General features: G+C 42.2%; 3 protein-coding genes and 1 long non-coding RNA gene across 7 annotated transcripts; 2 read left to right on the top strand and 2 right to left on the bottom strand.

The window, feature by feature from the left end:
* Positions 1 to 5280: 5280 nt before the first annotated feature.
* On the bottom strand, positions 5281 to 14378 carry LOC118358907 (60S ribosomal protein L36). Of its 2 annotated transcripts, none has more exons than XM_035736914.2 (4): positions 14306 to 14378; positions 6420 to 6514; positions 5882 to 6016; positions 5281 to 5408 (listed from the first exon to the last, which is right to left on the bottom strand). In XM_035736914.2, exons 2-4 carry the CDS (start codon positions 6510 to 6512, stop codon positions 5319 to 5321), a joined length of 318 nt encoding a protein of 105 aa, XP_035592807.1. In that variant the 5' UTR covers positions 6513 to 6514; positions 14306 to 14378; the 3' UTR covers positions 5281 to 5318. The 2 variants fall into 2 exon arrangements, with proteins under 2 accessions (XP_035592807.1, XP_052336174.1); XM_052480214.1 differs by having other exon boundaries at positions 14310 to 14361.
* A 5605-nt stretch (positions 14379 to 19983) lies between these two features.
* LOC118358906 (uncharacterized) lies at positions 19984 to 27903 on the top strand. The gene is made up of 3 exons (XR_004820560.2): positions 19984 to 20699; positions 21494 to 21577; positions 21757 to 27903. It is a non-coding gene; the product is annotated as an uncharacterized LOC118358906 (long non-coding RNA).
* Positions 27904 to 49804: 21901 nt separating this feature from the next.
* Positions 49805 to 125655, top strand: LOC118358905 (WW domain-containing transcription regulator protein 1-like). Of its 3 annotated transcripts, none has more exons than XM_035736911.2 (7): positions 49805 to 50590; positions 110739 to 110875; positions 116521 to 116634; positions 121725 to 121969; positions 124317 to 124447; positions 124707 to 124822; positions 125012 to 125655. In XM_035736911.2, exons 1-7 carry the CDS (start codon positions 50187 to 50189, stop codon positions 125194 to 125196), a joined length of 1332 nt encoding a protein of 443 aa, XP_035592804.1. In that variant the 5' UTR covers positions 49805 to 50186; the 3' UTR covers positions 125197 to 125655. The 3 variants fall into 3 exon arrangements, with proteins under 3 accessions (XP_035592804.1, XP_035592803.1, XP_035592805.1); XM_035736910.2 differs by having other exon boundaries at positions 49808 to 50590; positions 124314 to 124447; XM_035736912.2 differs by lacking the exon at positions 116521 to 116634 and having other exon boundaries at positions 49823 to 50590; positions 124314 to 124447.
* Positions 125656 to 131250: 5595 nt separating this feature from the next.
* On the bottom strand, positions 131251 to 137721 carry LOC118358698 (transmembrane 4 L6 family member 4-like). Its single transcript, XM_035736631.2, has 5 exons — positions 137413 to 137721; positions 136564 to 136653; positions 133538 to 133683; positions 132082 to 132265; positions 131251 to 131720 (listed from the first exon to the last, which is right to left on the bottom strand). Exons 1-5 carry the CDS (start codon positions 137584 to 137586, stop codon positions 131700 to 131702), a joined length of 615 nt encoding a protein of 204 aa, XP_035592524.1. The 5' UTR covers positions 137587 to 137721; the 3' UTR covers positions 131251 to 131699.
* Between the last annotated feature and the right edge of the window lie 6458 nt (positions 137722 to 144179).

Below are 144179 nucleotides of genomic sequence, written 5' to 3'. Positions count from 1 at the left end.
TCTGATCTTCATGTCATGTACCCGGCAGGTAGCATAGTGGTTAGAGCATTAGGCCAGTAACCGAAAGGTTGCTGGATCGAATCCCCTCGTTCTGCTCCTGAACAAGGCAGTTAACCCACTGTTCCCCGGTAGGCCGTCATTGTAAATAAGAATTTGTTCTTAACCAACTTGGCTAGTTAAATAAAAAAATATATGTAATTATTACAGTATTATATGAAAAGGGACCTTCAATGTACACAAACATCCACTGTAGACAAGCAATGCCAAAAGGAACGGTGTTCTGTGTTGATTTTTATACGTAACTACAACATTATGAAGACGTTTCTTATTAACCTCTTCTCTCCCTGTATCACTCACTGAGGACTTCTATGGTTGTTTACAGGGTGCTACTCCCAAGGACGGGCCCAGTGCCGGCTGCACCATCGTTGCGGCTCTGCTGTCCCTGGCGACCAACACGCCAGTGCGAGAGAATGGTGGCCATGACGGGAGAGGTGTCCCTGACCAGAAAGATCCTGCCTGTGGGAGGCATCAAGGAGAAGACTAATTGCAGTGAGTCACATTACTTTTACTAGTAACACACTGTTTATTAACCAGGGATGTTCGTGGGATAGATTCACCAATTGATACCTTTTTATGAGGACATTAAACCAAGAAGGAAACAAAATGTACTTCAAGTAGCCTGTTAGTTTGTTATAGTGAAGTACCTCTTCCAGATTGCTGATATTCAAAACTAAATGCAAAAATAATGTTTGGTATGTGACTTAGTTTGATGGTTCAATATTTTATTCTGAAAGCCTGTTCATAATAAATCACGAGGGCACAATGGTAGTCTGAAACTGGAAATGACCGTGTAGTATGCATAGATATCAGAGGCTGGTGGGAGGAGCTATAGGACTGGCTCATTGTAATGGCTGGAATGGAATAAAAATAACAGTATCAAGCATATGAAAACCACAGGTTTGACTTCGTTCCATTTATACTATTCCAGCAATTACAATGACCCTGTCCTCAAATACCTCCCACCAGCCTCCTCTGATATGGTTAAATACAGTGCATTTGGAAAGTATTCCGACCCCTTCCCTTTTTCCATATTTTGTTACGTTACAGCCTTACACCCTAAAATGAATTAAAGGAATAAAAATCCTCAATCTGCCCACAATAACAAAGCGAAAACATAAATAATTTATTTACATAAGTATTTCCTATGAGACTCGAAATTGAGCTCAGGTGCATCTTGTTTCCATTGATCATCCTTGAGATGTTTGTACAACTTGATTGTACAAACATTGATTACAAACATTGATTGTAAAAAAATGTATTGATTGGACATGGTTTGGAAAGGCATACACCTGTCTATATACAGACCCACAGTTGACAGTGCATGTCAGAGCAAAAACAAGCCATGAAGTCGAAGGAATTGTCCGTAGAGCTCCGAGACAGGATTGTGTCGAGGCACAGATCTGGGGAAGGGTACCAAAACATTTCTGCAGCATTGAAGGTCCACAAGAAGTTTGGAACCACCAAGACTCTTCCTAGAGCTGGCCGCTTGGCCAAAGTGAGCAATCCGGTGAAAAGAGCCTTGGTCAGAGAAGTGACCAAGAACCCAATGGTCACTCTGACAGAGCTCCACTGTGGAGATGTGAGAACCTTTCAGAAGGACAACCATCTCTGCAGCACTCCACCAAACGGGCCTTTATGGTAGTGGCCAGAAGGAAGCCACTCCTCATGGATTGGTTTCAAATTCCTTGGTGTCCACATCACCAACAAACTATCATGGTCCAAACACAACAAGACAGTTGTGAAGAGGGCACGACAACACCTTTTCCCCCTCAGGAGACTGAAAAGATTTGTCAATGGTCCCCAGATCCTCAAAAAGTTTTACAGCAGCTCGGCACTTGACCGTAAGGCGCTACAGAGGGTAGTGTGTACGGCCTAGTACACCACTGGTGCCAAGCGTCCTGACATCCAGGACTTATATACTAGGCGATGTCAGGGGAAGGCCCAAAAAATTGTCATAGACTCCAGTTACCCAAGTCATAGACTGTTATCTCTGCTACCGCACGACAACGGTACCAGAGCGCCGAGGACCAAAAGACTCCTTAACAGCTTCTACCCCAAGCCATAAGACTGCTGAACAACTATTCAAATGGCCACCCGGACTATTTACACCCCCCCCCCTACACTGCTGCTACTCTGTTTTATCTATGCATAGTCACTTTACAAATGACCTTGACTAACCGTTACCCCCTGTACAGTGCCTTGCGAAAGTATTCGCCCCCCTTGAACTTTGCGACCTTTTGCCACATTTCAGGCTACAAACATAAAGATATAAAACTGTATATTTTTGTGAAGAATCAACAACAAGTGGGACAAAATCATGAAGTGGAACGACATTTATTGGATATTTCACACTTTTTTAACAAATCAAAAACTGAAAAATTGGGCGTGCAAAATTATTCAGCCCCTTTACTTTCAGTGCAGCAAACTCTCTCCAGAAGTTCAGTGAGGATCTCTGAATGATCCAATGTTGACCTAAATGACTAATGATGATAAATACAATCCACCTGTGTGTAATCAAGTCTCCGTATAAATGCACCTGCACTGTGATAGTCTCAGAGGTCCGTTAAAAGCGCAGAGAGCATCATGAAGAACAAGGAACACACCAGGCAGGTCCGAGATACTGTTGTGAAGAAGTTTAAAGCCGGATTTGGATACAAAAAGATTTCCCAAGCTTTAAACATCCCAAGGAGCACTGTGCAAGCGATAATATTGAAATGGAAGGAGTATCAGACCACTGCAAATCTACCAAGAACTGGCCGTCCTTCTAAACTTTCAGCTCATACAAGGAGAAGACTGATCAGAGATGCAGCCAAGAGGCCCATGATCACTCTGGATGAACTGCAGAGATCTACAGCTGAGGTGGGAGACTGTCCATAGGACAACAATCAGTCGTATATTGCACAAATCTGGCCTTTATGGAAGAGTGGCAAGAAGAAAGCCATTTCTTAAAGATATCCATAAAAAGTGTTGTTTAAAGTTTGCCACAAGCCACCTGGGAGACACACCAAGCATGTGGAAGAAGGTGCTCTGGTCAGGTGAAACCAAAATTGAACTTTTTGGCAACAATGCAAAACGTTATGTTTGGCGTAAAAGCAACACAGCTCATCACCCTGAACACACCATCCCCACTGTCAAACATGGTGGTGGCAGCATCGTGGTTTGGGCCTGCTTTTCTTCAGCAGGGACAGGGAAGATGGTTAAAATTGATGGGAAGATGGATGGAGCCAAATACAGGACCATTCTGGAAGAAAACCTGATGGAGTCTGCAAAAGACCTGAGACTGGGACGGAGATTTGTCTTCCAACAAGACAATGATCCAAAACATAAAGCAAAATCTACAATGGAATGGTTCAAAAATAAACATATCCAGGTGTTAGAATGGCCAAGTCAAAGTCCAGACCTGAATCCAATCGAGAATCTGTGGAAAGAACTGAAAACTGCTGTTCACAAATGCTCTCCATCCAACCTCACTGAGCTCGAGCTGTTTTGCAAGGAGGAATGGGAAAAAATGTCAGTCTCTCGATGTGCAAAACTGATAGAGACATACCCCAAGCGACTTACAGCTGTAATCGCAGCAAAAGGTGGCGCTACAAAGTATTAACTTAAGGGGGCTGAATAATTTTGCACGCCCAATTTTTCAGTTTTTGATTTGTTAAAAAAGTTTGAAATATCCAATAAATGTCATTCCACTTCATGATTGTGTCCCACTTGTTGATTCTTCACAAAATAATACAGTTTTATATCTTTTGTTTGAAGCCTGAAATGTGGCAAAAGGTCGCAAAGTTCAAGGGGGCCGAATACTTTCACAAGGCACTGTATATATCCTCATTAGTGTTATGTACATTTCTTGTTACTTTTTGCTTGATTATTTTTTTTAACTTTAGTTTATTTAGTAAATACTTTAACTATTTGGTGGTTAAGGGCTTGTAAAGCAAGCATTTCACCTGTTGTATTCGGCTCATGTGACAAATAAGATTAGATTTATTAATAAGTTTACAAACAATTCTAAAAACTAGTTTTTGCTTTGTCATTATGGGGTGTAGATTGATTGGGAAAAACACAATTCAATACATTTTAGAATAAGGCTGTATCATAATGGCAAAAAAGTCAAGGGATCGGAATACTTTCCGAAAGCACTGTATGGCAGTTTGTTCTGAAAGTTTTTCTATTAGCAGTGTCATAATGAATCCGCTTAAACATTCCTCCCTTCTCTCACCAGACCAGGTGTGACCTGCATGAGAACAAGGACTTCATCACAGAGGGCCTGGAGGTTCATTACACCAAGATGTACCACATTGTCTTTCCACAACAATGAACACCAAATCATATTAAGCTGAGACTGGTGCCTGAACAGCTCCAAGGGATGGATAATGGTCTACATTCACAGTAATGGGCTTTAGGGCATCCTGAACTATGAAACCAGATTTTCTGATGAGTGATTTGTTAAGTACATTCACTTGCTGTTTAACGCCCGACAGCTGTTTTTGAGTTGTACAGCTGATCAGTTGGACCAGACAGGGAACAAGGGTCTGTTCAGGAGGGTAAAACAAAGAACGCTTGATAGTAATGTATGTAGAACAGGTACTGTCTCATATAGAATAGGCAAGGATCAGCTCTAAGTTGCATTTCTATCAGCAATGTTCAATCCCCTGACGTGTTGAAGTGCATTAGGCCTCAGAAGGGGACGAGTTGCGCTGCCAGCTTTACAACAGTAATACGAAGATACCCAAATTACCACTGTTAGTCATGTTGCTGCTATGCAGCCAAGACTTGGGTATTTTTTTATTTATCAAAGATGTAAGTTGCATTTAATCTGTTGAAACACAAACTTTAGTCATTTTGAACACAATCCTTTGTGCCTAGTGGTTTCATAACATATCGTTGCCAATTTCTGCAGAAAGAACAGGCTGCCGGTAACTGTTGTTTATTATTGGCTATCCCATCACCTTTGGCATGTCTAACAATGCATGCAACTGTACTACTAGAAAGTACACTACCCAGGCGATTAGACACTCAGATTTTAATACAAGTAAATGTCTTATTTAGACACAGACGTGCCCAGAGACATCTGAAGAGCTCCACTCCAATGTCTGCAGGCATCTCAACCTAGTAAACTTGAAAAGACATGCAGCCTACAAGGCATATGCTCCAAGATAAATTGAGAAAATCAGTTCAAGTCCATTGCTAAGCATAGAAACAAGGAAGGAGCTGACAACTCTCCATTTTTTGAAATACAAATATTTATTTGCAAGAACCGCCTAATCCTTCTTGGCAGCGGCTTTCCTCATGGCAGCCAGAACGTTGCTGAGCTCTTCCCTCTTTCTCTTGGCGCGGATGTGAGTTCCAATCTGTGGAGCAAACACACATTAGAATGTGCAATAGGAGAAACCCAACAAATGCATCTGCAACTTTCACAGCAGGTTAACTACCATGCTCAGGATGAAATTAACACTGTAGCATGTTTCTGGGACAGTTATGTCAGCGACAAATTCAGTAATCAGCAAATATGGGGCTAGCAGTCCAATAATACAAGAATGGTTGGACAAACTATAGGAGAACAATTCTACTGATCCAATAGTTTTGATTAATCTTACCAATAAATTCTCCACAAAGGAAACAGTCCATCACATTTCAGAAAGCTGCCCACTTGACAGCTGTACAAAATGCTAGACAAAATCTGTTTTGTTTGAAAAATGTACTTATTTGTTCTCAAACTGTCACAAGAGAGCAGCTGCAGAAAGCTGACGTCGACAAATGCATCCATACTGCCAATACCAACGCATACACACAACCAGTTTAGTAGCAGGGGAATCATACATACCCTCTTCTTGATGAACTTGAGGGCACGCTTGTCCTTGGAAACTTTCAGCAACTCCATGGCGCGTCTCTCGTAGGGGGCGAAGCCGCACACCTCACGGATCATGTCACGCACAAACTTGCTGTGCTTGGTCAGACGCTGAAACACAAAATCAGCGAAGAGACACTGAGTTAGATGCATGCATTAGAACTAACAGTAACTGTGGCCTGTTTCAGCCATATTGTGGACGACTGGGCCCATTATCTCATAATAACAGGTTCAAACATTTGATGTGGTCATCTACTTTGTTTCAGAACATATGTATATGCATGTCGCTAATGTAGAGACAGACGAAGTGAATCCTGAACCCTGGCCCTCAATCACTACACTGGTGGCAGCAATGGGATTAGACCACAAACTTGAACCAGCACCCAGCAGTTCTAGGACAAGCAAACAACCTGTGGCAAAGGGTCCAGACCCTTTACCAGAGGACATAGTGACCTGAGACTCTACCAATACAACACTGTGGCTGTCATGTTTCTATCCTTTCAGATGAACTCACCCCTCGCCTACGTGCATGTTTCGGTGCAGTCACATTCTTGGTTACAGGGTGGCCTTTACTAAGGCCCACGGCCATAGGATACCTGATAGCCATGTCTGTGGAAAGAAAGAACAGTCAGTCAGTGGTGCCTGCACCACATGCAATTGCTTTGGAGTTGTTCAAATAATATTAAATCTCTATGATCAATAAATAATCTAAATCTTAACATTTCACGAGGCCTGATTAATTAATTACCTACATCATGTTATCCCTTTGGAACGCAACATCACGTTGATAAAAAAGATGCCTAAGTTGGGAAAATGTAAGGCATCAAGGGCTTATGTTAACTTTGTGTTGATGAAAACACTATGCAACATTATCGGCAAGAGACTTGATGCCTATTGTGCCAAAGAGATTTAGTTGTTAAACGGGAGTGACGAGTGTGTTGATATAACGGTAATTGTTAAAATTCAGCTTTAATCATCAGAATTCGATACAGTTATTCAAGCCAACATATTAGGCAATAATTAAGAGTAGGCAAAATGATTGTCAGACAAAAATTATATCAAACATGTCACCATTGCGACATTTGATGTACAGCCACATTCACAGTGGTTGTCTGAAGCATGCTATTGGAATTCACAGCTTGATGATGCCTCGTGATTGACGTTGCAAATGATTGGAATAACCAATGAGCGTCAATCTTTCCTTTGCAGTACCTCAAACTGACGTGATTGCCAGCTGAGAAACTTACGAGTTCATTTTACTCCTGGTTCAAAGTTCGTCTAGGCAGTGTCTTAACATCATCCGACAACCTACGGAGTTTTTTTGTTGTCTTAAAACAAGTTTACAAGATTCCTAGGACCTTTTCTAAGATGCTTTGTTGATACAATCCCTTGTCTGGCCTTACCAGAATAATGCTTTCCTACAATGCCATCACAGTATTGTCAACTGCAATTAACATTTAAAGGACAATTACACCACCCTATTCACACCCCCTTAACTCTTTCCACATTGTTGTGTTAAAGTGGATTTATTATTTTTTTTAAAGGTCAATGGTCTACACAAAATAGATAAGTATTCAACCCAGAGTAAATACTTTTGAGAAGCACCTTTGGCAGCAATTACAGCTGTGAGTCTAAGAGCTTTGCACACTGGACTGTACAATATTGTTAAATGTTTTTGCTACACAGCCATTTAATTTTTTTATTTTTAAATCAAGGCCACTCGGGAACATTTAACTAGGCAAGACAGTTAAGAACAAATTCTTATTTACAATGACTGCCTACCCCGGCCAAACCCAGATGATACTGGGCCAATTGTGCGCCACCCTATGGGACTCCCAATCACGGCTAAAATTGATACTCCAGTGTGTCTTTGCCGTTGTTGAAAGGTGAATGTCTGTTTGGCTCTATCCAGTTTATTCTGAGCATAAAAAAAAAATCCCTAGTCCTTGCTGATGACCAGCATAACTATAACATGCTACCACCACCATGCTTGAAAATATGAAGTGGTACTCAGTGATGTGTTGTATTGGAATTGCCCCAAACATAACTTTGTCCTGAACGCTTTGTAAGCGTTAATTTCTTTGACATTTTTTGCAGTTTTACTTTAGTGCCTTATTATAAACAGAACATATTTATTCTGTACAGGCTTCCTTCTCACTGTCATTTAGGTTAGTATTGTGGAGTAACTACAATGTTGATCCATCCTAGTTCTCCCATCACAGCCATTAAAACTGTTTCAAAGTCACCTTTTGCCTTAAGGATGATATCCCGAGCGGTTTCCTTCCTCTCCAGTAACTGAGTTAGGAAGGACGCCTGTATTTTTGTAGTGACTGGGTGAGATACCATCCAAAGTGTAATTAATAACTTTTCCATGCTCAAAGGGATATTCAATGTCTGCTTTTTTTTAAATCCATCTATCAATAGGTTCCATTTTTTGCAAGCTATTGGAAAACCTCCCTGGTCTTTCGTTTGAAATTCACTGCTTGACTGAATTGTATGTGTGGGTTACAGAGATGAGGTAGTCATTGAAAAATCATGTTAAACACAGAGCGAGTCCATGCAACTTATTATGCGACTTGTTAAGCACAGTGTTACTCCTGAACTTAAGTATTCAACCCCTTTATAGCAAGAATACATAAGACATTTCAGCTTTTCATTTTTAAATAATTTGTAAAAAATATAAATCCCCTTTGACATTATGGGGATTGTGTGTAGGCCAGTGAAACACTACATTTAATACATTTTCAATTCCAGCTGTATTAACAAAATGTATAAAAAGTCACGGGGTGTGAATACTTTCTGGGTCTTTCTATAAACTAGGGTACAAGTGAGGATTTCCTACGGCTGTTAAGTCATTCATAGTAATCTGCCATTGCATTTATGGCACTATAAGTTGTCGTTATATCATACACTATGTAAACACTCCTTCACATCCGTTTCTGACAGGTGTAAAAATCGAGCACGAAGCCATACAATCTACCTAGACAAACATTAGCAGTTGAATGGCCCGTACTGAAGAGCTCAGTGACTTAACGTGGCACCTTCATAGGAGGCCACCTTTCCAACAAGTCAGTTGGTCAAAATGCTGCCCTGGTCAACTGTAATTGCTGTTAATGTGAAGTGGAAACGTCCAGGAGCAACATAGGCTCAGCCGCAAAGTGGTAGGCCACACAAGCTCATCGACCGTGACTGGTGAGTGCTGAAACGCATAAAAATCGTCTATCCTCGGTCGTAACACTCACTACCGAGTTCCAAACTGTTAGTCGGGAACTTCATGAAATGGGTTTCCATGACTAGGTAACACTTCATATCTCCTTTTGTTACAGGGTGAAAACAGTTTATCGGCAAACAAATCCCACAAAATGTATGCGGTTGAAAAATCAAAAAATCAAATGCGAAACAGTCACCTTAATCTTGATACCTAAAATATTTATATCGGTCTTTATGCCACCACTAAAATATACATAGGACTGATCCTATTTAGTCGATTGTTTGGTTGATAGGCTGTTGGTCGACCAAGATTTCTTTAGTCGAGAGGTCGCAATGAAAAAAATCCCATGGTGCATAAGACACCTGTCTGAGTGGACAAATCCATTGCAGAGGCCATGGGGATAGCACAGTCCATCACGCTAAGACATGTGATACTGAAATTGTATATGCTTACATTGTGTAAAAATAAAATGGTGAAACACTAATCATCTATTTTATAACAAATACGCTTTCTCCCACGTTGGATATGGTCGCTGTCCATGGTTCTGAAACAACCTAGAATTGGTGCCTTTCCCTATGTTGCTGTGTCCATAATAGCAAAGTTAAGACAGCATGTTGGGGTTGAGTAGAATACAGCAGAAGCAGCAGCAGAGACGAGGAAACAGCCCTTACCATAGCCTAAATGTCTAAGAAAATTGAGGAGCGAGGAAACCTACTTTAATTTTAGACTATAAAAACAGCCTGGCTTCATAAATCATCCTTATACAGTGCCTTTGGAAAGTACACAGAGCCCTTGCCTTTTCTACATTTTGTACTGTTACAGCCTTATTCTAAAATCCTCATAAACACACAATACCCCATAATGACAAAGCGAAAACAGGTTTAAACATGTTTGGGAATGTATTTAAAAAAAAATTGAAAGTGCCTTATTTACAAACACTACCTGTCAAAAGTTTTAGAACATTACTCAATTCAAAGGCCTTTCCCTTATGTTTTACTGTTTTCTACATTGTAGAATAATAATGAAGACAAACTATGAAATAACACATATGGAATCATGTAACTACATCAAAATCTATTCAATATTTGAGATTCTTCAAACTAGCCACCCGTTGCATTCTTTCAACCAGCTTCACCTGGAATGCTTTTCTAAAAGTACCCACATTTGTTGGCTGCTTTTCCTTCACTCTGCAGTCCGACTCAACCCAAACCATCTCAATTTGGTTGAGGTCGGGGGAATGTGGAGGCCAGGTCATCTGACGCAGCACTCCCATCACTCTAATTCTTGGTCAAATAGCCCTTACACAACCTGGAGGTGAGTTGGGTCATTGTTCTGTTGAAAAACAAATGTCAACCCACTAAGCACAAAACAGATTGGATGGCGCATCGCTGCATAATGCTGTAGTAGCCATGCTAATTAAGTGTACCTGCAAAGCACCCCCTCACCATAACACCTCCTTGTCCATGCTTCACGGTGGGAAATACACATGCGAAGATCATTCGTTCACCCACACCACATCTCAAAAGACATAGGTTGGAACCAAAAATCTCAAATTTGGACTCCCAACCAAAAGGTCAAATTTCCACCGGTCTAATGTCCATTGCTCGTGTTTCTTGGCCCAAGCAGGTCTCTTCCTCTTATTGGTGTCCTTCAGTAGTGATTTCTTTGCAGAAATTTGAAGACCTGATTCACACAAAAACAGTTGATGTTGAGATGTGTCTGTTACTTGAACTCTGAAGCATTTATTTGGGCTGCAATTTCTGAGGCTGGTAACTCTAATGAACTCATCCTTTGCAGCAGAGGTAACTCTGGGACTTCCTTTCCTCATGAGAGCCAGTTTCATCATAGCGCTTGGTGGTTTTTGCAGTTGCACTTGAAGAAATATTTAAAGTTCTTGACATTTTCCAGATTGATTAACCTTGTCTTAAAGTTGCAAAATAAGAGAGATGGTTGTCCTTCTGGAAGGTTATCCCATCTCCATAGAGGAACTCTTGAGCTCTCTTTTACTCAGTTTGGCTGGGTGGCTAGCTCTAGGAAGAGTTTGATGGTTCCAAACTTCTTCCATTTAAGAATGGAGGCCACTGTGTTCTTGGACCTTCAATGCTGCAGAAATGTTGAAGTACATTTCCCCATATCTGTGCCTCGACACAATCCTGTCTCAGAGCTCTAGAGACTCATCCTTCCACCTCATGGCTTGGTTTTTGCTCTGTCATGTACTGTCAAATGTGGGACCTTATATAGACAGGTGTGTGCCTTTCCAAATCATGTCCAATCAAGTGGTAGAAACTTGAGGTCGACTGATTAATTAGGGCCGATTTCAAGTTTTCTGTGGCTGTTGACAATGTGTTCCTGGTTCGAGCCCAGGTAGCGTCGAGGAGAGGGATGGAAGCTATACTGTTACACTGTCAATACTAAAGTGCCTATAAGAACATCCAATAGTCAAAGGTTAATGAAATACAAATGGTATAGAGAGAAATAGTCCTATAATTCATATAACTACAACCTAAAACGTCTTACCTGGGAATATTGAAGACTCATGTTAAAAGGAACCACCAGCTTTCATATGTTCTCATGTTCTGAGCAAGGAACTTAAACGTTAGCTTTCTTACATTACACATATTGCACTTTTATTTTCTTCTCCAACACTTTGTTTTTGCATTATTTAAACCAAATTGAACATGTTTCATTATTTATTTGAGGCTAAATTGATTTTATTGATCTATTATATTAAGCTAAAATAAGTGTTAATTCAGTATTGTTGTAATTGTCATTATTACAAATAAATGTTTAAAAAAATATTAAATATAGTCTGATTAGTCCTCCAATAATCGGTATCGGCGTTGAAAAGTCATAATTGTTCGACCTTTAGTAGAAACATCTCAAGGATGCTCAATGGAAACAGGATGCACCTGAATTTAGAGTCTCATAGCAAAGGGTCTGAATACTTATGTAATTTGTTGTTTTTTTGTAACAAAGTTGCAAAAATGTAAACCCGTTTTGGCTTCGTCTTTGCAGTATTGTGAAAAATTGATGACAAACATTTATTTTAATACATTTTAGAATTTGGCTGTAACGTAACAATGTGGGGAAAAACCAACGGCACTGAATTTCACATCACTTTTGGGTTGTATTATAATGCTTGCATGAATATCAAGCTGGAATGTATGTTAATGTCGTTGTAATTAATCAACTGCATTATACTCAAAAAATAATTTGAAAAGAGATCCTAACGAATGCTAAACATAAGTTACTTTGTCTGACGCTGTGAGCTACCATGCTAGCTAGTCCAACTGCTACAACCAAAATAGTGTTTGCTACAATAGCCCAGTTTAATCTTAGTGACTGTCTTAATTTTTTATTTATTTCACCTTTATTTAACCAGGTAAGCAAGTTGAGAACAAGTTCTCATTTACAATTGCGACCTGGCCAAGAAAAAGCAAAGCAGTTCCGACACATACAACACAGTTACACATGGAGTAAAACAAACTTACAGTCAATAATACAGTAGAAAAATAAGTATATATAACACAATGTGAGCAAATGAGGTGAGATAAGGGAGGTAAAGGCAAAAAAAATGCCATGGTGGCGAGGTAAATACAATATAGCAAGTAAAACACTGGAATGGTAGATTTGCTTTGGAAGAATGTGCAAAGTAGAAATAAACAGGCAGGCCTGTTAGAAAACATTTATGAAATGTACAGGCAAATCACTACAGAATTCTAATCTCTTATATTTGAAACTTGCTGTATCTTTGGTGCTATTAGCAATGCTAGCTAGCTAAGTAGCTAAACCTGCTGCATCTGAAAGTGTTTTCAAAAATAACAGCCAATACAGTAATTCACTTCGAAAAGTCTATTTGGAAAGGGCACAATGGTTGCCAGAGCGGCAACTTCAACACAATTTTTGTACTGTTTGTATTACTTTTACTGTTGTATTGTTGTATTTCAAATGTGTCTGTCAGTGGTGTTACTTGTAGCTGCTGTTTCTGCAAAAGCGAATGGGGATCAAAATAAATAAGTGATGTGGGAGTGGTTTTGCCAAATGGAATCATGGGAGTTTGAGCCTTGAACAACAGAAAAATACTATGAGTGAGCTAACTATAATATCATTCTACAAGTTTTTGACCATCTATTAGACTAAGACAACCAGAGCTAGATAAAACAGGGATAATCAGAAAACTACAGACAGCTGGCTATCTACTCGGATTTCAGAGCACTCATCTGTGTGTGACTGAGAGCAGAATAACTGATGAATTCATGAACACTCAACAACTATTAAATATGGCATGTGTCATTAAACGTGTGCAAAAAAAAAAAAAAAAATTGTTGCCAGCAGCAGATACAGGCAACATCCAAACAGCCTAACCTGCTCTGCTAGGGTGAGTAAAATGGTCAGAGTGAGATTCTCTTATTTGTGTCGAAGTAGCTAGCCAACGTTAGTTTGGGTGCTTGACTGCCCTCGGATCGACCCTACTTCTCGGACAGAGCGTCCAGTGTGCACTCCAAAAGCACTTAAATTGAAACGCTCTTAATTTAGAAACGGACAATCGAACGACCACAGCGCGCACTGGCACTCCGGAGTGAATTTAAGAACACACCCTAAGATATATTGTATAAATGAATGAACGGGGTTTGACAGTTTGTGGTAACATTACCAACGGTGGTCATCACTAATTAGTTCATAGTAACCCACATATTAAAAGCCGCGCAGAAGAAGCAAGCTCAACAAACAGTCTAACGTATTGAGGCGTATAAGCCTCTTGATTAAGCAAGTTAGCGAACGTAAACCAAATATCGCTGCTATTATAACAGACATAATGCTACCAATGTTAGTTAGATAGCCAAATAACGTAGATATCTAGTAGTTGCTTACTTCTGTTGAGGAAAATTACTAGATTCCGTCTATATTAGACATACATGTCATCTGACTGCAGTCATTACGGCTCGTTAAGAAAATCCAGCAACAAGGCGATATGATACGATTCTCATATGTAGGGGAAAGTCATGTCAGCGCAACAAATTTCCGGTGACGTTACAGCTAAATTATATTGTTTGTCAACACAATATTGGCGCCATACTTTTGGTAACAACTAAACCGTATGTTGGTTCTATCATAATTGGTGATAAACGAAGGATGCCATTGATTTCGTAAAGATTTCAGCTGATAGTAATTCTTCCAAAAAATCTTACTTGCTTTCTTTAATGGCGGACAAACCGGAAGGAACGCTTAGCGGTGGAGGCTGGGTCATGAGGGTTTTTAATAAAATGTAAAACATCAGGGAAATCTTTCTAGCGCCACATAAGGGTGTGGACCACTGACAGTAGTTTTTCAAGGAAAACTTTATAGCTAGCTATATAATCCAAAAGTAAATCATTTAGACCTCTCAGCAGTATGAATCAAATTAAATCATTTCTTAAATTGCTTTAAAAACAACTAGTGTAGACAAACAGTGAAATGCGTTACTTACGGCCCTTCCCAGCAATGCAGAGAAAGAAAATAGAGAAATAATAAAAAAGTAAAACACGTAGTAATAAATACACAATGAGTGCAAAAAGGTTCAATGCATATAGTCCAGATATCTGGTTAACTATTTAAGTTAACTATTTAGCAATCTTATGGCTTGTGGGTAGACGCTGTTCGGGGAACAATCTGCTAGCAGAGAGAACAGTCTATGTATGACCTGGAGTCTTTGACAATTTTTAGGGTCTTCCTCTGAAAATATCTGGTATAGATGTCCTGGATGTCAGGGAGCGCGACCCCAGTGATGTACAGGGCCATACGCACTATCAATCAATCAAATGTATTTATAAAACCCTTTTGACATCAGCCGATGTCACAAAGTGCTGTACAGAAACACAGCCTAAAACCCCAAACAGCAAGCAATGCAGATGTAGAAGCACAGTGCCTTTCACTCCCATAGAAAGGCAGGAACCAAGGCAGAAACCTAGAGCGGAACCAGGCTCTGAGGGGTGGCCAGTCCTCTTCTGGCTGTGCCGTGTGGAGTTTATAACAGAACATGGCCAAGATGTTCAAACGTTCATAGATGACCTGCAGGGTCAGATAATAAAAATCACAGTGGTTGTAGAGGGTGCAACAGGTCAGCACCTCAGGAGTAAATGTCAGTTTCCTTCATAGCCGATCATTCAGAGTTAGAGACAGCAGGTGCTGTAGAGCGAGGGTCCAAAACAGCAGGTCCGGGACAAGGTAGCACGTCCAGTACAACAGTTCAGGGTTCCATAGCCGCAGGCAGAACAAATGTACACTCTATAGCACCTTGCGGTCAGATGCCAAGCAGTTGCCATACCAAGCAGTGATGCAGCCAGTCAAGATGCTCTCAATAGTGCAGCTGTAGAACTTTTTGAGAATCTGCAGGCCCATGCCAAATCCTTTCAGCCTCCTGAGGGGGGAAGAGGCATTGTCGTGCCCCTTTTCATGATTGTGTTGGTGTGTGGGGACCATGATAGATCCTTAGTGATATGGATACCGAGGGACTTGAAGCTTTCGACCCACTCACTCTAGATATCCTCATTAAAAGCTTTTATTTTTGAAAAAAGAAAAAAAATAATTGAGTAAATGATCACAACCATTTACAGCGGGGCAAAAAAAGTATTTAGTCAGCCACCAATTGTGCAAGTTCTCCCACTTAAAAAGATGAGAGAGGCCTGTAATTTTCATCATAGGCACACTTCAACTATGACAGACAAAATGAGAAAAAAAATCCAGAAAATCACATTGTAGGATTTTTAATGAATTTATTTGCAAATTAGGTACAGGGCACCATTGAATGGAGTGATTTCTGGGGTAGAATTAAGTGTGGAGGTGGAGCAATTGAAGTTGAAAATTCCGGATGTTTGTGGAGCCCACTGTTTGGTGCGATGCAGACCCAGCGGAGAGCTTGGTGAAATAGAGGTGTACTTTTGAGCTTTGATTTAGTCTTTACCTGACAAAGTAATGTTAGGATATATGAATTATGCTGTTAGAGCTTTTCAAATCCACTGTGGTGTTATAGGTGTCATGTTTATGGGCATGTCCTCCTGTAGCTCAGTTGGTAGAGCATGGCGCTTGTAACGCCAGGGTAGTGGGTTCGATTCCCGGGACCACCCATACGTAGAATGTATGCACACATGACTGTAAGTCGCTTTGGATAAAAGCGTCAGCTAAATGGCATATATTATATTATTATTATATTATGTCGCAGCACTGTCTAGGAGGAAGATGCACAGTGTGTAGGAGGACATGGGGCAGAGGAATGTGTAGTTTCGGTTGAAAGTTGTGTGTGCCAACTGTAGGGGTGCCCATGTTGCTGGGGATTGGAGGTGTCCGAGGCGAGAGAGGCAGGTTGAGGTGGCCAAGGTCAGAGTAGTGCAGAAGTTGTCGTATGCTGAGGCAGTGAAGAAAGTACAGGAGTGTGGATCAAGGGTGAGTGATTCTGAGAGGATCCCTGTCAATAGTCGAGCTGTGCCAGAACAGAAGGATAGCCCAATGAGTGATATATGTTTCAATAATGTTGGCTCCTTAGCGTTCATAGCAATGGTAATCAACTGTAAGCCACAGAAAATAAATGTTGTGGTGGCAGCTGCAGAGAAGTACAGTTGAAGTCGAAAGTTTACATACACCTTAGCCAAATACATTTAAACTCAGTTTTTCACAATTCCTGACATTTAATCCTAGTAATAATTCCCTGTCTGAGGTCAGTTAGGATCACCACTTAATTTTAAGAATGTGAAATGTCAGAATAATAGTAAGAGAATGATTCATTTCAGCTTTTATTTCTTTCATCACATTCCCAGTGGGTCAGAAGTTTACATACACCCAATTCGTATTTGGTAGCATTGCCTTTGATGGGGTTCACCTTGGGGTCATGATATGGGCTGCATCAAATGTTTGATATATTATAATAATTGATTACGCTTATGTTGTGTTAATAGAAGGGGAAGGGCTATAAGACCCCTCCCCCACTACATTTATAGGGTCATGGACTACAGCTTAACAATATGTATTCATTATAAGGTTTAAAATGGTTCTACTATTCTTTTATAGTCTCTGCCTCTTATAAAGAAACGGTCTGAGAGATGTGTGAGTTATTGCAGTCAAAACAGGGTATCTGTGAGAAAGCGCCTCAAGGCTAAAAGAGATTCATAGACACAGAACCCTGCAGGGGAGTGAAAGAGGTAAGAGACTAGTCAGACATACAACTATAAATCAACTTGGAGAGTGGACAATTACTGCTGAGCCTTTAGATAACAATGAAACTATTGTTTATATAGCTGTGTGTGCATGGGCCTGGTCTCATGAGTAGAAGGTGTTGACGTGGGCAGTTACATCACTAGGGGCTGACTGCAAGCATAATAAAATAACTCGGAACCTTTCCTATTTTGCAGAACTTACTCGGAAACATGCATGCTATGTTACCGTTGTCAACGTCTGTCTGCAATTGCATTAATAAAAGTTTTGATTGATTTACATAAAGATATAGTCTAATTGCTGATTTCACCAATGAGCCTATGATGGACAAGGAACGAACCCCAACACCTTTAAAATGTTGAACTTGGCCCATTCCTCCTGACAGAGCTGGTGTAACTGAGTCAGGTTTGTAAGCTTCCTTGCTCACACACGCTTTTTCAGTTCTGCCCACAAATGTTCTATAGGAATGAGGTCAGGGCTTTGTGATGGCCACTCCAATACCTTGACTTTGTTGTCCTTATACCAATGTGCCACAACTTTGGAGGTATGCTTGGGGTCATTGACCATTTGGAAGACCCATTTGCGACCAAGCTTTAACTTCCTGACTGATGTCTTGAGATGTTGCTTCAATATATCCACATACTTTTCGTTGCCCATGATGCCATGTATTTTATGAAGAGCAGCAGTCCCTCCTGCAGCAAAGCACCCCCACAACATGATGCTGCCACTCCCGTGCTTCACGGTTGGGATGGTGTTCTTCGGCTTGCAAGCCTCCCCTTTTCCCTCCAACATAACAATGGTCATTATGGCCAAACAGTTCTATTTTTGTTTCATCAGACCAGAGGACAAAAAGTACGATCTTTGTCCCCATGTGCAGTTGCAAACCGCAATCTGGCTTTTTATGGCGGTTTTGGAGCAGTGGCTTCTTCCTTGCTGAGTGGGGTTTCAAGTTATGTCGATATAGGACTAATTTTATTGTGGATATAGATACTTTTGTGCCTGTTTCCTCCAGCATCTTCACAATGTCCTTTTCTGTTGCCCTTGGATTGATTTGCACTTTTTGCAACAAAGTATGTTCATCTCTTGGACTCAGAACGCGTCTCCTTCCTGAGCGGTATGATGGCTGCGTGGTCCCATGGTGTTTATACTTGCATACTATTGTTTGTACAGATGAACGTGGTACCTTCAGGCGTTTGGAAATTGCTCCCAAGGATGAAACAGACTTGTGGAGGTCTACAATTTTTTTCTTACGTCTTGACTGATTTCTTTAGATTTTCCCATGATGTCAAGCAAAGATGCACTGAGTTTGAAGGTAGTCCTTGAAATGCATCCACAAGTACACCTCCAATTGACTCAAATATGTAAATTAGCCTATCAAAAGCTTCTAAAGCCATAACATCAATTTAGTGTATGTTAACATCTGACCCACTGGATTTGTAAGTGAAATAATCTGTCTGGAAACAATTATTCAAAAAATTACTTGTGTCATGCACAAAGTAGATGTCCTAACTGACTTGCCAAAACTATAGTTTGTTAATAATACATTTGGGGAGTGGTTGAAAAACGAGTTTTAATGACTCCAACTTAAGTGTATGTAAACTTCCGACTTCAACTGTATCTCCCTGGCATATTACATTTATGCAGCAGCAATACAATACATTTTTGGACTTGTTGTACTGTGCTCACTTGAACAGGAAGGTGCTTTCAAAACAACTGGGAACTTGGAAAAAAACAAGGTTGAATCATGATGACGTCATTGATCTTCAGGTCATAGCTCTAGAAAGAGGCCAGATTAACAATTCCCAGTTGGATGACCGTTCAACATATTTTCCCAGTCAAAGCACGTTTATTCCCGATATCCCAGTTGTTAGGTTTTCGCAGTTCCGAGTTAGCAGTTGTTTTGAGCGCAGCACAACTCATGCTTTATTGACAGCATAGCCAATGATGAATGTTTAGCATTTTAAACTTGGAAAAAAGCCCCTTTAATCTCAGATTTGGGACCACACATTCACTCCACTGAAAATCAGGCTAGTGATTGCTTTGCAATGCTTGCAGTTATAGCCACTGTCACGATTTCCAACTTGCTGTGTAATGTTTATGTCCAATGGCCGATGAGCACTGGTATGTTTTATCTATAATTTCTCTTCATTATTTATCTTAGTTTGACAAAGATTAAAAAGGATTTGCAGTAGATTGTCGACTTGATTCATGATGATGACTGCTAGCTAAGATTTTGAAAGTCCAATCCAAGCTACTGTACATATAACGTGATGTCATTTTATCTGTGGCCAATGACTTTTAGCTTCTTGGATGGGCACTTCTATTGTAACTATGGCAGCACCCAAGGGGCTTGAAATTTCTAGCTCTACCCTTTGGTGGTTCCAAACTTCTTCCATTTACGAATGATGAAGGCCATTGTGTTCTTCAGGACCTTGAATGCTGCAGATATAGACTGGTGTGTGTGCCTTTCCAAATCATGTCCAATCAATTGAATTTACCACAGGTGGGCTCCAATCAAATTGTAGATACATCTCAAGGATGATCAATGGAAACAGGATGCACCTGAGCTCTCAGGTCTCCTAGCAAAGGGTCTGAATAAATTTGCAAACATTTCTAAAAACCTGTTTTTGCTTTTTCATTATGGGGTATTGTGTGTAGTTTGAGGGGGGAAATTTTTTGAATACATTTTAGAATAAGGCTGTAACGTAACAAAATGTGGAAAAAGGGAAGGGGTCTGTATACTTTCCGAATGCACTGTATATATATTACCAGTTGTGAAATCCATAGATTAGGGCCTAATGAATTTATTTAAATTGACTGATTTCCTTATGAACTGTAACTATGTAAAATATTTGAAATGGTTGGATGTTGCATTTGATATTTTAGTTCAGTAAAGAAAAACATACCTCTACTACTTGTAGAAGTGGAGATGTGTATGTAGCGTAGGCTTCTTGAAAAGTGTTTTCCTCAGCTTCCAGACATCAAGGTTAGATTGCCTAGGTTGTTATCACTCTTTAAGATGAGACTTTGTCTAATATTAAGCCCCTCAAGTGCCTGGTGTTAGTGTGGCCTATCGTGATGAATAGTGATAATTTCAACAGCCATGACATTAGAATGTCCTGTATTTTCACCAGGCAGTGATGCAGAACCGTTTTCCACTGGGTTTTTGTTTCTTTCTCATTTTATGGGCGACGCAATTTTATCCTGGTCATATGACTTTGATTAGCCAAACTAGCTAGCTAAATGATATAAGTAAACTTTTCATTGTTTTGTAGCTTGGTACATCTGTCGACTTAAAACAATACGAGTTGGACTGTATATAACTTTTAATGATACTGTTGGTGTCATGTGACAAACATATGGAGTACCTGGGGTTTCTGCCAGAGGTGGACTCAGTGGGTAAGTGTTTTCGTAGCAGGTTCGGAAACAGATTAATTTTAGGAAAATGGTTAGATCAGCGAAAATGTTCTCCTTACCTGCTACAAAAATCACGATCGAAGTGGCATGAAAAGTGTGTTCTCTGCGGGTAAATAATATTTTGACTAGTAGCATTACAGCTAGCTAGCTTGTTACCAGCTGTCGTCATGTGACTAGCTAAATAAATGCTAGATTCGGTAGTGCTTTCAAGCGAATACAGTGATATATTATGAGTCTAAATAAAAACATAGCTTGATAGGCAACAGACAGCCAGGACAATCTGTCTTTGTTTGGCTAGTTACCTAGCTACTTCTGCCTGTAAACTGTACTGTTACTGTCCAATAACAACCAAACCCAGCTATAGATCTTTGAGTGGATCTGAAATGACAGTTGGTATAGCAAATGGTGAAAATTCCATTTAGACAAGGGAGTGTGCATATCTATGCCTAGGTGGGGTAGGTGTTAGGGGTTCTCTCTGGACAGGAGTAACAGTACCATTGCATTGCCACTATTTTGAGAGCTAGCTAGCATAGCTGTTTTTTCCTCATCAGTGGTTTGTGAATTTGAGCGAATAAAGGTAGAGTTCCTGCGAAAGGGAACAAATGCTAAGATCTATGAGGGGGCTGCCAGTAAGTATCAGTTTCCAAGCTTTCATAAACCTTCCTACAAAACATCTTATCCATGCAATGCTGTCATTCTGTTTAATTGTCCAACCATTTTTACATTGTAGACTGTTGTAGCCAACTAGTTTCCCCTCCTCTAAATGTGTTCTCCAGGGAAGCTGAGTGTTGACGCAGAAACCTTACAGCATGGTGTGGAGGGACTCATTTGATCTGCTCACCGAGAGCTCTAAACTCAATGTGAGTGGCTACAGAGAGTCCTATCCCCTTTCTACAACTAGCACACTCACCGACTTTCTCTCTACATAGAACACTCATTTTGAAGCAGCTCTCGGATGAGTCTGGGGAACTGTTCCTTTTGAGTTTGCAATGAACATTAGCATGAAGCTTGCCCTGAACCGTGTGTGTATGTGTTGTAGATTCCTGAGGTGGACTTTCAGGACTCGGTGCTGGCCTTCACAGAGTAGCCGAACCAGCTGCTGCTGCAGCTCTACTTGGACCTCAGGAAGGAGATCTGACACATCCTCAGTGAACTGACCCACTCACTGCCACACTAACATGGTCCAAGCACGCCAAGTCAGTCGTGAAGAGTACACGACAACACCTATTCCCACTCAGGAGACTGAGAAGATTTGGCATTGGTCCTCAAATCCTCAAAAAGTTATACAGCCGCACCATCGAGAGCATGGTGCAGCTGCATCTCTGCCTGGTATGACAACTGCTCGGCCTCCGACTGCAAGGCACTACAGAGGGTAGTGCCTACGGCCCAGTACATCACTAGGGACAAGCTTCCTGCCATCCAGGACCTCTATACCAGACGGTGTCAATGGAATGCCCTAAAAATAGGGTTCCCCCACTGACACAACTGTGTACATTATTGAACTGGGACTTTACTGATCTGAAAGCATTCAACATCAATAAGTCCATCTTCCACAGATCCCTGTCAACATCAAACAGGCCTTGGAACCCTGTGTAACAGCAAATAGGGTCCAACCTGACATTTTTTTTTGTTTTTTTTTGTCAACATTGAATTGAGTCCTGCCAGCAGAGGTGGTTACAGATGACCCTGCATCAGGGATAGGAGATGGGCATCTGTCACATAGGATACAGCTCTATTGCCTAAAGTGGTTACCTCTCATCTCCTTCCATATACAGTGAGCTCCAAACGTATTGGGACAGTGAATTCTTGTTGTTTTGGCTCTGTACTCCAGCACTTTGGATTTGAAATTATACAATGACTATGAAGTTAAAGTGCAGACTGTCAGCTTTAATTTTAGGGTATTTTCATCCATATCAGGTGATGAATGGGAAATAATGCGAGGTCACTTTTATTGTAAATAAGAATAGAATGTTTCTAAACACATCTACATTCATGTGGATGCTACCATGATTTTGGATAGTCCTGAATGAATTGTAAATAATAACGAGTGAGAAAGTTAGACGCACAAATATCATTCCCCCAAGACTTGTTAAACTCTCACCATTAAAATAACATGGGAGGTTAGGATTTTTTGGGTGGTATGATATTTGTGCTTCTAACTTTCGCACTCTTTCGCATTCATGATTCATTCAGGATTTTCCGTAATCATGGTAGCATCCATATTAATGTAGAAGTGTTAAACATTCAAGCCTATAATTGAAAAAACATCTACAATAAAAGTGACTACAAAATGACATTACAATATTTACCACTCATTTATATAGGGCACAAAATAATCTGAAACACAACCTAAATAAACAACAAATGCTGTTGTCACACGCTTGATGTAATCATTGTGTGATAGGAATATGGGACCAAATACTTAACTTTTGACTACATTAATACACATGAATTTGTCCCAGTACTTTTGGTCCCCTAAAATGGGGGACTAAGTACAAAAATTGCTGTAATTTCTAAACGGTTCACCCGACATGGATGAAAATACCCTCAAATTAAATCTGATAGTCTTCACTTTATCCTCAGTCATTTTATCATTTGAAATCCAAAGTGTTGGAGTACAGAGCCAAAATAACCAAATATTTGTCACGGCCCCAATAGTTTTGGAGCTTACTGTATCTGCTCGGATCTGGGTGGGAAATCCGGATAAGTGAAAGATGAATGGCACCGGTCACCTAGAGAGAATGCTATCACCTGGGCACAGTTTGATTGACATGATCCTGTGTTAAATTCTGCTCCTCCTTCAGATGTGGCCCCTCCTTGCTTTTGGATGCAAGAGAGAACTGAATCACATCTCTTACATACCACATCATATGCCACAATAAATATAATTGTATATGATCCCATGACATTTGGGGGTGAAATATTGTCTTTCTAAAACGAAGTGGGAACTCAATGGGGGATCAGGGTTGAAACAACACAGGATAATTCTGATCTGGATTAAATGTTTGGAAAATCTGGGCCCTATGCAGTTTTATTCTGATCAGGGAAATGGACAAGGAGGCTGCACTAGGGTGTTGAGATGTATACACTGATAGGCACTGCTATTCTAATTAATTTAGCTAATGGCGATCAAATATTGTCAAGTAATAAAGCTATCACAATAACCATATCAGAATTAGGTGGGAGGGAGGGCATTTTGGACATTTCTATGTGGTATGGACAGAGTTTACTGGTGCACCTTTTCTAGCCTTGTAGAAACAGTACTTGGCAAAAGCCCTCAGTCATAATCATGCAGTGCTGTTGCATTCATAATCTTTGATCATTTAATTTGTACACCTTCAAATTGTACTGACATCGTTTGGATAGCCTTGATTCTCTTGACGGATCAATTGTAGAGGAAGATGAGTAGTGGGTGAAAGAACAGTGCATTTTATTATGTAGAGGATTCAGAATGTGGGCATTGTCTGTTTTACATCAATCAAACGGTTTACATTGGTACTTTGGAAAGATTCAGATCAAAGGTAGACTTAAAATGAGCCATTATAGATATAGATTGTCCATGTTTTTAGCTTTATGCGTGCCTGACTAATGTATTCCATGAGTTTGAATGATTTTTTTCCCAAAAAGAGTATGAGTGGCTAAATGTTACTTAGAATTGTATAAAGCAATGTTGTTAAATTGTTTACAGGATTTTTAGATATTGCCATCTATACATTTTTTTGTGAGTACATTTTTGCCAATAATTCTATGAACAAACCACTTCACTAGCTAGGTTTCCTTCCAATTGGCAACAGATTTTCAGTCAAATGTTCTAAAATCTACATAACCATATGTGCATTTTCCAACCAAAGATTTTTCCATCAAATTTAATTGTTGCGGGTTAAAGGCTGCGCATGATGTAGTGCACATACAAATAACTTGTGGTTATTCCCATGGTTTTAGTATGTGTGCTCTAGCAAATATCTTGCAGAAACAGTGCGGGTGTAGTCTACTACATGATGAGATTATTATAGACAAAAGAGCAAGATTTTTATTTGTCAAATGGCAGCCAAGCATCGATCATCATGTCACCATAATAAAATACATGAAGCTATATATCCAATCCAGTCCATTCAATTAACTACGCGCCAAAATTGAACTCGGACAATATGTCTGGAAAGTAACTGTAACATTAAACGGTTAACAATTTCGTCTTGGGTCCATAACGGCTAAATGCTAGAATTTGCCTGTAAGGCATATCTTAGATAATCATAGGGGAAACACAAAACGGACTGAGATCAGTGTGTGGTTGAGGTTCTGCCCGACCAGACGCGTAGGCGTTGCATTGCAATTATTGATGGACATTCAACAGACATTCGCAAAAAGCCATTTAAAAATGTAAAAATCAATAACTAGTTCACAGTGTGTCACGGAATCATCAAACTAGATATGATTTATTCTATAAATGTCTAGCATACTTTTACAGCTTTTGTTTTGAGTAGCAATTCCAGTTTTGACTTGATAGAAATACATCAAATCTTTAAAATGCCATTTAAACCGGTAAAACTCAATAACTAATTCACCATTTGTCACATAAACATCAACCTAGATGTGATTTATTCCATAAATGTCTAGCATACTTTTACAACCTTTGTTTTGTGTAGAAATTCCAGTTTCACATGTTATAAATACATAACATCTATAAAATGTCATTTAAAACTGTATGCATGGATAACTAATTAATCGTTTGTCACAGAAAAATCTAAGTAGGTATGATTTATTCCAAAAATGTATACTTTTACAACCTTTGCTTTGAGTAGAAATTCCAGTTTTGATTTGAAAGAAATACATAAAATCTCAAATATTGTATTTAATGATGAATAAATCTAAATCAGTGATTGTCTCAGAAAAAAAGTGAAAATATGCATTTAATTGTATGCCAAATCAATATTTGCATTTTTAGTGCAACAGTTCCACATTGTAAAGTAGTTACAAGGCACAACAGTCATTTATTTATAGGTCTCTAATTTAACAGCAAAGTGGCCCCTTTCTATAATTTTGGCTTTGAAGTCCTTTGTCATCCCCAGACAAGCTGAATGGTACCATCTCTGGTACACAGAGCATTCTATCTGCAGTATTAAAAACATAAAACAGTGTTATGTTTATTTACATGTAAATTACAGTTCTGGAATACCCAAATTCTGTTACATGCTTTTGCAATTAGGAACATTTTCAAATTGAATTGGATTTTTGTTCAATGGCTAAATTGACTTTAAATGACATGAATTTGACCACAACCCTGATAGAAGCATACATAACTGAGGCGTTAATCATCGTTGAGTATTCAGGCAATATAAATCATATCGTAATAAAGGCATACATTTGCAAAAACGAATGTGTTACTAAAGAAGCTATCACATGTCAATGTTGTAATATCAAACATTCCCATTATCGTAGGCTTTGACATTCAAATCAGTTTAATCGTCTCTCGTGCCAGATGCAACGTGTTCACCTATTACAGTGAATTGCTGTCATAGTATGTATCTAGTATCTCTCATAGTAGAATAATAAAAATAGAGTAATGATAATTAATAGAACATTAGAGCAAAAATAACACAAGGATAACCCTGATAAAAAAAAGTTTGAAGGATGAAACTACATGATTTTTCATAGCCTACTGTTATATTACATAAAGACAAACCCAGTTCCTCAGGTCATCAAAGCACACATTGAGCAGTCTTGCTTTGACTGGAAAAAAAGAGGACCATATTTTTATGCATTGTTGACACATTTAAAGATGCTTTCTGGAACCCATAGTTCTCGAGGTTGTGCTTCGAAGACTGTCCCTCACAGTTGCATACTACATTGTTCTCTCACTGTCTGTGCTTTGCCCCCTTCCCACACCCTATAGCAAAGGATTCCCCAAAGATTGTCTTTCTGCTTTCTGCAAAAGTTAACCTCGAAAACACCTAGTCAACCTTGTTGTAAACTACTGTAACTTTGAGAATGTCCCTCCTTTTTTCTGTATTTGCTGTTAGTCTAATGTACTGTATAATAAAAATAACACCTCCCCCTAGTGGCCAAGACAAAAACAGAAAGGTTCCATGTGGGACTTAGAAATATATGTAACATGAATTACAATAACTACAGTAGGTAGGTACATCAAACCTACATCAAAGTACACTAATCCTCCCAAAATGTATTTCCTAGTATCAGTATTTCCTTTTTCAGGCTTTTTTCCCTGAGGTAATAGATTCAACTCTTCATCACTTACAGCCAAATATTTAATACTTGATGAAACGGGGAAAGGAGATAGACTGTTCAAGTTTGTAAGTGCAGTTGGAGTTTATTACAGTCAGTACAAGCTGAGTGTTGGAATTATTAAAAAACAGTTTTGGAACTTTTCTGAGTTACAAAAGACCATTACAGACTGTGCTGTCATTTTGCAAATTCTAAAGTTCAAACAAACAGTAAAAGAATACCTGAATACTTCTCTGCATGCTTTAGTGCCTAGAAGGCCAAGACCACTGAACTTGGTGTATGTAGGTGCAATTTATTTTCTTGAATATGGTGGTGAACCTGATCAAGTGGAAACTGAGTGTAGATATCACAAACAACTCCCTTTGAGCAGTGTCTGTCTGTTATACGTTTGATCAATGGGTATAATGGTAAATCTGATCTCCCAAGGTCCTCATACGCTCACTTGGATACATAGAGTTGGAGGTAAAGAAAAAAATGAAACTAGGACATTAAAACACTGGCAGAATGCTTTCATCCACATCCATTCACATAAAATATGTATTTTAAAGTATAAATACCCCCCTAAGACCAGTCTTTCTGGATATTTTAAAAGGTTTGCAAATAGTTTTTTTCTGCAAGGAATGTGAATTGAAAGGGATATGGTAACACCTATGTAGGTTACGTAATTTCTACACTGATATAATGGGTATAATGTGTGGTAGTTGCACACCTCCCTGCTGAATTATGTAGAGCAGTTTAAGAGAGAAAGAGAGCAAATAGCATAGGGACAGCCTGGTTGAAGTCCTAGTTTTGAATGGTTAGTGCCAGTAGATTGCAGAGGGGTTCACATATAGTTCAGAGGCAAATCATAATGTATACATTTAGCCCAAAACCAAACATGTACAGTCTACTTCTTATATTAATGCTTTTTCTGTTATCCGCCCTCATTAAAAATCCTACAATGTGATTTTCTGGATTTTTTTCCTTCTCATTTTGTCTGTCATAGTTGAAGTGTACCTATGATGAATTACAGGCCTCTCTCATCTTTTTAAGTGGGAGAACTTGCACACTTGGTGGCTGACTAAATACTTTTTTGCCCCACTGTACATACACAGTGAGTAAACAACAGAATATGAGGTGACCAGTGTTCAATGAGTATGTTTACATGCATACTAATAATTTGATATTAAACTGATTATGGTAGTAGGCAGAGTATGGCATTAGTCATGTATACATCTTAGTCTATCTTAATTAATCAGTGTACGATCATAATCGAAGTAAGCATACACCAATTAAAACACGGTATTTTCTGAGCAATCTTTCCCCTTATTAGGACATCTAAACACCTTAATCTGAGTTCCAGCGGTGTATTTGATCTGCACATGTGCTAGCACCAGCTGAGCGTGCCTCCCTCTTGAGCATGTGTGAAATGTGTTCGGCAAAAACAACTGAAAGTGTGCATCTTAAAGTCGTTTTCACATACAAACTTTAAATGTCCGAATTTGGAAACAAATAGACTTCCTTAAAATAACATGTTAATTGTGTTACAACGTTTATTTTGATTGGCAATTGTCTGCATTTATCAAAGACCCATCAGGTAGCCTGATTTCAGATGTGTAAACAGGATTATTATAGAAACCATTCTTCTTGCAATGCATGTAAACATTTGAATCAAACAATTATATTAATCTGACTAGCCATACAATCGTATTGTTGTGTGCATGTAACCATAATCAATGACTATATATATGGGGCATTAGTTTGAAGGTGCAGGGCTGAGTAGTGATGGCTGGTCAACAGTCTGATGGCCTGGTGGTAGAAGCTGTTTCTCAGTCTCTCTGTCCCGGCTCTTATGCACCAGTACCGTCTCTGTCTGCTATATGGTAGCAGAGTGAACAGACTGTGGCTTGGATGCCTGAGGTCTTTAAGGATCTTCTTGGCCTTCTGTTGACACTGTTGAGTGCTGTAAATGTCCTACAAACCACTTTTGTAGGTGGTTTGAAATCAGATACAAATCTGATTCCTGGCCATGCGACTTGTCTGAACGATCAAATCTGATGTATTTGCCATCAGTCGTTTTTAGACTGTTATTTGGCATATCTTGTTGCTTGCTAGCTACTCTGTTGACAGTTTGACAAGAACATACTGGGGCCATACCTGCGGACATTTAACCATTTCGTTAAATTAATTCTCCAGCTCAAAATGTGTGTCAGCCAATTAAAATAGTCGATTTACTTGCACATGACAGAACGCTAAATTGGAAATTGTACCTTGTCCCATTAGATAACATGGCATATGTTAGCCCAATGCTAACTTCAACAGGTGGCACTGATTATATCCTGGCACAAGTGCATTAGCCAATTAAAATCGTTGAAGTAGTTGGACGTATTCCAACGCTTGTTTATGGATCAACAGCACGTTCTGATCATCAAAGCAACTATCATGTGTGACTGTGACTGACTGGTCAAATTTCTCTGTTTAAAGCCACATTTTGTTACAGCCTGAATTCAAAATGGATTAATTTGATTTTCTCTCAATCTACAACAATACCCCATAATGACAAAGTGAAAGAATGTTTTTAGACATTTGCTAATCTATTTTACATAAGTATTCACACCCCTTTGCTATGAGCTCAAGTGCATTCAGTATACTTTGATCATCCTTGAGACGTCACTACAACTTGATTGGAGTCTACCTGTGGCCAATTCAATTGCTTGGACATTATTTAGAAATAAACACACCTGTTTTTACAAGGTCCCACAGTTGACACTGCATGTGTTACTATCCTCAGATGGAGATCTATAGTAATCTGAAACGTGGTGAAAAAGTGCATGAGACTGTTTAAACTTTTTCCAAGTTACTCGTTTTAATAACAAAGCCAGCTCAGAACTCCCTTGATTCCTAGTCCAACACCAAACTTAGAGCTCCCTCTTGTGTCTTGAATGTAATTGCATCTACTACTGCATAGAAATGGATAGACTCAGTCCAGCAAAATAAAAAAAAGTATCCCCTTTTTAGTTCTAACTCAAGAATCTGCTACACTCTCCTGCTCTTTAAATAGTGGATCCTGCTATTACTCATTAAGTCTATAACTGAGCAGGTATGTCTGGTGTTCTGTATAGGTTTTGGTACTGGTATCGATATTGGCCACACTGCTGACATTGGTAAGTAGGCATACATACTGGCAGAGTGGGTGGTAGAGTTTGGTATGAGGCATGGACGTTAGGTTTACACACCTGGTTGGTTGGCCGCCCATGTGTGTCATAGGTTAGCATGCCCCTTGGTTTTTGGATCCGTTGGGATCTTCTGACATACATCCCTTCCTCTACGCACTGCTGAATTGAATCAGTGAGGTCATTCATACATGAGGAACCATTGTCTGGATTGGGCCCAACTTCAGTTTCGGGAGCGTCATTTCTCCTTTCAACATGGTCCTCTCTCTTCAGCATTGTCCCCATCCACATTGTTTGGTTCTTCCTGCTCCATGTTCTCATCCTGATTACTTTCTGTATCCTGAATATGGGGATGAAATGCATAGGCCTGTTCTAGCAGTGATTTTGTCTTAGGTCTTGGTTCTTCTGCGCTTGCAACTGGATTAACTCCTGGAGTCTAGAAGTCTTCTTCATCAGAGTCTGCTGAAGTGTCATCCCCATCTCCTCCATGTTCTGTGTTTGATGTTCTTTTTATAGCAGGCTGTTTCCTCTCATCCAAGGTCTCATGTTCTACAGTTAAGTCGTTCACTAACATGGTCCTTCTGTAGCACAGTTGGTAGAGCATGGCGCTTGTAACGCCAGGGTAGTGGGTTCGATTCCCGGGACCACCCATACGTAGAATGTATGCACACATGACTGTAAGTCGCTTTGGATAAAAGCGTCTGCTAAATGGCATATATTATTATTATTATTATATTATTATATATTATTGTTATTATTATTATTATTATTTATTATTATTATTATATTATATATTAACATCAGCATGTTGCGATTGATCGCTCTGATGCCCTTAGCACCATTCTCCCTTTTCACCTTGTAGACAGGTCCTTCCCCAATCTTATCTTACCACCCATGTATGGCCCGCTTCTTACCCGGCCCTCCTCTCTCTGACATATTCTTCACTCGGTCTCCAGGTTGGAGGGCCACTGCCTTTGCACCATGATCGTAGTGTCTTTTGCCTTTAGCTGAGGACTTTTGAATGTTTTCAGATGCAACTTGGTAAGCTTCCTGCATTTTGGTGGCCCAATTCTGAGCCTAGACAGGGGGTGACACCTGTTCATCACTCTGATTGAGTCCAAACAACCGGTCAATGGGCAGGCAAGGTGGCTGGCCAATGAGAAGGAAGTGTGGTGAGAAGTCTATTGCTTCGTGACGAGTGCAGTTTTATGCACGTACGATATGAGGCAAGTGGTCTTTTCATTGTGATTTATTTTCTTTGGGAAGGGTGCAATTAATCCATTCCACTGAGTTTCCCTGGGGATGATATGGTGTTGTGCCAGCTCCTGCCAGCTCCTGCCAGCTCCTGAAGGCTCCAAAGAGTATTTCAAATTTACAGCCTTGATCGTGGTGGAGCCTCTGAGGATATCCGAAGATGGGTATGAAGATATTCTCTTCTGCTGTCTGCAGACTTGTTGCGAGTGGTGTAGGCCTGTGTAAACCTAGTGAAATGATCGACTAATACTAATATGTACTCAGAACCTAGTAGGGGAGTTATAAGTGTAAAAAGACCACTGAGACCAACTCAAAGGGAGCACTTGCACTAGATGACTGAAGTTCACTGGGGGGATGCCATTTCACACGTTGCATTTGGGGTCTGTTGGATTTGTCATTGGTGCCATCACTTGCTCCTGGGTCTGTCTGCATGGTAAAGAGTGTAGCCTTCTGGTCTCCCTGAGGGGTAAGGTAAACGGGCACAGGGACTATCAACTACGGACTCAGTACTGCCTTGACATGGTTTTGATGCAAGCCAGATATCATGTTGTGATGAATTTTGCACTTTGATTTTCACAAATGTTGACTCTCCTGCTGGCAACTCTACAATACTGGGGTAGACATCAAGTCTTTCTGGTTGATGAGACAGACATCAACCAGAGACATCATTTAGGCACCCCCTTTTGCCAGAACTCTGACTCTACATTTCACATCCCTATCTTGTCCATTTCACATCCCTAGCTTGCCCACTTAACTGTGTAGCTAAATTCTGTCTCGTCTATGCAGTTGGTGGCCATAGAGTTCACTGTGTTAACCACTGTCAGCTGTGTTCTTCCTCACATTCATAGCTTCTCCGTGAAGAGCACTCAAGTCAAACCCATTTTGTTGTGGCTCACCACCTTCCTTTATGAGCTCCTTAATAACATTAAAGCTTACAAGTGGGAAGTCACTAGCATGGGAACCTCTATAAAAGGGGTATTCAACTCTTCTCCTACGAGGTCCGTCGTCTGCTGGTTTTCTGTTCTACCTGATAATTAATTCCACCCACCTGCTGTCCCAGGTCTTAATCAGTCCCTGATTAGAGGGGAACAATTAAAAAACACAGGGGAACTGGCTTCGAGGTCCAGAGTTGAGTATGAGGGTTCTATAGCCAACCATCCATATTTGGTACTATTGGATATCCACCAGCACCTCAATCCACCCCTTGAAGGGTACCTTGGTTCCATTTACTGCTGCCCCATTGAGGTGTCCTTAATCTCTAAGTAATGTGTCAATGGGTTGAATGTAAATGGTGGGCAGTGTCTTCTCTATAAAAAAAATCCCGCAATGCTGACCTCTGTGCGGCTCATGTGCCTCACATGACACTCCATCCATGACACATGAGAGTAAACACTTGCCCCCAATTAACTGTGCTACAGTATGTATTTTGTATTTTGCCCATCACTGTATTGTCCATCTTCTGAATAAAGTGTGAATAAGTCTCTGTCACTAGACATTGTTGTAGTGCCAGTTTGGTCAGTAAATACCTCCAGGAGGGGACATTCCCATGTTTGAGGTCACTGGTCGTCCCCACCTTGAGACCTCCTCCAGTTCCCCAGTCTCTGTCCTTTCAGCAGTCAAGCCACTGCTCGGTGACCAGCCCTTCCAAAGCGGAAGCAATGGATACATTTATCTAAATGTAACACCTTGTTTCACACAGTTGTTACATGTACCCTTCTTCTCCTTCAGAGACACTGCAGTGTTTTCTACCATAGTCAGCATACCGTCCACTCTCACTTTTTGGTCTGATCATTTTTTCCAGGTTCTTTGCGATGGCTGGGACTTGACTAGGTAACTCTTGGATGGCTATTCTGTTTGCCTGACCTTGGTTAGGGTTTTGTTCTGTCGCACTTTCATCCCCATCACTTTGGTGTGATACATTAGCAGCCACTGAGCGTTGTTTGTAAGACCCTCAAATGCACTTTTGAATTTCTGCATCCTCCCTTGCTGACTCAGTGATTAGATCTAGGACAAATCATATTTAGCCTTAAGATTAGTGTGGAAGGACCACCAGAGGGCAGGCTGGGCTCATGGATAGTAGCCCAACAAGGCATGGGAGACAAGGTAACCAGAGGCAATTAAGCACAGCTGAAGGTAATAATGACATACTCTCCTTCCCCTATAAGAGAGAGAATGGAACCAGCAGAGAGAGGGGGAAACTATCTCTGGAAGATGGCCACCGAGCGAGAGGAGCTTTCCAGGAAGAACCACTAAGACGGTGACAATCCCGTGACTTTTTGTTGTAGCTTAAAGATAATCCTATTGTGTTCCTGTTTCATCTGTAGAAGAAGATGTATGTTTTTTTTCCTTGGAAGATTTTCATTGATTATGTTGAAATGTTTTTGTTGACCAAATGCCCTCAATAGAGAACTGTGTTAAATCAAGAAAACCTACTCCTGACTCGTTTATTCCACCTTCCCGCTTTAGAGTGACGCCCAATTACTTGGTCCGCTCATATTAGATACATATGCTTTTAAATGACTTCTGATGTTTGCATGTTTGACACTGAAACCTTGATATACAGTGCGAATGAACACACACTTGGCCAATGGTTTGTCATATGTTGGTGTGTCTGCACCCTTGTGGCCAGCACTGTATGTGCTGTTTCAACCCAACAAGCCTAACTCCTCTAGCTCCACAATGAAATAGGGTGCAGGCCAGGCAGCAGGCTGTTAGCCAGCCTGCCAGCATAGTGGAGTCTGCCACTAGCACAGTCAGTGTAGTCAGCACAGCTATCACCATTGAGACCGTGTCTGTGCCTCGACCTAGGTTGGGCAAAACTAAACATGGCGGTGTTCGCCTTAGCAATCTCACTAGGATAAAGACCACCTCCATTCCTGTCATTATTGAAAGAGATCATGATACCTCACATCTCAAAATAGGGCTACTTAATGTTAGATCCCTTACTTCAAAGGCAATTATAGTGACTGATCATAATCTTGATGTGATTGGCCTGACTGAAACATGGCTTAAGCCTGATGAATTTACTGTGTTAAATGAGGCCTCACCTCCTGGCTACACTAGTGACCATATCCCCCATGCATCCCGCAAAGGCGGAGGTGTTGCTAACATTTACGAAAGCAAATTTCAATTTACACATGACTTTTTCGTCTTTTGAGCTTCTAGTCATGAAATCTATGCGGCCTACTCAATCACTTTTTATAGCTACTGTTTACAGGCCTCCTGGGCCATATACAGCGTTCCTCACTGAGTTCCCTGAATTCCTATCGGACCTTGTAGTCATAGCAGATAATATTCTAATCTTTGACTTTAATATTCACATGGAAAAGTCCACAGACCCACTCCAAAAGGCTTTCGGAGCCATCATCGACTCAGTGGGTTTTGTCCAACATGTCTCTGGACCCACTCACTGTCACAGTCATACGCTGGACCTAGTTTTGTCCCATGGAATAAATGTTGTGGATCTTAATGTTTTTCCTCATAATCCTGGACTATCGGATCACCATTTTCTTCTGTTTGCAATCGCAACAAATAATCTGCTCAGACCCCAACCAAGGAGCATCAAAAGTAGTGCTATAAATTCACAGACAACACAAAGATTCCTTGATGTCCTTCCAGATTCCCACTGTCTACCCAAGGACGCCAGAGGACAAAAATCAGTTAACCACCTAACTGAGGAATTTAACCTTGCGCAATACCTTAGATGCAGTTGCACCCCTAAAAACTAAAAACATTTCTCATAAGAAACTTGCTCCCTGGTACACAGAAAATACCCGAGCTCTGAAGCAAGCTTCCAGAAAATTGGAACGGAAATGGCGCCACACCAAACTGGAAGTCTTCCGACTAGCTTGGAAAGACAGTATCGTGCAGTACCGACGAGCAGCAGTAAGGGCTCTATCATCCTATTTTTCTAACTTAATTGAGGAAAATAAGAACAATCCTAAATTCCTTTTTGATACTGTCGCAAAGCTAACTAAAAAGCAGCATTCCCCAAGAGAGGATGACTTTCACTTTAGCAGTGATAAATTCATGAACTTCTTTGAGGAAAAGATTATGATTATTAGAAAGCAAATTACGGACACCTCTTTAAATCTAAGTATTCCTTCAAAGCTCAGTTGTCCTGAGTCTGCACAACTCTCCCAGGACCTAGGATCAAGAGAGACGCTCAAGTGTTTTAGTAATTGCCCTTGCTAGAAGCATGTGTTTCAGACATAAGGAAGTGGATGGCTGCAAACTTTCTACTTTTAAACTCGGACAAAACAGAGATGCTTGTTCTAGGTCCCAAGAAACAAAGAGATCTTCTGTTGAATCTGACAATTCATCTTAATGGTTGTACAGTCGTCTCAAATAAAACTGTGAAGGACCTCGGCGTTACTCTGGACCCTGATCTCTCTTTTGAAGAACATATCAAGACCATTTCAAGGACAGCTGTTTCCATCTACGTAACATTGCAAAAATCAGAACATTTCTGTCCTAAAATGATGCAGAAAAATGAATCCATGCTTTTGTCACTTCTAGGTTAGACGACTGCAATGCTCTACTTTCCGGCTACCCGGATAAAGCACTAAATAAACTTCAGTTGGTGCTAAATACGGCTGCTAGAATCTTGATTAGAACCCCAAAATTTGATCATATTACTCCAGTGCTAGCCTCTCTACACTGGCTTCCTGTCAAAGCAAGGGCTGATGTCAAGGTTTTACTGCTAACCTACAAAGCATTACATGGGCTTGCTCCTACCTATCTCTCTGATTTGGTCCTGCCGTACATACCTACACGTACGCTACAGTTACAAGACGCAGGCCTCCTAATTGTCCCTAGAATTTCTAAGCAAACAGCTGGAGGCAGGGCTTTCTCCTATAGAGCTCCATTTTTATGGAACGGTCTGCCTACCCATGTCAGAGACGCAAACTCGGTCTCAACCTTTAAGTCTTTACTTAAGACTCATCTCTTCAGTGAGTCAAATGATTGAGGGTAGTCTGGCCCAGGAGTGGGAAGGTGAACGGAAAGGCTCTGGAGCAACGAACCGCCCTTGCTGTCTCTGCCTTGCCTGTTCCCCTCTTTCCACTGGGATTCTCTGCCTCTAACCCTATTACAAGGGCTGAGATCTTTGTGGGCAAAACTCAGCCTTGTCTCAGGATGGTAAGTTGGTGGTTGAAGATATCCCTCTAGTGGTGTGGGGGCTGTGCTTTGGCAAAGTGGGTGGGGTTATATCCTTCCTGTTTGGCCCTGTCCGGGGGTGTCATCGGATGGGGCCACAGTGTCTCCTGACCCCTCCTGTCTCAGCCTCCAGTATTTATGCTGCAGTAGTTTGTGTCGGGGGGCTAGGGTCAGTTTGTTATATCTGGAGTACTTCTCCTGTCCTTTTCGGTGTCCTGTGTGAATCTAAGTGTGCGTTCTCTAATTCTCTCCTTCTCTCTTTCTTTCTCTCTCTCGGAGGACCTGAGCCCTAGGACCATGCCCCAGGACTACCTGACATGACTCCTTGCTGTCCCCAGTCCACCTGGCCTTGCTGCTGCTCCAGTTTCAACTGTTCTGCCTTATTATTATTCGACCATGCTGGTAATTTATGAACATTTGAACATCTTGGCCATGTTCTGTTATTATCTCCACCCGGCACAGCCAGAAGAGGACTGGCCACCCCACATAGCCTGGTTCCTCTCTAGGTTTCTTCCTAGGTTTTGGCCTTTCTAGGGAGTTTTTCCTAGCCACCGTGCTTCAACCTGCATTGCTTGCTGTTTGGGGTTTTAGGCTGGGTTTCTGTACAGCACTTTGAGATATCAGCTGATGTACGAAGGGCTATATAAATAAATTTGATTTGATTTGATATATGCAAATTGCTGTGGGGTCTTGTTTGCTCTTGGTCCCTCATCAATTTGCTTACAAATGCTACTGTAACTCACATCAGCACGTGAATTGGTTATTTGACCCCCTGACTCAGCTGTTTACTGTTCATGTATCTCACAATGCAGTCATACATTTCTGCTTCATTAGCCTCTGTGACAGTGGGAGCCTCTACAAACATTTTCCCACTCAGGACAGCTGCCAGTTTGTATAACTGCTCTTCTTTGAGCTGGATCAACCGTTTTTTGTCACACCCTGATCTGTTTCACCTGTCTTTGTGCTTGTCTCCTCCTCACTGGATTATTGACCCCTACCTGCCCTGACCCTGAGACCGACCGTCTGCCGTTCTGGACCTTTTGCACCCTCTCTGGATTCCTGACCTCTGCCTGCATTTGACCTGTCGTTTGCCTGCCCCTGTACTAGAAATACCATTTTGTTTATTCAACACTGTCTGTACCTGGGTCATACCTGAAACCTGATAGTTGTTGAATGTCCCCCACTAGCTTTTTACGCATGTTAACTTGAGCCATTATACTTCGAACACTTCTGTCCCTGAAGCTCTGCAGCTTGCTCTGGTCTCCACATGCTTGTCGCTTTGGTTTTTCACGATCCACAACTCTGGTCAGATGAGCCCCCAAAATGTTACTACCATCAGAATGGATATCTTAGAGCAGTAGAATGTGAGAATGTTTCACTTTTTCAAGTGACTCTGTTTTAATAATGAAGCCAGCTCAGAAGTCCCTTGATTCCTAGTCCAACACCAAAGTTAGAGCGCCCTCTTGTGTCCTGACTTTAATTGCATCATCTACTGCATAAATGTCTGACTGCATAGGAATGGATATTACTTAGCCCAGCAGAAGAAAAGTATTCCCTTTACTTTTAGTTCCAACTCAAGGATTCTCAACCCGCAACACATGTCAGAGCAGAAACTATACCATGAAGTCCAAGGAACTGTCTTTAAGTCTCCGATATAGAATTGTGATGAAGCATATTAAGGTAAGTGTAAAAAATCTAATTCTGGAGTGTTGAAAATTTCCAAGAGCACAGTGGTCTTCATCATTGGGATATTGAACAAATATGGAACTACCCAGACTGCCTAGAGGTGGCTGTCCAACCAAACTGAGTAACTGGGCAAGAAGGACCTTGGTCAGGAAGGTGACTAAGAATGGTTACCCGGACTATTTGCATTGTGTCCCCCACCCCCCTCTTTTACACTGCTGCTACTCTCTGTTTATCTTAAATGCATAGTAACTTTAACTATACATTCATGTACATACTACCTAAATTGGCCCGACCAACGGGTACTCCCGCACATTGGCTAACTGGGATATCTGCATTGTGTCCCACCACCCGCCAACCCCTCTTTTTATGCTTCTGCTACTCTCTGTTCATCATATATGCATAATCACTTTAACGATACCTACATGTATATACACCCTCAATAAGCCTGACTAACAGGTGTCTGTATATAGCCTTGCTACTCTTTTTTCAAATGTCTTTTTACTATTGTTTTATTTCTTTACTTACCTACACACACACACACACCTTGTTTTTCTCGCACCATTGGTTAGAGCCTGTAAGTAAGCATTTCACTGTAAGGTCTGAGGTCACCTGTTGTATTCGGCGCCTGTGACGAATAAACTTTGATTTGATTTGAACCCATTGACCACTCTGACAGAACTACAGTTCCTTGGCTGAGATGGGAGAACCTGCCAGATGGACAAGTCCCTATAGTACTTCACCAATATGGGCTTTATGGGGGAGTATCGAGACTGAAGCCACTCCAGTGAAATAGGCCATGTGGGATAGTGGCTGGTTTCCCCTTTATAATCCGTGATTTTCGGAAGTCCCTTTGTTCAGATGGTGACGAAAATAAGCATACAAAACAGAAAACTACAAACAGGCATGCCCAAACGAAAGCCTCATGACTCTGCAAGCTGAGACACCAACTGACGATCACCTTATTTGCCTGCACCTGATGTGCTTATCAAGCCTTCCTGGCAGAGCAATGCCCTTAATGGTTGGTGCTGCCACCTGGGGATGAGGTGTGGAAGTGCATGTTTATGTCCTAACGCTAACCTCCCCCCATATCATAACAGAAGCTGATGTGATGTATTATATACCTATCCAGGCTTTGTAAGATCTGGCATACGTCTACAATGTAGTGGGGGAGGAGTTATACCATTTGTCTATAGGGATAAGGTTAGAGGTCACCCAGATGTGAAGTCATTGTTACAGATCAGCAGAGGATATAACACAGGTGCTTCCTGTACATCAACTTACTGCACTTCCTGGAACCATCTGCACTTTAATGGCTATTTGTGGTTGAATACTAAAAGTTATTGCAGCGCATTAAAAGAAAACGGATGTGTATAAGAACGAATGTAGTCATTCATAAAGCCTTTCAAAATAACATATTACATACCGGTATTTAAAACAATGTTACAACGCTAAAATGATACAATTACAAGCTTGTAATCAACGTATGATCATTGTTATAGAACATGATGAAAGAGCATAAGATGTAGTGCTAATTAGAGGCATGACACAAACAACTTCAACACAACACCCCAAAAAAACTAAAATTGCTCTACTGAAATATCAGCGTAAGTAAACCTTTACTGACTGTAAAGGTTTACTGCCTCTACCCCAGACTATTGAAGGGCGATGGGGCTGGTGTAGAGGTCAGGGTATCTTTAGTGACAGGTGGGTTTCCCAGGGTACGGAGTGTATGGAGGGGGCAGGGGGTTCTCTGTCAGACATCAGCTGTTCTCAGAGACAGGTGCACATCGCCAGAGAGCCTACCTCGGCGACAGTTAGAGCTGTGTGTGTGAATCAGAATCTCAGGCACAGCCACAAATGAGAATGAGCAATGTGAACAAGTGGATTCATCCTAATCCTTTAATGAGAAACTGACTCTTGCATAATCATTTTTATTCCATATTGACCTTCAATTCAAATGCTGTCTCCACTGTAGATGTAGTCAATGTTGTGTGGTTGAATACGATCCCTGTTCACTATCTGATCGGGGCTTTCCCTGGCATGTCAGACAGCTTTGGGTTCGGGCTTGGGCATGCGGTGTTACCCAAATGTTACATCAGAATGACTCGTAGGTTGTGGCTGTACTGTAATAGTCAGGCTGTGGCAATACAAACATACATATCATTTATTTTGTGTTACATCAACGTTCTGCACCCATACATAGTCTACCTCTTGACCAAAAAACTTCCAATCCAGAGGAAAGTGTTTACTTTTTGGTCTTGGAGAAGATGCTACATTATGGGGTTGGTGGTCTGAGGCTGGACATGTGCCAGTGAACACAGACCAGACCATTTAGGCCCACCACAGCAACACAGGCCAGGCCATCCAGACTGAAGAGTGGATTGGCTGGTTGGTTGGTACATTGTTGAGGGCAGATTAATTGTCCAAAGAAATTGGTTTAATCGGTGCCATCTCAGAATTTCACATTACAAAGGACAGCTGCACCCTTTGTGGAGTTTTTTATTTTTTTTTTTTTTTTTTTTATATTTTTTTTAATTTTTTTATTTTTTTATTTCACCTTTATTTAACCAGGTAGGCTAGTTGAGAACAAGTTTTCATTTGCAACTGCGACCTGGCCAAGATAAAGCATAGCAGTGTGAACAGACAACACAGAGTTACACATGGAGTAAACAATTAGCAAGTCAATAACACAGTAGAAAAAAATGGGCAGTCTATATACAATGTGTGCAAAAGGCATGAGGAGGTAGGCGAATAATACAATTTTGCAGATTAACACTGGAGTGATAAATGATCAGATGGGCATGTACAGATAGAGATATTGGTGTGCAAAAGAGCAGAAAAGTAAATAAATAAAAACAGTATAAAAACAGTATGGGAATGAGGTAGGTGAAAAAGGGTGAGCTATTTACCTATAGACTATGTACAGCTGCAGCGATCGGTTAGCTGCTCGGATAGCTGATGTTTGAAGTTGGTGAGGAGATAAAAGTCTCCAACTTCAGCGATTTTTGCAATTCGTTCCAGTCACAGGCAGCAGAGTACTGGAACGAAAAGGCGGCCAAATGAGGTGTTGGCTTTAGGGATGATCAGTGAGATACACCTGCTGGAGCGCGTTACGGATGGGTGTTGCCATCGTGACCAGTGAACTGAGATAAGGCGGAGCTTTACCTAGCATGGACTTGTAGATGACCTGGAGCCAGTGGGTCTGGCGACGAATATGTAGTGAGGGCCAGCCGACTAGAGCATACAAGTCGCAGTGGTGGGTGGTATAAGGTGCTTTAGTGACAAAACGGATGGCACTGTGATAGACTGCATCCAGTTTGCTGAGTAGAGTGTTGGAAGCCATTTTGTAGATGACATCGCCGAGTACAAGGGACTTCTGGTTGCTTTTATTATGGGCTGTGTTACAGTTTCACACTGTGGTTACAACCCTGAAGAGCCACCACCTGGGTAGCATAATTCTATTCATTTATTTTAAAAATGTAAGAAATCTCTTAACCATTCATGAACATGGAGCATAATTCAGCCCACTAAGTAGAGATTTAACCTGCTGCATTCCGATAGCCTAATGTTGATATTTTCATCAACTGAGTGAGCCAAAGGCACATTTACGCTGTGCATAACATTAGTGATTACTCACAAAACACAGACAAAAAATACCATAATTTGGGTCATTTCCATGATTACGTAGAATAATCCTTTGGAGGAAGGATTGTTGACATATATTTCACATTTGTACCTCAAATCTGAATTGAGAAATAATGAATCAAAGTTGGCATATTTATGACATTTTGATCTTGCCAAGGCCTCCTTTAAGACTCCAGAATGGAGAACACAGAATCTGTAGTTACTACAAAGCAAAAACTGGTGTCATATGAAGCTTTACCCCTTGCTCTGTAATATAAATAGTATTTTGGATTTCAATTACATATTTTTACATTCAATTATGAATATTGAAATATAAAATGTTTGACTAATTATTCTATATATATTGATGAATATTATATACAGTGCCTTTGGGAAAGTATTCAAACCCCTTGACTTTTTCCACACTTTGTTAGGTTACAGCCTTATTATAAAATTGATAAAATCATATTTTTCCCATTCATCAATCTACACAAAACACAAAGGGTCTTTTTTTTTGCTAAATTATTAGAAATTAAAAACTGATACCACATTTACATAAGTATTGAGACCCTTTACTCAGTACTTTGTTGAAGCACCTTTGTCAGCAATTACAGACTTCTTCTACAGTCTTCTTGGGTATGACGCTACAAGCTTGGCACACCTGTATTTGGGGAGTTTCTCCTGTCCTTCTCTGCAGATTCTCTCAAGCTCTGTCAGGTTAGATGGGGAGCGTTGTTGCACAGCTATTTTCAGGTCTCGCCAGAGATGTTAGATAGGGTTCAAGTTTGAGCTCTGGCTGGGTTTAAGGACATTCAGAGACTTGTCCCGAAGCCACTCCTGCATTGTCTTGGCTGTGTGCTTCAGTTCATTGTTCTGTTTGAAGGTGAATCTTCATCCCAGTCTGAGGTCCTAAGCGTGCTAGAACAGGTTTTCATCAAGGATCTCTCTGTACATTGCTCCGTTCATCTTTGCCTCTACCCTGACTAGTCTCCCAGTCCCTGCCTCTGAAAAACATCCCCACAGCATGATGCTGCCACCACCATGCTTCATGCATTCAGGACAAAAGTTCAATCTTGGTTTCATCAGACCAGAGAATATTGTTTCTCATGGTCTGAGAGTCTTTAGGTGCCTTTTGGAAAACTCAAAGCGGGCTATCATGTGCATTATACTGAGGAGTGGCTTCCACTTGGCCACTCTACCATAAAAGCCTGATTGGTGAAGTGCTGCAAAGATGGTTGTCCTTCTGGAAGGTTCTATCTCCACAGAGGAAATCTAGAGCTCTGTCAGAGTGACCATTGGGTTCTCGGTCAACTCCCTAACCAAGGCCCTTCTCCCCGTTTGGTCGGGCGGTCAGCTCTAGGAAGAGTCTTGGTGGTTCCAAACGTCTTCCATTTAAGAATGATGGAGGCCACTGTGTTCTTGGGGACTTTCAATGCTGCAGAAATGTTTTGATACCCTTCCCCAGATCTGTGTCTTGGCACTATCCTGTCTCTGAGCTCTACGGACAATTCCTTCAACCTCATGGTTTGGTTTGTGATCTGAAATGCACTGTCAACTGTGGGACCTTATATAGACAGGTGTGTGCCTGTCCAAATCATGTCCAATCAATTGAATTTACCACAGGCGGACTCCAATGAAGTTGTATAAACATCTCAAGGATGATCAATGGAAACAGAATGCACCTGATCTACATTTTGAGTCTCATAGCAAAGGGTCTGAATGCTTATGTAAATAAGGTATTTCTGGTTTTTATTTTTAATATGTTTTCAAAAAATTTCAACAAACCTGCTTTCACTTTGTCATTATGGGTTATTGTGTGTAAAATGATGAGGAAAAACATTTATGTCATCAATTTTAGAATAAGGCTGTAACATTGGAACATAATAAAATGTGGAAAAAGTCAAGGAGTCTGAAGTTTAGACACACCTACTCATTCCAGGGTTTTTCTTTATTTTTACTACTTTCTACATGGTTGAATAATAGTGAAGATATCAACACTATGAAATAACACATATGGTATCATGTAGTAACCAAAAACGTATGAAACAAATCAAAATATATTTTATATTTGAGATTCTTCAAAGTAGCCACTCTTTGCCTTGATGACAGCTTTGGACACTTTTGGCATTCTCTCAACGAGCTTCATGAGGTAGTCACCTGGAATGCATTTCAACAAGACACACCTGTTATTTAACAGTTCACTTATGGATTTTCTTTGCTTCTTAATGCGTTTGAGCCAATCAGTTATGTTGTGATAAGGTAGGGGTGGTATACAGAAGGTAGCCCTATTTGTAAAAGATCACGTCCATATTATGGCAAGAACAGCTCAAATAAGCAGAGAAATGAAAGTCCTTCATTACTTTAAGACACGAAGGTCAGTCAATCTGGAAAATTTCAAGAACTTTGAAAGTTTCTTCAAGTGCAGTCGCAAAAACCATCAAGCGCTGTGATGAAACTGGCTCTCATGAGCAATGCCACAGGAAAGGAAGACCCAGAGTTACCTCTGCTGCAGAGGATAAGTTCATTAGCGTTCACTGCATCCTTCATCCTAAAAGCTCCTTCAGATGACTGAAAGCTCTGCCCGCCTCTGCTGACCAACGCAAGCGCACCGGTCCTCCCTTCAGCAGTGAGGTAATGGGAGCAGCCACCTGACCAAAACCCGGGGCAAACCCTAAAAACCGCTGCACCTCTTTCACCGTGGTCGGAGTCGGCCAATTACGCACGGCTGTAACGTGGTCACACTACATCACCACCCCGGAGGTGGAAATACGATAACACAGGAAGGAAACGGCCTGTTTGAAGAACACACATTTCTCCGCCTTGCAATACAGGTCATGCTCCAGCAGTCGCCCAAGTACCTTACGCACCAGAGACACATGCGCCGCCCGTGTGGCAGAATAGATCAAGATGTCATCGATGTACACTACCACTCCCTGCCCGAGCAGGTCTCGGAGAATCTCATCTACGAATGATTGGAAGACAGCTGGAGCATTTTTCAACCCATATGGCATGACGCGGTACTCATAATGGCAAGATGTAGTTCTCCTCCCCGGATACGCACCAGATTATACACACTTCTCAGGTCCAGTTTTGTGAAGAAGCGCGCCCCGTGAAATGATTTCACCGCAGTAGCGATGAGAGGTAGTGGGTAACTAAACCCCACTGTGATGGAATTTAGGCCTCGATAATCAATGCACGGACGCAGACCTCCCTCCTTCTTCTTCACAAAAAAAGAAGCTTGAGGAGACGGGTGATGCGGAGGGCTGAATGTACCCCTGTCCCAGCGCTTCAGCAACACATGTCTCCATAGCTACTGTCTCCTCCTGGGACAATGGGTACATGTGACTCCTAGGAAGTGCAGCGTTCTCCAGAAGGTCTATCACGCAGTCCTCTCGACGATAGGGTGGTAATTGGGTCGCCTTCCTTTTACTGAAGGCGATGGCCAAATCGGCATATTCAGAGGGAATGCGCACGGTGGAAACCTGGTCTGGACTCTCTACCGTAGTCGCACAGACGGCAACTCCCATACACCTGCCTGAACACTCCTCTGACCACCCCTTAAGAGCCCCCTGTCGCCAGGAAATCACCGGGTTGTGCTGAGCTAGCCAGGGAATTCCCAACACCACTGGAAACGCAGATGAATCGATAAGGAACAGACTAATCTGCTCCTTATGACTCCCCTGCGTTACCATGTCCAGCGGCACGTGGCCTCCCTGACCACTCTGACCCTAATGGTCGGCTATCTGGGGAGTGCACGGGGAAAGGTAGGTCTAACGACACAAGGGGAGTCCCTAGCCTTAACGTGAGCCCCCGATCCATGAAATTCCCAGCTGCGCCTGAATCGAATAGCGCCTCATGCTGTAGAGGGAGAAAAGCCAGGGAAAGAGGTTAACTCCATAGGGATAGGAGCAGGAGGGCTGGGAGGTGGAAACGACGGGACCTGTTCCGAACGTCCGCGGGCAGCCAGCAGATTGTCAAGACGGATGGCCATGTCTGCGGACGTCCTCCCTGAGGCTACATCGGAAATGGTCTATCAAGGCCCTGTCATTCCACCCTACTCCTGCGGCCAAGGTCCTGAACTCCAGGGCAAAGTCCTGCGTGTTCCTTGTCTCCATTCCACACTGCGTTTGCCCACTCTAGGGCTCGTCCAGTCAGACAGGAGATGAGGGCGCTCACGCTCTCCTCTCCGGAGGGAGTAGGATGAACGGTCACCATTTAAAGTTCTAGTTGTAGGAGGCAACCCTGACACCCAGCCGCCGTTCCATCATACTCCCGTGGGAGGGCCAGCCGAATAGCCCCGGAGCCGGATGCTGTAGCAGGGAGAGGAAGTGCTGGAGGAGAGGGTGCTGGAGATGAGATGGGAAGCCCACTCCTCTCCCATCGATCCATCCTCTCCATCATTAGATCCATCGCTGAACCAATCCTGTGGAGAACACTGGTATGATGGAGAGGAGGTGTGGATGCTCCTGCTGATTCCATTTGTCAGGGTGCGGGATTCTGTCACGCGGGACTAGGTGGGTGAAGGAATCAGGCGCAGAGAGTTCCAGTTGTGAAAAGTGCTCTTTAATTCGGCACACAAAATGATAAGCCCAACAACACAGTGACTACCCAAAAACACAGGGTGCCAAGTTCCGAAAATATATCCACCTCTACCTAAAAGGAGCACATGTAACATAAAGACAATAGGGAAGCTCATTAAGCCATACAACAGAATACAGGTGAAACAAATAAGACAAAACAAACAGACAAACGAAAAAGGGATCGGTGGTGGCTAGTAGGACGGTGACGACGACTGCCGAGCACCGCCCGAACAGGCAGGGGAGCCAACTTCGGTGGAAGTCGTGACTGCATCTCGTATTGCAGCCCAAATAATATAAATATTGCCAAGAGTATGCAAAGCTGTCATCAATGCAAAGGGTGGCTACTTTGAAGAATGTCAAATATAAAATATTTGGATTTGTTTAACACTTTTTTTGGTTACTACATGATTCCATATGTGTTATTTAATCATTTTGATGTCTTCACTATTATTCTCCATGATATCATCCTATCAACTACACATGAGTAGGTGTGTCCACACATTTGACTGGTACTGTATATGTGTGAATTCGGAAAGTATTTAGACCCTTTGACTTTTTCCACATTTTGTTACATTACAGCATTATTTTAAAATAGATTGATGACATTTTTATTTAATCTACACACACCCCATAATGACAAAGTGAACACAGGTTTTAGAAATTGTGTTTACTGTACATAAGTATTCAGACCCTTTGCTATGAGAATACAAATTGAGCTCAGGTGCATCCTGTTTCCATTGACCATCCTTGAGATGTTTCTACAACTTGATTGGAGACCACTTGTTGTACATTCAATTGATTGGACATGATTTGGAAAGGTACACACCTGTTTATATAAAGGTCCCACAGTTGACAGTCTATATCATAGCAAAAATCAAGTCATGAGGTCGAAGGGAGTGTCCGTAGAGCTCCCGAGACAGGATTGTGTCGAGGCACAGATCTGGGGAAGGGTACAAATGTACTGCAGTATTGAAGGTCCTCAAAAACACATTGGCCTCCATCATGCTCAAATTGAAGAAGTTTGGAACCACCAATACTCTTCCCAGAGCTGGCCACCCAGACAAACTGAGCAATCGGGGGAGAAGGGCCTTGCTCAGGGAGGTGACCAAGAACACGATTGTGACAGAGCTCCAGAGTTCCTCTGTGGAGATGTGAGAACCTTCCAATAGGACAACCATCTCTGCAGCACTCCACCAATAAGGCCTTTATGGTAGAGTGGCCAGACGGAAGCCACTCCTCAGTAAAAGGCTCATGACAGCCCGCTTGGAGTTTGCCAAAAGGCACCTAGAGACTGAGAGAAACAAGATTCTCTGGTCTGATGAAACCAAGATTGAACCCTTTGGCCTGAATGCCAAGCGTCACGTCTGGAGGAAACCTGGCACCATCCCTATGGTAAAGCATGGTGGTGGCAGCATTATGCTGTGGTGATGTTATTCAGTGGCAGAGACTGGGAGACTAGTCAGGATCGAGGGAAAGATGAACGGGGCAAAGTACAGAGAGATCCTTGTTGAAAACCTGCTCAGGACCTCAGACTGGGGCAAAGGTTCACCTACCAACAGCCAACCCTAAGCATACAGCCAAGACAACGCAGGAGTGGCTTCGGGACAAATCTCTGAATGTCCTTGAGTAGCACAGCCAGAGCCCGAACTTGAAGCCGAACGAACATCTCTGGAGACCTGGAAATAGCTGTCCATCAACGCTCCCCATCCAACCTGACAGAGCTTGAGTTGATCCGCAGAGAATGGGAGAAACTCCCCAAATACAGGTGTGCCAAGCTTGTAGCGTCATATCCAAGAAGACTCAAAGCTGTAGTCACTGCCAAAGGTACTTCAACAAAGTACTGAATAGTACTGAGGAAAGGCTCTGAATACTTATGTAAATTTGATATTTCAGTTTTTTGTTTTGAATAAATTTGCTAAAAATAATGTAAAAGCTGTTTTTGCTTTGTCATTATTTGGTATTTGGTATAGATTGATGAGTGGGAAAAATAATTGAATCCATTTTAGAATAAGGCTGTAAAGTAACAAGGGGTCTGAACTATTTTTGAATGCACTGTATATAGTTGAACATAGCATCCTACAAATAACCAGCAGAGGGTGACTTCATTTTCACATTCACACTGTTGGGAATGCTTACAAATGGGATCATAACTATAAAAGTAGCAGAGATCTCACTCTTGAACTTTGATATGCTTATAGAATATAATATGTTAAACAATATATTTAAACAAATGCCTTTTCTAAATGTTGATTTTTCTATATTCATAAATGAATGTAAAACTTAAAAAAAAAAAAAGAAACACTACTCATCGTACAGAGCAAGTGGTAAAGCTTCTTAAGAAACCAATATTTGCTTTTTAGCACCTATAGATGAAGCTCTATGGAGTCTTAAAGGAGGCCTGGGTGAGGACAAAATGTAATGAATATGCCAACTTTGATCAATTATTTCTCATGCTTTTAGATACAAATCTCAAATATATGTCAACAATCCTATGCCAAAAAGACTATTCAATAGTTTAAATTTCGTGACATTTTCCAAAATCATGGTCTTTATTTTTGTCTGGGTTTTGCGAGGAATAACTCATTAGTGGTTATTTTAGATTAAAAAAAAAACGTTGGATAGAATCCACCATGAGTAGTCTAATGTTTTAATTAATTACATCAAAATGTGGGGCAGAACTGATACAGTAGTGCACAGAGAAAGCTCTGAACATAAAAATAAAAGATTAGCTTGAGACTGTCATGAATCATGGAAAAGTGAAAGACTAAAGTTACATACATGGGATGCTTTAGTGAATTTCAGAATGTCTGGAAGTACATTGTTGACATAGTAATGAAATGACAGCAAGCACAGTGTTTTTGTCATTTTTTTCTAATGTAGGCTTCTGGACACACTATATAGAATTGACCTGTGTTGAATAAATGGGAGTGAAAATGCACTATGAAGGGGGAAAAGTAGAGTAGCCTACATCTGACAGGCATGGGCGCAGCCTATCTTTCATCTTTCATACTATATATGGGCAATGACAAAACATCTCAGAACCTCACAAGTTTCAAGTTATTATTCAACAGATGTGTAATTTTTTCACTACCTTACATTCAAAATGATTTCACTTGTCCAATCGACAGATATGCTCTGTGGACAGTTTTCCACTAACTTGAACTATTCTTAACATTGTTTTAGTTCATAGTCTCTAGGCCTATAGACCATCCCCAAATGATCTCCAAATGTAACAGAACGAAACAGCCGTGATTTATTGCTAAAACAAACTCAAATCTATTCCGCAACTTTGTGGCGTTGAGTTGTAAACTATTTAAACATTTTCAAAATTGTTACACCCTCCATCAATAGTTTGTCATTTGAGAGATTGTTTTGTAATCACGAAACTGTACTAAACCCTTCTCGCCCCGGAGCTCATGAATAATTCATGAACGACTGCTGACACAGGCGTCGTAAAAAGTTGAGTTAAACTTTGGGACGGGAGTGAAGTTCGGGCAGCACCAACAAGAGATATCGAACTGGCCGAGGCAAAGAGAAAGTACCGTTCTTATTACTTTTCTAATGTAAGGATACATTTTAGTGTTTAAAAACCCAAATCTAACTCTCAGAATTGTTTTAACGCGAGTTTGACGGCAGCAAGGTGATAACTTTTTTTTGTCCACACAGAGGGTTTATGACCGTTTAAAGAGAGCTCAAGGTTTGATATCTCTCTTCGCCTCGAAACGTTTTCGTTTTATATTTTCTGTATTGCGTTGTAACTTTTCTACGAAGCCAAAATGAGCAACCCACTGCAGCCAATGCCAGGACAACAAGTTATCCATGTCGCTCAGGACTCTGATACGGATCTTGAGGCGCTTTTTAATTCGGTTATGAACCCGAAACCCAGTTCATGGAGGAAAAAAATGTTACCCGAGTCTTTTTTCAAGGAGCCAGATTCTGGATCTCACTCCCGACAGTCGAGCACTGATTCGGGCAGCCACCCGCCCAGGCTCACCGTACAACACGTACGGTCACATTCCTCGCCCGCGTCCTTACAGCTTGGATTGGGAACCAATTCAACTCCAAGCCCAGTACAGCACTCGCACAACCGGCACCAGTCTTTCGATGTTGCCGAAGAGTTGCCCCTGCCTCCTGGATGGGAGATGGCCTACACGTCAACTGGACAGAAGTACTTTCTCAAGTAAGGTTTTTTTTGTATTATACAGAAAACACACATGTCTCCGGTCCCTTTAAAAAAACACCAGGTTCAGTCAGTGCAAGCTTCACTTCAGGTAACGTTGGTTCATCTCAAGTGATGGGCCTAAATGGGTTGTGGAAAATCTGTGTAATTTGAGTGTAAATCCCAATAGTTTTGGATCACTGTGCGGAACAAGTGGCCCCTTTGAGCGCTGTGCGGCCAGTTTGACTGAGTACACTGTTTTTGTGTCTTTGTTTGGCGCTGTCAGCTAAGACCTTATAATGCCACCACTCATGCCGCGTTCAAAACAACTGGGAACTCGGAAATCTCCCACTTACGACTTCAGTGCGTTCAAAAACAACTGGGAACTCGATCATCCAACTCGGAATTCAAACTCGACTTTCCAAACTGAACATCACCGAAGTCATGATTAGACCTCGTATTTTTCAGAGTTCGCAATTGTTTTGAATGCGGCATTGTTCACACAAGTCGAACCCAATACGGCGCGTAGCCTTATATTTTACGTGAGACGTAGCCTACCTGTCTTGTGCTTGCAGTGAACACTGTCATTTGTTTTCATGCAGGCTGGTAGGTTAATCTCATTGCTAGAATTAGTCAGTGTTGTGCTAGACCTATATAATAATATAAACGAGCACCTGGCCCTAGTAAACTCAATGGAAAGTTTCCCCATTCATTAGTGAAGTATCTCCTTGTGCAACTTGATCACAGACCACCTCTAGTGTATTGTGCAACAGCAGTGAAGTTGTCTTTGGTTTCGTTCTCTGAGCCCCAGCCGGTTAAACCACAATGGCTGTAGTGTTTCTAATCCCCGCCCACGCACTGGGATAAATAATATTTTATTTGTCACATGCGTCAAATACTACAAGTGTAGATTTTACTGTGAAATGCTTAATTACCATCTTTCTCAACAATGCAAAGTAAGATATTAGCGTAGAAATAAAGGAAATGTTAACACAATAAAATAGCAAACATTTCACTATATACAAGGGGTACCGGGTCAATGTGCAGGGGTACGCGGTATTATGTACATGCAGGTAGAGGTAAAAGTCCTTGGCAATCAGGATAGATAATAAACACAGTAGCAGCACCGTGTGAATGTGTGTGTTTTCGTATGGCATCAACATGCGTGTGTGAGCGACCGTAGGTAGTGTGTGTGTGTGTGTAGAGTCCAATGAGTGTGCTTAGAGCTGGTGCAAATAAAAAATGGGTCAATGCAAATAGTCAGGGTAGCCATTTGATTATCTGTTCAGTCTTATGGCTTGGGGGTAAAAGCTGTTCAGGAGCAATTTGGTCCCAGACATGGCGCTCCAGTACCGGTTGCCATGCAGTAGCTGAAAGAACAGTCGATGACTTAGGGGGGCTGGAGTCTTTGACAATTTTTAGGGCCTTCCTCTGACACTATAGAGGTCCTGGATGGCAGAGAGCTCAGCCAGTGATGTACTGGGCTGTATGCACTACCCTCTGTAAGCACCTTACGATCTGATGCCAAGGAGTTTCCATACCAAGAGGTGATGCAGCCTGTCAAGATGCTCTCAATGGTTCAGCTGTATAGCTTTTTGTGGATCTGGGGACCCATGCCAAATCTTTTCAGCCTTCTGAGGGGGAAGAGGAATTGTCGTGCCCTCTTCACGACTGTGTTGATGTGTTTGGACCATGACAGGTACTTAGTGATGTGGACACAGAGGTACCTGAAGCTCTCGACCCGCTCCACTACAGCCGTCTGAATGGGGGCGTGCTCCGCTCTCCGTTTCTTGTAGTCCATGATCACCTCCCTTCCTTTGTTTTTCTGACACTGAGGGAGAAGTTGTTGGCCTGGCACCACACTGCCAGGTCTCTGACCTCCTCCCTATAGGCTGTTTCATCGTAATCAGTGATCAGGCCTACCACCGTTGTGTTGTCTGCAAACTTTTATTTATTTAACCTTTATTTAACTAGGCAAGTAAGTTAAGAAATTCTTATTTACCCACGAACTAACCCGGACGACCCTGGGCCAATTGTGCGCTGCCCTAAGGGACTCCCAATCACGGCCCGGTTGGAATTGAACCAGGGTCTATAGTGATGCCTCTAGCACTGAGATGCAGTGCCTTAGAACGCTGCGCCACTCAGGAGCCCACACTTAATGGTGGTGTTGCACTCGTGCACGACCAAGCATTCGTGGGTGAACAGGGAGTACAGGAAGGGACTAGGCATGCACCCCTGAAGGGCACCCGTGTGTAGTTGCCTACCCTCATCACCTGGGAGGTGTTTAGTCCCAGTGTTCTTAGGTTAGCGATGAGCTTAGAAGGCAATAAGGTGTTGAACTCTGAGCTGTAGTCAAGGAAATGCATTGTCACGTAGGTGTTCCTTTTGTCCAAGTGGGTAAGGAAGGTGTGTAGTGCAACACGGATTACGTCATATGTGAATATGTTGGGGCGGTATGCGAATTGGAGTGGGTCTGGGATGATGGCGTTGATGTGAGCCATGACCAGCATTTCATGGCTACAGATGTGAGTGCTACGGCGCGATAGTCATTTCAAATCAAATTATATTGGTCACATACACATATTTAGCTAATGTTATTGCGGTTGTGGAGTAGTGCTTGTGTTCCTAGCTCCAGCAGTGCAGTAGTATCTAACAATTCACAACAATACACATCTCAAAGTAAAATGAATGAATTAAGAAATATATTTAAATATTAGGACAGGTTACCTGGGTGTTCTTGGACACAAGAATCTGCTTGAAACATGTAGGTATTACGGACTGGGTCAGGGAGAGGTTGAAAATATCAGTCAAGCCACTTGCCAGCTGGTCAGCATGTGCTCTGAGTATGGTAATCTGTCTGGCCCTGCTGCCTTGTGAATGCATGGTTCAGTTTAGCTAGCCTCGAAGCGAGTATAGAAGGCATTTAGTTTGTCTGGTAGGCTCGCGTCACTGGGTAACTTGCGGCCCTTTGTAATCCGTGATAGCTTGCACGCCTTGCCACATCCTACGAGCGTCAGAGCTGTTGTAGTAGGATTCAATCTTAGTCCTAACACATTGCCTGTTTGATGGTTCATCTGAGGGTGGAGCCAGATTTCTTAAATGTCTGGATTAGTGTCCTGCTCCTTGAAATGAACAGCTCTAGCCTTTAGCTCAGTGTGGATGTTGCCTGTAATAAATTGCTTCTGGTGGTGATATGTACGTCCGGTCACTGTGGGGACGACATCGTAGATGCACTTATTAATAACTGATATGGTAAATTCCTCAATGCCATCAGATGAGTCCTGGAACATATTCCAGTCTGTGCTAGCAAACCAGTCCTTTAGCTGAGCAGCCGCTTCATTGGCCCACTTCCTTATTGAGCACATCACTGGTAATTCCTGTTTGAGTTTTTGCTTCTAAGCAGGAATCGGAAGGATAGAGTCATGGTCAGATTTGTCAAATGGAGGGCGAGGGAGAGCTTTGTTTGCGTCTCTGTGTGTGGAATAAAAGCGATGTAGAGTTTTTGTTTTTTGCCTCCAGTTGCACAGGTGACATGCTGATAGAAATGAGGTAAGACCGATTTGGGCCTGGTTCGGAATGTGCAGTATGTAATTTGCCTCAGTGTCATTGAAGTAGAAATCCTCATCCACATCGAGGTTAGTGATCGCTGTTCAGATGTCCAGAAGCTCTTTTCGGTCATAGGAAATCATGGCAGAAACATTATGTACAAAAAAAGTTAGGATCAGATAAAAAAAAATGAGCACAATTGGTCAGGAGCCCGTAAAACAGCTGCTATTCCATCCAGCGCCATATTTTCAGAATAAGTGACCTTTCACCTCTCACTTTAGCACATGCCCAAGGTAAACTGAAACGAAATGTGTGTGTGTTTGACTATCAATGTGAATCCAAACTATCACTGTTTTGTAACCTGTTTCAAACACATACACACACACACCTGTGATCCCTGTTCTTGTTCACCTTGATAAGAAAGGGATTACCTTATCAGTGAAGAGCCTTCCTCTGCTCGCTCATACCTCTCCTGCTGGAGACAGTCAGTCTTAATGCAAATGAGTGTTGTGACTCTTGACTCGGTGGAACAAGATGACCAGGCAGACCCATTCTTCCCTGCCCCAGGGGTCACCATGGCTATCTGACTAGGCAGAGGTTAGGGCTGTGTGGTAGGGGTCAGCTCAGCAGGATGTCCTCTATAGGGACAGTAATTATAAAGGTGTGAACACACCCTGGTCTCCACCAAGTCTCACTGCAGCAGAGGCCTCTCTGCTAAATCATACACTCACTTCATGCACCTTTTTCTTTTTTTTTTTACACACTTACTTAGATCTGTTCCTGGATTACTCTATTTAACAGTATCAACAGCCCATCGAGACATTAGCCCGATGCTCATTGTCTCCAAGAGTAATCCATATCAGTTCAACATTAGCTTAAACGCCAGTTGACCAGGTGAAATAATGAATAACAATACAGAGGGGGTGTTTTTCCCAGGAAACAGGCAGGCTGAAATGTAAACACATAGTGTGAGATGATGAGAGAAGCAGAGGGACATGGCTAGTCCGTACTGGCTGGCTGCATGCTGACCCTCAGGAGAACGAGCCACGTCAGGAGAAGAACCGCGGAACAGAAAGAACACTGATCAGTAGGTCTGGCTGTTCATTAGCTAGATAACTTTCCACAGAAAAAGGAGAGGGGGTTGGCTGTGCTTGCATGTAACAATTTTGTAATGGGAGGAGAGACCGAGAGATGGGAAAGAGTGAGAGGGGGTGGACAGGTGGGAGGGAGAGAACGAGAGAAATAGAAGGGGGTAAGAGTGGAGTGAGAGGCAAGGAAAGAGTTTGAGGGGAGGGATGGAAAGACGGAGCGGCAGAGGCTGTTTTTTTGTGAGTTCTCTTGTTGGCACCTGTGGAGAGGAGGAAAGGAAAGGGAGGGAACGACTGCAGTCTAACCCCAGGCTCAAGGAGGTGTCTCCTCTCCCTCTCCTTTCTCTGGTTCCTGGCCGGGGGTGAGAACATGCCTGCTCATGCAGAGGTTTTCCCAGTTGGCCCTGTCACCACCAACAAAGCTGGGAGCCCCGGCCTCACCGCACCCTGCAATTAACTAGGCAGGATAACAAAGTCTGCCTGCTTGTCCCGAAGCTGCTGGATCTTTTTAGTTTCACTCTGAGCTCTTTGTTAAGGATGCCACTGCTGCTCCATCATGTCTCCTGTCCTGTCTACCTTTAAAACCCTTTAAGGCTTTAGTTTTTTTCAGAACTGTTTCTTTGTTCTATTGCAGACTTTTACTGTACAGTTGAATGTCCCAAAAAAGGATGGGATACACTGTGTTACTACTCAAATGAAAAATAATAGGGTTAAGGCCTGACATTTTTTTTTGAGTCCTGTGGTAGTACCTGGTAATAGGTCAGACATGTAGAGCTGGGACAATAAACAGAGAATTACTGACATCGACATTGCCTTCCTCTCACCAAAGCATTTAGCATAAGTCTGTAATTTTCTCTGATTATGCGACAAAACGTTCCTGTAGATTGTACTGAAACCATTATTTACTAAAACCATTACAGTAATAGCCGATGCGTTATGTTGATTCCTGCAACAACAAAAAAAGTAAATGCCTGTCCCTTGTTTTGCTATCAGCTGTTGTGTGAGTGAGCCACTTACTCCCTCTCCCCACTGTCCACATGGAGGAGGGCGATATGCATTCAGAGAAGCACACGCATATGTAGTTGGAGGAAACATGGGGAAGTAATGCTGCTTTAATATATGCCATTTAGCAGACGCTTTTATCCAAAGCGACTTACAGTCATGTGTGCATACATTCTACGTATGGGTGGTCCCGGGAATCGAACCCACTACCCTGGCGTTACAAGCGCCATGCTCTACCAACTGAGCTACAGAAGGATGTTCAGAAATGTATAATCCCATTTAGGAGCAAAAGGCATTCAAACATTTTGCTGTGATTTTCACACTTGCTCTACATGAATTGAATCCTTGGGAAACAGAAAATGAATACTTTCACCAAATTTCTTAAATGGATTCTCTGAACATTATCTCACCAAGTTACCCCATTAGGCAAACCATTTACAGTATTAAATTGCCTATTGTAGTATAATAAAGAACCTTTCCCATTGATCAAATCAAAGTTTATCCAAGCTGTATGTGTGTGTCACACACAAGGCTGTCTCACACACGGCATACCAGGGTGTCTGCTTTACTTGGAAAGCCCAAAATTCCTCAATGTATGGATGTTTTTTTGTAACAAAAATCTATGAATAAGGGTAGTCTGTAATTAAGCATGCGTTTGATGTTCGATGGCAGTCAGTATCTTCAAAGTGCTTCATACAGACCCACATGAATCAGACCTAAATATGTTGTAAGTTGAATTCTCTGTATCTGAAATTCCATGGCAGATTTTATATGTAATGTATAACAGCATTTCTATTCAAGTGTTGATCGACATGGTAATGGATCTATAGTATTGGAGAAAAGTTGAAAAAAACGGACCCTCCGTTACATCGTGACGTGTAATGTCGTAATGTACAGCACGCATAAAGCAACTAAGGGGGGATACCTAGTCATTTTTTGCGTCGTCATTGCATGCGATCATCATTCTCAAAGCCGCTTGCTGTTTACTTCTGAAGATCACTTTAGCACCGCCCTAAAAATCCAATTCAAATTCGACACAAACCTTCAAATAGGTATGTAACATTATTATATAAACTCTATATAGTGTTTTATTTACGTTTTAGAGGCGATAAGGTGATAAGTTGGACAGATCGAGTGAAAAAAAAGCCATTTTCCCACACGACAACATCTCTCCTTCTCACTATCACGCATTAGTTTCGCTTCCCCACTCGCCATTTTTAAAAAGACCCGACGGGGCTCAATGAATGCTTGAATCATGCAGAAACGGGCAGCGTTTAGGTCATGTAATTGATTCTGTTGGAAAGGGGAGAAATTGTGCTTTACAATGATATTGACATTACAGTTGATTTGGAAGTATTATGCTTTTGGGGCGCTAAAATAAGGTCAGTTGTACGGACCAAGGCGATGTACAAAAGTGAGTGAGTTTGTTAGTAGAGCATGCAAAAAAACTACCGTCATCTATAATCCAATAGCTATTTAGCTATTATTTCATCGTGGTTAGCCAACTTAGCATGTGTCCCTATAACGTAACATGGTGTTTGATTATTTCGGACCACAGTGGCCATTTGTAAACAATGGCTCATTGCGGGATGAAGCAAGCTACAACGGCACCAGTATGCCATTGTCTATCTAGCTAGCAATATAGCTAACAATAGCTAGCAATCAAATCAAAGTTATTTATATAGCCCTTCTTACATCAGCTGATGTATCAAAGTGCTGTACAGAAACCCAGCCTAAAACCCTAAACAGCAAGCAATGCAGGTGTAGAAGCACGGTGGCTAGGAAAAATTCCCTAGAAAGGCCACAACCTAGGAAGAAACCTAGAGAGGAACCAGGCTATGAGGGGTGACCAGTCCTCTTCTGGCTGTGCCAGGTGGAGATTATAGCAGAACATGGCCAAGATGTTCAAATGTTGTTCAATAAATATGTTCAATGAAAGCTACGCGTTACGTTACTGCTACGCGTTACTAAGCTATGCGTTACTGTCTCAAAGTAGTTATCTTAGCATTTTAACTGTGAACTCTTACCGGTCTATGGATTATAATGATTCATGGCAGACTGAAACACTTTCAAAATAATCCTTTCCACTCGGCTTCAACCAGTCCAGACTGCTTTAGCCACAGAAGACAGAGCTTTGTCAATGCCAGCAGCTTTATTCAGGACACCACTGGCATTTAAAGCTGTAGCTACACTTTGCATGTAGTCCATGATTTAAAATATTAGTAAATACAATGGATCTTTCAAATATCTGCGGTAGCATAGAGCAGGAGCTGCCATTTGACAGAGAAGCCTTGAGTGACAGAATGGACTCTCTTTCTCATGAATGTCCCAGCCCCCTCATCTCAACCAATCATGGCTTGGCAAGATTCTGTATTTTCTCAGTGTCTTAACAACTTTGTGAATTCACATTTAATTTACATTTACTGATTACATAAGAGTTTTTATTAAGGCACATCAAAGCTCACACGTTCAAGAAGGCACCCCCAGAATGTATTTGGTTGAAAAAAGGTTTTTGGTTCAAATGCCTCTCCTGTAAAGTATTGATGTGCGTCATATGCTCAGCTACCCGTAAAGGGTCTCACATGACCGTTGCTCAAAATGCAATTGCGGCAAAAATACAGTTTTCAAAGCAACTACTGTTCTAGTTACAAAGAAGACAGTGTTTCCACCAAACGGACTTGCTGCGGATAAAAGTCAGTGCATGAGGACGTAGTGCACCCAATGTACTTTTTCGGGTCATGTACCGACTAAAAAAAAAATCAAAAGTTCAATGTGTTTCTATTTGCATTTTCAATAAAATAGCAAATGTTTCTGCTCTGGTCTTTGCACGTGCGCTCTAGCCAGCAGCTCGCAGAAACAGTGGGCGTAAGCTGTGCAGGTAGGCTAGTCTACATGATAAGAATGATTTTTACAGTTGGGCAAAAAAGTATTTAGTCAGTCACCAATTGTGCAAGTTCTCCCACTTAAAAAGATGAGAGGCCTGTAATTTTCATCATAGGTACACTACAACTATGACAGACATAATTAGAAAAAAAATCCAGAAAATCACTGTAGGATTTTTAATGAATTTATTTGCAAATTATGGTGAAAATAAGTATTGTTATTGTTTTGCCCCACTGTATTTGTCAAATGGCAGTCAAGCATCAATCGTCCTGTCACCAGAATAAGACCATCAATATTTATTGAACAGGAGCAACAAGATCACTGTGCACTTTCACCACCCTGTGAAGTTAATCTGTAGCCTAATAAACTACATGGCTTCCCGAATCGTAGTGGACCACACACCATATCACATGACTCCAAGAGTACTTTGATATGATGGTTATTATATCAATATTTGTGCAGAAAGGTGTTTCCACCACCATTTCTCGCTTAGCGGGATCTTTTTGTGTCTAAAATTAACTATGTACACTATTTTACATTGATAAATATAATCTCAGTGACTGAACCAAACATTGTAGCCTTATTAAATTATTAGAATCCCCTGAAAATGTATTTTATTTAGAACGCTGCTTGCCTTGTGATACTTTTATGTCAATAAAAAAATATATAAAAAAAATGACATTCTATTTTTAGCTGAGACGGGAGCTATTACATTACAACACCATCTCAAACTGGAATACCTTTTGTAGGTTACACTGGCAAGTAAAATAATGTTACCAAAAGGTGCGCGTTGCTCCATGAAATCTGACTCCCCCGACGCGCACACGCACCAGTATAATAACAGAGTAAAGTGAGCGGAGAGCTTAACCCTGCGTTCCCAAGCTGGACTGAATAGTAGCTGCCTAGCTCGCTTCAGTAGGCTTGATAAAGGTGTGTGGGAGGTACAGTGCACAGTATAACTTACTGTAAAAGTGTTACTGGTCTGTGTGATGGGGAATGATGGTGAGAGGGATAGAAAGAGTGATAATGGAGAGAGGGAAATCTGTGTGGGTGGCTTTGACATCCCTGGATTCAGGACTGGAGGAGGTAGGTGATTAATGCTGAGGCAGAGGAGCAGAGAGGTCAATCAGTGTTTAGCTAACCAATGTCCTGTTCTCTGGCTGGGTTGAGTTAGTACAGGGGTTTGGGGTTGGAACTGAGATCTGGACAGTCTTTCCTGATACATTGAGGCGGAGGTGAAAGTCCTGACACCGGAGAGAATGGAGGAGATAAACAAAACTTAATCTTCTGCTTGGAGCCCTTCATAAATCCCTACATGTCTTCTATCTAGTTTATGCCTAGCGTAGTGCTTTCATCTGGGCTGCAGACTCCAAGCTGTATGTGTGTGTCACACACAAGGCTGTCTCACACACGGCATACCAGGGTGTCTGCTTTACTTGGAAAGCCCAAAATTCCTCAATGTATGGATGTTTTTTTGTAACAAAAATCTATGAATAAGGGTAGTCTGTAATTAAGCATGCGTTTGATGTTAGATGGCAGTCAGTATCTTCAAAGTGCTTCATACAGACCCACATGAATCAGACCTAAATATGTTGTACGTTGAATTCTGTGTAGCTGAAATTCCATGGCAGATTTTATATGTAATGTATAACAGCATATTAGGTGTGATTGTTTCCGTTTGTGGAATCTGACCTATCACAGACCAGCCGTATCTGTAGTGCTGCCTGTGTTTGTGTCCTGGTCTTAACAAGGTTCCGACTGAGAAGTTGTTGCCAGACGCTTGTTTATAATAAACACTCAAACGAGCACAGACACACAGGAGTTAGACTAACCATGGCCTGGTTTCCCAGTAACAATGGAACTTAGGCTTACGAGTGTTTTAAAAAAAAACTATGCATCTTTTCCACATCAGATGTAGAGATGTATTATGCATTTCCCAAAACTCCACGCAGAGAGAACAGTCGCTAAGGGCGTCATGTGTCTACTGTTGGGATCGAAACACTGTAGCCTACAAATATCAAAATAGAACTTGATTTATTGAACATGAAATGTATTTCAGTATGATTGAAATAGGCCATTTCTGTCGGCGCTGACAGAGATGGTCGCTTCGTGTTCTTCGTAAACTATGCAGTATTTAGTTTTTTTAAATGTATTATTTCTTACATTGTTACCCCAGAAAATTTTAAGTCTTATTGACATACAGCCGGGAAGAACTATTGGATATAAGAGCAACGTCAATTTACCAACATTACGACCAGGAATACGACGTTCCCGAAGCAGATCCTCTCTTCGGACCACCACCCAGGACAATGGATCTAATCCCGCAGCTGACTGAAAACAACGGCGACGCAGAAGGGGCAGGCGGAAAGATCTTCTGGTCAGGCTTCGTAAACGGGCACATCGCTCACCACTCCCGAGCATACTACTCGCCAATGTCCTCGCCAATGTCCTGTCTTTTGACAACAAGGTAGATGAAATTCGAGCAAAGGTTGCCTTCCAGAGAGACATCAGACAGTGTAACATTCTCTGTTTCATGGAAACATGGCTCTCTCAGGATATGTTGTCGGAATCGGTCCAGCCACTGGGCTTCTCCATGCGTGGCACCGACAGAGATAAACACCTCTGGGAAGAGGAAGGGTGGGGTGTATGCTTTATGATTAACATCTCATGGTGTGATCATAACACAAAGGAACTCTATTCCGTCTGCTCACCCGACCTAGAATTCCTTACAATCAAATGTCGGCCACTCTACTTACCACGAGAATTCTCGTCAGTTATAGTCACAGCTGTGTACACAACAACCTCTTACTCAACATCAACAAAACCAAAGGAGATGAACGTGGACTTCTGGAAACGGCAGAGGGAGAACTCCCGTATCCACATTAAAAGGACAACAGTGGAGAAGGTGGAAAGTTTTAAATTCCTCAGCATACACATCACAGACAAACTGAAATGGTCCACCCACACAGACAGTGTGGTGAAGAAGGCGCAACATCGCCTCTTCAACCTCAGGATGCTGAAGAAATTTGGCTTGTCACCCAAAACCCTGACAAACGTTTACAGATGCACAATCGAGAGCATCCTGTCGGGCTGTATCACCGCCTGGCACGGCAACTGTACCGACCTCAACTGCAAGACTCTCCAGAGGGTGGTGCGGTCTGCACAACGCATTACCGGGGGCAAACTACCTGCTCTCCTGGACACTTACAGCACCCGATGTCACAGGAAGGCCAAAAAGATCATCAAGGACAACAACCACCTGAGCCACTGCTTGTTCACACCGCTATCATCCAGAAGGCGAGGTCAGTACAGGTGCATCAAAGCTGGTACCGAAAGACTGAAAAACAGCTATCTCAAAGCCATCAGACTGCTAAACAGCAATCACTAACTCCGAGAGGCTGCTGCCTACATTGAGACATAACATTTACATTACATTTAAGTCATTTAGCAGACGCTCTTATCCAGAGCGACTTACATAATCACTGGACACTTTAATAAATGGATCACGAGTCACTTTAAATAATGCCACTTTAAAAATGATTACATATCTTACATTACTCATCATATGTATATACTGAATTTTATACCATCTACTGCACCTTGCCTATGCTGCTCGACCATCGCTCATCCACACACTTTTATACATATTCTCATTCACCCCTTTAGGTTTGTGTGTGTTAGGTAGTTGTTGGGAATTGTTAGATTACTTGTTAGATATTACTGCACTGTTGGAACTAGAAGCACAAGCATTTCACTACACACATTAACATCTGCTAACCATGTGTATGCGACCAATACAATTTGATTTGATTTTTGATTTGATTTTTGGTCCTACTATTTATATTTTCATGCAGTCGTCTTGGTTTTCTTCTGAAGCATATTTTTAAACATCGCTTGTTTGTTGCAAAGACATTGGCAACTTACATTTTTTGTAAAACATGTCCTAACGTTGTCGGCGGTCACATGTATAGACAAATAAACCATGATTTTTTTATGTGTAGCGTTGATCAAAAAATCCAACACGTAGCTGTTGTACGAGTGGTCTGAGGCTGGCGTTATGAACGTTTTCAAGTGTGACAATAACGGTGGTTTTGGGAAATGGCTCAGAGATTTAACGACGCTCCTATGAATGTTCTAACGATACACTTTGCCTTAAGATGCTTTTGGTAAAGCGGGACCAGCACATTGAAAGATTTACCCACTGTTCTCATCTGATCAGTATTTGATCAATGTTATAGTAGCTACTTTAAGATTAAGGTGTTTGAGGAATGTTTATGAACAGCTTGTTTGATCCACAGGGTCTTTGAAAAGGCAAGCGATTTGCCCAGTGATTACCAGGTGCAAACCACAAACATGCCTGGATGGCCCTTGAACAGTGTATTGCCAACTTGAAAGCGTCCAGTGCTTTTGAATCATGTAATGTGAGTGGCTCAGTTGGGAGAAAAGGCTGATCTTAATCTCCGGGTCCTCACCGCACAAAGGGATGTGATTACCACTTACTACAGCACTACCACTGCAGGCTTGGATTAAACAATCTGTTTGAAGCCCTCTTTGATATCAAACCAGTAGGGGAATGTGAGAGAGGGGAATGATCTGATAGTCACTTGAGCATGAACCTTGCCTTCTGTTATAGCGGTCCTAGATCCCAGGGGGTGGGGGTGTAATCATGGCCTGGCTAGTCCCCTGGGTGTTTATGCTGAGAGTAGGGTAGGCCTAATGGTCAGTCTGCTGAGAGCAGAGTATGTATGCTTGCACACTGCTCCAGCTCAAGTCCTTTCCAACTTCTCTGCTAAAAAAACGCTCCTTGCGGCCTCCCGAGTGGCGCAGCGGTTTAAGGCACTGCATCACGGTGCTAGAGGCGTTACTACAGACCCGGGTTCGATCCTGGGCTGTATTGCACCAGGAGACCCATGAAGCGGCGCACAATTTGGCCCAGTGTCGTCTGGCTTAGGGGAGGGTTTGGCTGGCCGGGATGTCCTTGTCCTGTTGCGACTCCTTGTGGTGGGCCGGGCGCAGGCACGCTGACTTCGCTCGCCAGTTGTATGGTGTTTCCTCCGACATGGGGGTGGCTGGCTTCTGGGTTAAGCAAGCAGTGTGTCAAGAAGCAGTGCGGCTTGGCGAGGTTGTTTCAGAGGACGCATGGCTTATGACCTTCGCCTCTCCCGAGTTCGTACAGGAGTTGCAGCGATGGGACAAGACTAACTACAAATTGGATCTCATGAAATTGGGGAGAAAAACAGGTAAAAAAAATAAAATAATACGCGTTAAAAAAAAATCAATAATTTTAAGCTCCAGAAAAATACAAACACCTGCTCAAACTTCACTCCATTTAGAAATCACCATTTAACCAACACCCATCTATTTTTGTGTGTACCTGGACATTCCATTTACTTTTGAATTATTGAAACTTAACCGTATGATTTGAATAAAAAGTATTTTAAGAAACGACATGAAAAGGTGATGGTAAGAAGCGCTCATTTAAAATAGTTGCATGTTGTATTAAACGGCATATAAACACGCTAAATAGGTCAGGAGCCAGACGGGTGGCCTACGAAAATGAATTATTTAGGCTATATTATTGTTAATATTTCAAGCCTACAAATGGATCAATTGTGAAGTATTTGCGAGTGTGACACCAGGCTGGTAGGAACATTAAGCGCCCAGCATTTAAACTATGTTTCGTTGTATTAAGTCATTATATTCTGGAAATTGCGCTTGTAGGCTGTGACTGACTTAGAATTAAATAAACATTTTACGAAAAATGTCTTATTAGGCTCTGTCTACAGTGCCTTTTTGAATTCACTTTTAGAAACACTGGTTTGGTCAGAGTCTGTGGCTTCAGGCTCATGCGATGGTGTGTGGAGAGCAGGCCAGCAGCTGAGATTATCTCCTCTGTGTTTGCAGAGCCACTGGGTTACGCTTTTCGGGCCACTTTTGCCAGTCTAGACAGGGATGCAGAGTTGGTTAAATATTTTTTCTCTATAGGTAGTCCTGAAGGTTTTTCCTTGATAGAGATGTGTAGATAATATAACAAAAATGAACAACTTTTAAGATCTCAGATATTTGTTTGTAAATACTTTGCTACAATGGGAGTCATTTTCATTCTATTATCTATGGGCTGGGCAGTGAGCTCTACTGGAGCGGGCGAGAAGGCCGACGCTCCAGCCTTTGGTTGAAACTCGCTCCAGTCAAATTGGGCGCACTACAGCTCCATTTCACTCACGTGCTCTGGCTGAGAGTAGGGGTAGGCCTAATGGTCGGTCGGTCAAGCTGGGTTAGGGCTGTCCTGGGTGGATTTATAGGTCTAAATGGGAAGGTGGGATTTCTGTTCTGTTCTGCACCTGTAAGATGGACTGGTGGCTAAGCGCCAGGTGGATTGTGGTGGTGGGGCTCTACCAGAAAGGTAGGGTGGGGAAGTGGCTGAAAATAGCACCAGACCACCAATACAATTTGGTTAAGTCTAAGTGACTGGTGAATGTTTTGATTAAGGTCACAGCTTCATCTTAAGGGCAAGACCAGGTCAGAGCAGAGGAAGATATTCTGAGAACTGTCCTCTATGTTGGCACAATGTGTTCCATGCCAACAACGTTCTAATTTGGATTCTTCCTAGAGAGTGTCATTGTTCTGGAATGCTTGGTGCCAGACGTTCTATGGCTTGGGCCAGAGCACTCTTGACCAATGGCAGAAGAAGAATGAATGATTAGTGTGACAACAGTTGGTACTAGTAGGACACAAACTTACAGTAGGTAGCCAGGTAGAGTACATTTGATTTTGAGTGTCTTTATTTTCTGCCCGTTGGCCAATCCCAACCACCAGTGTTTTGGTTGGTCAGTAACATTTTAGTTTACTACCCTGGAGGTCAGAGTTTCACTGGGTCTCTATAAGCTGTGAGCCACCTAGCTGTGACATGTTACATCTGCTGGGCAAAGGCACATGTTCTCTCTCTGGTCACTGCTTGAGCAGTTGTATGGCCATATAAAATCACAGAGTCCAGACATTGAAGTGGAATTCAACAACATAAAAAACATGTATTGAACTTAGTACGAAATCAACTAAATGTATTGAACTTGCATTCACTTGCCCAATTTAATCATAAGACATGAAGAAAATGCATCAGTGATTTTGTATTTTCCTGCAACTTTCTGAAAAGAAACAGGAATGCCAGTGTTGTGTGTGTGTGTGTGTGTGTGTGTGTGTGTGAGCATGCCCTTTGTGTTGTGGTTAACGATGATGCTAAAAAAATAAGCTTCTTCTGGTAGAGATGGAAAGGCTTTCCCAAAACCTTATCAATTAAATGTGAACTACAAAGTAGCCTATGCCTGGCAGAATATCATGAGTGGTCTCCTAATGTGGGTTTTGTAAAAATAATTAGTGTGCTATTTATCTCTTTTTTTTTTTTTTTTTTTTTTTTGAGTGAAAACCTGACGGAACAAGAAAAAACAAAACAGTATTTGGTAAAAAAAACCGAAATGGAATCAGATATATAAAACTGAATATATAGGGCCATACTGTTTTTTGGGAATAATTGAAAAGCCTCCTTCCTCTTCCTCTCAGACTAGGCTAGAAGTAAAGGCCCAAAATCAGGGGACATGAGGTTCCCCCTCCCTTTCTTGATCTGCTGCCTCATACAGTGCTCTAGGCCAAAGGAAGGAGGGGGCAGATGGGTAATTGTTAGGGAGTTGTACACAGGGAAAGTGAGGGAGTGGAAATTCGAAACCCACAAGGGGCATGATAAAAACAATAGCCTGTACTGCTGCAAAGAAATAGCCCTGTCTGCAACACAGACAGATCTGAAGCCTCTGGGCCTATCTGGAACAGCAAGAACAGATGTTTGTCAAGACTGGCAGCCAATCAGTCTGCCAGGCAGTGAAGCAGCTAGCCAAGCAAGCAGGCAGACATGCTGGATACCTCTGCCTCTCCTTTCTAGACAGGCAGACTCTGAGGCTAGCTCTGTATTTTCCTGGCTGGGGCCTGGGCACTGCGGCCACGCCGGATCCACTTTCTGTCCTGATATGTTAGTTGGAAGAGCATGAAGACATGCTTGTTTGGCCGTCTGGGCCGCTCTTCTCTCCTACTGATGGGGGGCCAAACAGGACAAGAGGGGCTTTGTACAGCAAGAGAGTTGCACAGCTCCAGGTCCTTGTGTGCATCGCAGATTTAAATGGTATGAAAGCAATTCAAGTTGAAGGAAATGTCATGTGAGCTGAATTTAAAACCTATGGAGTTTGTGGTCCGAGTCTGTTTTTCTCTCTGGCCTTGAATAGGAGCAGGGCTGGCGGCAGAGGTTAGTGAGTTGGAGTGGTGTGAGCTTGGGGCTAGAGGAAAATCCTCCACAGCTCCAGGGCTCTCTGTTTTAAAGGGACAACAAAATGGCCGCTTTGAAGCAGCCCAGTAACACAGAGCAGAGTGGAGAATAAGGCAGTACTTTAGTTTGCCCTCGATATTGAGTCCTAACAAGGGGAGGCATACAGACTTAAGTGAACATATGTTTCGTTACTGCAGTTTAACTGTTGGTTTGAAGTGTTAGCCAAGAGTAAGGCGCTCAAGATGTTCGCTAAAACTATTCACGAGAATATTACTTTCACATGTACTTTTTTACCCATTGGATTGTAAATACATACATTATAATGTGAGGGAGAGGAGGAGCGCTACAGAGACAGTGGTCTTTGGATGATAGTAAGGAAGTTAGCCACAACAGAGAAAAAGAGAACAAATTTGAAAGCGAGGTGTTGAGGCAAATGGGGTCTGCCAGCACAAAGTTTGTGTGTGAGAATGTATGATAATCTCACGAAGGTCTACTACAGTCTTGTTGTAGTTCCCTTCCGGTCTCCTCCACACAACAGCTGAGGGCACAGCTCTCTCCTGTGGTGCCCCCGTCCAGCCCTCACCCAGCCTCCAGCCCCATTCCCTAACACACAGTATGAAAAAAGTATGAACATTTTATGCACTCGCTACTTGAAGTCGCTACTTTAGCGTCTGCTATTTAATCCATGGAAACAGCCCTGATATTTATGGGCCAAGAACCAGAGACCAAGCGTGTGTGTGTGTGTGTGTGTGTGTGTGTGTGTGTGTGTGTGTGTGTGTGTGTGTGTGTGTGTGTGTGTGTGTTTGCGAGACACCTGACCTTCCCTGGTCCCCCTAAAGGACACATCCTCTGGGAGCCAGGCGTCATGGTGTATGTGGGGCGACGGAGGGGCAGACACCCTCCTTGTTTACCCTGGATGTATTGCCACCTTTAGTCACATCAGTCTACTACCCTTAAACAATGCTCCTTTTGAGTTGTGGCGTTGAGTTGATCATAACTTAAAATAGATCTGTTTTTGCACATCACAAGGTGTATTTATATGTGCTGATATTCAGCAGTGATTAAATTTACTGTACACTAAGAAAATAAAAACGCATCTGTTTGTTGGCAAACAAAAATTCTCTAGTCTGAAATATAATATTTCTGATGCTGAGAGTTCAGGAATGTTCTAGACTAGTGTTTGTGTGTGTGATATGTGTGCTGTCCTGGCTGGGAGTTCTGAGCGCAGCAGTGTATGTGTTTTTTTGAATGGTGTTTAAATAAAGAAGCAGGTCATTGTCAGAGCATGCGCACATATGTGATATTGACCCCCCTTCAAATCCAATGGGTGGTCTTCAAAGACACCATGTCCTCCATGTAGTTGTTCATTGCTTTTTACTTTTTCCCCTCGTTCGCTCTCTCCTTCTGCTTCTCTCGCTCCCTTTCCATTCCAACATGTACAGTATGTTGTCTTTGGCCTGTTTCTGTTGCATAACAAGCCTTATTTGTTCTTGTTGATGTATGTCTCCTTTTTAGAGTGATGAAAGGAAATAAAGAGCTAGTGCCAGGGTTTTCCACATGACGATGGACATGGGCTGTTTTTTAATGGAAAAGTGGTATTTTCCATAGACTACCTCACACCCCCCCCCAATAAGCAGTTGAAAGAGATGGTGAGGTCCACAGGATATAGAGCTGGTAATTTCCTATTGTTTTGGAGGGAGAGAGAATGGCTACAGGGGACTCATAAGGCTCTCTCTCTGGGCTCTGACAAAGTAAAACAATGATCATGACTCACTCACTTCAAAGGCACATGCAGCAGGGGAAGAAATGGACAAGAACTCCCTGACACACTTAACTCATAAAAAAATGAAATGTTTGCCTCTTTCCACATTACTTCCTGTCTGACTGGGCTGATGGCTGTCGAGCTGGAATGGCAAATCAAATCAAGGTTTATTTGTCACGTGCGCCGAATACAACAGGTGTAGTAGACCTTACAGGCTCTAACCAATTGTGCAAAAAAGGTATTAGGTGAACAATAGGTAGGTAAAGAAATAAAACAACAGTAAAAAGGCAGGCTATATACAGTAGAGGCTATAACAGTAGCAAGGCTACATACAAACATTGAGTGAGGAAGTATGTACATGTAGATATGTTCAAGTGACTATGCATATATGATGAACAGAGAGCAGCAGTAGCGTGAAAAAGGGGTTGCAGTGCAGTCGCAGTGTCTTAAAACTGAACAACCATTTTACTAGCTTGACGAGCCATCCACATCGATTTGGTCTAACGCCACGCTCACTAGCAGTTCTTCAGACGGATTACCAGGATGTGTACTCCATGCATGCGCTGACCAACTGGCAAGTGTCTTCACTAACATTTCGAAACCTCTCCCTGACTGAGTCTGTAATACCAACATGTTTCAAGCAGACCACCATAGTCCCTGTGCCCAGGAACACGACGGTAACCTGCCTCGGTTATTATCGAACCATAGCACTCGCGTCTGTAGCCATGAAATGATTTGAAAGGCTGAGCATGGCTCACATCAACACCATCATCCCAGAAACCCTAGTCCCATTCCAATGTGCATACTGCACCAACAGATCCACAGATGATGCGATCTCTATTGCACTCCACACTGCCCTTTCCCATCTGGACAAAAGGAACACCTATGTGAGAATGCTTTTCATTGACTACATCTCAGCGTTCAACACCATAGTGCCCTCAAAGCTCATCACTAAGCTAAGGATCCTTGGACTTAACACCTCCCTCTGCAACTGAATCCTGGACTTTCTGACAGGCTGCCCCCAGGTGGTAATGGTAGGTATAACAACCCATCTGCCATGTTGATGCTCAACACAGGGGTGCGTGCTCAGTCCCCTCCTGTACTCTCTGTTCACTCATGACTGCACGGCCAGGCACGACTCCAACACCATCATTAAGTTTGCTGATAACACAACAGTGGTAGTCCTGATCACAGAGAGCGATGAGACAGTCTATAGGGAGGAGGTCAGAGACCTGACTGTGTGGTGCAAGGACAACAACCTCTACCTCAACGTGATCAAGACAAAGGAGATGATTGTGGACTACAGGAAAAGGAGGATCAAGCACGCCACCATTCTCATCGACGGAGCTGTAGTGGAGCAGGTTGAGAGTTCAAGTTCATTGGTGTCCACATCACCAACAAACTAACATGGTCCAAACACACCAAGACAGTCGTGAAGAGGGCACAACAAAACCTATTCTCCCTCAGGAGACTGAAAAGATGTTGGATGGGTCCTCAGATCCTCAAAAGGTTTTACAGCTGCACCATGGACAGCATCCTGACGGGTTGCATCACTGCCTGGTATGGCAACTGTTCGGCCTCCGACCGCAAGGCACTACAGAGGGTAGTGCGTACGGCCCAGTACATCACCGGGCCCAAGCTTCCTGCCATCCAGGACCTCTATACCAGGCGGCCACCCTAGTCATAGACTGTTCTCTCTGCTACCGCACGGCAAGCAGTACCGGAGCACCAAGTCTAGGTCCAAGAGACTTCTAAACAGCTTCTACCCCCAAGCCACAATAATCCCAAACAGCTAATCAAATGGCCACCCAGACTTTTTGCATTGCCTGCCCCCCCCTCTTCTATGCTACTGTTACTCTCTGTTATTATCTATACATAGTCACTTTAATAACTCTATCTACACGTACATATTACCTCCACCGCTGGAGCCGCACATTGACTCTGTACCGGTAACCCCTGTATTATTTTTGGGGTATTTTCCGAACTGTGTTAATGACTTGTAAGTAAGCATTTCATTAAAAGCTCTTCACCTGTTGTATTAGGTGCATGTGACATACAATTTGATTTTATAAGGTATTGAGCAATCAATACAGCAGATGGAATTAAATTCATGACGAGTCATCAGGAATCCATTTTCCCCCAATATGATGACAACATTTTAGTTAAGATAGATGGGGGAGATTGGTTTGGTTAAATTGATTTGACTTATTTTGTCTGTTTTTATCTTGTTTAATTTGGTATAAACGGTTTGTGAGACAACAATTCACATTGTATACTCTGTGCCTGTCTTCTTTTCTAAGCCAAAGAGTGTGAAGAGCCAGAGAATAGCTAGTTATGGAAGGAGCTTTGGCAGCTCTGAGATACTAAATCAGCCTAATTATCCAGAAAAAAAATCTGCATTCCTCAGGAGTTCAAAATGACTAACCTAGGACATTGACACTAACAACCCGATAGCACGGTGTTCCTTGTCAAAATGTCTGCCTTATAAATGTCCCCCTCTAAGGCTACTTAAGGACAGTGATGTGGGGGCACATGATGCAGCGAAGCTAAGAAGAAGTGTGACGAGAGCTCCCGATAGCAGTGCTATCCTTAAACTTCACCCATACTTATTACTACACTGTAGCCAAGAGTAGTGATATGACTACAAGACAAAAAGGGTAAGGGTAGCAAGGGTAGCACCGAACTGACCAAAAGACGATAGAGAAACTGACCAAGAGACAATAAAGTACCTCTGACCATGGCCTCCTCGGAAACCCAAGGCTTTCTCACATCCTCAAAGTGATCAACGAAGGCAATGACTCCCTCAACACATTTTAAGTTGAAAACGTCTGATTTCAGCTACTCCATCTCAGTCGGCTGAAATCCAAAACGCCATCTCAGGTTTGACAACGACTACTAACACGCTTGTATCACGAAAGGAAGAAGCTGAAGTGCGCATTAGCACTGCTGAGGATAAGCTAGAGGGAATGGGGATAGAACTACAGAATCTGTGCAAAAACAAAAAATACCTGATGAATAATGTCGACCATTTGGAAGACTACAGTAGGCGAAGCAACATTAGAATTTTCGACCTCCGCGACGGCTGTGAGGGGACGGACCCCATTGATTTCTCTGCTGCCGTTATCCCCTCCCTACTGGGTAAAAAAAAACATTTTACCTGAACCCCTGGCTATCAAACGGGCACACGGGTCACTCGCCCATCCCTTGATCAGAACCCATGACCCTTCTTCGTTCGGTTTCTGAGGTACCAGAACAGAGAAATTTCTCAGAACCGTGGCCAAATATTTCAAGGAGATAGGAGTGATCTTACATTGGAGGGGAGGCGATTTAAATTATTTCCTGGGATGGTCGAACGCAGGAAGGAATTAGACCAGGTGAAAAAATAACTTGGCTCCAAGAACATTCCCTTTGCTATGCTTCAACCTGCAACGATGAGACTCAAACATGGCGGAATAGAGAAGATCCTTCAAAACGCCCAAAGAAGTTTTTCTCCGCGGACTGCAGGCCACCAGCTCAGGACATTGTTGATTGGATAGCGCTTCGGGTTAAATTCACTGCTTGCTGGGCTGTGTTCCACTAGCCTGCCTTATTGCTTTGCATAACCGGTAGGACTGCTTTGCTGGATTATACTATAGTTTCCTGGCAGATCAATGAGGTAAGATCCCAATATCCATAAAAAAAAACGCGTTGTTTTTACCAGAGTGACATTGGTTTTTAAGTTATTTGGGACAAGCATGGTCCTCAGAGGCATCAATATGATTTGTTGGACCTTTTTATATGGCTAAGCCATGACGTCTTATTTTGCTCCCTGTTATTGGTTTTGTTTTTGACTTGCGTCACACAATGATGGGTGACGAATTCTCTATTTTTTGTTCATTTTTACTGGGCTCGAGCTCCAGGTTCACGTTTGCCTCCATGTTAGAGACAGAATTTAGGAATAGAGATACAGGTGGGATTTGTGCTGGGGGGGAGGGGGGGGGGGGGTTGTTTGTTTGCTTTATTTTATATTACAGTACTGTTTTGTGAGCGACTTTCGCTTTATAGTATGAGTTTGACTACAGGCTCACTGAAAATAGGTAATAGACACCCTTATTGAACATACTTTTGACATTTGCATTAATATATTGAGTGAACAATATGGCTAAGATGGTAAATCATACATCATTAAACGTTAATGGACTGAACGGTCCTTTTTAAACGAAAGCGAGTCCTTGTGTACTTGATAAAACTAAAGAATGATGTTGCGTTTTATACAAGAAACACATCAAACAGGGGCAGAACATAACATCTTAGAGGGAATTTGCTTCTTCATATAACACAAAGACATGGGGAGTAACTGTTGATTTAATAATAATTTACCCTTCTGTGTAACAAACTTCCTAGTGGATCAATGACTGTTATGTAGTTGGTCCATGGCAGAATGTATTCTGAATCTTGAACCTTAATATATATATATATATGCACCTAACTAAGATGAGCATATTTTTATTCAGTATATATTCCTCAAGGTAGTGGAATTTCAGGGAACACTCTTAGTTGGGGGCGACTTTAATTTTTGTCTGGATCCGTATCTGGATAGATCCTCAACTAAAGCAACCTCATTGAAAAGGCTATTCTTAGAACTAGGCAAAGATATATGATGAATTGGGGGAGAAAACACAGTCTTAGCCTGGCAGATAAAAGCTGAGGCGAACCATCAACTCTATTGAAACACAAAACAGTCAAGTATCTCACAACCCGGAAGAGATGAATGATTCATTTAAACCATACTATTCTAAGTGAAACACTTCTGATGGAACAGAACCAGCAATGATGGACACATTTCTGTCTACTATTGAGCTACCTCACACAGGAAGACCAAAATTAACTAGATCGCCCCTTTACAAAAACAGAAATCGAAAAGGCAATTTCCTCTCTACAATCCAGCAAAATCACCAGGGGACGATGGCTTTCCCCCAGAGTTTTATAAGGAGTTTAAGGATTTGCTTATTTTTCTCTTGATGGATGTTCTAAATTCAACTGCTGTGACGCAGAACCCACCGGACTCCTTTTCCACGGCTATTATAAGTTAACGTGTGTGTGTGTGTGTGTGTGTGTGTGTGTGTGTGTGTGTGTGTGTGTGTGTGTGTGTGTGTGTGTGTGACACACACTACAGTGGGGCAAAAAATAATTGTCAGCCACCAATTGTGCAAGTTCTCCCACTTAAAATGAGAGGCCTGTAATTTTCATCATAGGTACACTTCAATTTATGACAGATGAAATGAGAGAAAAAAATCTAGAAAATAACATTGTAGGATTTTTAATGAATGTATTTGCAGTTGATGTCAGAAGTTTACATACACTTAGGTTGGAGTCAATAAAATCATCAAACCAGAAGACATTTCTCCAAAAAGTACAATCTTTGTCCCCATGTGCAGTTGCAAACCCGTAGCCTGACTTTTTTTTATGGTGGTTTTGGAGCAGTGGCTTCTTCCTTGCTGAGCGGCCTTTCAGGTTATGACGATATAGGACTCGTTTTTACGGCAAAGATCATACTTTTTGGAGAACTGTCCTCTGGTCTGATGAAAGAAAAATAGACCTGTTTAGCCATAATGACCATTGTTATGTTTGAAGGAAAAAGGGGGAGGCTTGCAAGCCGAAGAACACCATCTCAACCGTGAAGCACGGGGGTGGCAGCATCATGTTGTGGGGTTGCTTTGCTGCAGGAGGGACTGGTGCACTTCACAAAATGGATGGCATCATGAGGAGGGAAAATTGTGTGGATATATTGAAGCAACATCTCAAGACATCAGTCAGGAAGTTAAGCTTGGTCGCAAATGGGTCTTCCAAAAGGACAATGACACCAAGCATACTTCCAAAGTTGTGGCAAAATGGCTTAAGGACAACCAAGTCAATGTATTGGAGTGGCCATCACAAAGCCCCAACCTCAATCCTATAGAAAATGTGTGGGCAGAACTGAAAAAGCGTGTGTGAGCAAGGAGGCCTTTACAAACCTGACTCAGTTACACCAGCTCTGTGACGAGGAATGGGCCAAATGTCACCCAACTTATTGTGGGAAGCTTGTGGAAGGTTACCCAAAATGTTTATCCCAGTTAAACAATTTAACGGCAATGCTGTCAAATACTAATTGAGTGTATGTGAACTTCTGACCCACTGGGAATGTGATGAAATAAATAATTCTCTCAACTATTATTCAGGCATTTCACATTCTTAAAATAAACTGTTGAACCTAACTGACCTACGACAGGGAATTTTTACTAGGATTAAATGTCAGGAATTGTGGAAAACTGAGTTTAAATGTATTTGGTTAAGGTGTATGTCATTTGAGCAACAAAGAGAAATACCAGTTATCCAATAATTTCTTTGTTTATTTACAGTTAAGACAATTTCTCAGAAGCACTCTTGGAGATATGACTTTACCAAATCTATCAACAACTACTTCATAATAACCATGACCCATAGATTTATATAGTGTTCTCATGGCTAATGCAACAATGTCCAAATGCTCAAAACCAAAATAAAATTATTTTGGGAGTTGAATTAACTTTTTGTCGTAGTACTTTTGCTGTATTCTGTTGAAAAATTACAAAAAAATGTTTTTTTAAAGGATAGTGATGTAGTGTCTTTCACTAAAGAAACACTGTTTTCTGTGTAAGACAGTGTGAGAGCTGTAGTGTCGCTGACTGCAGTCTCTCAGAATGAGTGTCTGTATCTGGGTTTAGCTTGGACAAGTTAGTCTACACATGCTCTCTCCTCGTTCTCTCGTTCTCTCTCTCGTTCTCTCTCTCGTTCTCTCTCTCTCTCGTTCTCTCTCTCTCTCGTTCTCTCTCTCTCTCTCGTTCTTTCTCTCTCGTTCTTTCTTTCTCTCTCTCTCATTCTTTCTCTCGCTCTCTCGTTCTCGTTCTCTCGCTCTCAAAATGTATGGGCTTTATTGGCATGTGAAACACATGTTAACATTGCCAAAGCAAGTGAACTACAATACTAGATAAGCAACAAATCAACTCTTTCTCTCTAACCCACCCACCCGACTCCCTCAGTTCCTCAGGACCCCTCCCCCTCTAGCCTATCCCCCACACACTTTCTCTCTCCACTGCAGTCTGTTTATGGCCCCAGGAATGTGAGCAGTAGCTATGTTGGTGTATTGTTCCCCAGGCAGAGCAGAGGCTTTAACAGCCCTCTCTGCGCCTCTATCCCATACCACTGGCATTTCATTCACCAGTTACCATGCCCAGACTACTACACTGCTACTTTGTGCCACAGCATTGTGCTAGCAGCTCATTGGACTGGTGCGGTGGTGAGGATGGGGAGTTTGTATTGGCACGAGGGGGTTGCCCTACTTAATTGGGGTGTCACGTGTTTCAAGTTACAAAGTTTATTTGCCACGTGCGCAGCATACAACAGGTGTAAAACAGTATGGTGACATTCTTACCTTGATAGCTCATTCCCAACAATGCAGTAATACTAATAATAGAAACCACATAAGAACTACGATGTGAATAAGACTCCAGCTTGCCACCTCCAACAACTCTCCAACAACCCCCAGTCTAACGGCCAGTGGGAGTGAGCCAATCAGGACCTGGACACAACTCTTCGCTGCCTGGTCTCTGCTAATCCCACCACCTGGAGCCAGCAGCTCGTGTGGGTAGAGTACGCCCGCAACACCTTCCCTTGCTCAGCCACTGGTCTCTTGCCTTTTGGGTGCTCCCTGGGATATCAGCCCCAGCTCTTCCCGGAGGAAGAGGTTAGTAATAATCATGTAACAATTAACTCATTAGGAATTGGGGCACCATGAGAGTGGTTGTTTAAAGAGTTACCATCTCCCGAATTAAACTCAAGGTCTTTACCTATCACATCCATAAACAGTCATCAATCATAACCTTGTATAATATCATCATTCTGAACAGTCGTAACCTCCTGCATCTGCAAAAACCCCAGCCTTACTTATGATTCAGTACTGCACAAATTGGTTTAATTATTTATTTACTAGCTACCTAAATGGTAATACATTTTAAACAGGTCCCTAGCAGACTGGCACAATATGGCAGCAGAGAGAGAACATATACTTTGGTATATTTAGAAACTACTCTCACTGTAATCATATACTTAGCACACTAACCACCGCTTGTTTTGGAGGAAGAAATCATGAATGTATTTACGTGTAAATGTCTTGGTTCTTTGTGTATTTCTGTTGGAACCAGTCCTTCTTGGAAAGGGTGTTGGTTGGGCCTTTCCGCGGCACGCTTGTAAGGCTCTGATTGTCCAAAAGGGGTCCCCACTCGTATTCTATTCTCCTATGCTGTCGTCCGTTATCCGGTGACTTAACAGAACTCCAGAGTTGATTTCCCTTCCATTCGCTCCTGTAGCTGATTATTTGAATATGGTTCTCAGTGGGATGATGAGAGTAGAGTACTACGGTGATTTGAGAATAGTAGAATGGTCCCACTTATATTAGCTTTTCTCGATACTTTACGTGACTATTGTCTCTACCTTGTGTTGATTTCAGAGATTTCAGAGTTCAAACCACTTTAGATGTGAGCTGCAGCTCGACACCTTTCTGGTCTGATATGTTCATTCTTAACCCATTGTTTTATACAGTTTGTTCAAAAGGGGTGGTTTGTGAGGCTGACACGCTCTCTGACCTCACTCAAGGGGGAGGTGACTACTTACTTGTACAAGGTTCTAGAAGCAATATCCTCTTACAGGTTCTAAGATCACATCCCTCTTAAAATAACAACCCATATGACATTGTTCTTTTAGGTCGACTCTGATGATTCCCCACGCTCTATGTTAGAAATATTGTTCCAGTATTCGCTTAATAATGTGTTAGTTTCAGCTGGAAAATGTCTGTGAAACAAAGGCACATTCCTGTGTGAATTTGGAGAGGGATGTTTTCTCCTTTATTTACAATAGGGCGTGGGCTGTCAACTCCTTCCCCCCCCTCTGGGTGAGAGAAGGTCTGGTTGAAGTTATCCATTGCAAAGCTGATCTAACCCATTGGGATCCTCACAGGGCAGTCATGACATATGTGACCAACCGGCTTGATTCGGTCTTATGAATAAAAATTTGAAAAGGTGCTGTTTTACATTGGATAAAAGTAGAGACTCAGAGCTACAAAATGGTGTAGCATACACTGCAATGGGAAATGCTTTGAAAGTTGATTAACTTGTAAACTCACTTTTAAGAAAATGTTTTGGTACTAATACTGGAGAGCCCTTTGTCTACACCCATTCAGCATTGTTCACACCATCTTAACCTTTAGCCCCACCCATCTCTTTAAGGGTTGACATGTGAGGCCATGTACTAAACAACCAAATATTTCAAGACTAAAGGCTGGTTTATACTAGGGGTGTGTTTGTACGTTTAATCTGGAGTGCCAGAGTGTGCTCTGGGCGTACGTAAACTCAGAGCGTTGTCACATTGTCCGTTCGTAAATTCAGAGTGTTTCACTCTGACTGTTCAGACCGCACACTGGACGTTCAGGCCGAGGAGTAGAGTTAATCCAAGCGTTTTGACCTAACCGCAGTAAAGCACCCAAGCTAACTGGCTAATGTGGGCTAGCTTGCTAGCTACTTCCAGACACATGTGAGAACAGCTCACTCTGACCATTCTATTTGCCCTATCAGAGCTGGTTAGGCTGTTTTTATGTTATCCAGAGTGTAGGTGGCAACAATTTAATTCCGCCTTTTTCCCCAACATTTTACTGACACCGGCCTTATTCAACGGGTGTTAAGCATTCTTAAATTAGTCAGTTATTCTGTGCTCTGGCAGAATTTACCAGCTACATCTCGACAGTTGTTGCAGTGACATGAACATTCTATTGAAATGGTTACTAGTGGAGTCTTTTGTTTAGACATCTAGCTAGCTAAACAATTAACCATAATACCAACTCATAGCGTTACTATCCTGTATGAATTTGCAGGTAACTAACCAACCAGGTTCAATGTTAGCTATCGAACTTTAGGCTATAACTAGCGACGCAAATGGCTCTGAGATACGAATCATTTTATTTCACAGGTCATACACTTGACACTTAACGTTAGCTAGCGAGCCAGTTAGCTAGCCAACATTACTCTTAAATGACAATGACAATTAGAAACATGTAATATCTCAACGTAGCTAGCTAGACAACATGGATGTCACGGATGCCATGGTTGCCCTTAGATTTAAGATGTATTCCGGAGACAAGTGTTTTATACAACAGCCTTCTGTGTTCTCTTTTTGACTCGTCTGCATATTTGCAAACGCCAGACTTTTCTCCATCTCCTTAGCTATCATACTCTAATGCAACTGATTTCAAAACTTTGTCCTTCAGAAAGTGTAGATAAACACTTCTGCAGTTTTACTATGTAATATCTTTCAAAAAAAGGTGCGTTTGAAAGAATGACCTACACATACTGACCAGGTCATGTTAGAGACAGAATCATGCTACATGGCAGACCAATCCAAACTCCTCTCTCGGCATATCTCAGCAAATCATGGCTCGCAGGAAGGTTGCTGGCTTTTTCCGTGACTAAACCAACTAGGCTTGTAATTTAACAATTGTATTCGTATTTACAGATGGCAAACATGTTTGTTATTAAGGCACATGAAAGTTGACATGTTCCAGAAGGTATTTCTGCCCCCAAAAATACATTTATATATTAAAAAAAAGGTTTACATTCAAATGTCTCACCTGTGAAGTAGTGATGCGCGACATATGACTTGTTTCTGGAAACTAGGCGTATGTGTGTTGACTCTCGTGTTAAATTTGTACATGCAGGACAAAAAAAGAAACCAAGCATCACACAGTTCTTTTCCCTAAATTCCCTTTCCCCTCCGTGTCTCACTCACTCGGGTTCCGACCTCTCCCTCTACACGTGTGCTCTGTTAGGCCAACATAAATAAATGCTTATATAAACTTTAACTGATCAGATACACAAGCTGCATTCCTTGCCAAATGACGACAGTTTTAACACAAATTCAAAATTGACTTGTTGGGGAAAGATGTCTTCCAACAACAAGCTGCAGTTTTGGAATAATTTGTCTCGCCTATTTTGCAGTTGTCACTATAGCATACGTACGTAAACACACACAAAAAAAAGAGAGAATAATCTGAAATCAGTTTTATGATGGCGAACAGCAGACTTTTCACTGTTTTTAGCGAAGGCTAATGTAAACCCCTACGCTGCTGCTAAAATAAAACAACATATTCCAGTCAGTGCTTGCCAAGCAGTCCTGCAACACGACCTCCGATTTGGAGGACCATTTCTCTATAGAGTACATCACGGGTACTTCCTGTTTTGAGCATCTGTTTGTAAACAGAAATCAGGAGTATAGAGACATGAGCTGAGCTGATTTGCAGAGGGGGAATGAGGGAGGGCCTTGTGTGCTTCCTTGTGGGTTGAGTAACAGTGGTCTAGGACTTTATCGCCCCTAGTGGTGAAGGAGATGTGTTGATAGAAGTTTGGCATCAGGTGTCTTAGTGACGTGGAATTGAAATCACAGGCAACTAGAAAAGCATGGTGCATGGTTTTCTGCTTGATTATAGCCTCGAACAGTTTGTTAAGTGCCAGCTTGTTGTCCCGAGGTGGAATAAGCAGTCACGATAACAGATGGTTTTTATCTTGGGAGCTAGAAATGTCATCATTTGACCATCAGGTATTCCAAAAAGGGTGAACAATAGGTCGACTTCCACTGCACATCATCTGTTGTTGATGAAGAGACCTACCACCCTCCTGGATTTCCCTGAATCCAATCAACTGTCTGCTTGGAGAATGGAGAATGGAGTATCGAGTTGAGCAGCTATGGATTTCAGACGAGATACTCACCATGTTTCAGAAAAACGGATATTGCAGTTACGAGAGTCCCGTTGATAGCCTCTTTTTTTTGTGCCAGTGATTCCTTTTGGAAGATTGGATCAGAGGTAAATAAAGAGCCCAGAGCGGATGAATCTGTCAAAGTTGAAGACGTAATTGAGGTTAGTAACTGCCGATCTGATGTTCCAATTTTTTTTGCAGATTTATTAGGAATTTATAGCGGATGCATTTCGTAAAGATGAACGCCAAAATGGCAAAGTTGAGTAGAACCTTTCAAGACAGCAGCCATACAGTATGGCATCATCTTGATGCATTGCGTAATCTTTGGGCCACTTGACAGGGGCCAAGCAAATCCCCATTGTCCCTCAGACACAGTGGCTTCTGGAGAGGAATTTGCTGCATGTCTGATCTCAGTCAAGCAGAATGAATTCCACCGCATTCCACTCTGTGACAGGCTGAAGTTATGAATGGCGCTGGTCACTCACTCGGGAGCGGTGGTGGCGGCCCAAATAGAGGGTGGCTGACCCCCCTCCCACCCCACTATTTGACCACTGCCCCAGAGAGCGGGAATGAGGGAGGCAAAGTTAATGGAATTTCACACGCATCTCTCTTTGCCCATCTGAAATGCCAGCTAAGGATAAGCCTTGTGTTGGATCTTGTGGATTTTCACACCACATATATTAGTTAATATATCAGAACCAAGGCTGCCCATTCTGATGCCAATAGTGGTGGTCCTGGTGGTTGACCAGTGGTTCTCAAACTTTTTATAGTCCTGTACCCCTTCAAACATTCAACCTCTAACTGCGTACCCCCTCGAGCACCAGGGTCAGCGCACTCTCAAATGTTTGTTGTTGCCATCATTGTAAGCCTGCTCCACACACACCATACGATACATTTATTAAACATACGAATGAGTGTGTTTTTATCACAACCCAGGCTCAAGATGCTTGACTATGCATATAATTGACCGCTTTGGAAAGAAAACACTGACGTTTCCAAAACTGCAAAGATCTTGTCTGTGAGTGCCACAGAACTAATGCTACAGGCGAAACCAAGATGAAATTTCATACAGGAAGTGAGCCAGATTTTGGAGGCACAGTGTTCCAATGTCTCCTTATATGGCTGTGAATGCGCAAGGAATGAGCCTATACTTTCTGTCGTTTCCCCAAGGTGTTTGCAGCATTGTGACGTATTTGTAGGCATATCATTGGAAAATTGACCATAAGAGACTACATTTACCAGGTGTCCGCTCGTTGTCCTCCGAAACTATTGCATAATCTCCAGGTGCGTGCATTTTTCCATTTTGAACAGAGGAGAAACCAAACTGCAACGAGTGATTTATCATCGAAGAGATATGTGAAAAACACCTTGAGGATTGATTCTAAACAACGTTTGCCATGTTTCTGTCGATATTATGGAGTTAATTTGGAAAAAAGTTTGACTGAATTTTCGGGGGTTGTCTTAGACAAACGTGATTTTCTCCTGCACAAAATCTTTTTGGAAAAACTGAACATTTGCTATCTAACTGAGAGTCTCCTCATTGAAAACATCCGAAGTTCTTCAAAGGTATATTATTTTATTTGAATGCTTTTCTTGTTTTTGTGAAAATGTTGCCTGCTGAATGCTAGGCTTAATGCTATGCTAGCTATCAATACACAAATGCTCTTACACATGCTTGTGTAGCTATGGTTGAAAAGCATATTTTGAAAATCTGAGATGACAGTGTTGTTAACAAAAGGCTAAGCTTGTGAGCCAATATATTTATTTCATTTCATTTGCGATTTTCATGAATAGTTAACATTGCGTTATGGTAATGAGCTTGAGGATATAATTACGCTCCCGGATACGGGATTGCTCCTCGCAACAGGTTTACCTTTGACTATTGGATGTTCTTATAGGCACTTTAGTATTGCCAGTGTAACATCGACGCGGGCCTTTAAAAAAAAAATGCATTTATCAAGTGGAATGAGCAGCAGCTACGTTTGGATACATTCTAGTGGAATTCCCACGAGAGAGTAACGGTTCATGTGAATTATTTGACTAGGCTACCTGTATTTGACGTTGTGGTGTTCGCAAAATTTTGGCAGTGAAACGAGGCTACTCGGGTGAGGGGGAAAAAACCTCACCCAAATGTATAAAAAAAAAAGTGAATCACGTTTTATTTGGCGTACCCCTGAAGGCATTGCCCCATATTGGGAATACCTGTACTAGACAGATGTTCTATTCCGGTCCAGCGCTGCTGCTTGATCAATATAGTTTGTGAGAGGTATCCTCCCTACAGTGAATGAATGCATTCAGTCAAATCAATAGACATTGATGAATTACAATTGTTTTGCTGCACCTTTAAAACCTCATGATGTAATGCTGGAAGTACCTGTAGCCTTCAGATGCAATCAATCAATGTCCTTCACATCCATAATGACGGAGGCCTACTGCTACCTGCCTGGGTGTGAAGTAAGAACAGGTATGATCACATAGCAGCCAGCCTGCAGGTTAGGCCTTCCATCCACCCTTCCTCCTTACCACACTGATCCCAGACACTGATTGCACCCATCGCCTTTACCAATAACTCGTCCTTCTCATCAAACCAAATTTTATTTGTCACATGCTTTGTAAACAACCGGTGTAGACTAACCCTTGAAATGCTTACTTATTGTCTCTTCCCAACAATTCAGAGAAAGAGAAATGAAGAAATAATAGAAAAGTAATAACAATAAATAGACAATGAGTAACTTTGCTATATACATGGGGTACCAGTACTGAGTCGATGTGCAGGGGTAAGAGTTAATTGCGGTACTGAGTGCTTTGGAGCAGGTTGTCGTCAAGGATCTCTCTGTACTTTGCGCTGTTCATCTTTCCCTCGATCCTGACTAGTCTCCCAGTCCCTGCCGCTGAAAAACATCCCCACAGCATGATGCTGCCACCACCATGCTTTCCCGTATGAAAAGGTGCCAGATTTCCTCCAGATGTGACGCTTGGCATTCAGGCCAAAGGGTTCAATCTTGGTTTCATCAGACTAGAGAATCTTGTCTCATGGTCTGAGAGACTTCAGGTGCCTTTAGGCAAACTCCCAAGTGGGCTGTAATGTGCCTTTTACTGAGGAGTGCCTCCGCCTGGCCACTCTACCATAAAGACCTGATTGGTGGAGTGCTGCAGAGATGGTTGTCCTTCTGGAATTTTCTCCCATCTCCACAGAGGAACTCTATAGCTCTGTCAGAGTGACCATCGTATTCTTGGTCAACTCCCTGTCCAAGGCCGCCTTCCTCGATTGCTCAGTTTGTCCGGACGGCCAGCTCAAGGAAGAGTGTTGGTGGTTCCAAACTTCCATTTAAGAATGGAGGCCACTGTGTTCCTGGGGACCTTCAATGCTGCATACATATTTTGGCACCCTTCCCCAGATCTGTGCCTCGACACAATCCTGTCTCGGAGCTCTACAGACAATTCCTTCGACCTCATGGCTTGGTTTTGCTCTGACATGCACTGTCAACTGTGGGACGTTATATAGACAGGTGTGTGCCTTTCCAAATCATGTCCAATCAATTGAATTTTCCACTGGTGGACTCTAACCAAGTTGTAGAAACATCTCAAGGATGATCAATGGAAACAGTTGAGCTCAATTTCAAGTCTCATAGCATGGGTCTGAATACTTACAGTACCAGTCAAATCTTTGGACACACCTACTCATTTAAGGGTTTTTATTTTTTACAATTTTCTACATTGTACAATAATAGTGATCACATCACACGTATAAAATAATACACATGGAATCATGTAGTAACCCAGAAAATGTTTTACAAATCCAAATATTTATTTTTAGGTTCTTCAAAGTAGCCACTCTTTGCCTTGATGACTGCTTTGCACACTCTTGGCATTCTCTCAACCACCTTCACCTGGAAAGCTTTTCCAACAGTCTTGAAGGAGTTCCCACATGCTGAGTACTTGTTAGCTGCTCTTCCTTTACTCGGCTGTCCAACTCATCCCACACCATCTCAATTGGGTTGAGGTCGGGTATTTGGAGGCCAGGTCATCTGAAGCAGCACTCTTCTTCTTGGTCAAATTGCCCTTACACAGCCTGGAGTTGTGTTGGGTCATTGTCCTGTTGAAAAACAAATGATAGTTCCACTAAACACAAACCAGATGGATGGCGTATCACTGCAGAATGCTGTGTTAGCTATGTGGTTAAGTGTGCATTGAATTCTAAAAAAATCAGTGTTACCAGCAAATAAGGAAGCCTGTACAGAATAAAAATATACCAAAACATGCATCCTGTTTGCATCAAGGTACTACAGTAATACTGCAAACAGGTGGCAAACCAATTCACTTTTTGTCCTCAATACACAGTGTTGTGTTTGCTACTCATTGTTGTATTTGCCCCAATCTCCATATTTATTTTTCGTGTTTACCCTTTTTTCTCCCAATTTCATTTACGATTTTGTCTCATCGCTGCAACTCCCCAACGGGTTCGGCAGAGGTGAAGTTCGAGTCATGCGTTCTCCGAAACATGACCCACCAAACCGCGCTCCTTAACATCCACCAGCTTAGGCCAGCTGTACCAATGTGTCAGAAGAAACACTGTTCAACTGTCATTATGAGGTATTGTGTATGAATGGGTGAGAATTTGTTTATTCTATTTAATCAATTTTGAATTCAGACTGTAACGCAACAAAATGTGGAATAAGTCAAGGGGTATGAATGCTTTATGAAAGCACTGTAAGTGTTCCTCTTGTCAAGGTGGGAGGTGGCAGTGTGGAGTGCAATATAGATTGTGTCATCTGTTGGGGCCCTGTACGAGTTGGAGAGGGTCCAGGCTGTCTGTGACGATGGTATTGATTCGAGCAATGACCAGCCTTTCAAAGTGCTTCGGTGATAGTAATTTAGACAGGTTACCTTGGGGTTCTTGGCCAAATGAACTATGGTGATCTGCTTGAAATATGAGAGATTGAAAATGTCAGTGAAGACAGCTGGTGAGCACATGCTCTGAGTATGTGTCCTGGTAATCCGTTTGGCCCTGTGGCCTTGTGAATCTTAACCTGTTTAAGGGTCTAACTCGCATCGGCTACGAACAGCGTGATCACACTGTCGCCTGGAGCAGCTGGTGCTCTCATGCATGGTTCAGTGTTGCTTGCCTCGAACGAGCATAGAAGGCATTTAGCCCATCTGTTAGGCTCACGTCACTGGGCCGCTCGCAGTTGGGTTTCCATTTGCAATCGGTAATAGTTTGCATCCGACGAGTGTCAGAGCCAGCGTAGTAGGATTAAATCTTAGTCCTGTATTGACACTTTGCCTGTTTGATGGTTCCTTGAAGGCAGCAGCTGTAGCCCTTAGCCAAGAGCAGATTTAGCCTGTAATCAATGGCTTCCGGTTGGTATATTTATATATGGTCTCTGTGGGGGGGGACGTTGTCGATTCATTTAGTGGTGACTGATGTGGAAAATTCCATCGAATTCATTCTCAATCAATCATTCTCAATCATATTCCAGTCTGTGCTAGTGAACCAGTCCTGTAGCTTAGCATCCGCTTAATCGGACCACTTCCGTATTGAGCGCGTAACTGGTGCTTCCTGTTTTGAATCAGGAGGATAGCGTTATGGTCAGATTTGCCACATTGGAGGACGAGCAAGCGCTTTTAATGCATTTCTGTATGTTGTGTAAAGGTGATCTCAAGTTTTGTCTCGCCTCTAGTTGCGCAGGTGACACATGGATTTCAGTTTCCCTGCATTAAAATCAGCAGCCACTACCAGCGCTGCCTTTTGGATGAGCGTTTTCTTGTTTCCTTATGGCCCTCTAAAACTTGTTGAATGCGGTCTTAGTGTCGGTATTGGTTTGTGGTGGTAAATGGACAGCTACTTAAAATATAGATAAACTCTCTTGGTAAATAGTATGGTCTACAGCTTTTCATTAGGTATTCTAACGAAGGTGAGCAGAACCTTGAGACTTCCTTAATATTAGAGATTGCACACCAGCTGTTGTCAACAGACACACCTCCATCCTTGAGCTTACCCGAGGCTGAGGTTCTGTCCTGTCAATGAATATAAAAACCAGTGAGATGTATATTATCCATGTCCTTGTTCAGCCACTACTCCAAGAAACATAGGATATTACAGTTGTTGAGGTCCCATTGATAGAATAGTCTCGTCCAGTTTGTTCTCCAGTGACTGTACGTTCACCAATAGAACGGATGGTAGAGGCGGTTTATTTACCCGCCAGTGTCATTTCATCGGGTTGCCTGCACGTCGGCCTCTTTTACGCCGTCTCTTCCTTTTCCAAGTCTCAGGATTAGGGCCTGGTCCGGGGTGAGCAGTATGTCCTGCGCTACCAACTCGTTGAAGTAGAAATCTTCATCTAAATCTAGGTGAGCTGTTCAGATGTCTAGAAGCTCTTTTTGGTCATAAGAAACAATGGCAGAAACGTTCGTTTTTAGGGTCAGAAGCCCGTAAAACGGCAGCTATCCATTGCAGTGCCATTCTTTCATCCTCTGTTCTTTCTTCTTTCTTAACCACCACCTCTGCAGTTACAACTACCCCTCTCTGTTACTTGGTTCTCCTCTCCTCAAGGCCAGCTTGAGGAGACGGCTCTCTCGATCCCCAGCTGAGGAATTCAACATTCTTAAACAATCTCTCCTGCCAAAACAGTGTTCGTTGCCACAATGTTGAAGGAATGTTTTCCCATTCAGCTTGTTCTTCCTCTGGTGAAGTTTGACTGCTCCCTGTCACGTGTAGGCGGTGGCGGAGTGCAGGTTTGACAGCAACCATTCATTATTTTTTACTGATATTATTATAATGAGTTCCATAACCATCCAAAAGCAAGCTGTTGTCAAGGGTCTGTTGTAGCGAGCAGATGCAATAGGGATGAGGGGAGAGAAAATAGATTTTGTTTTCGTTCCTTGTGCGGTAAACACTGACAGGCCAAGCACAGGACAGTCTGTTCCACAGAGGGCTATCAAGATAAAGATAATGTATAAAGGGGTGATAGTTGGGTGTAACCCCCCCCACACACACACACGCACATATATATACACCCTCCCCTCCTTCCGCATGCCAAAATATAACTTGTAAAAGTGCCTGTAGAGGGAGTGAGGCGTGTGGAGTGGAGGATAGTGAGGCTAGTATGGTGGAGCCAGAGTTCATTCCGACGTCTGCTTTAGGATTAATAACAATGGCTGCTTTGTACAGTAGGGCATTACGCTAATATCTGTCCATTGATTTCTTTTTTTCACTGGACAGACACAGAGAAAGAGGTTTGTTTGTCCTACCACCAGTCTATTGGGCCAGCGAGAGGGGTGAAATGTTTATTTGACACTTCAGTGTTGCTGTGATGTATAGCTTGAAGCATGGCGAAGAGGTCGTCTCAAGTGAGTTGGCAACGCACAGAACTTTGCGAAGGCGTGACCTCCGGCCTCAGCCCATGTTGGACTGCTACTGAACTGGAGGAGACTTCCTATCAACAGCAAGGTGTTGCTGCTTCACTGGATTACATAACCGTTACAGGATATCTAGCTTCATACTGATCATTTATATTATTATTATATTATTATTATATTATTATCATTTTGGCCAAAAAGTACTACACTTTAAGGTTTTGTATTAAGTCACTCCTGAACTCCTTGTTCTCTGGTCCAGGGTCATCCACCAGACACTGGGCTCTTTATCCAGGCAGAGGAGAGCCTGTTATATATATTTATATATATATATATTTTATATTTATATATATATTTTATATATATATATTATATATATATATATTTATATTTTATATATATATTATATATATATATATATTTATATTTATATATATTTTATATATATATATATTTGCGTGGGCCACTGTGCCAGCCATCTCCCTCCTTGCCTGCCATCTCTCTCTCCCTCTACAGCCTCTTCTTTCTCTCTCTCTCTTTCTTTCTTTCTTTCTTTCTTTCTTTCTTTCTTTCTTTCTTTCTTTCTTTCTTTCTTTCTTTCTTTCTCTCTCTCTTTCTTTCTTTCTTTCTTTCTCTCTTTCTTTCTTTCTTTCTTTCTTTCTTTCTTTCTTTCTTTCTTTCTTTCTTTCTTTCTTTCTTTCTTTCTTTCTTTCTTTCTTTCTTTCTTTCTTTCTTTCTTTCTTTCTTTCTTTCTTTCTTTCTTTCTTTCTTTCTTTCTTTCTTTCTTTCTTTCTTTCTTTCTTTCTTTCTTTCCTTCTTTCTTTCCTTCTTTCTTTCCTTCTTTCTTTCCTTCTTTCCTTCTTTCCTTCTTTCCTTCTTTCCTTCTTTCCTTCTTTCTTTCCATGGCAGGCAGAGTGCTTTTCCAGCCTACGCTCTGTCTGTCTGGGTCTCTCACTGTATCTCTGTCTCTCGTTCACCCCCAAACCCTAGACGTGGACATGCACACAGCTGTCAGGGACAGTTAAATCACTGTCCACTATTGTGCTACATACTTCAGTTAAAGTCGAGGTAGCAGATAATGGACCCTAAAATATATTTATGTAGTTGGTTCTGTATATTGAGTACAGTGCATTCGGAAAGTATTCAGACATCTTCCCTTTCTCTACCTTTTATGTTACAGCCTTATTCTAACATTATTACGTTTTGTTTTTCCTCATCAATCTACAGACACATGCATACCCCATAATGACAAACCGAAAACAGGTTAAGAAATGTTTGCACATTTATTACAAGTTAAAAATAATAATGAACTACTTGAAATTGAGCTAAGGTGCATCCTGTTTCCATTGATCATCCTTGAGATGTTTCTACAACTTTATTGGAGTCCACCGGTGGTAAATTCAATTGATTGGACATGATTTGGAAAGGTACACACCTGTCTATATAAGGTCCCACAGTTGACAGTGCATGTCAGAGCAAAAACCAAACCATGAGGTCTAAGGAATTGTCTTGTAGGGCTCCGAGACAGGATTGTGTAGATGCACAGATCTGGGGAAGGGTACCAAAAAATGTCTGCAGCATTGAAGGTCCTCAAGAACACAGTGGCTTCCATCATTCTTAAATGGAATACGTTTGCAACCACCAACACTCTTCCTAGAGCTGGCTGCCCATCCAATCGGGGGAGAAGGGTCTTGGTCAGGGAGGTGACCAAGAACCTGATGGTCACTCTGACACCGCTCCAGAGTTCTCTGTGGAGATGGTTGTCTTTCTGGAAAGTGCACCCATCTTTGCAGCACTCCACCAATTAGGCCTTTATGGTAGGGTGGCTAGACGGAAGCCACTCCTCAGTAAAAGGCACAATACAACCCGCTTGGTGTTTGCCAAACGGCACCTAAAGACTCTCAGACCATGAGAAACAACATTCTTTGGTCTGATGAAACCAAGATTGAACTCTTTGGCCTGAATGCCAAGCGTCATCCCTACGGTGAAGCATGGTGGTGGCAGCATCATACTGTGGTGATCATACTGTGGTGATGTTATTCAGTGGCAGGGACTGGGAGACTAGTCAGGATCGAGGGAAAGATGAACGGGGCAAAGTACAGAGAGATCCTTGTTGAAAACCTGCTCAGGACCTCAGACTGGGGCAAAGGTTCACCATCCAACAGGACAATGACCCTAAGCACACAGCCTAGACAACGTAGGAGTGGCTTCGGGACAAGTCTCTGAATGTCCTTAAACCCATCCAGAGCCCGGACTTGAACTCGATCGAACATCTCTGGAGAGACCTGTAAATAACTGCAGCTACACTCCCCATCCAACCTGACGGAGCTTGAGAGGACTTTCAGAGAAGAATGGGAGAAACTCCCCAAGTACAGGCCTGCAAGCTTGTAGCGTCATACCCAAGAAGACCCGAGGCTGTAATCGTTGCCAAAGGTGCTTCAACAAAGTACTGAGTAAAGGGTCTGAATACTTATATAAATGTGATATTTCCATTTTTCTTTTTAGATAAACTTTTTTTTTGTCATTATGGGGTATTGTGTGTGGATTTGAGGATGCATTTATTTTTTTGGTCTATTTTTAGAATAAGGCTGTAATGTTACAAAATGTGGAAAAAGTCATACACTCAAAATCCGAAGCAACTTCAGAGGTAGAATAGTGTTTTATACTGCGTTACATATTATCCTATACTATGGGTAACAAGGTAGTAAAAATATTCAGTGGTGATCAGATAATGAAACATCAACAATAGAGGAAATGATAGAAAGCCCCTTGGTGATAACCTGGTCCAGAGTATGGCCGCGGTTATGGGTGGGCCCAGTAACATGTTGGATAAAGTCAAAAGATTCATAAATTCAATGGCCTTGAATTCATTCTCTTTGTCAACATGAATATTAAAATCGCCTAACGCAAGGATTTTATCATTGTTCTCAAGGACAATCGACAATAGTTCAGGTAAATCAGGGTTATGGCCTGCACTGGTGGCTGACATTTAAACAGTATATAATAGCATGATGATAAGAATACTAAAAGTTGCCAAACGAAATGTCCTTACAGCATTAGTAAAAGAAAAAAGCCCTTTTCTGATTGAGTATGAAGAGCTGTAGAGTGGTACTACAATCTAATGACAGCCATGTTTCCGTGAGAAACATGCAATCAACTTTGCGCTCAGTAATGATGTAATTCACGAGAAAGAGCAATCACTAGTAAAACCTCCATATTCCATGAGTGTGGGCCATTCTGCCCCTGGAGCATCTGCCTCAAGGTAACCAATGGGAATAACAACCAAATTATTAACATTACAACAATGTTTTCTGACCGTCTCTAATCTACAGTTTGTATAAACTCAGAGACTGAGTTAAAAGAACAGAAATTAGGTTACACACAATAACCATTGTGCCATTTCTACAGGAGTTGATATGCTTTCTATGTCCTCTGTTGCTTATTCTGACAAGGAGAATTGGAGCACTACCAGACCTTGTCAGTCTCTAAAACATCTCGCACCTGACCCACCCAGCCGTGGGTAAAACCACCAGTGGGCTAGCAGCTAACTGGTACTAAACAGGAATCCGGGACACACAATTGTGGTCCCAGCTGTAAAGGCTGACCACATTGCGGAATCCGTAGCAATACTAACTTTAGCTATGATTTTTAAAAAGGATTTAATTAAAAACTATTTAATAAAAACAACAAACCGAGTATAGACAGGACACTGTTCAGTTGCCCGCTTCTGGCCAGGTGTTTCCAGGTGAAAGGTAGGATAATAATAATAATAATAATAATAATATATGCCATTTAGCTGACGCTTTTATCCAAAGCGACTTACAGTCATGTGTGCATACATTCTACGTATGGGTGGTCCCGGGAATCGAACCCACTACCCTGGCGTTACAAGCGCCATGCTCTACCAACTGAGCTACAGAAGGATCCCTTATTCATGTCACTTGTTAAATCCACTTCAGTCAGTGTAGATTAAGGGGGGGAGACGGGTTAAAGAAGGATCTGTAAGACACAATTAGGAAGGTGTTAGTAGTACTATTGACCAATCACTGACGGAAGGTGAAGACTTCGGCTACCAAACTTCGACTTGCCTCAATCCTTTTATGGGTTCGAACAGCTGAAGGAAAAAACAAAACCTGCCAAACACTAAAACGAACAAAAACATCACAAAATGTCTTCACCAATATATGCACAAACTGTTTCAGCTGGAAAGCGTGCAACAGGCTTCAGGCATCTGGAATCTGCTTTGTGCAGGTGAAATGTTGTCCTAAAGGCAACTGTTAATTCACGTTGACTCTAGTGTTCCTTCCATATCTTATGTGCATTAGCGACTCACAACAAAGGCACCTAGCCAAGTGATAAGTTATTTTCCCGACATTCTCTTTTCCCTACGTGTCTCTCACTAAGTTTAGAATCTGACAGCTCCCTCTACACACACGTGCTACGCAACCAAGGTCCCATTAGGCCTACAGAAATTACTTCAATACGGAGTTCTACTAAGTGTTTTGATTATAAATGGGGGAAAAAGTCATGCAAGAATCTAGGCAACAATGCAGCAAGCAATAGGCAAAACCTAGAGTTATACTTATGTAAAAAACAACAACTAAACGTTGCATTTAATCTGCTTTTCCATGGCTGGAGCCTGCCTAGGATCAAACACCCTAGCCAGCCTGTAGACCTCTGGCTGGATGGGTGTCCCAGTGCTTGGACAGCTTTGAAGGCCAAGTGGAATGCATCATGGAGATGGTCAAGCACCTCCCCTTCTCTCTCCAATCTCAATCTTTCTCAATAGCTCATCTGTCTTGGCACCACACCCACGTGTTTTTGCTGTTCCATTCATTTGGTAAGAGCCCAGATCCTCCATGACACTGTATGCAGACACTGTTGTGGGACGGTGGGTTCCTTCCAGGATTGACAGAGCTGTCATCAGTTTAGAGCAGCCCTCCGAGATGAAGGTTAGTGTAACAGTGAGGGCCTGCACCACCTCTGTTTCCAGCTGGCTGAGAATGTTCGACTGCCTGGGATGTTGACTTTTCTGCCAACCAAAACTCTCTGTACAGATGAACATGCTCAGCATAGTATTTCACTGCCTCAAACCAGCTATTTCCTCTGGAGCTCACTGCTTCAGGTGGAGCCTTGGCCTGCACACACTCCTTCATAATAAGGCAGCTCACCCATCTCCTCTTTCTGGCAGGCTTCTTGAAGGAGACCGATCTCATCCATTTCACAAGTGTTGCAAGTTCAGAGAGGTGTTTCTAGTGTTGCCAGGTCTCACCCACCAGATTGATGACATGGCAGAGACGGGTTACATGGACACTGTTGTCCTTTCAGAGCATGGCGCTCCTTGGGTTATGCCTTCACATGACTGTAAGTAAAAGGCTAAATGGCATATATTATTATTATATTATCTATGACTGCCCAGGCATCATTCAGGTTCAGTTATTTGCTGTGGAGGGAGGCTAGTATAGCTTGGGAAAACGTTGAACTCTGTCCATGAAAATGACAACAACCAGTACGTTCTGGTGGTTTTCAATACCTGCAATGAAAGACAAGGGAAAACTTCAATTACGTTTTAACCTAACACTTATTTTGTCACTTTTTTTCCCCAAGTTTTAACAATGTAGATACAGCGATAGTTAGCTAGATTGAGAGGCAGACAACTGCTGACATTATGCACCGCTATATTTCACCACGATAGCTCGTCGTTTGGAATATCACAATTTGCATGTGGACAATTCACATTGCAGAATGTAAATGTAGGCTATTGCAGCGGTATATTAATAGGCTGTTAACTCCCCAATGACGATGTTTAGGACGCTGCAATCCCTTGGATCTGTTGTCTTGTCAACAACCACTGCAAACTTCTTCCCATGGATCTGTTGTCTTGTCAACAACCACTGCAAACTTCTTCCCATGGATCTGTTGTCTTGTCAACAACCACTGCAAACTTCTTCCCATGGATCTGTTGTAGAACGGCAGTTATATGTTGGTCGAACACATGGGGCAGGTGAGTTTGAAGGCTGCTCTCATTTTTGGGCCAACACTCCTCCCTGTTTGCAATGCTTCACTAGAAACGGCCGTAGCTTTCTTAGCTTTTCTAAGGGGATCCCAGACACGGCGCGCACAGCCACAAAGTCCTGAATAAATTCTCCTCTAGAATCTGCTGATGCTCTTGCATTACTAGAATGGCCGTTTTGAAGAGGCATGCTCTGGCTAACACGGTGCTTTTCCTTGTTCTTCACATGGGATTTAGACTTTAAGTGGTCATCACAAGTGTTTTTACGGTCCAATCAATAGTATGTTGACAGAATTTGCAAAACAGCTTATCGCCTGACTCATAAGTCCTTTGGATATGGCTCTGCTCTGAATTTAGGGGTCTTTAAAAAAAAAAAAAAAAAAATTGATGACTCTTCGACGCGTTTCTCAAAGTGACGTAATGGTCCCACGAACGAATCCCCCCCCCCGCCCCCTCTCAAAACACCCCAATCAAAAACTGAATTATTTCTCTCGGCCTACTCGTCTGTAGTTTTACAATCATGAAATAATTTAGGTTACTACAATAATTAGGCCTACTTTTGATGATAAAAAAAAAAAAAGTTTATGGAACATTCTGCAATATTCCACGTTTTACAGTTGATTCCATTTTTATTACCAAATTCTGCGATTCCGTCCGTTTTTCGCATTGCAGAAATCATAGGGCTCTAGTGTTGGACTATTTGTTTTATGTTTAATAAAAGCCTGCCCACCTAGTATAAACTCACAAATAAAAAACAGGGCTGAAAACACGTCAAATGCGGGTATATACTGTTTAAAAAGGGAATCATTTTTGCTTTCTAATGCTGTTAAGTGTCAACTCCCATAATAAAGAAACAAAGGTGAACAGTGATATGGATGAAAGATGCCCCTGTTTCATTAGCGCGAGTCACGGCTCAAATGGTGCTTTGTCTTTCATTTAGCAAATTACCTCAACTAAAGTAGACCGTTGATAATGGCTGCCTATCAACTGCAATAATTTCTGTAACCAGCACTTAAAAAAAAAAAAAAATTAAACTGTTGATGACAGAGGTGCAGAGCGCTTTATATCCGTGGCAAATCATTTGAAAGATGTAAATCCCCTCTTACTAACTAGGTAGGCCTATTTCTTGATTTTTTTTCTTCTCCCTTTTATGATGATGATCAGTGATCGTTTTGATAACTGCACTGTGATTTTAAAATGAAATGTTAATGACTCAATTTAATTTAAACGTGTTAACGTTTAAAACATTCACACTAACACATACAGAGGTAATTGTATAGACCCAGGCCTTCGCCCGAGTGCAGCGTTCTTGATATGCATGAGTTCTCTCCTCTAATGGAGTTCTTTGAGGAAGCTGTGCGTGTGTGTGTGCGCGCTACAGGCGTAGGAAAGAGAGAGAGAGACTCTTACATCCAGTATCGCTGCCCTCAATCACAGTCTGTCTGTTGTTGGACTCCAGTGTGGGTTCTGGTTACTGGTTTAACATACTGGGATGTGGGCCAGACCTGGCACATGAAGGCCTAATGAAGCCTGTCCCAGACCAGTCTGAATGTTGTTTGTCTCCTGCTGTTCAGTACAGGATAAATCAGGATCACATCAACCACAGCCAGGGAACATGGAGACCCATGCTGCTCTGATCTTTGTTGTGATTGGTCAAGGCGAGAATGAGCGGAAGGGTTGATGTAGCGGTTTGGGATGTGGTGATTTTGGACATTGGAAGCGACAGACATTTTCGTAAACAAAAATCTGCCATGTGACATATCTTTTAAACAAAATTGAGTCATTAACATACATTTTAAATCACAGTGCAGTTATCAACATATCTTTTGAAATCACTTGAATAATTTTAGCTGAACTTTTTTTGCTTGTACTTCTTTCAGATTTTGACCAGGGAGATCATATCACCAGAAGAACTTGTCATGTCTGGATGTCCTCTGCCCTAGTGGAAAACAAACCACTGTAATTCATATTATTAGGTTTGAAAGACCAAATTGGCCTTCTCTGAGGACATCCATCTGTCATCCAGCAAAGGTCCTCTCTCGCTCTTGATGGCTCTCAGTCTGTCTGCCTGTCTGTCTTTTAGAACCTTGACTCAACAGCCTTGAAGTCGCAACTTTGCTCTCTTAGGTTGTGATGATATATGAGTGTTTATACAGGGTAGGGGTGTGTAGGTGGACAGTTAAATACTGTTATTTTCAGGTGAAGGTAGGTCTGGTCCCCCTTCCTCCATGGGGTGTGTTTGTGTGAGAGAGAGAGTGTGTCTTGCGCCCATGCACTACCAAGCCTAGCCAGCTACAGGTCTATAGTTAGACGGCCCATCAACAGCTGCCATTATACTTGCCCCCTACCCCTCCACACTCAAACCCTCTTTCCCCTCTCACCTCTCCCAAACCACCAGTTGTCCCCAGCAGTAACAAGGAGCAGCCACCCATAGTGCTTTGCCACAGATTAGGGGGAACTGGTTAAACTTTCCACTCGACCAATGATATTTATGGATATAATTTCCAACTAATATCACCATAATATTGACCTTGACACACAAATGACTGTTGCTGCCCAACATAAGGCTTTTCCTCCCATTAATTTGTTGTTTCAAACATTGGCAGACTTTGTTTGAGATGTAGAATTCTCCCGGGCGCCATGTTGGCACCAAAGCTCCAATAAGAGAACTGCCCCAACTAACCATAAATTACCATTCTTTCATCACATTTGGTGCTAACTACAGAACGACTGTAATTGTCCGATATATTGGCCTTTTGTATTCTTGGCTATCGGCCCTTCTCTATCGGCTTTGCCCATAGTCCATGTACATAGTTAAGCTGCTACTATGACAGCTTTCACTCACCGCCTGAGCTACGAGCACTGCACATTGTTGAGGAATGTCTAGGTGAGAAAATCAGCAGCAGCAGCAAGCTAGCTCGTTCTCCAACAGAAATGTGCATTATTGAGAAATGGATGAATTGACAGTGACCAAATTCAAACTCCCCCTGTTGCAAATATTTGTTTAGTTAATTCACTAACAAGATAGCAAAGCTACGTGAGCTATGTGACCGGTTAGCAAATATTACGATAACTAACCATTTTATGTGGTGTTAGCTAGCTATATTAGCTACTATGCTAGCTAGCTGTCTTGGTAAACATGGTGCTAAGCTATCAGATAGGATCTAATAGCTAACATAGCTAGCTACCCTTAGATAGTTATCATTTTGAACATGCACTGTTTTTGGCAACAAAGCCTTGCGGTGGAATGCTAGCTATTTACTAGTGTGCTGATCTGACCAGCTGCAATCGTATCCGTAAATCGACAGTTGATAGTCAGATTAGATGATTGTCGTAATAGGGAAAGATGGAAGTGTTTTAAAATGCTTAAATAAAGGTTTGCAATAGGGTTAGCTCCCTAAAGAATCTTCCTGCATGTTTATGGACCAAAAATCTGTAGATCAGCGCTCGTGTGTGTGTTCTCACTTCTCAAACTATGGGCAGATTGGAGTCATTCAGACAGAACGCGCCTCGGGGTTTTCTAATGATCAATTAGCCTTTTTTTTAAATGATAAATATGCATTAGCTAACACAACGTGCCAGATTCCATAAAAACTCTGCCATTTCCAGCTACAATAGTAATTTACAACATTAACAAGGTCTACACTGTGTTTCTGATCAATTTGATATGATTTTAATGGACAAAAACAAGCACATTTCTAAGTGACCCTAAACTTTTGAACAATGGTGTATATTATTTAGTATATGTGAAGACGAGGAATTATTGGGGGCTCCCGAGTGGCACTTGGCACTTACATCTCAGTGGTAGAGGCGTTACTACAGACCCTGGTTCGATCCCGTGCTGTTTCACAAACGGCCATGTCCCATTTGGCGGCACACAATTGGCCCAGCGTCATTCGGGTTAGGGGAAGATTTGGCTGGTGTAGGCCGTCATTGTAAAATAAGAATTTGTTCTTAACTGTCTAAAGGTTAAATAAAAGTGATCAAGTGTTTGTCAAATTGTGAATGAGAGACTAATCAAGTGTGTACAGCCTGCACAAAAAAACAAAGCAGAGCTCATGCCTTCAAGCAACTTTTTTCAAATCATCACTAGTCGCATGATGCAGCCGTACAATGTATTACAAATCTAAACGTATAGAACAACTAAAGTTACATTAACTCTAAATTGAGCATATAGGAGTACCTATTTCTTTGTTAACCTCTTAACACAGAATAGCCACATGCGCGCACTCCCTCAAATCATTTAGAGAAAAGATTTATATTTTATTCAGCTTTGTTCAATTGTATTCTTCATACTATAAAATAATGCCACGGAATTCTGAGGAAATCTTGTCTGCTAAATGAACTAGTCTAGCACACAGCCATTTGGCATGGCCACATCAGGACCGAACATAAGGACAACTCAAGAGTATGCTATTCTGTTCTGAAATAGACTACATTTTCTTCATATCATGTTTCTTTAGACTTGTCTAAAATAAATAACTGTTTTATTGTCAAGGTGTAGGCTATATTACATGGATTTATTGTCAAGGTGTAGGCTATATTACATGGATTTATTAGACTTTTTAAAATGTAGATGTTCCAAAGGTCTGCATCATGTGTGGAAGCCAGGAGATGCTAAGTGTGTTTTTGTTAATTTACTGTGAGACCGACTGCGATTTCATGAGACCGGCTGACGGAATTTCACCACCGCCACAGCCCTAGTTACAGCCCACACATTTCTTGACAGATAGCTGAACTAGCCAATTGAGTTATTTCGAATTTCGTCCTGGCAGCTGAGTTGTTTAGAGATGCGTTGTGACAGCTGGAGAGAAAAAAAAAATATCCCGATCATGGAAAATTACAACATATACTAGTTTCATAAGCATCCGTGAACACAAGTCATGACGTTACGTTGGAACCATTTGCATTGAATAGATGTTATTTTATATTTTCAATCTATCAGCAGAGCCTATGGTCAACAACATTTGCATTGAAGCATCACTCCAGCACGTCACGCCTGTTTGGAAGAACATCATAATGTGATGCTTCAATGCATATGGAAGGCAAACAGATTGTTAGTCATCTGTAGCACCATAGACTCCACTGATCAGCCAGGAAAACCCAATGACTCAATGCATGCACACACTCCTATTGAAAATGCCTTCGTCTGTGTTTAGAGTAGGCCTATGCCATCTTAGTTTACCCAGTTTGTCAAGACATTCTAGACACGTAGTTAGATTGGTACAAACAAAGTCAAATGTATTATTTGATTTTCATATTGATGCATTAATGACATGGCTGTCTCTGGGAAATGTTGTCATCCAAATTTTCAAATGTAATGATATTGAATATCGGCCTAAAATATCGATCTTGACCCCCAAAAATAGGTTTTGGCATCAGCCCTAAAACAAAATCCATATTGGTCATTCTCTAGAGCGTCAGAGGTTTTTTGTGCTAACCTACTGTGCATCTCTGACTGTGGTCAGTCGGGGCTAGTCACTGCTAGCCCTAACTTGTCTCAGGGAAAATGGCAGTCTGGTCTCTTCCTGTGTCAAGCCAGCTAGCGCTATTCTTCCCTGCTGGCAGGCAGGCCTGGCGAATGGGAAGGCCTATTATTAGCAAGTTACATTCCACTTCCTCCCTTGCCACTCCTCTCCTCTTTGTTGTAATTTAATTGAATACGATTTCCAGCTGCTGTCTAGTGTAACATTCCACAACAAACCCGGAGAACTCTGAATCCGAGCCCTTCTGACATTGTCATTTTTGGGTTGTCGGAATTCAAGAAACCCTCCAATTGATGGAATGCCATTAAGGCTATCTATCTGTGGATGTTTTCCCTTAGAAACCCGGAGATCAGCTTTTCCCAAACTTGGTCCTGGGGACCGCTAGCCAGAATGTGACTTTCGTTAGTTTCTTCTCTCTATTCGAAACGGTGCTATGCCACAATGTGGACAACCAGAGTCCGGCGCGGTATATGGCTGGGAAAATCCAGGGATGGAATGTGTCTCTGTACTCCTAATTATCCCAGAATGGTGACTCGGAAGATTGGAGTACTGCTGGTTTCAAATTAAAATGCCGTTTTTGTCATCTAATGCTATAGCAGCCCTTTGGATTCCATGAAAATGCAACGTCTTGCATTGGGGTGAGTTGCTGCTGGAAGTGTTGTTGAATCCAATGGGTTGATTTAGCATTAGCTAGCCTAGCATGCTGACAAAAACTGCAGTTTAATTAAAAACTCAGTATTTCATATCTTCTCAATGTATCATTTTGGATAATGGGATAATTAAGAGTACAGTGCACTCTCCCATCTCTGGATCGAGGTATGTTTTCCAAGCCATATCTCCCAGCGGCTCCGCGGTGTCCTGATCATGGCAGCCTGCCGACCAGACCTTACAGAGAATTAAAGCGACCGTAAGATCTGATTATTTTGGCCTAGGGGACACCAAGGAATGCACATTTTGGTTTTTGGCCTAGCACTACACAGCTGACTCAAATAATCAACAAATTTTAATCTGCTATAGTGCTTGGGCAAAAACCCAAACATGCACACCTTTGGGTCCACAGGATCGAGTTTGGGAAACACTGCCATAGACCTATAGCTAATGCTATTCTTGTTAGAATTCTATGGTTTCCTAATAGTTTGGGCAAGTCTTCAGCCCCTGAAATACAGTGTTTAGCCATAGATAGACAGAGAGACTCCTATTCCCATAGAGACCCAGTCCTCTACAGTCAGTGTTGGGTTTCCATTGTATGGATGACCTGGGGGATTCTCCTTGTAACCAGAGCTCTAGAGCCTGGGCAGAATGGGAAAGCAATCCTCTCCTTTTTTTTTTTCCCGGCCTCTGATTAAGGTTACAGGGAGGGAACGGGAATGCTGTTCAATCTAACAAGGGCCGGTCACTTTCTGGTGTGGTTCAGTGATTCAGACAACCTTTAATTAGATATAGGACATTGTTTTACCAGTGTGGGTGTGGGTGTGTGTGTGTGTGTTGTAACCATTCGCTTTCCTAAACTCCAAATCTGATTTTGTGTTAAACCGTCGTCCCGTGTCTGTTCTTGTATAATAGAGAGGGTGTAGGATGTAGTGCAGTCTCTATGGCAGGGCAGTTATTGTACCATTTTTGTATGTCCATCTCAGTATTTCTCTTATCACTGAATCTCAGAAAGCAGCACAATCTGTGCCTCTGGGTTTATCAGCGTACAACATCACAATCAGACACAATCCAGTGTGGTTTCACACAAAACAGCCCTTAGAATTCAGCTATAGGTCTATAATGTAGGCTGCCACCCAATCTCCATATTTACATATACTTCTACTGTAACCATTTCTCCACCATTTTTACCGTACATTGCATTATCATGGTCTTCAACAAGGCCCCATAGGGGTCTCTTATCATAACCCCTGCACTCAGTCTGCTATTGTGTTCATGCAGCCATAGATAAACTTTAGTATTTTGGCTTAATGAAAGTTGAATGTGATATGGAGAAGGCCTGTAAAGCTCGCTGCTCTGCCTTCAGGTCCTTCTGTAGCTCAGTTGGTAGAGCATGGCGCTTGTAACGCCAGGGTAGTGGGTTCGATTCCCGGGACCACCCATACGTAGAATGTATGCACACATGACTGTAAGTCGCTTTGGATAAAAGCGTCTGCTAAATGGCATATATTCTGCTAATTTCTTGTCTAACAATCAGAGCAGGTTCTGGTTGTATACTGAGAGAAAAGCCAGCTTTTAGGCTTAACCTGCTGAACCAGTGGGTTTGTTCATGTCCATGTAAGAGGCAACGGATGGATTAACATGTACACATAACATAACACCAGACGAGACCTAGATAACGCCTACACAAGGAAACAATGGTAAACCATGTTTTGGGGTTTCCGGTTCCATGTTGACATTAAATGTTCTAAGACTGGTTACATTCTAGTGAGAATGTGAATCAGAATGGTATTGTGCTGATTGATTAACCATTTGGCACCAGTATGGAGGATAGTTTGCCTAACTGTGTAAATCTAAAGGCTCTCCATATTGCCCAGTGTGTATCACTGTAGTTACAGTGCCTGTCTGGCAATGTCGTGGAGGGAACAAAACAATGTCTGGTGTCTATTGATGTCTCCATGGCTCCAAGTCGGACAAATTCCCTGAGCTCAGGTTGAGTTGTTAACAGTGTCTGAACTGTCTGATGTTGAGCCATGTAGCAGTTAGACCACCTACAATATGTACTCCCACCTCCCATAACACTACATGGTGGCAATCATAGAGCCATCACATTAATCACTTACATAACTTGGATCACTGGCCTTGTATGGCCTAATGTGTGTGTGTGTGTACCATGAATGCACAATAAGTGTGTGTCTGTGTGTGAGCAGCAGCTGCCTGCTTGCCAGCCGCGTAGGCAGTGTATTTATAGAGACACTGCTGGCTCTCCAGCATGTGAGGGGCAGCCGGAGGGACAACCCAGCACCTCTCAAGTCCCCCATTCTGTCCTCCCTCCCATACCGTAAGTATGAAACACAAAAGGACAACACTCAGCAACAACAACAGCAGTACTCAGAAGATGAGCTAGGATCCCCCCCCGCCCCACTTTTCCCAAAGTAAATAGTGAGCTCTGCCATTTTTCTGCTGTGATTTAGCCCTTAACCACTCTGGCTTTCCTCACATTCTCAAACATTGTTATGCAGGCAGAGATTCAAATGCATTGCAGGCGTCAATTTCAAATGAATGGGTAAGATGAGTACCATAGTGTGTTGCTGTTAGGTGTAGATCCAGCCCCTCAGTAGGTTATGTACACACAAGGCCCTGTTGGTCTGTGGAGCGCTGGCGTAAACAGGGAGGCGAGGGGGAGAAGAGGACGGAGAGACTGTTTATGCTGAAGTCTTGTGAGTTATGAGGTGTGCTAGAGACAGTGCAGTGGGATAGTTTGTGTGTGGTGGCGTGCAACAGATGGGGACTGTTGTTTCAGCCTGCAAGGCCGTCCCTTACCTTTGCTCCAGCCATTGTTCCCATTTCCTCTGTAAACAATGTGCTTCTCGTTCCCAAACACCGCCACACGAAGCACCCTAGGCCTACCCAACATCTCAGCCCCCTGCAGACTTATGCAAGCCCCTGTATATGTGTTTTCCTGATTCTGACACTGCCATCTTGGTGATGGCTTTAATGCCGGATCTTCAGGTTCAACTTGGCAAGAGGACAGGATCACCTGCTTTCTGCTTTGAAAGAAAAGGGAAAAGAGAGCTGATCCACTGCTGTTCAGAGGTGAGGAGCAGTGGTGGTTGGTGCTGTTTAAGATGAGAGAGGACAAAGTTTTTTTTTTTAATGAGCGTGGCCTTATTTCTATTAGAGCATATTGGATGACTGTCATTCATATTTGATTTCATATTCAAATGTTCCCTGTACCCATCATGAGGTTGCTACATCCTAGCCTTTAAATGAAAGTTTACACACATTGACACATTCAATACCGTCTTGCCTGCATCTAGCTGATCTAGGGTGTAATCATTGGTCCAACAGTTGCAAACAAGAGTTTCTATTAGACAAATTCAGGCTTTCGTTCTGTTTGCTTCCTTTTTAAGAAATGTTTTTCAACCGAATCGTCAGAATGAATACAATCCTGATACATACACAAACACAGTTGGCTTTCATAGCAGCCACATACAAACAGCATGATTCCTTTCATTGAGCTCTCCTACTTTCACCTTTTCCATTCACTTGTGGACTTCAGTGCACAACACATCAGCTGTCTGTGACCAGGTGAAAAAACCTTTCCAAGCCAAACCTTCATATCATAACCGCTACACACAGCCTACATATTAGCTAACGTCATAGTCAACATAGCTACTAGAACTAACATGGTTGGAGTAAACACGCTACAAACATGCAGTACAGTGTACAGTCAGCAAGCAGTTGAGCAGTTACACAGTTGTGCAGCGGTTTAATAAAACCAAACGTTTTCCTTGACTTAGAACAGTTCCAATGTTGGATAGCCATAACCAGCTAGCTAACATAGCATCCCTCTCTGTTTGAGCCAGGTGTTTGAGTAGGCTAAACTAGCTATCTGCCTGTGAAAGTTTAAAAAAATTATGAAATCTAGATAGCTCTTTCTCGGTCGCTTCTCCATTTTTTTTTCTGAATTAATTTGTTATACTATTGTCTTCTCTCTCTCTTTGAATCAACTACTCACCACATATTATGCACTCTAGTGCTAACTAGAAGTAGCTTGTGCTTTCAGTACAAGATTAATTCTCTGATCCTTTGATTGGGTGGACAATGTCTATCCCCTAAGAGCTCTGATGTGTTGGAGGTCCTCCGGATGTTCTAATAATTACTGTGTAAGTCTATGGAAGGGGGTGAGTACCACAAGCCTCCAGGTTTTTGTATTGATGTAAAGGTAACCAGAGGAGGACGGAAACTAGCTATCCTCCGGCTACACCATAGTGCTACCCTACAGAGTGCTGTTGAGGTTACTGTAGACCTTCATTGCAAAACAGTGTGTTTTAATCAATTATTTGGTGGCCTGAATATATAATGTTCTGTATAGTTTTATCCCATAAAGGATAACTAACTGTTTTACTATTTTTATCAAATTCACTGAGGATGATGCTCCTCCCCTGGTGAGATATTCCCACTAACACCTTAACGAAACCGGCACTGCGAGTGCGCCATCGTGCGCATGTTGATTTTGTCTATTCCCACCCAGGCGCGTTCATGACTCACAGGTTAAAATACCAAAACCAACTGTGAACCAACTATATTCATTTGGGGACAGGTCAAAACACATGGAGCATTCATGGACATTTATCTATCTTGATGTTGCTAGTTAATTTGTCCTGGGAGATAAACATTGGGTTCTTATTTTACCTGAAATGCATATGGTCCTTTTTTTGCTTGATCTTTGTAGAATTTTGAGTCGTACAAAATTGTCTGTTCTCTACTCTGACAATTCATCCACAGATAAAAACATAGTTTGTTTACTTTAATTTCTCCTCGTTGTAGAGCTTTCAATCACCCATGTGGAAACCAATGAGTAGATGACAATAACTCCTCCAGAGTGAGACCTAGTTAAAAGGCTTGGGCATGGGCCTCAATTCAGGGGTCAATCCCATCCACTCCACACAGCCGGAGGCCCTGCGGTGATCTGACGTCCACCAGGCAACCCCCACCCCAGGCACAGATCTGGGATAAGCTTACCCTCTCCAAGTTCTACCCTTATCTATTTAGAGGAAACACAAACTGACCTTTGATCAGTGTCTAGAGGCAACTTCATCCAACTCTCCCACAGACCTTTCATAAATCTGCCCTGAAGAGCGACGCTCTGCCGCCCCAAGTCTTAAAAACGTTAATCAGCCTTTCCTCTGATGTCTCTCTCTCACACACACACACACACACACACACACACACACACACACACACACACACACACACTCGGCACCGCAGCTGGTTGTCTTACTGGAGTCTTGTGGTTACTTAGAGCTGCAGGCCACAATAATCATTTAGAGCCTGACCCAGATTAGGGCCTATATTACCATGTTTGGTGTTTAGCCTCCATCTCTGTGTTATGATGGAGCATCTGGAGTGTCTGCAGCTGAGGTTTGATATTGAAATACACTTTCACTTTTTGGAAGCATGTCTGTTGGTATTCTCTCTACATTAGCAAAGGCTTCTGAGCACGTTTTTTTTTTCAGAGTAAACAGTTATACTGACTCAACAAAATGTTTCTCACTGTTGCAGTAAATCACAGAGCAATGTCCGGTAATCTACATCTCAACTCGGTGTTGTTTTTTTGGGGCCCTGTTGCTTCTGGTGACTAACCCCACAGTGGATTCTTCCTGACTGGGTTAGAGTAACAGGAAGTGGCTTTTACCTTCCCAGTGTGCCTCTGTGAGTCACAACATGGTGTGGGAAGCCCTTTATGCCCTCACACCGCACCACTCTGACTGACTATTTAGTGTCCATTGTAAACAGTTTATTAAACCTAGCTTTTTAGTGTTATTCTCTTGATTGTATGTATCTACAGTACCTGCCAAAAGTTTGGACACCTACACATTCTAGGGTTTTTCTTTATTTTTTAAAACAATTTTCTACATTGTAGAATAATAGTGAAGACATCAAAATTATGAAATAGATGGAATCATGTAGTAATCAACAAAAGTGTTAAACAAATCAAAATATGTTTTATATTTGAGATTCTTCAAAGTAGCCTCCCTTGATTACAGCTTTGCACACTCTTGGCATTCTCTCAACCAGCTTCACCTGGAATGCTTTTCCAAAAGTTCCCACATACGCTGAGCACTTGTTGGCTGCTTTTCCTTCACTCTACGGTCCAACTCATCTCAAACCATCTCAGTTGGGTTGAGGTTGGGTGATTGTGGAGGCCAGGTTATCTGATGCAGCACTCCATCACTCTCCTTGGTCAAATAGCCTTTACACAGCCTGGAGGTGTGTTGGGTCATTGTCCTGTTGAAAAACAAATGCTAGTCCCACTAAGCACAAACGAGATGGGATAGCGTATCGCTGAAGAATGCAGTGTTAGCCATGCTGGTGAAGTGTGCCTTGAATTCTAAATAAATCAGTGTCACCAGCAAAGCACCATCACACCACCTCCATGTTTCACGGTGGGAACCACACATGCGGAGATCATCAGTTCACCTACTCTGCGTCTCAAAGACACAGCAGTTGGAACCAAAAATCTAAAATTTGGACTCCTCAGACTAAAGGACAGATTTCCACCTGTCTAATGTCCATTGCTTGTGTTTCTTGGCCCAATACATCTCTTCTTATTGGTGTCCTTTAGTAGTGGTTTCTTAGCATCATTTCGACCATGAAGGCCTGATTCACAGTCATCTGAGCAGTTGATGTTGAGATGTCTGTTACTTGAACTGTGTAGCAGCTATTTGGGCTGCAATCCTCTGCAGCAGAGGTAACTCTGGGTCTTTATTTCCTGTGGTGGTCCTAATGAGAGCCAGTTTCATCATAGCGCTTGATGGGCTTTACGACTGCACTTAAAATTTCAAAGTTCTTAAAATGTTTCCGAATTGACTGACCTTCAGGTCTTAAAGTAATGATGGACTGTCATTTCTCTGTCATTTCTCTTTGCTTATTTGAGCTGTTCTTGCCATAATATGTACTTGGTCTTTTTACTAAATAGGGCTACCTTCTGTATACCACTCCTACCTTGTCACAATACAACTGATTTGCTCAAATGCATTAAGAAGGTAAGACGTTCCACAAATGAACTTTTAACAAGGCACACCTTGTTAATTTAAATGCATTTCAGGTGACTACCTCATAATGCTCGTTGTGAGAATGCCAAGAGTGTGCAAATCTGTCAAGGCAAAAGGTGGCTATTTGAAGAATCTCAAATATAAAATACATTTTGATTTGTTTAACACTTTTTTTTTGGTTACTACATGGTTCCATATGTGTCATTTCATCATTTTCATGTCCTCAGTATTAATCTACAGGGTAGAAATAAAAACCCTTGTGTCCAAATGTTTGACTGGTACCTTAAGTACACTCCAGTTCTTTTTCACATCATGCAACAGTTAATTTGTGCTGCATTTATGGGTGTATATAAATGTGGAATGAGCGAGACTATGATCAGGTCTCGTGTCCGATGCAGTGATGCGACAGTGCCGTCAAGACTCCTTCCTGGCCCTTGTATTTTAAACAAACTAGTTTGACATCCCTCGCACTGAGATGGCAGTATAATAGATGGATACATATATATAACATTATTGCCCTCTAAGGGAAATGGTTAGTCTTGAACATTTTGAAGGAGAATAAAAAAAAATGGAACTTAATCTGTATTTTTGATGTAAATGGCATGGTGTAGATATATTTTTTACATTTTCCCTGGGTTTTGACAAACTTACCTCTGCAGCGATTGAAATCCTGAGCGTCATTCTGGAGTTCCAGGGTGTCCAAAAACACGAACAAAGGCTCCAGAAACGCCCAAAGGTCTCAGCATTGTGATTGCAGGTCTTTTAGATGCTGTACACATGAAATTGTCATTCCAAACTTTATCCGCAATGTTATCTTCCATTTTGTGGAACTCAACCATTTCCTGTGTGTGCATATTGGCGTGCCTGCGTGTACTTTCATGTTCCAGCCTGGCTGATCTCGTGAGTGACAATGTAACTAGCGACAGGTAATGAATGTCTTCAAGGTGCAATATGCAGAAATCGCTCTTCCATTTCCTGGTTGCTAAAATTCTAATAGTTTGCTTGTTTAGTCACAAACTGAAATGAAGCTATGTGAAGAGCAGTGTTTTCCAAGCTAGGGGTCGCCTGATAGGATAATTTCCAAAATCCTGGTTAAAAAAACCTACAAATGTATATTATAATGTCGTCTTTGTCTCTCAAATCATTGGAATGTGGTTAACCTCTCAATTTTAAATGATTCAAATCTAAAAGTTAGAATTCAACCAGAAGAGCACCCTTAGATCATGGGAAGGGCCTCACTTGACCTTTGCACTTCAATCATTCCACGGTGAATGGCTAAGCCCGCTACGCTATGAAACCACACCGATTGCAGAGACTTTGGTTTTACCAGCCCGCAATTGATAATGTGAAAACAATGTGTGGGGAGGCTGAGGCACAGAAACTCACATCAATACCTTTTTGTCAGATAACACCGTGAAACTAAAAATTGATGCTATTTTTAGCAATCAAGAGGAAATTCTAAAACTCCCCCCTTATGTTCTCCAAATGAACGTTAGCTGCGAGGGCCGAGATGCCCATGCATTGACTCTTGCTCGCTACATGTCGGATGTTCTTCACGAGGACATATTGCGCTATCTCCCAATTCCCAAGCATGAAACTGCACAGGGTATGTTCTGTGTGCTGCGTGGCTATATTGACAAAAAAAAAACAGATTCCATGGGATCAAATGGTTGGCTTTTGCACACAATCTCTCACGGAATGGCAGGCAGGCAACTGCACTCTTGTTATGAATGTGTCTCCCTCTGCCATATGGACACATTGTATAATACACCCACTGAGCTATAATGAAAACACTGGTGGCAAATGGTGGCAAAAGATCTGCGCGCGGAACTCGGTTATGCAGCAGGTAACTTGCAGCAGGTAAACTACATCATGCACGCCTGTTCGCAAAACCTTATAGCGATATGGGATAAGAGCATGAAAATGTTATTTCACACCGAGGCTTGGTGGTTATCGAAAGAGGAGTCTTGGTCTTAATTGAGAGAGGAACTGTTATCATTTGCAACTGAACAAAAATATAAAAGCAACAATTTCAAAGACTTTACTGAGTAACAGTTCATTTTAGGAAATCAGTAAATTTAAATCAATTCATTAGGCTCTAATCTATGGATATGACATGACTGGGAATACAGATATGAATCTGTAGATCTTCTGTGCTTCCAACTTTGTGGCAACAGTTTGAGGAAGGCCCTTACCCTCAGCATGACAATGTCCCCATGCACAAAGCGAGGTTCATACAGAAATGGTTTGTCGAGACCTGTGTGGAAGAACTTGACTGGTCTGCACAGAGACCTGACCTCAACCCCTTCGAACCACTTTGGGATGAATTGGAACGCAGACTGCGAGCCAGGCCTAATCGCCAAACATCAGTGCCCGACTTCACTAATGCTCTTGTGGCTGAATTCTGCGGGAACTTGCTGCCAATGTTCCAACATCTGGTGGAAAGCATTCCCAAAAGAGTGGAGGCTGTTATAGCAGCAAAAGAGAGCAACTCCATATGTTCGATGTGCACATACTTTTGATCATGTAGTGTATTACACTTGCATTAGGGCAGGTCTGTAGGAACTGATTTTAAAGGCTGTTGTCATTCCAACAGAAACTTGCGTAATCTCGGATGATATAATGATCAGTGATAGGTATGAGCCACTGAGCTGCGGTAACTAACCACCTGTTAGGCCTGCTGCTGCTTATGTGGTCCTATGGAAGAATGTAGCGGGGCTGGAATATCGTGTACAGTAGCTTATCTACCGCCAGGCTAGCTATGGGTGTAGGGCTGGGAAATGCCAGTGAGCTCATATACATTGCAATTCGGTGTTCCGAACATATTGCGCTGCTGCAGAGGGACAAGAGAGTGCCGCGAGAAAATGAATTTGATCAGTCATGGAATTAAAAGTGCTGAAAACCATGTATGTTCACCATTTAAAAAGAAGATTGATAACAAATTAGAGATGGAGAAATATGAGGTTTGGTGCAGGTACAACTGACTAGAACCAGCTAATGTTTTTTGTTTTATTTTGAGAAGCCATACTTGGAGTCATAGAATCGATATGATATTGCTATATTCTGTGTGTCTTTGTTCCCCCCCTCTATGTGGATGTGGGACAGGGAATCTGAAAGGGAGACGAGTAAAGGAAGGAATTGAAGACTGTTACCCTGGAAACCATCTCTGACATGTTTTTTTCTCCTGTCTAACCTGATGTTCTCTTCTCTTTGTCTCCCTGTAGTCACGTGGAAAAGATCACTACTTGGCATGACCCTCGTAAGACCATGACGGCCGCCATGAATCAGATGAGCCTCCACGCTCCCCCACCCTCCGCCACCCCACAGCAACGCAACATGGCCCTGTCCCAGCCCAACCTCGGTTAGTGTCGCGCACACACACACCCTAGGGTTGAGTACTTTCCTGGTATTTTACAAATATTCCACTCTGAGAATAAATCACTTTTCTCCCGGGTAACCTGGTATTTCCCACCAAAACTGGAAGTTTAATTCTAAAACATACACAAATGTCTGGATTTGATCAGAGCTTTGATCAGAGCTTTGATCGGCATAAAAATTCAAGGCCGATGCCACCTAAAGCCAGATGAGCCCTACATAAAGCTCCAATGATTGTGCTGTTATTCAATAGGCGTACTTCTGACAGGCTATAGGCCACCGCACATTACGCACAACAGATTAACCTGAAAGCTCATCGATTGTATGCTCTCTTAGGTAAATAAATAAAACGGCCTCCTGTAATCTTTTTGGATGTGGATCTTATTATTCTGTATTATATGGACTGGATTTACGCACCTCATTCAAACCATGAAGCTGGGAGAGAACATGCAATCCTGGTGCAGGACATGCGGCCTACAAAGTTCGTTATAGGCTAGTGAATTAGTTTCATTCTGAAATATAATAGGCCTATTTCAAAAGGCGATAATTAGTAGGCTGACTCGTTAGCCCACCTTTCACAATATTTCCCCTCATGTTGTGTGACGTGTGTATTACCTTCATTCCTTCCTCAACGGGTACATTTGAATCAGTTTTGTTGTCCTTATCTTCATTGTAATGACATGCTTGAATAATACAGGACTAAAATAAGATGCATACGGCTTCTTCTCTTCACGAAGATTGAATGTTTATGGGTCTGAATAAATAGCTGCTATAGCAGCCAAACTTAACTGGCGGACCGTGGTCTGGGTCCGAACCCAGAGAAGGGTCAATCCGGACCGGACAACATCGCTTTTTGTTGTAAATTGATTGACATTTTATATATTTAGACAGCTTTAAAAAAAACATCAACCGGCCTCTCAGCATCCTCTTTCTCGCGCTCTCTCGAAGCAACGCCCACCTATTAGTGCCCCGTCTAATACAATCGAGTGGTTATATGCAAATACAAGAGGCCGCTTCACATCAATCCAAAAATCCTCTGCGGAACCTTGGGACAAGCAGGCAGAAATAAAGTGCGGTTCAACTGTTAATATCACACATAGAAGAAGCTTAGTTACCAGTATCTTTGTTAATATGGCTTGTTAAAAAAAAAAAAGAAGTTTACTCTGAAAACCGTATATTCAAAGATGAGTGGACGGAAATGTATTTATTCATTCTCCCCACAACTAGCACAAAACCAATGTGCCTGATATGCAGCGAGTCCATAACTCTCCTGAAAAGTGCCAATGTTAAGCGCCAATATGACACCAGGTATAGAACATTTGATTAGATGAATCCCCTGAACTCGGAGGTGATAACAAGATTAACCAACACAAATCCCAATATGAGTGGTCCATCAAAGTCCTTGTCAATTCCCTGACAGCCCAACAGCGTGCAATGGAGTGTCCACTGCGGATAGCTTTGGTTTTGGGAAAACGCTCACAAGAAAATCCAGATGCTGAAATGGTAAAAGGATGCATGTGTGAAGTTGCTGACACCTTCCTTGAAGGTCAACAAAAAGATGAGCTCAGGGAAAGATCAACCAGATCCCACTGTAATGAAGAGAACTGAAACATTAGCTGAAGATTTAACTTCACAACTTGATGAGGCCATTCAGAATGCAGCATGCATTTCATTAGCTGTGGATGATTCATCAGATAACACTGCAATCAAGTTGTCAGAAGAAGCTAACCAGATCTTCAGATGGGTAGATGTTACATTACTGAAATGATGTTGAGCTGCAAGCAAATGTGTCTTTGAAGGAGCAGGCTGGTGATTGTGACGCTGTCACTTTCTGGGGAAAGATGGTGCCTGCAACTGATTTTTCCTGTTCTCATGAGACTGGCATTATACATCCTGACCATGTTTGGCTCCACATACAGCTGTGAATCAGCCTTCTCCACAATCAACTTAATTAAAAACAAATACCGCACCAGGCTCACCAATGAACACCTGCACCAGTGTCTCAGAGTTATTCTCAGTGTCAAAATTCAAAGTATTGGCGGGAGACCAAGTTTAATTTCTCCCATTGATGCGACGGCAAGGCCCAGAGTGACTTATACATGAATATTGCATGGCCCACAGTGACATTCTGTGCATTCAGATTATTATTTTTGTTCAACTCTCCTTTGTTCTCCAGAAAACATGCACTTTATTTCATAATAATAATAATTGTAAAAAGTAAATTCAAGGACCGTGTACAATGGTTCAGAGTGCACTTTGTTTATAGACAATTATGCAACCACTTTTGTTCTTCAGCAATGTTCCACGTTTACATGCTAAAGGAGTTATTAAAGTAATTAAAGTTCTTAGTCTCAATGTATTTAATGTACATTTTATATAACATGTTTCCTAAGTCGTAGACTACTATGTTTCCTACTACGCTGTACCATAGCGCCGATAAACGACGATATCCCTCCGGACCTTTGCCACCTAGGAAATTTGTGTCACTGGACCTTTTCAAATGGTAGTTGAGTACCCCTGTGCTATAGCATGTCTTCTCCTTTCCTTGTGGGTTCTTTTGGCTGCTGTATATAACTTTCAGCAAGCTTGCATCCCTCTTACCTTGGTCTGAAGGTAACCTAGTGCCTGTTTAAAAAATGAATGGAAGTATAGAAGTAATTTTGTGCCAACAAAAATTGTTAAATATTTGTCCCCCAAAATATATTTCCTGAGCTTTCTTATCTCCTATATAAAAAACGTATTTCTTATTATACATTTTTTTGACTGTTTTGCCATTTATGAAAGTGTTATTCAATGTGTTTCTATGGGCTTTAGTAGTAATTTTATCAAATCATGTATTTTTTATACCTTCCTAAATCAAATAGCTAAATGATCCATGGTACGAACACCTTAAAACAATTCCATATGTTAACTTGGTAGAACCCACCCCCATAATGAATTAGCTAAATATAAGGGCTAATGCTGCATTGAATTTATTACCTAGGCTAGGACATCTATCTACAGTATATCTATATCGATACTGTATCGTCAACATCGATGTATCGATACTGTATCGTTTTTTGGATACAATTTGAATGGAATTGACGGTGAGAGAAAGACCATGCTCGCGTATGTAATAACTTAAAGCAACAATATTCGAGTGCAGCTGCAATTTTAATGAAGTCACCCCCCCCACACACACACAAAAAAAACAATAAGGTATTTAATTTGTATAAATTATGGATCCCATTAGCTGCTCCAAGGACCAGCAGAATTAAGGCAATTACACGATTTAAAAACATTACAATACATTAATTACAGAATTCACAGTAAGTGTGTGCCCTCAGGCCCATACTCCACTACCACAAAATCCATGTGTACTGGTGTGTGTATAGTGCGTATGACCCCCGAAAGCCAGATGGAGATTAAATTAGACAAGCATTCAGATATATTGGTTATAATATTACTGTAGCATACAGTAGGCTATGCTGCAGCAAATGTACCAGTCACAAGAAGAAGACAAAAGTTACCGGCTGATGAGGTGATGCATGCACTGTGAACTGCGCGTTCTGTCCCCACCCCGAACGTTGCCTTGATCGTCCACATAGCAGGACAGATGAGACCGATTTTTAGACTTCGCATATCATTTAACAGTTCCATTTCACATCATGCTGTTCATACAGTTCATTTATAATAATTTACTGGTTTCTCGCAGTTATTTATCCCGCGAAACGGTAGTGGCTTTGGGCAGGATATCTCTGTGAATCTCGGCAACCCGATTCACGCTCTTAAACCCTGACACACTCAACTGGGCCAACCACCGTGAGTTAGTAGCTTACCAAAACACACTGATATCCCACTTCTCTTGACGCCTATGTGCTGACATATCTGCCACAAGGCACTGCCCATTTATCACTCTGACCAATGACGTCTTTCACCCTGGGGAACTACCACAATAACATGCGCAGTCCCTTTCCACAATAACACCAAAGGAATGTGTGTGAACCAACCAAAAGCCAGGATCTGTGTTGCCCGAGAGAGGCATGTTATTGTGTTGAAGGTGAGATAAGGAAACCCTCCCCACCCTCTTATGCTCCACTTAGTCTGACAGAGCCTGACAGCTCCTTCATAACACAGATTGGCATTGACTTGTTAATCTCATTCACGTTGGCATTAGCCTAGCTCGCACCTAATAATAGACCTAGCGAACCCATATCACAGCCACCTGGCTCAGCCTGCAGAACATCACCACTGCCTCGTTCAGCACAGTGTGTGTGCGCGCTTTATGCCATTTGAGTCGATGACATGGGGGGAAAAAAGGTGTCTGCAGTTTGAGAGGGATGGGCTGAGTGTGCAGTGGAGGGGTAAACTCAAGAAAGAGTGAGAGCCAAACAAGTGGAAAATTTCAAGAGACCTAGGAAATTTAGGACTGACAGAAATGGATTGTGTGTGTGTGTGTGTGTGTGTGTGTGTGTGTGTGTGTGTGTGTGTGTGTGTGTGTGTGTGTGTGTGTGTGTGTGTGTGTGTGTGTGTGAATGGAGTCGCTCAACCTGAGTAGTTGTATATACACCGCCCTGTTCGACTTGTTCAAACGTCACTGGGATGTTTTTACCACTGCTCTATTGGAGTGATGTCACACACACACACACACAAACTCTCTAAAACCTATAACTATAAAATAACTCTGATGGCTGTTCCTAAAGCGCATCAGGACTAATCCCAACTTCAAACTTCTGTGCAAATCTTCCATGGAAACTTTTCACAAGTTCAAATCTCAGAACTGGATTTGAACCCCCCCCTCTTGCTGGAACGATGCTTGCGGACGCCCCAGTCTTTTGTTGAAGGGGAATTATCTTTGTCTTTGTTGTCGTCCTGATGGCTGTGTTCTACCCCTTTTTGTTTTCTTCTCTCCTCTCAGATGGACATGTTAGCACACTCTGCTTTGGGGTTTTAACAGACAACACACAGGTCTATGGTTGCCAGTTAGAGGTCTTGATCCCGTACTGTAGATTCTGTCTACTCCCTGAGAAGTGCTTGATTCTTGTACGGGTATCTAGAGTGATCATCGCCAATCCTGGTTCTGGAGAGGTGAAGGTGTGCAGGGTTTTGTTTCAGACCAGCACTAAAACACCTGATTCTAAGAAACGACTAGAAATATACTGTTAGCTACCTGGCATCTCTCCACTACTACGTTGGTGATCATGACCACTGTCTCTGTAGTTCTAGAATAGATTCGGTGGAATTTCATCTCCCATGGCAACGCAGTGAGTTTCAGATTTAGCTCTAGTCATGACTAGGCTCATCTCCCCTGTTAGACATGTTGACTCATTGTGAAACTTGTGAGAAAGTGCTCTGCTCCACTCCATTCCACTTCAACCCCTTGACTGTATTCTTAGTCAAATCACCTGATGAAACAAAAGGTGAGTGACTGGGGGAGAAACATTGAAAATGTGTCAAACTGTAATTAGTTAGATTACTGTTCACCAGTATGTTTCAGCTCCAAAGAATTCAAATACCCCAAAAGTGTTATTGTCCAATCAAATGAACATATACTGTAAGGTATGAAATTTGGTCACAAGAAACTTGCATCAGTCAGGCTTGGTAAAGGTGAAGTACTCTGGCTGATGTGGTGTTGCTGCTGCTTGTGAACAGGAGAGCTACCTGATGGCTGGGAGCAGGCTGAAAACCCTAGTGGAGAAACCTACTTCATTGACCACAAAACACACAGAACGTCTTGGCTCGACCCGCGCGTGGATGCTCGCCTCAGTAAGTACCCTCTGGACAGCAAGTGGACCGCAAATCCCCCAAATCGCTACCTTTTCAACTTGCTCAAACCTCCAACCAACCAATCAACCCCCTTCATCCCCAAAATTACTAGCATTAAACTAATCAAACCATGCCCCTTGATCTCTCATACCTGGCCATTGACCCCTTGCCCCCTGTTGCCTCCTGGGACTGAGCTTTGCCTGTGAGAAGCTAGAGGAATGCTTTGCTTGGACTAGAGTTGGCTAAATCTTCCTGAGAAACCCAATCACATGTTTATCTGGATACCAAGTCTGATTCCAATAGCCAAAGACGGTGCCAAGCCAATAAAAATGATTGCCTCTCCCTCCCACCAGTGACCAATGGTTCTCCTGATTTCTACATGTGATTGTGTCACTTCCTGTCCTGACAGTGCTCTCCTATCCTTGCATGATGATTGATTGATTTTTGTGTGTGTATTTGACGTACACATTTGGGTGCTTGTATCTCAACTATAGTCTGTTTAGTTTCTCAGTGTTTTAGTTAGTGATGCGAGTGAAATAGTGGGAGATGTGTTTATGCGTGGACAAGGTGTGTATATGATTTGGCGTGTCGATGAGGTGTGTGTCTGGGGGAGCAACAGGAGAGTACCCAGCTCTGTGCGCTGGATAACCTCCGCACTATCAGGTCCCTAGATGGATGTTTTCGGGTCCCTAGATGGATGTTTTCGGGTCCCTAGATGGATGTTTTCGGGTCCCTAGATGGATGTTTTCGGGTCCCTAGATGGATGTTTTCGGGTCCCTAGATGGATGTTTTCGGGTCCCTAGATGGATGTTGTCGGGTCCCTAGATGGATGTTGTCGGGTCCCTAGATGGATGTTGTCGGGTCCCTAGATGGATGTTGTCGGGTCCCTAGCTGGATGAGGTAAGACCAACGAGGCAAAACAGAAGCTTTCTTTGACAGAGGAGAGTTAATTGGTGTTGGATTTTAAAATGGAAATTGTTTTCTGCCTGGAGTATGGACTGGTTTAGGAACATATCCAGGAGAGGAACATATCAACACTAAATTTCTCTGTTAAAAATTATTTTGAACATTTCTTTGAATAAGTTAAAACATTAACTTATAGTCCACTTCATCTTTAGTTGGCACTGACCTTAAAATAATGCATTTACTTTAGAGTTTTAGTCTTTCATTCCCCAGCCAGCTGCCCAAACGGGTCCTGTTGCACAAGAGGCTGTCCTCAAAGACTGGCTGTGTGTGAGTGCTGCCGGCCTGCCTGATCCTCGCGTGCAAGCATGCACATACAGACACACGCAAACACACACACAAAACTCGATCCTTACAAGTGTCACTTCCACATATCCTTTTATATGATGTTAACCTGTTGCGACGAGCAATCCCGTATCCGGGATCGTAATTATAGCCTCAAGCTCATTACCATAAGGCAACGTTAACTATTCATGAAAATCGCAAATGAAATGAAATAGATATATTGGCTCTCAAGCTTAGCCTTTTCTTAACAACACTGTCATCTCAGATTTTCAAAATATGCTTTTCAACCATAGCAAAACCAGTATTTGTGTAAGAGTATTGATAGCTAGCTTAGCATTAAGCCTAGCATTCAGCAGGCAACATTTTCACAAAAACAAGAAAAGCATTCAAATAAAATCATTTACCTTTGAAGAACTTCGGATGTTTTCAATGAGGAAGACTCTCAGTTAGCAAATCTTCAGTTTTTCCAAAAATATTATTTGTGTAGGAGAAATCGCTACGTTTTGTTCATCACGTTTGGCTGAGAAAACCCCTGAGAATTCAGTCATCAAAACGCCCAACTTTTTTCCAAATTAACTCCATAATATCGACAGAAACATGGCAAACGTTGTTTAGAATCAATCCTCAAGGTGTTTTTCACATATCTATTCGATGATAAGTCATTCGTGGCAGTTTTGTTTCTCCTCTGAATCACATGGGAAAATACATGCAGCTGGAGATTAAGCACCAATTTCGACGGAGGACAACAGGCAAATGTAGTCTCTTATGGTCAATCTTCCAATGATATGCCTACAAATACGTCACAATGCTGCAGACACCTTGGGGAAACGACAGAAAGTGTAGGCTCGTTCCTGGCGCATTCACAGCCATATAAGGAGACATTGGAACACAGCGCCTCAAATCTGGCTCACTTCCTGTTTGAAGTTTCATCTTGGTTTCGCCTGTAGCATTAGTTCTGTGGCACTCACAGACAAGATCTTTGCAGTTTTGGAAACGTCAGTGTTTTCTTTCCAAAGCTGTCAATTATATGCATAGTCGAGCATCTTTTCGTGCCAAAATATCTTGTTTAAAATGGGAACGTTTTTTTATCCATAAACTAAAAGAGCGCCCCCTATATCCAAGAAGTTAAATCACTCTGCTGTCTCTTATCAAATGTAACACACCCACGAACGCACACACAGGAGATGGTGGAGGTTTTAATGAGTTTCTGTTTTTCCACGTGTTAGCTGACACTGTTTCTGGGAAGTAAACGAAACAAGGTCTTTGTTAGCAGAGCAGCGCCACTCGGTACCTACCGTGTCCCCCTGTTTCTCAGCCTCCCTCTCTTCCTTTCTGTTTTTCTCTCAACGCCCTTACCTCCTCCCTTTTTACTTTGACCCCAACTTCCCTGCTACTCCTTTCTCTCTCAATCTCTCTCTGTCTCCATTTCTCTCCTGATGTTGTGACAGAGTTGTGAGGGGTTGTAGTGTGCTGGCTCGTCGTCTTGTTGCTCTAGTCTATCGGAGAGGTTAGAGAGGGAGAGGTGGGGAAGTGTGAGGGAGATCCTGGGAGAAGAGGGTAAAACAGGAGGGAGTAGAGGAGTGTTATTTTACTTGTGACTGAGGCTGTGTGGAGCTGTGCAAAGCCTGCAGTCTGTTTTCTCCAGCCCCAATATGCACACTCTGACAGGGTGTGTCCCGCCATGTAAGCTTGTCCCAGACCCAAACCTAAACATGCTGCTTTGAGTGTTTCTGTGTGCAATTGCATGCATGCCATGTGTATGCATGTGTGTCTCTGTTTGTTTGGCCCAAATCCAAACATAGGGCCTCCGCTCAAGCTATTTGGTTCTAACAAAACAAGGGTATAATAAATAAATGTTCCCATTATTGTCATGTACTTTAGCCCAGGCCTCTTAATAGCTGTCAGCATAATCTATTTGATATGTTTGAATGTCTAATGGACGGTTTCCTGTCTGGCCCCTTCACCAAACATGAAGACTGTTGCAATGAATAGCTTTGGAACCAAAATGGCCGTGCATCGAGCCTCTGGGAATTACGTCATTGAGTGTAATAGGACGATTATGGATGGTTATTTTTGCCGAATTGTGAAGTACGTTAAGGGGGCTCTGAGGAACACCTTATGCTCCACAAATGTGTTGCTTTTATAGATAGAAAGATGAAATCATACATTGCATGACAGCTAGGCCAAAACCATTTTTTTCTTACGTGAGTCAAACTTTCCCCCCACACTGAGTCTGTGTTGAACCCATTTGGTTGTGATTTGGGAAAGGAGGTTGGGTAAACTATGTTCCTCCTTTGCTCTTCATCCAGACTTCACGTAAACTACAGGTCCAGCTGACAGATGAGGGGGGGAGAGAGGTATACTGGACTGCCAAGGGGGAGAGGGGAGGAGGAGATGGAGTGAGGAGGCAAAGGAGAGAGATGGAGGGAAAGAGAAACAGATGTGCTGAGAGATAGAAGGAAAGAGATGGGGTGAAGGAGAGAGAGCAGACTGTCCACACCGAAACCACCAGACTGTCTGCTTTTTGTGCCATGTGCCTTTTCGGCTCCAAATCGGGCCTTTACTGCTACATTTATGCCATGTGTGATTAGTTTACGACACACACACACACACACACAATGACTTTGTGCTCTGGAGAATCCATTAAAAGTTTGAGCAAGGTTTTATTCGATACTGCTGAAAAAATAGTGGTGAAGCTGCAGTTAAAGACCTCCATTGAGGTGTGAATAATGTTGACCAAGTGAATGAACTGACCAAATCATGATCACATTTCTCCCTGTCCAGACCCAAGGCAGGCTCTGTCCAGTACAGTACCCCCTGTCAGTCTAGTTGTTCCTGTGAGAGTAGGGTGACCGTGTGTCTGTCCTGTCCTGAGACAAAAAAACGTAACACTGCATCACTGTACTGGCCTTCATTAAGCTACACTTCTCTCACTCTGTGTGACTGAGCTGGCTGGGATCACAGAGTCAGACAAAGGGGCTAGCTAATTATTAACGCCCACTGGTAACAAAGAAAAACAGCTCATCACTGCTTGATAATGATGATACAGTCGTCGAAAGAATGAGCTGATGATTAACTGACTAGAAACAGTAGACAAGTCCCAAAAACCATGTTCTCTGATTTTTTTTTTTTTTTGTTTTGTTTTTCTGAAACCAACCTTACCAACCCCTTTTGGCTGTTGTCTGGAATAGCCAAGTCTAGATGTTATTGCTGGAGGTCTAGTCTGTCCTGGCCATCTGGTTTCCCTTAAGAGCAGGAGCAGTATTCTATCCATGTTGCAGGTGTGCTTTAAAGTATGTGGCCTCGGCTCTGTTGACAGTGAGAAACAACCTGACCAAGCTCTATCACATGTGCAGTGTTTATGCCGACAGTCTTACACCCGTGTGGTGTGGGTGCGCGCTCACAGTGCTTTTGTACACGTACAAAAAGATGTCATTGTAAAACGAGAACTTGTTCTCAACTGACTTGCATAGTTAAATCAAATGAATACATGTGGCCTATGCGCGGGTGATCCATTTCCAGCCTAACTTACTATCTGGACCTTGTCTCCTTCCCCAGAGCAGTGGTGTGAAAAGAGGTGATGTGGAACTCGTGAAGTGAGCTGAGCTCAAAGTGTTCCGAATCAGCTGCTGTTCACCTGATTGAATAGACCTGATAGAAGTGTTTGTAGTGGTACTGTGTACATACTAGCGCAGTCGTTCTTATCACAGTACTGTAAGCTTCAAGATAACCCTCTCGCCCCCTTTTTTCTCTGTCCTCCACTGTGTTTTGTTGTTTCTAGCCTTAATAACAACGCCCCCCTCTCCCTCCTATCGCCCTCCTCTCTGTCTCTCCCTCCACAGTGATGTCCCAACACCATCACCAGCAGCAACTGCAACACGCCCAGCAGCAGCAGCCCCAACAGGCCCAAGCCTTAGGCTCACCTGGCTCACTCCCCCAGCAGCAGAGCTCCCAGGCTGGGATGATGAGCCTGTCCAGTCCCCTGGGCGTGGGGGTCAGTTCCCAGCACCAGCAGAAGATGAGGCTGCAGCGCATCCAGCTGGAGAGGGAGAGGATCCAGAGACGACAGGAGGAGCTCATGAGACAGGTGAGGCAATCTAAACCTCAAAACCAACCCCAAGCTGCTAAAGTATGAGCCCGTATGAGTCCTCTAAGCTCTAATCATGAGAGAAAGGCCATGGTTAAGTAGATATGGCCTAGTACAGTATAAGCAACAGCCTAGTAAGCCATATAACACACAAATGTATTACACCCCCCCCCTTCCCTCATCCTCCCAGTCTGGTCTGCCCCTATGGCCTTGGTCTCAGACAGAGAGACTGCTCTGTTCTCGGGCTTCCTCTTCAAGTCTCACTCTTTTGTTTATTGCTCACAATATCGCTAATCACTCATTATCTCCTCTTTTCCTCATAAAGACACTTCGACCCAATTTATTCAAGCTAAACACACATTAGCATGGACGCATACACATACACACTGGCCACAAGCCAACGCATCACGTCTTCGGGGGTTTCCTCAGACTCTCAGAAAGACCGGAAATTGACCTCTTACCTCGAGAGTAGTTTCTTTTGAGCGCATGCTTTGGGCCTTTTTCTGGCGTGTGGCAGGGGGGGGTTGGGGGTTAAACATTAGCATCACCTGGTGGCTGAAAAGGGTTAGCTACTAGCTACTCTCTGTTTTAAGCCATCTGCTCCTACACTTGCACGAAGGCAGGGTAGTGTTTAAGAGCGGTGTTTACATTGAGAGTGAGAGAGAGAGAGCACACTGAACTCTTAAGGTGTACGTATGCTTCCTAGCAGAAACAATTCAGAGGAGTTCGACAACATTTTGTGACGTTTTGGACTTCGACAGATTTTCGGCTTTTCGGGCACACCAAAAAATTGTATTGAGGTAAGCGGAAGTCGGTAGCCAATTGTCAGTGATAGTAGGGATTCTTCAATAAAATCCTTGTTGTCATTCAACGAGAGACGACTCCTTTTCATGCACATTTTTTCATTGAGAAATACTGCACCTAAAATTACGACGAAGATCTCCTTTCTTGACTATTTTGAGGAAATGTATACTGGCTACAGCATCTCAAAATGCACAAACAGTACTATTGTTTCAGAAGCAAAGGTCTTTTAAGGGAGTATGCGAGCACGCTTGTTCGGCGCTAGCCGAACTGAAGCATGCTGAAGCCTTTAGTGTGTCAGAGATGTGCACACCAGTCTGTTTACAAAATGGCTGCCTTCAACATCCAGCCAGTGACCTCATCCAGGAAGTGTTTATCTTACCCAGAACTCTTTGGCACACATTTGGCCCACCCTGAGCACTGAGCAGCACTGAATGGCCTGGGGTTGGCCAAGGGTTGGGAGAGGGGAGGTGTGTGTGGTGTGTCAGTAAGGCCCATCCTTAGCAGTAGCGTCTCTATTTTCCACTGTCGTCCCCTAGACTTTGCTTTGGTCTGACTGTCTGCAAATAGATCCATATAGACTGGTGTAATTCCTCCTCTAACCGTTCTGTTCACTACCATACAGTGTGGTGTTCAGTCCATCCGGCTCCAATGTCACACTCCCACCTATCAACTGTTATAAAGCCGTATTCAGCAGCCTGGAAAGCCCCTTGCCTTTTAGATATACAGCCATTTTGTTACACACACACAGCCCATCAGATGAATGGGGAAGCCATTTAAAGTGAATTGGAATGACACTGCACTGGGAGTTAGTAGTGCCTGAGGCATGGAGGCTGGCACTGATCCAACCCCAGAAACAGTGTCAGGGCAGTGGGACCGGCAAAGGTTAGCCCCCTCTCTCTCCCTTCCTCCAAGTCCCACCAGTGTAGGTCTGTCTTTGACACTCATCCCGTGCGAGTGCCTAACTGTGTGTGTGTGTGTGTGTTTGGGTAGGGTTATCTGTACATCAGAAAGCACACACCTATTACTTAACCAGTGGCCCACTTTCTTTAAGACTGTTAAGTGTGTGTGTTTTCACATCAGATAATTGCTGTGAAGTTCACACACTCACTAATATATTATGCTATTCTGATGCCTGTGGCCTGGAAAAACACTACTTGGTTAATTGTTCTGTAATAGTTGTAAGAAGCAGATTCTGTCCCTGTTCTGGAGTCAGCAAATGTTTCTCCTCGTTGTGCTGTAGCACATGTTCAATAATAACATTTTTTTACAATTTTTAAATTGTACCTTTATTTAACCAGGCAAGTCAGTTAAGAACACATTCTTATTTTCAATGACGACCTGGGAACAGTGGGTTAACTGCCTGTTCAGGGGCAGAACGACAGATTTGTACCTTGTCAGCTCGGGGGTTTGAACTCACAACCTTCCGGTTACTAGTCCAACGCTCTCAATAATGAACATAGTTTCAGTAATCTTGAATCTCTCCTCCCCCTCTCCTTCGCTTCTCCTCCCCCTTCCCCTGCTGCCTATTGCTTCCCCCTAGGAGGTGGCGCTGTGTAGACAGCTGCCCATGGACTCGGAGAGCATGGCACCAGTGCCCACCCCCGGTGGCAACCCTGCCCAGCCCATGACACAGGGCAACATGCCCACCAATGGATCCGACCCCTTCCTCAACAGGCAAGTGCACTCCTGACTCCCATATATTACCTATCCCTCCTCTTTTGCTTCTGTTTTGTCTCAGTCCCCCCCCTTCCTTGCCCTCTCTCCTCTCCCTTCTTTCTCAACACCCCCTCTCCCTCTTATCCCCTGGCTATTCTCTTCTCCTTCTCCTCTCCGCCTGTCTTCTGCTTTCAGCTTTCAAACTGTAGAGTGTGATCCAGTTTGTGGACAGAAGGGATCAGTGTATTAATGTGTGTGTCATGTATGTGATCCACAGTGGTCACTTCCAGCACTCACGGGAGCAGAGCACAGACAGTGGCTTGGGGCTGGGCTGTTACAGCATCCCCACCACCCCAGAGGACTTCCTTAATAACATGGAGGAGATGGACACAGGTAGGACTCTCTCTCGCCCTCTCTCTCACCTTTATTCTCTCGCCTTCTCTCCCACGTGGCTTTATTGAAAGTGTTACCACATACATTGCCAAAGCAAACACTTTCTCTCTCTCTCTTCTCTCTCTACCTGATTCTATGTGACCATTTCTCTCTGTCCCCCCCTCGACTAACCTTCATCTCCCCCTCCAGGTGAGAGCTTGGCCCAGGCGGGCAATATGAACGTGCCCCAGCACAGCCGCTTCCCGGACTTCTTGGACTCGCTGCCAGGCACCAACGTGGACCTGGGAACCTTGGAGGGAGCAGACCTCATCCCCATCCTCAACGACGTGGAGTCAGTCCTCAACAAGAGCGAGCCCTTCCTCACTTGGCTGTAAACACACACACACACACACACACACACACACACACACACACACACACACACACACACACACTTCTATACACATATATTCACAGCCATACAAACAGGATGAAAGACTCACTCCACATATCTAAAGACTACCCTTTGCTACTTTTTCAAATCAGCATTATCTCTTCTTCCCACTTCTCCATGTGTACAGTAATATTATGCTCTGTCTGTCTAACCTCAGTCTGCCAGACCACATATCGTCAATCTGAGTTCAGTTTTGGATCAAAGATCGAGTATTAATCAAAGCCTTGAGAGAACAAAAGCAAATCAAAACATGACATGTATTAAAGTATACTTCACTATTGAAGTTACTGTATGGTAAACTAACAACGTTAGTACTTTTGGTTTTGTATGTCCTATAAGACTTCCTCCGATAACCCACTCTGGTTTTGTAATCACAATTGATTAAAGCAATTCCACAGCTTTCCTTTCTTTCTTGGGGTGACTTGGTGAAAATCAATACATTTGGCTTCCAATGGTATTGCTTTGACGTGACTGTCAAAATGTATGCTGGGAGTATTTTTCACCACTAGGTGGAGCTATTGCTTAACGTACTGCAGTTATGAAATGGATCTTTACGGGCTACAAGGTTGTCCAGTCTATAGGTTCTTTGTATAAAGTGGACCTCGTTTGGCAACAGCACTGTAAACCTTCTTCTATATCACCAACAGTATCCTAACTGTCAGTTTGGGTTAGAATAAAAAAAAAATGATTTGGCTTACTTTTGCTTCTGTTCACAAAGACAACCATCTTGGATTATATAATAATAATAATATATGCCATTTAGCGGACGCTTTTATCCAAAGCGACTTACAGTCATGTGTGCATACATTCTACGTATGGGTGGTCCCGGGAATCGAACCCACTACCCTGGCGTTACAAGCGCCATGCTCTACCAACTGAGCTACAGAAGGACCACGATTCACTTATATATCAGCGTTAGCGGCCATGAGAGCAAAGTGTGTTGTATACCAAATAATGTTTCCTGTGGTTTGCTACAATGTCACTACAAAAGCTTTAAAACTTTAAAATTGTATTGTTAGATTTTTTTTTTTTGTAAACATTGTTTTTTGTTTTTTTGTCATTTTATTAATTGTACTCAAGCTGATTCCAATGTAGTTATTATAACACTAAAAGCTCATGCCTCGGTTATGCGATGACGTGCAAACGTAGAATTGTGTTTTATACCATGTACTTTTTATATCATGCTACAAGTATTATATTTTCTTTTACTGTAAAATAGCCCAGATGGGTTCTTTGCATCTGGTGCCATTGTAGGACCTATAATATAAAGTTAGCATTTTTAGTATTTATCATGAGCTATGTCTCTTACATTTTTTTGTTTTTTTTGTTTTTTTTTGTTAATGCAATTGAGATTTCAAAGCACTGCAAATCAGCAAGGGATTCAAAGATATCTGATCATGAAGTGAATGTTGAAGTTAGATGATCACCAGAAGCTCCCACTAGACGTTTTGGTTCAATGTGCGTTGAGGCTTGATAATCCTTCATAAGCAAACTCTGTCTTTGGTCCTCAGTTGGGCCGGTTTGAAAACCCAAAGGACAATAATATCTAATATCTGTTCTGCGGGGAAATATGCAACAATAGTATTTTATATGGCCTTTAATGTGTTTTTAAAGGATTTTTACTGGATTGTGAGATTGGATTGACATGGGGTTGGCATTATGATCTTGTTTTAACATGCCAGCCCCTCAGCACAATCTGCTCTAATCTTTTTTTCTACATTTGCCTCAGTTTTTGTATTTGCATGTTGAATGACATAATTTGTTATTCTTAGCGTTAGGTTTTCTATAACCCGACCTTATATTGTGACTATACTGAGTCTGGTTACTGTGTAGAACGTTAGGACTGACAAGGCGAGAAAGTGATGGATCCTGGGAAGGGGCAATGAATCGATGGGGAGAGAGGGAGGAGGGTTGAGTTTAGGGGGGGGGGGGCGTTAAATGCACGCCAAAGCCCGCTGCTTTTCAACACAGCGGCCAACACCGCGCTCATGACGTCCTAACGTCAAGGTGAAGAGAGGCCTAGAGGGGGGTGAGAGGGGCACACAGTTACCACGTCTCATTGGAGAGGTGTGGATTGGGGGAAATGGTGTGGATTAGTGCCAAAGATTGGAGGCCTCTCTATGACCCAAGCATGGCCTAAGAAGGCTAGCTCTGACAGGGCTAGCAACATGCTAACTTATGCCCAGGCCTAGCTGATGAAAACCGCTCCAGTGAGAGGTGATGAGGTCCTTTGAGAATCAGACAAGGGGATTGGATGAGGCTTAACACTGTCCAATCGCACAGGTTCCTCTCCTGGTGTGCATCAGGGAGGTTTCCTGTCTGTTTTCTGTTGAATGGCCTGCTGTTCAAGCTCTAATAACACAAGCCAGAGGGGCACTGAGGGGGGACACTGGGCAGGGATGTTTGTGCGTTGTTACTGGACACAATTCAAGGTTGCACCAGTATGAAGGGCACAAGTTAAAAGTTCAAGAAAATGGATAATCGCATTTATATCAGAATGTCTTTTTGTAAGTCTGTACTTTGGAGGTTAACAAGACCTGATAAAGAGATGGATCCTTTTGAGACCATAGATAGGGGATGAACACGGCGGTGGTGTTACAGAATAAAGTGTTTGAGGAAATGGTTTGGTGTGGAGCACGTTTGACTACAGCTGTGCATAGTGAGTGGCATGACATGGATTGGAAAGGATAACTCTGTAGCAATATATAGCGCAGTGGCTAGGCTACAGCTGCATGGTTGGATGAGACGGGGGTATGTTGTCAGTAGGTACAGTGTTCTTGGAATGATCATTGGTTGTGGAAATCACACACCAACAAAATGGCCGTATACTGTATCCTGGCAGTGTGGAGGCCATTTTACATAATGTAACCTGGGCAAGGTCTTTGATCATTTTAAAGTTGTATAACATGTAAAAAAAATGAATAAAATGGTGTCAGAACCGTGGATCTTATTTGTTGATGTCATTTAATACAGAAGTTCACTTTTGATCACTAATAACACAACCCACGTTGCGATTTTCGTAAATTAACTATTAAATAACATATTCCTCTCCAAATGTACAGTTTTTGCTTGACTCGTAATGCCGTTACAATTACTTATATTTACTTCCATCGTGTTTTGTCAGCCATCTATGCTGAAGAAAGTCACCAGCGACGGGTGGCTCTTGTCATATTCGTCATTGGAACCACTCGATATGATTGGTCATATAAAAACCTTGGGACCCAAATGCATAGTGAGTGCTCTAACTCCCCCTTGTGGCAGTCTGTAGCAATGAAGCCGTGACCTCTAAGTTCTGCGGTGTAAGATCACAACTTTTAAAGGAGGAACCACTATAGGTAACATTGGCTAACGTCTCATATTTATATATTTTATATATATATACACACACACACACACACTACCATTCAAAAGTTTGGGGTCACTTGTCCTTGTTTTTGAAAGAAAAGCACTTTTTTTTGTCCATTTTTTAAATTGATCAGAAATACAGTGTAGACATTGTTAATATTGTAAATTACTTTTGTTTGTAATGTAATATCTACACAGGAGGGATGGTTGCTGATAATGGGCTGCTGTACTGTAGGCTTAAGAGGCCCATTATCAGCAACAGTCACTCCTGTGTTCCAATGGTACGTTGTGTTAGCTAATCCAAGTTTATAATTTTAAAAGGCTAATTGATCATTAGAAAACCCTTTTGCAATTATGTTAGCACAGCTGAAAACTGGTGTTCTGGTAAAGAAGCAAGAAAACTGGCCTTTAGACTAGTTTACTATCTGGAGCAACAGCATTTGTGGGTTCGATTACAGGCTCAAAATGGCCAGAAACAAAGCACTTTCTTCTGAAACTCGTCAGTCTATAGTTGTTCGGAGAAATGAAGGCTATTGCTTGAGAGAAATTGCCAAGAAACTGTACAAAGCTGTATACTACTCCCTTCACAGAACAGCGCAAACTGGCTCTAACCAGAATAGAAAGAGTGGGAGGCCCCGTTGCACAACTGAGCAAGAGGACAAGTACATTATTGTCTAGTTTGAGAAACAGACACCTCACAAGTCCTCAACTGGCAGCTTCATTAAATAGTTCCCCCAAAACAGCAGGCCTTCATGGTAAAATTTCTGCAAAGAAACCACGACTAAAGGACACCAATAAGAAGAGACTTGCTTGGGCCAAGAAACACGAGCGATGGATATTAGACCGGTGGAAATCTGTCCTTTGGTCTGATTAGTTCAAATGTGAGATTTTTGGTTCCAACCCCTGTGTCTGTGTGAGACGCAGAGTAGGTGAACGGTTGATCTCCACATGTGTGGTTCCCACCAAGCATGAAGGAGGAGGTGTGATGGTGCTTTGTTGGTGACACTGTCAGTGATTTATTTAGGATTCAAGGCACACTTAACCAGCATGGCTACCACAGCATTCTGCAGCGATACATCACCCCATCTGGTTTGCGCTTAGTGGGACTATCATTTGTTTTTCAACAGGACAATGACCCAACACATCCCCAGGCTGTGTACAGGCTATTTGACCGAGAAGGAGAGTGATTGAGTGCTACATCAGATGACCTGGCCTCCACAATCACCCAACCTCAACCCAACTGAGATGGTTTGGGATGAGTTGGACCGCAGAGTGAAGGAAAAGCAGCCAACAGGTGCTCAGCATATGTGGGAACTCCTTCAAGACTGTTGGAAAAGCATTCCAGGTGAAGATGGTTGAGAGACTGCCAAGACTATGCAAATGGGGGCTACTTTGAAGAATCTCAAATATAAAATCTATTTTGATTTAACACATTTTTGGTTACATGATTCCATATGGGTTATTTAATAGTTTTGATGTGTTCACTATTATTCTACAATGTAGAAAATATAAAAAATAATTTGTGAGTTAGTGAGTGTATACATAAACAGACACACATATACAGTTGAAGTCGGAAGTGTACGTACACTTAGGTTGGAGTCATTAAAACTCATTTTCAACCGCTCCACAAATTTCTTGTTAACGAACTATAGTTTTGGCAAGTCGGTTGGGACATCTACTTTGTGCATGACACAAGTCATTTTTCCAACAATTGTTTACAGACAGATTATTTCACTTATAATTCACTGTATCACAATTCCAGTGGGTCAGAAGTTTACATACACTAAGTTGACTGTGCCTTTAAACAGCTTGGAAAATTCCAGAACATTATGTAAGGGCTTTAGAAGTTTCTGATAGGGTAATTAACATAATTTGAGTCAATTGGAGTTGTACCTGTGGACGTATTTCAAGGCCAACCTTCAAAGTCAGTGCCTCTTTGCTTGACATCATGGGGAAATCAGCCAAGACCTCAGGGGGAAAAAAGTATATACCTCCACAAGTCTGGTTCATCCTTGGGAGCAATTTCCAAACGGCTGAAGTTACCACGTTCATCTGTACAAACAATAGTACGCAAGTATAAACACCATGGTACCGTGCAGCCGTCATACCGCTCAGGAAGGAGACGCGTTCCTGAGAAGTGCGACAAGTGCAAATCTATCCCTGAACAACAGCAAAGGACCTTGTGAAGATGCTGGAGGAAACGGGTACAAAAGTATATATATACACAGTAAAACAAGTCCTATATCGACATAACCTGAAAGGCCACTCAGCAAGGAAGAAGCCACTGCTCCACAACCGCCATAAAAAAATTCCAGACTACGGTTTGCAACTGCACATGGGGACAAAGATCATACTTTTTGAAGAAATGTCCTCGAGTCTGATGAAAAAAAAAAATAGAACTGTTTGGCCATAATGACCTTTGTTATGTTTGGAGGAGAAAGGGGGAGGCTTGCAAGCCGAAGAATCTTTGCATCTACCATTCAAACATGTTTAATGCAAATCGGGTCTGGGTTGGAGATACCTGCATTGTTGTGTGTTTGTATAATATAGTGGAATCAACATCCTCATAATGTCATGGACTCCTCAGTAACCCCATGCCGTGACACAGCATTAAGACGTAGCCAGAATAAAGTTATAAGACAACTTTTTAAATGTATTTTATTGAACCTTTATTGAATTAGGCAAGTCTGTTAAGAACAAAATCTTAACTTAACCCACAGGCCTACTAAAATAAGGCCAACGCAGGTGTGGTCCACTCACTCTGTCAAACTTTTATGAATTTTTTTTTTCTTCGTGTATTTAAATAGCTAAAATGATTTTCAATGAAATAAAGATACATATTTGATAGATTTAATTGATGCCAAGTGTTCTGTTGGACATGTCTTTTACGGTGCATAATATGAAATTATAATATAACTTGTAAAAACTGCTCTCATGTTTTAAACATATTGAATAATACATTTGATTACGTTAAAAGTATTATCTTCATTTAAATAAATCTAATATTTTCTATAAAGCAAAAGGCCATCAAGTTAGGTAGGTAGGAAATTGTTCATAGAAAGCCAGTTATAACAAGTCTTCTGAGAGGCTCAAACATCCTTAGACTGCACCATCAGTACTCTGAAAGACAAACACAGGACAAAACTTTCAAATCAACTCTTATTCAAATACAAACATATTTATACAGTGTATTAGTGTGACTATCATGGATGAGCTAATTGTTGCTAAGCTCACTGGAGTTCATGGTCAGACAACACATGGCCCGAGAGGTCAGTGACACAGGTGGGTGAAAATGTCAATAGGGGGCTAGCCTTATTGAGCGTTAGATGTGGGCAGGTCCAGTCCACCTCTGGGCTTTAGAATACAATTAGTTAGAAGGTATGTTCCACTAGAGCAAAAGTATTTGTGACCCCAATTTGGCATATGGGCTAGATGTTTATTTAAGATTGTGGTGTTTCAAGACGAGGGTTGGTCCTCCTACCCCACAGCGGCCACAGCAGTCTCCACAGATGGCACCGATGAGTCCGTTGATGACCTGGATGGCACAGAGTACAGCCTGCAGCAGGCCCATCACCAGCAGCATGGAAAACAAGGTCAGGTGCCAGGTCACAATGCCCTCAGGTGCTGTACAGTCCTTCCACAGGGTGTGGTTATTCAGGTAGTCACTGGTGAAAATGGTGAAGTTCAGCAAAAAGTCAAATACATTGCAGTGTGCTGAATCTTATCTGAGTGGCAGAGGTACAGTGAGGGAAACAACTATTTGATCCCCTGCTGATTTTGTACGTTTGCCCACTGACAAAGAAATTATCTGTCTATAATTTTAATGGTAGGTTTATTTGAACAGTGAGACAGAATAACAACAAAAAAATCCAGAAAAACATATGTCCAAAAATGTTAAATTCATTTGCATTTTAATGAGGGAAATAGCATAGCACCACAGTCAAATAATATTACTAGAAAATATTAATAGTAATGAAATCACAAGTGCAATATTGCAAAACACAGCTTAGCTTTTTGTTAATCCACCTGTCATCTCAGATTTTGAAACTATGCTTTACAGCGAAAGCAATACAACCGTTTGTAAGTTTAGCGATCGCTCGACAAAACAATAAGTACACTTAGCATCAGGTAACTTGGTCACGAAAATCAGAAAAGCAATCAAATTAATCATTTACCTTTGGTCTTCGGATGTTTTCACTCAAGAGACTCGCAGTTAGACGACAAATGTTCCTTTTGTTCCATAAATATATTTTTTATATCCAAATACCTCCGTTAGTTTGGTGCGTTATGCCCAGGAATCCACCAGAAAGAGCGATCACGACAACGCAGACAAAAATTCCAAATTATATCCATAATGTCCACAGAAACATGACAAACGTTTTTTATAGTCAATCCTCAGGGTGTTTTTCAAATATCTATTCGATAATATATCGACCGGGACAGTTGGCTTTTCACTAGGACCGAGAGTAACAATGGCCGCCTTTTGCGCACAACTCACTGAGAGCCCCCACCTATCCACTTACGCAATGTGGTCGTTCACGCTCATTCTTCAAAATAATAGCCTGAAACTACATCTAAAGGCTGTTGACCCCTTAGGGAAGCCATAGAAAAAGGAATCTGGTTGATATCCCTTTAAATGGGCAATAGGGATGCATAAGAACAGAGAGGTTTCAAAAACAGGGGCACTTCCTGATTGGATTTTCCTCAGGTTTTAGCCTGCAATATCAGTTCTGTTTAACTCACAGACCAAATTTTGACCGTTTTGGAAACTTTAAAGTGTTTTCTATCCTATCTGTTAATTATATGCATATTCTAGCATCTGGTCCTGAGAAATAGGCCGTTTACTTTGGGAATGTTATTTTTCCAAACATAAAAATAGTGCCCCCTAGCTTCAAGAGGTTAACAACAATGTGTTTGAGTGGTAAAACCGTTCTTACCCGTCAACAAAGGGGTTGGTCCATAACTCTATTGTACCATTGGTATAGAGGCACATTGGTCCATTATGAATGGCAACAGCAGACACAATGATGGAGTAGCCAGCCCCCAGAACCCCCACCGCAGCAAAGATGATCGAGGTGAACATCTGAGGAAAATAAAGATCACAGTTCGAGGTTCAATTCAATCAATCTGGGTATTGAACCCAGGCCATCCAAGTGACTCAAATAGACTTTGTTAGCCCCTCCTACTTTTAACTCAGTGGACTAACACTAGTGTCCAGGGCCCGTGTCCATACAGCGTCTGAGTAAGGATCAGTTTGGCTTTCGGACCATAATTGATAAGATTATATGGACAGGTCTGGGCTCCTGATCCTAGGTCAGGATGGACTTTAGGTCTTACTTATTCTGTGAGCATATCAGCTTGATATATCAGCAACAGTTCAAAATAATAATTTCCTTGAGCCAACCAATGCAACAATGGACAATCAATCAATTGATCCTTTTGCCCCAAAATCTGTTGAAAGCAATGGCACCGTCCTAAACAATGCTGCAGTATGGTACCAGTATGAGATCAATAATACTATTAGTCGGGTGGTAAGAGATCACTGTAGCTAACTGCCTGCTCTTTGTTTCCCTTCAGTCGGTGAACTCCGTACATTGGGTGTTCGCGCGGTAACTCCCTCTTAATGAAGAACATTAGAATCACGCCTGACAAGGCCAATGAACACCGTGCCTCACCGGAAGCCACGCCTTCCACAAGCGATAAACCACGAAACGCAGATTAATTCCTTGGAAGGTGTATAGGGCAGCTAATTTAGCGTTTCATGTGAGAATTGATGATGCCACTCCTGGGGCGCTCTTCCCCTGGCAGTGCGGTTTTAAAAGGTGTGCACTGTCTCAGGCCGGTTTCTAAACCTATTGCGGCTATATGGGATATGGCTTGGGTTTTGGATGTGCTGTTTGATGCCCCATTTGAGTCTGTGGATCTGAAGATCCTCTCTTACAAGACCGCTCTACTCGTGGCTTTGGCCTCAGCTACAGGTGGTGGGAGATCTCCACCCGTTATCTGTTCACCCCTCCTGTATAATGTGCTCCTTTGGCAACTCTAAAGTCACGTTGTGACCTTCGCCTCCAAGGTCATGACTATGTCCTACAGGTCTCTAGCTTTTGAGCTTTTTCCCTCTGTTCTCTTCTAAAAAGCAGAGCGGTACATGCCCTGTGTCCGGTAAGAGCATTAAGCATACTATAAGCATTAAGCAGACTTGAGCGGACCAGTTTGTGTGACCAATTTTAAATTCTTTTTTTCTAATCCGGCTCGTGGTAGAGCGCTGTCTAAACAGTGTCTCTCCCAGTGGATTGTGGAAGCTGTTTCTCCAGCATATGACAGCGAAAGGCAGGAAATAGCTAACTGTGTACTTGCCTAATCCACCAGGGGTCTGGCGGCGTCTAGCCAAAGGTCGACAGATGGCGATATTGAGTCATAATTTTACCGTCCAAAGTGAATGTATGCGGGCGGCCGACTGTACACTCCTATCCACTGTGCACAGTTTCTTACATAAAACATTATCCATTCAGGCTGCAAAGGAGTCAATTTCCTCCTTAAATCAATTTAATAGCGAGATTGTGGGAAAATATCCATACTTTCTTTGTGAAACACAATTTTCCACCACCATACTTGAGTGCCTAATGCTAGTTCTGGATGATGCTTATCGCATTCAGCCAATCAGGTTGCAGCAGTCTTTTTTTCCACAGCTGGTTTCAAAATAAAAGTTGTGCTTACTGAACAAGCAGTTCTTGGCATGAACTTGTTTAGAAAACCTTTCTCAACTTTTAATAAGAAAAATGTAACATTTATGAAGTGAAATTATGTTAATGAGATTTATTAAAGGATATGTTCATAAACGTGTGCAATATGAAGTGTAATTAATAGTCAATAAAGAATGAATATCAATAAAACATTGGATCTGAATGCCCCCACTAATTAGCCCATTTATCTCACTCTACGCCCGAGGACACCCTTGCCTGATGATTCCTGGCTGTGCCTGTCCCCAATCCACCTGGTTGGGCTGCCTCTCCCGTGCTGCTGACTACCTAGTGTGACCTGAACTGATCCCTAACTGCCATGTCTCTTACCACCACACACACACCCTGACTTCCTAAAGCATGAAAAGCCACCTGACCTTATAGTCTTGAAGTGTTTGCACCCTCTATTCATTATAGGTTTTAGGCTGATATCTGTAACACAGACAATTGCTGATATAAAATGTGATTTATTGATTGAAGTGTGCTTCTATTTCATGATACATAATCAGATAAGATTGACTTACACAATTTGTTAAGAGATCCTTTCAATATGTGAGCATACAGTGGACAATAAGCTGGACTGTGCACCATTTTGAAGGGGTCTTGATGAGGATATTGTGATGATGATGATGATGACTGGGTGATATGGTATATTATCTGAAAGGATTTCTTTTAATTAACACATCTTGTAAGCCAATCTCATGTATCACAAAGGCAGGTTTTCTGTCGGGTTGGAACTCGGTGTGGTCTGCCGTCGCCCTTTTCATTTGGTGTCCGCTGGGGTCTGCTTAGGGTGTGATTTTCTATCCCCATAGCTGTTTTGCACTGAGTTGACCTACTGAAAGGGAATGTACAGTTATGACTATAGCTACTGTTCCATGAAAGAGGGAAATGAGGTACAAGAACACAATTGAAAGAATGAATCCTCTGATTGATCACCTGTGGAAGACCGGGCTTACGGTGAGGCACGGTGTTGATTGGCCTTGTCAGCCGTAATCTAATGCTCTTCAGTAGAGGGCGGTAGTGTGCAAACTCCCCATTGCCTTCTTCAGGGAACAGTAATTATAGTCATAACTGTACGCTTCTCTTATCTGCTGGCCACCAGTATAATGAGGGCTTTGTCTGTAGGAGTCCTGTGTACTGCTTTGGATGCCCCATGCTTTAACTAAATAAATATATTATTAAGTTGCATGTTTTTTTTCTCTCCTTGTAACGTCACTCACCGCAAATCTCTTCCCACAACTCTCGTTGCCACAGCAACCGCAGCAGTCATTGTTTTTGAGTCCTATGAAGACCAGTGCTGGGAGGGTCATCTGTTCAGAAAGATATAGAGCACACAATCATTAGGATCAGACCGCAACAATATACGCACAACCATTCGGATACACAACTATTGATTAAGATCTAGACAGAAAGACGTCATACAACCACTTAGATAGGACCAGGAAGACTGCTCTCCATTTTGTAAATGCTCACTCTAGCACAGACAATCATATTGGCTTGTATCCGAATAGTAGGGAGGCTACTGTGTCTGTCATCGGGCAACAGGAAGGACAACTGGCTTAAAGAAGCAAAAACAGCGTGGCACTGTCTTTTGAACACTGGGAACATTTCATCACATTCTAATAATGCTGGAATAACACAAGCATGTTGCTCAAGCCCACCTCAGTCTTTCATTTTGATCGTTTCAAATTGTACCTCATATACTATTATGCGGTTATAATACATTATACATTATTTACATCTGACCCACTCCCAGCCTCTCAACCAAAATCCACAGTCTAGTTCGCAGTAGGAAACAAAGCTTTTCAAAAGGACCGTTCATCTCACTAAAGCTGTCTTGTAGGCAGAGACGGGCTCCTAAACACACCGCATAGGCTACAGCCACAACTGTATGTGTCTGCCTGACTGTTCAACTGTTTATCTGAAAGGCTCAAGACAATATTGGTACATTTCTATGTTTCTCCACATGTTGAATAGAGATATTCAAGTAAAACCATTGAAATTAGAAATGTGTACATTAGAGAGTTATTAGAAGCCCTTTTCCATCCCTTCCATAACAGCTGACTTACCAGAACCCCAGATCCCATGATGCCCCCAAAGTACCACACCTCTTTAGTGATATGGTCATTGTCGTCAGCGACCAGCCCCCCAGGGAAGAAGAGCAGGATGTTACTGAGCACACACAAGATGGCCAGGGGGATCAAGGTGATGCCCAGGGACTTGGCAAAGCTACCCGAGCACATGGTTCACCTTATCAGCCAAAACAGTCACACAGGGCCAAAAGGGGTTTTCTAAAGTCCAAAGGGCTCCCACACAAACTCGTACACACCTAAACTGTACGTCCTCCGTAAAAGGTTCCTAATCTAGGATTGTACCTGACCAGACCCACCAAACGTTCTCAATCCCTCAGATTGGGGAGGGGTGTATATATAGACGGCTGGTTGGATGATGTCATGATGTAAATGCCTTAAATTGAATTTACAGTGGTTGTGCTATGGCAACCATCTGGTCCGGTTAATGTTCTACTATAGCATTTGCCTGCCTGGCCCCAGCGTTTGACAGAGAGATAGAGGGGGGGTTATTGAACACACTGGCAGCCTATTGGGGTCCATACATGGTTATGAATGGGAGTATGTTTCAGGCTATACTTTTTCCTGATACTTTATGGTATTTTACTCGGCCAATGTTCTAGTGAAACACCCATGAAGCCTCAAAATTTTACATTTTACATGATTTAAATAATGCATCACGCATTCCAATACAATCTGATTATCATTCAAGAATAACCTTTTTCCTTTACATAGTTGTATTCACATTTAGGTTTATATTAATGCATAATATTTAGTCTGAAAACAATGCCACCAGCATATTGTGCACTATTAGATTTATGACGTACAGGCTACAAGGTAAATGTACACTGAGTGTACAAAACATGAGGAACACCTTGCTAATATTGATTTGCGCCCCCTTTTGCCCTCAGAACATCCTTAATTCGTCGGGACATGGACTCTGCAAGGTGTCGAAAGCATTCCACAGGGATGCTCGTCCATATTGACATCAAGTTCGCTGGATGTCCTACATACGGGTAACTGTTGAGCATGAAAAAGCCAGCCGCTTTGCAGTTCTTGACGCACTCAAACCGGTGTGCCTGGCACCTACTACCATACCCATTCAAAGGCACTTAAATATTTTGTCTTGGCCATTCACCCTCTGAATGGCACACACACCATCCATGTCTCAATTGTCTCAAGGATAAAAATCCTTCTTTAAACTGTCTCCCCCCCTTCATCAACACTGATTGAAGTGGATTTAACAGGTGACATCAATAAGGGATCATAGCTTTCACCTGGATTCACTTGGTCAGCCTATGTCATGGAAAGAGCAGTTGTTCCTAATGTTTTGTGCACTCAGTGTAGAATATAACACAACTAGACAATCAATATAGGGCCAATACCCCATATACTCCATTAGGCTGACAGTGTGTTCAATAACCCCCCCTCTAGCTCTCTGATTGCCTTCGGAAAGTATTCAGACCCCTAGAGTTTTTCCACATTTTGTTACGTTACAGCCTTATTTTAAAATGGATTAAATAAAAAAACTCAGCAATCTACACACACTACCCCCATAATTGTCACGTTCTGACCTTAGTTCCTTCGTTTTGTCTTTGTTTTAGTATGGTCAGGGCGTGAGTTGGGGTGGGCAGTCTATGTTCTTTTTTTCTATGATTTGGGATTTCTGTGTTTGGCCTGGTATGGTTCTCAATCAGAGGCAGCTGTCAATCGTTGTCCCTGATTGAGAACCGTACTAAGGTAGCCTGTTTTCACCCTTGAGTTGTGGGTGATTATTTTCTGTTGAGTGTTTGTATTCTGCACCAGACAGAACTGTTTCGGTTTCGTTCGTTCAATTTGTTGATTTTAATTTCAGTGTTCAGGTTGATTCATAAAATATTAACGTCATGAACACATACCATGCTGCGCTTTGGTCCTCACCTTCTTCCACAAACAACGGCCGTTACAATAATGACAAAGTGAAAACAGTTTTTTAGAAATGTTTACAAATGTATTACAAATAAAAACTGAAATACTTCATTTACATACAGTTGAAGTCAGAAGTTTTACATACACTTAGTCCTTAAAACTCGTTTTTCAACCACTCCACACATTTCTTGTTAGCAAACTATAGTTTTGGCAAGTCAGTTAGGACATCTACTTTGTGCATGACACAAGTCATTTTTCCAACAATTGTATACAGACTGATTATTTCACTGTATCACAATTCCAGTGGGTCAGATGTTTACATACACTAAGTTGACTGTGCCTTCAAACAGCTTGGAAAATTCCTGAAAATAATGTCATGGCTGAAGAAGCTTCTGATAGGCCAATTGACATAATTTGAGTCACTTGGAGGTGTACCTGTGGATGTACAGTGGGGAGAACAATTATTTGATACACTGTCGATTTAGCAGGTTTTCCTACTTACAAAAAATGTAGAGGTCTGTAATTTTTATCATATTTTTTTAATAAAAATAAAATTAAAATAAAATAAAAAATTTTATTTTTATCACTTCAACTGTGAAAAAGAAAATCCAAAAAATCACATTATATGATTTTTAAGTAATTTGTTTGCATTTTATTGCATGACATAAGTATTTGATCCCCTACCAACCAGTAAGAATTCCGTCTCTCACAGACCTGTTAGTTTTTCTTTAAGAAGCCGTCCTGTTCTCCACTCATTACCTGTATTAACGGCACCTTTTTGAACTCGTTACCTGTATAAAAGACACCTGTCGACACACTCAATCAAACAGACTCCAACCTCTCCACAATGGCCAAGACCAGAGAGCTGTGTAAGGACATCAGGGATAAAAGTGTAAACCTGCACAAGGTTGGGATGGGCTACAGGACAATAGGCGACAACTGGTGGTGAGAAGGCAACAACTGTTGGCGCAATTATTAGAAAATGGAAGAAGTTCAAGATAACGGTCAATCACCCTCGGTCTGGGGCTCCTCATGAGGCATCAATGATCATGAGGAAGGTGAGGGATCAGCCCAGAACTACACGGCAGGACCTGGTCAATGACCTGAAGAGAGCTGGGACCACAGTCTCAAAGAAAACTATTAGTAACACACTACGCCGTCATGGATTAAAATCCTGCAGCGCACGCAAGGTCCCCCTGCTCAAGCGAGCGCATGTTCAGGCCCATCTGAAGTTTGCCAATGACCATCTGGATGATCCAGAGGAGGAATGGGAGAAGGTCATGTGGTCTGATGAGACAAAAATAAAAAATAGAGCTTTTTGATCTAAACTCCACTCGCCGTGTTTGGAGGAAGAAGAAGGATGAGTACAACCCCAAGAACACCATCCCAACCGTGAAGCATGGAGGTGGAAACATCATTCTTTGGGGATGCTTTTCTGCAAAGGGGACAGGACAACTGCATTAAGGGGAGGATGGATGGGGCCATGTATCGCGATATCTTGGCCAACAACCTCCTTCCCTCAGTAAGAGCATTGAAGATGGGTCGTGGCTGGGTCTTCCAGCATGACAACGGCCCGAAACACACAGCCAGGGCAACTAAGGAGTGGCTCCGTAAGAAGCATTTCCAGGTCCTGGAGTGGCCTAGCCAGTCTCCAGACCTGAACCCAATAGAAAATCTTTGGAGGGAGCTGAAAGTCCGTATTGCCCAGTGACAGACCCGAAACCTGGAGAAAGTCTGTATGGAGGAGTGGGCCAAAATCCCTGCTGCAGTGTGTGCAAACCTGGTCAAGAACTACAGGAAATGTATGATCTCTGTAATTGCAAACAAGGGTTTCTGTACCAAATATTACGTTCTGCTTTTCTGATGTATCAAATACTTGTGTCATGCAATAAAATGCAAATTAATTACTTAAAAATCATACAATGTGATTTTCTGGATTTTTGTTTTAGATTCCGTCTCTCACAGTTGAAGTGTACCTATGATAAAAATTACAGACCTCTAAATGATTTGTAAGTAGGAAACACTGCCGATTTGGCAGGTTATCAAATATTTGTTCTTAACAAGATTAACATTCTTTGGTGCGAAAAGTGCTAATCAATCTTGGAAAAACAGCAAAGGATCTTGTGAAGATGCTGGAGGAAACAGGTACAAAAGTATCTATATCTACAGTAAAATTAGTCCTATATCGACATAACCTGAAAGGCCGCTCAGCAAGGAAGAAGCCACTGCTCCAAAACTGCCATAAAAAAGCCAGACCACGGTTTGCAACTGCACATGGGGACAAATATCATACTTTTTGGAGAATTGGTCTGATGAAACAAAAATAGAACTGGTTGGCCATCATTATGTTTGGAGGAAAAAGGGGGAGGCTTGCAAGCCGTAGAACATCATCCCAACCGTGAAGCACGGGGGTGGCAACATCATGTTGTGTGGGTGCTTTGCTGCAGGAGGGGCTGGTGCACTTCACAAAATAGATGGTGTCATGAGGAATGAAAATGATGTGGATATATTGATGCAGCATCTCAAGACATCAGTAAGGAAGGCCTACAAGGCCTACAAACCTGACTCAGTAACACCAGCTCTGTCAGGAGGAATAAGCCAAAATTCACCCAACTTATTGTGGGAAGCCTTATGGAAGGCTTCCTGAAACATTTGACCCAAGTTAAACAATTTAAAGGCAACACCAACAAATACTAATTGAGTCCATGTAAACTTCTGGCCCACTGGGAATGTGATGAAAGAAATAAAATATGAAATAAATAATTCTCTCTACTATTATTCTGACATTTCACATTCTTAAAATAACGTGGTGATCCTAACTGACCAAAGACAGGGAATTTGTACTAGGATTAAATGTCAGGACTTTGAAAAACTGAGTTTAAAAGTTTTTTGGCTATGGTGTATGTACACTTCTGACTTCACTGTAAGTATTCAGATCCTTTGCTATGAGACTCGAAGTTGAGCTCAGGTGCATGCTGTTTCCACTGATCATCCTTGAGATGTTTATACAACTTGATTGGAGTCCAGCTGTGGTAAATTCAATTGATTGTACATGATTTGGAAAGGCTACACCTGCCTATATAAGGTCCCATAGTTGACAGTGCATGTCAGAGCAAAAACCAAGCCATGAGGTCGAAGGAATTGTCCGTAGAGCTCCGAGACAGGATTTTGTCGAAGCACAGATCTGGGGAAATGTACCAAAAAATGTCTGCAGCATCGAAGGTCCTCAGCAACACATTGGCCTCCATCATTCTTAAATGGAAGAAGTTTGAAACCACCAAGACTCTTCCTAGAGCTGGAAGCCTGGCAAAACTGAGCAATCGGGGGAGAAGTGCCTTGGTTAGGGAGGTGACCAGGAACCCAATGGTCACTCTGGCAGAGCACCAGAGTTCCTCTGTGGAGATGGGAGAAGCTTCCAGAAGGACAACCATCTCTGTAGCACTCCACCAATCAGGCCTTTATGGTAGAGTAGGCAGACGGAAGCCACTCTTCAGTAAAAGGCTGCCCGCTTGGAGTTTGCCAAAGGTAAATAAAGACTCTCAGACCATGATAAACAAGATTCTCTGGTCTGATGAAACCAAGATTGAACTCTTTGGCCTGAATGCCAAGAGTTACGTCTGGAGGAAACCTTGCACCATCCCTACGGTGAAGCATGGTGGTGTCAGCATCATGCTGTGGGTTTTTTTTTCAGCGGCAGGGACTGGGAGACTAGTCAGGATAGAGGGAAAGATTAAAGGAGCAAAGTACAGAGAGATCCTTGAGAAAACCTGCTTCAGAGCGCTCAGGACCTCAGAATGGGGAGAAGATTCACCTTCCAGTGAGACATCGACCCTAAGCACACAGCCAAGACAACGTAGGAGTGGCTTCAGGAAAAGTCTCCGAATGTGCTTGAGTGGCCCAGCCAGAGCCCGGACTTGAACCCGATAGAACATCTCTGGAGAGACCTGTAAATAACTGTGCAGCAATGCTCCCCATCCAACCTGACAGAGCTTGAGATGATCTGCAGAGAAGAATGTGAGAAACTCTCCAAATACAGGTGTGCCAAGCTTCTAGTGTCATACCCAAGACGACTCAGATGTAATTGCTGTCAAAGGTGCTTCAACAAAGTACTGAGGAATCTGAGGGGTCTGGATACTTTTTTAAATGTCATATTTCAGTTTTTCATTAATAATGCTTAGACAATACTTAATTTATTTTAGAATAAGGCTGTAACGTCAGAAAATATGGGAAAAGTCAAGGGGTCTGAATACTTTCCGAATACACCCTTTTTTTTCATTAGTTTTTTTTTTGCCCTTTTTCTCCCAAGTTACGTGGTATCCAATTGGTAGATGCAGTTTTGTCTCATCGCTGCAACTCCCGTATGGACTCGGGAGAAGAGAAGGTCAAGAGCCGTGCGTCCTCCAAAACACAACCCAAACAAGCCGCACTGCTTCTTGATACAATGCCCACTGAACCTGGAAGCCAACTGCACCAATGTGTCAGGGGAAACACTGTACACCTGGTGACAGTGTCAGCGTGCACTGCTCCCGGCCCGCCACAGGAGTTGCTAGTGCACAATGGGACAGGGACATCCCTGCTGGCCAAACCCTCCCATAACCCGGACGACGCTGGGCCAATCGTGCTAGCGGCCGGCTGTGACAGAGTCGGAACCCAGAATCTCTAATGGCACAGCTAACACTGCGACGCAGTGCTTTAGACCACTGCTTCACTCGGGAGACCAAATGCACCGTATTTACCAGGGTCATATACAATGTTCCCTCTTTTTTTAGGCCCTGAGCGAATTTCAGGTCTGCTGAGCGCAGAGTGAAAGTTTACTGAAAGTTTACTGTGAACACTGTATTTACTGTGAACACTGAGGC

Source organism: Oncorhynchus keta, chromosome 26 (assembly GCF_023373465.1).
Source record: "Oncorhynchus keta strain PuntledgeMale-10-30-2019 chromosome 26, Oket_V2, whole genome shotgun sequence".
Taxonomy (NCBI): Eukaryota; Metazoa; Chordata; class Actinopteri; order Salmoniformes; family Salmonidae; genus Oncorhynchus; species Oncorhynchus keta.
The sequence above is the reverse complement of the archived record's forward strand: the minus strand, read 5'-3'. Positions and strand labels throughout refer to the sequence as shown.

Coding starts and splice junctions, on each gene's coding strand:
- LOC118358907 (XM_035736914.2), bottom strand. CDS start 6,512: ATGGCTATCAGGTATCCTATGGCCGTGGGCCTTAGTAAAGGCCACCCT. Junction 6,017..6,419: donor AACATGCACGTAGGCGAGGG/GTGAGTTCATCT, acceptor TTTGTGTTTCAG/CGTCTGACCAAGCACAGCAA. Junction 5,409..5,881: donor TCAAGTTCATCAAGAAGAGG/GTATGTATGATT, acceptor TTTGCTCCACAG/ATTGGAACTCACATCCGCGC.
- LOC118358905 (XM_035736910.2), top strand. CDS start 50,187: ATGAGCAACCCACTGCAGCCAATGCCAGGACAACAAGTTATCCATGTC. Junction 110,876..116,520: donor CCTGTCCCAGCCCAACCTCG/GTTAGTGTCGCG, acceptor GCTTGTGAACAG/GAGAGCTACCTGATGGCTGG. Junction 124,448..124,706: donor TCCGACCCCTTCCTCAACAG/GCAAGTGCACTC, acceptor TGTGATCCACAG/TGGTCACTTCCAGCACTCAC.
- LOC118358698 (XM_035736631.2), bottom strand. CDS start 137,586: ATGTGCTCGGGTAGCTTTGCCAAGTCCCTGGGCATCACCTTGATCCCC. Junction 136,654..137,412: donor TCATGGGATCTGGGGTTCTG/GTAAGTCAGCTG, acceptor CTTTCTGAACAG/ATGACCCTCCCAGCACTGGT. Junction 132,266..133,537: donor ACCAACCCCTTTGTTGACGG/GTAAGAACGGTT, acceptor CATTTTCACCAG/TGACTACCTGAATAACCACA.